This window comes from Staurois parvus, unplaced genomic scaffold (genome assembly GCF_062004578.1).
Source record: "Staurois parvus isolate SC_StPar_1 unplaced genomic scaffold, SC_StPar_1.0 ptg001517l, whole genome shotgun sequence".
NCBI lineage: Eukaryota > Metazoa > Chordata > Amphibia > Anura > Ranidae > Staurois > Staurois parvus.
This window is the reverse complement of record NW_028319313.1, coordinates 19,438-141,371: the sequence shown is the minus strand read 5'-3', so window position 1 is coordinate 141,371 and position 121,934 is coordinate 19,438. Positions and strand designations below refer to the sequence as shown.

The 121,934-nt window shown below is 46.6% G+C and overlaps 2 protein-coding genes across 2 annotated transcripts; both read right to left on the bottom strand.

Moving 5' to 3' along the window:
* Positions 1-2,118: 2,118 nt before the first annotated feature.
* On the bottom strand, positions 2,119-74,736 carry LOC149435424 (NACHT, LRR and PYD domains-containing protein 6-like). Its single transcript, XM_089662668.1, is given in 13 exon segments — positions 2,119-2,863; positions 2,866-2,885; positions 12,109-12,273; positions 21,208-21,369; positions 27,202-27,363; positions 34,873-35,034; positions 40,821-40,982; positions 43,874-44,038; positions 51,981-53,679; positions 57,960-58,025; positions 64,445-64,622; positions 70,789-70,949; positions 74,656-74,736. Coding segments are annotated over 13 exon segments (3,198 nt in total). The 5' UTR covers positions 74,690-74,736; the 3' UTR covers positions 2,119-2,801.
* A 33,565-nt stretch (positions 74,737-108,301) lies between these two features.
* On the bottom strand, positions 108,302-121,662 carry LOC149435423 (E3 ubiquitin/ISG15 ligase TRIM25-like). Its single transcript, XM_089662666.1, has 2 exons — positions 121,590-121,662; positions 108,302-111,801 (listed from the first exon to the last, which is right to left on the bottom strand). The coding sequence occupies exon 2, from the start codon at positions 111,797-111,799 to the stop codon at positions 109,628-109,630; it is 2,172 nt and encodes a 723-aa protein (XP_089518792.1). The 5' UTR covers positions 111,800-111,801; positions 121,590-121,662; the 3' UTR covers positions 108,302-109,627.
* Between the last annotated feature and the right edge of the window lie 272 nt (positions 121,663-121,934).

Here is a 121,934-nt window from a genome sequence, read left to right as displayed (position 1 = left end):
CACACACACACACATATATACAGTCATGGCCGAAATTGTTGGCACCCTTGATATTTTTCCTGAAAATCAAGTATTTCACACAAAAAAGGTATTGCATTAACACATGTTTTGCTATACACATGTTTATTCCCTTTGTATGTATTGGAACAAATATAAAACAGAGGCAGAAAAGCAAATATGACATAATGTCACACAAAACCCCAAAAATGGGCTGGACAAAAGTATTGGCACCCTTAACTTAATATTTGGTTGCACACCCTTTGGAAAACATAACTGAAATCAGTCGCTTCCTATAACCATCAATAAGCTTCTGACACCTCTCACCCGGAATTTTGGACCACTCTTCCTTTGCAAACAGCTCCAGGTCTCTCTTATTGGAAGGACACCTTTTCCCAACAGCAATTTTAAGATCTCTCCACAGGTGTTCAATGGGATTTAGATCTGGGCTCATTGCTGGCCACTTCAGAACTCTCCAGCGCTTCTTTGCCATCCATTTCTGAGTGCTTTTTGACGTATGTTTGGGGTCATTGTCCTGCTGGAAGACCCAGGATCTTGGACGCAAACCCAGCTTTCTGACACTGGGCCCTACAGTGCGACCCAAAATCCTTTGGTAATCCTCAGATTTCATGATGCCTTGCACACAGTCAAGGCACCCAGTGCCAGAGGCAGCAAAACAACCCCAAAACATCATTGAACCTCCACCATATTTTACCGTAGGTACTGTGTTTTGTTCTTTGTAGGCCTCATTCCGTTTTCGGTAAACAGTAGAATGATGTGCTTTACCGAAAAGCTCTATCTTGGTCTCATCTGTCCACAAGACGTTTTCCCAGAAGGCTTTTGGCTTACTCAAGTACATTTTGGCAAACTGTAGTCTTGCTTTTTTATGTCTCTGTGTCAGCAGTGGGGTCCTCCTGGGTCTCCTGCCATAGCGTTTCATTTCATTTAAATGTCGACGGATAGTTCGCGCTGACACTGATGCTCCCTGAGCCTGCAGGACAGCTTGAATGTCTTTGGAACATGTTTGGGGCTGCTTATCCACCATCCGGACTATTCTGCGTTGCAATCTTTCATCAATTTTCCTCATCCGTCCACGACCAGGGAGATTAGCTACAGTGCCATGGGTTGCAAACTTCTTGATAATGTTGCGCACTGTGGACAAAGGCAAATCTAGTTCTCTGGAGATGGACTTGTAACCTTGAGATTGTTGATATTTTGCCACAATTTTGGTTCTCAGGTCCTCAGACAGTTCTCGTCTCCTCTTTCTGTTGTCCATGCTTAGTGTGGCACAGACAGACACACAATGCAAAGGTTAAGTGAACGTCTCTCCTTTTTATCTGCTTTCAGGTGTGATTTCTATATTGCCCACACCTGTTACTTGCCCCAGGTGAGTTTACAGGAGCATCACATGCTTGTAACATTCTTATTTATCCGCAGTTGTGAAAGGGTGCCAATACTTTTGTCCAGGCCATTTTTGGAGGTTTGTGTGACATTATGTCGAATTTGCTTTCTTTCCTCCCTTTTTTTGTTTTGTCCCAATACACACAAAGGGAATAAACATGTGTATAGCAAAACATGTGTTAATGCAATACGTTTCGTGAGAAATACATGATTTCCTGGAGAAATATCAAGGGTGCCAACAATTTCGGCCATGACTGTATATACACACACACACACATATATATATATACACACACACACACACACACACATATATATACACACACACACACACATATATATATATACACACACACACACACACACATATATATATATATACACACACACACACACATATATATATACACACACACACACACATATATATATACACACACACACACACATATATATATACACACACACATATATATATACACACACACACACATATATATATATACACACACACACACATATATATATATACACACACACACACACACACATATATATATATACACACACACACACACACACATATATATATACACACACACACACATATATATATACACACACACACACACATATATATACACACACACACACACATATATATATATATACACACACAGTATATATAATTTATTTATTTATTTATTTTTAATTGTCGGTCTTGTTTTGTTTATAGCACAGAAAAATAAAAACCGCGATCAAATACCACCAAAAGAAAGCTCAATTTGTTGGGGAAAAAGGATGTAAATTTCATTTGAGTGCAGTGTTGCATGACCGCGCAACTGTCAGTTACAACAACGCAGTGCTGTAACACAAAAAATGGCCTGGTCAGGAGGGGGGGGGGGGGGTAAATCCTCTGGAGGGGGCGTGGTTAATATTGGCCAATGCCTTCTAACATTTTTTTTTCTATTTGTTTATATTGCCTTTTCAAGTTGGTGATGAATCTATTTCTTGGTCCTTGTAGGGCTCGGCTCACATCAAAAAATGTGCCTGGTCAGGAAGGGGGGGGGGGGGAATCCTTCCTTTGGAGGGCGAGGGGTTAAAGCAGAAATTCAGAAACATTTTTTTTTCTTCTTTCAAAAAACTTAATTTATTTAATAAAAAATTCTAGTCTTTTTTTCTTTACATAATAAATAAATACATAAATAAAACCCAGCGGTGAGTAAATATTAAAAAAAGCTCTGTTTAAATAAAAAAAATGATATAAAGTTGATTTCAGTGCAGCGTTGCTGGGCAGGGAGAAGGTTTATCATGGCGATCTTTCTTAAAGAAAAAATCAAAGAGGATTCACGGTTCGAGCCAAATATCCTCCACATACAGCGTGATGACGTCTTCTGCTGACATCATTTACAGGTGTAGATGCTGAGTCCAGGCCGGAGGATTTCTAGTTCTCTCGCGGTTTCCCCGGTATGTCTTTGGTAGTCATGCTGGAAGAGAGGAAAGAAAATGTCAGCAAAATCCTATACTAACTCTGTGCTTCCTCTAAACCAGGGGTCTCCAAACTGAGGCCTGGGGGCCAGATGTGGCCCTTCACCTACTTTTATCTGGCCTTGGGGCAGTTTTTTCTCAACTGATACCAACAATGGGGCATAATTCCCCCCCCTGCTAACGCCATTAAAGGAGCAGAATAACTCCCAATGACAGGTCACAGTTCCTCCCAAAGACACCAATGATGGGGCACTATTCCTCCCACTGACACCAATGATGGGGCACTATTCCTCCCACTGACACCAATGATGGGGCACTATTCCTCCCACTGACACCAATGATGGGGCACTATTCCTCCCACTGACACCAATGATGGGGCACTATTCCTCCCACTGACACCAATGATGGGGCACTATTCCTCCCACTAACACCAATGATGGGGCACTATTCCTCCCACTGACACCAATGATGGGGCACTATTCCTCCCACTGATACCAATGATGGGGCACTATTCCTCCACTGACACCAATGATGGGGCACTATTCCTCCCACTGACACCAATGATGGGGCACTATTCCTCACACTGACACCAATGATGGGACACTATTCCTCCCACTGACACCAATGATGGGGCACTATTCCTCCCACTGATACCAATGATGGGGCACTATTCCTCCCACTGACACCAATGATGGGGCACTATTCCTCCCACTCATACCAATGATGGGGCACTATTCCTCCCACTGACACCAATGATGGGGCACTATTCCTCCCTCTGACACCAATGATGGGGCATTATTTCTCCCACTGACACCAATGATGGGGTACAATTCCTCCCAAAGACACCAATGATGGGGCACTATTCCTCCCACTGATACCAATGATGGGGCACTATTCCTCCCACTGACACCAATGATGGGGCACTATTCCTCCCACTGACACCAATGATGGGACACAATTCCTCTCAATAATGGGGCACAATTCCTCCCAATGATGGGGCACAATTCCTCCCAATGATGGGGCACAATTCCTCCCAATGATGGGGCACAATTCCTCCCAATGATGGGGCACAATTCCTCCCCATGACACCAATGATGGGGCACAATTCCTCTCAATAATGGGGCATAATTCCTCCCAATGATGGGGCACAATTCCTCCCAATGATGGGGCACAATTCCTTTCAAAGACACCAATGATGGGGAACTATTCCTCCCACTGACAACAATGATGGGGAACAATTCCTCTCAATGACACCAATGATGGGGCCCAATGACAGTAATGATGGGGCACAATTCCTCCCAATGACACCAACAACAGGGCCCAATGACAGTAATGATGGGGTACTATTCCTCCCAATGATGGGGCACAATTCCTCCCAATGATGGGGCACAATTCCTCCCAAAGACACCAATGATGGGGCACTATTCCTCCCAAAGACACCAATGATGGGGCACTCTTCCTCCCACTGACACCAATGATGGGGCACTATTCCTCCCAATGACACCAATGATGGGGCACAATTTCTCCCAATGATGGGGCACTATTCCTCCCAAAGACACCAATGATGGGGCACAATTCCTCTCAATGACACCAATGATGGGACACTATTCCTCCCACTGACACCAATGATGGGGCACAATTCCTCCCCATGACATCAATGATGGGGCACAATTCCTCCCCATGACACCAATGATAGGGCACAATTCCTTCCAATGATGGGGCACAATTCCTCCCAATGATGGGGCACTATTCCTCCCAAAGACACCAATGATGGGGCACTATTCCTCCCAATGACACCAATGATGGGGCACAATTTCTCCCAATGACACCAATGATGGGGCACTATTCCTTCCACTGACACCAATGATGGGGCACAAATCCTCCCCATGACACCAATGATGGGGCACAATTCCTCCCAATGATGGGGCACTATTCCTCCCAAAGACACCAATGATGGGGCACTATTCCTCCCAAAGACACCAATGATGGGACACTATTCCTCCCACTGACACCAATGATGGGGCACTATTCCTCCCACTGACACCAATGATGGGACACTATTCCTCCCACTGACACCAATGATGGGACACTATGCCTCCCACTGACACCAATGATGGGGCACTATTCCTCCCACTGACACCAATGATGGGGCACAATTCCTCCCAATGATGGGGCACTATTCCTCCCACTGACACCAATGATGGGGCACAATTCCTCCCAATGATGGGACACTATTCCTCCCACTGACACCAATGATGGGGCACAATTCCTCCCAATGATGGGGCACTATTCCTCCCACTGACACCAATGATGGGGCACAATTCCTCCCCATGACACCAATGATGGGGCACAATTCCTCCCAATGATGGGGCACTATTCCTCCCTTGGCTCCCTTTCATGCCATCCATTGTATACAATTATGTTGTTATCTGTGACTGGTCAAGGCTGTCACATGATACAGACAGGGCCAATCACAGGCCATCTGTATCGTGTGATCAGCTTTGCCCAATCAAAGCTAATCACAACAAAAGACTCTGTTTCATTCAGTAACAATGATTGCAAATATCAATGAAATACATCGGTATGAACAATTATAATGTGGTAAAAAAAAAACATCCCGTTCACTGGCCCAGAGGAGGTCACTGTTACTATGGTAACATTGTATTGCTTTGGTCGCAGTGCGCTGAAAAATAAGATAGTAAAAAAAAAAAAAAAGAAATTTTAATAAAAAATGAAAAAAATAACAGAAAACATTTGGAAAAAAAAAATTTCAAATTCAATGATTATTACTATTTTCACCAAAGAACATGTAGCAAAATACATTTTGACCTAAATTTATGAAGAAAATGTTATTTATTTGCAAACTTTTATAACAGAAACAAAGAAAAGTGCGTTTTTTATCAAACATTTCAGGTGTTTTTTGTTCATTTAGAAAAAAATAAAAAACCTAATGGTGATTAAATGCCACCAAAAGAAAGCTCTATTTGTGTTAAAAAATTATACAAATTTCATATGAGTACAGTGTTGCATGACTGCGCAATTGTCATTCAAAGTGCGGCGGCGCTAAAAGCTGAATATTGGCCTGGGCAGGAAGGGGGGTAAAAGTGCCCGGTAGGCAAGGGGTTAATTGGAAAAAGTCAAAAATATTGGGGGTTTCTTTTCAAACTCGTCGGTCTTTTTTTTTTTATAGTGCGAAAAATAAAAACCGCACAGACGATCAACTACAGCTGAAAGAGAGATATATTTGTGGGAAAAAAGGACATACATTTAATTTGAGTGTGGTGGTGCATGACCGCGCAATTGTCAGTTAAAGTAACGCAGCGCTGTATCGCAAAAAAAAATGGCCTGGTCATGAAGGGGGGCAAATCCTTTGGAGGGCGAGTGGTAAAAGCAGAAAGTCAGAAGTAAAAAAAAATCTTTCAAAAAAATGTAGTTTATTAACCAATTCAATACCAGCAATTTTACCCCTTCCTGCCCAGGCCAGTTTTCAGGTTTCAGCGCTCTCACACTTTGAATGACAATTGCGCTGTCATACAACATTGTACCCAAACTAAAATTTTATCATTTTCCTCACACAACTAGAGCTTTCTTTTGGTGGTATTTAATCACCGCCGGAGTTTTTATTTTTTGCTAAATTAACAAAAAAGACCGAAAATTTGGAAAAAAAAAACACGTTTTTCTTTGTTTCTGTTATAAAAGTTTGCAAATAAATAATTGTTCTTCATAAATTTAGGCCGAGATGTATTCTGCTCCATGTCTTTGGTGAAAATAACCCAAATTAGGATGTATTATTTAGTTTGTAGGAAAGTTATAGAGTTCACAAACTATGGTAAAGATCTGAATATTGATCAATCCTGAAGTACTGACGGCCAATCTAATTTCTTGAGGTCCAAGAATGTCAGAATAGTACAGATATCCCCCAAATGTCAGGACGGTACAGATATCCCCCAAATGTCAGGACGGTACAGATATCCCCCAAATGTCAGGACAGGACAGATATCCCCCAAATGTCAGGACAGGACAGATATCCCCCAAATGTCAGGACAGGACAGATATCCCCCAAATGTCAGGACGGTACAGATATCCCCCAAATGTCAGGACGGTACAGATATCCCCCAAATGTCAGGACAGTACAGATATCCCCTAAATGTCAGAACGGTACAGATATCCCCCAAATGTCGGGACGGTACAGATATCCCCCAAATGTCGGGACGGTACAGATATCCCCCAAATGTCGGGACGGTACAGATATCCCCCAAATGTCAGGACGGTACAGATATCCCCCAAATGTCAGAACGGTACAGATATCCCCCAAATGTCGGGACGGTACAGATATCCCCCAAATGTCAGGACGGTACAGATATCCCCCAAATGTCAGGACGGTACAGATATCCCCCAAATGTCAGGACGGTACAGATATCCCCCAAATGTCAGAATAGTACAGATATCCCCCAAATGTCAGGACAGTACAGATATCCCCCAAATGTCAGGACAGAACAGATATCCCCCAAATGTCAGGACAGAACAGATATCCCCCAAATGTCAGGACGGTACAGATATCCCCCAAATGTCAGGACGGTACAGATATCCCCCAAATGTCAGGACAGTACAGATATCCCCCAAATGTCAGGACAGGACAGATATCCCCCAAATGTCAGAATAGGACCAATATCCCCCAAATGTCAGAATAGGACCGATATCCCCCAAATGTCAGGACAGTACAGATACCCCCCCAAATGTCAGGACGGGACAGATATCCCCCAAATGTCAGGACGGGACAGATATCCCCCAAATGTCAGGACAGTACAGATATCCCCCAAATGTCAGGACAGGACCGATATCCCCCAAATGTCAGAATGGGACCGATATCCCCCAAATGTCAGGACAGTACAGATACCCCCCCAAATGTCAGGACGGGACAGATATCCCCCAAATGTCAGGACGGGACAGATATCCCCCAAATGTCAGGACGGGACAGATATCCCCCCAAATGTCAGGACGGGACAGATATCCCCCCAAATGTCAGGACGGGACAGATATCCCCCCAAATGTCAGGACGGGACAGATATCCCCCCAAATGTCAGGACAGTACAGATATCCCCCAATGGCGCCATCATTGATTTTGAATATTGGCCGACCGAGTCATAAAGTTCACCCCATATAACAGGCGAAACTTCTGTTCCTTCCAAAACACGGCTCATGGCGCATAATCTTTTCGGATAAACAATCGTACGATTTGACCATCATTGAGTCGAAAATCGGTTGTTTTTCACGAATTTTCCAACATGCCCGATCACCAAAAAGGGAGGGACCACGAAAATAGGCCAGTGCCATTGACCCACTAATAGAGCGAAAATCGCCCGATTTTCGGATGATTTTCGACCCATGTATGGCCGGCCTTAGACTCTTCCCTCCCAACTCCCTCCCCCTCCTCCAGATGTCGGAGTTCTTCCATCCCAATAAAACGCAATCCATCCTACTTATCCGATCCAATCACGACCTCTTTGTTTCCCGCTCCCTCAACCTCCTAGTGATCACGGAAACCTGGATCCAGGCCACTGACTCTACCTCCCCTGCGGCACTCTCCTATGGAGGTCTCACCTGGACCCACTCACCCAGACCCAACGGTCGTAAAGGAGGTGGGGTTGGTCTGCTCCTGTCACCGCTGAGCACCTTCCAAGTCCTCCTAGACCCCCCTCCCTATCCTTCTCCTCCTTTGAGGTCCACTGCATCCGACTATATCTCTCTGAGGATTGCAGTAATCTATCGGCCTCCTGGACCAGTATCCCGCTTCCTTGATGACTTCTCCTCCTGGCTACCCACCATCATCCTTGGTGACTTCAACATCCCTGTCAACATCAATAACCCGGCCACATCTCATCTCCTCCACTTAACCTCCTCTTTTCCATCGCACAGTGCATACAATCCACCACCCACTCCGACGGGAACGCCCTGGACCTTGTCTTCTCCCGTCTCTGCACCCCCCACAACCTCACAAACACCCCCCCCCCTTCCCTCTGTCTGATCACAATCTCTCACCTTCTCTGTCTCCTCATCCTCAAACACCTATCCCTCCAAATGTCAAACCATCACCAGCCGAAACCCCTGCAACCTGAACCCTGCCTCCTTCCACTCTGCAGCTGATCAACTTTACGACAGTATCCTTCCCCTGTCCTGCCCTGACCTGGCCACTACTGTTTATAACAACTCGCTGTCAACCACTATAAACTCACTAGCGTCTTTAACCACACAAAACATCAGACCCCGACAGCTCCAGCTCTGGCAGACTGATCACACCAAAAATCTCAAACAATGCAGTAGTGCGCTGGAGCGACTTTGGCACAAAACCAGATCCCATCTAACGTACACCCGTTATAAATCCGCCTTCCACACCTACACCTCCTCCCTTCACGCTGCCAAACAAGCCTACTTTGTGACCCTCATCAATACCCTCTCCTCCAATCCTCGCCGGCTCTTCTCTACTTTCAACCCTCTCTCCGCCCCACCTCCACCCAGTACCTCACTCACCGCCCACGAGATTGCCAATCACTTCAAAAACAAGATTGACACAATTTGTAGGGACATTGCCACTGCTCAGACTTCCACCCCACCCATCCCCTCTCACACAGCAACCCCCTCAACACCCCTCTCCCTTGGCCTTCACCACTGTCCAGACCTCCACCCCACCTAACATCCCTCACACTGAAGCCCCCTCAACACTCCACTACCACTGAAGAGGTCACTAAGGTCTTCTCAGAAGCCCGCCTCACCACTTGCCCCCTCGACCCTGTCCCCTCACAACTCCTATGATCTCCCTCCTCCTCCATCCTACATTCCCTCACCCACATCTTTAATCTCTCCCTCTCTTCTGGCGCATTCCCCTCCCCTCTAAAGCACGCGCACATCACCCCCATACTTAAAAAGCCCTCCCTGGACCCCACCGACCCAAACAACCTCAGACCCATCTCCCTGCTGCCATTCACATCCAAACTCCTCGAGCGCTTAGTCTACAATTGCCTAAGCTCCTACCTCAATGACATCAACCTCCTCGATCCCCTACAGTCCGGCTTCCGTCCTGTACACTCCACCGAAACCGCCTTACTCAAACTCACCAATTACCTGTTAACAGCCAAAGCTAATGGCCACTACTCAGTCCTCCTACTCCTCGACCTCTCTGCGGCTTTCGACACAGTCCACCACCCCCTCCTCCTCAAAAAACTACACTCCCTTGGCCTCAGAGACTCCGCTCTCTCCTGGCTCTCATCCTACCTATCACAACGCTCCTTCAGCATTACCTATAACGCTACCACCTCCCCCTCACTCCCCCTCTCTGTTGGGGTCCCTCAAGGCTCCATCCTCGGGCCCCTTCTCTTCTCCATCTACACCTCCTCCCTTGGCCAACTCATACACTCTCACGGCTTCAACTACCACCTCTATGCCGACGACACGCAAATTTATCTCTCAACCCCCCACCTCACCCCCTCAGTCTCCGAATCACTAGCCTACTGAACGACATATCAGATTGGATGTCACTCCACTTCCTCAAACTGAACCTCTCCAAAACCGAGCTCCTAGTCTTCCCCCCAGCCCGGACACCCCCCCCCACCCTCTCCATCACAACCAACAATGCCACCATCAGTCCCTCCCCGCAGGCCAGAGTACTTGGTGTCATTCTAGACTCCAATCTATCCTTCCAGCCCCAAGTCCAATCACTAACAAACTCGTGCAGACTCCACCTCCGCAACATCGCCAAAATCCGCAAGTTCCGAACTCCAGAAACCACTAAACAGCTCATCCACTCCCTCATCATATCACGACTCGATTACTGCAACTCCCTCCTCACTGGCCTGCCTCGCCGCTGGCTATCCCTGCTTCAGTCCATCCTGAATACGGCTGCCAGACTCATTCACCTTTCCAACCGCTCCATCTCCACCACCCCCCTCTGCCAATCCCTCACTGGCTCCACCCCCCTCTGCCAATCCCTCCACTGGCTTCCGATTGCCCAACGGATCAAATTCAAAATCCTAACACTGACGTACAAAGCTGTCCACCATACTGCCCCGAACTACATCACTGACCTAATATCCAAGTACCACCCAACACGCACTCTCCGCTCCTCACAAGACCTCCTTCTCTCTAGTTCCCTGGTCTCCTCCTCCCATGCCCGCCTCCAGGACTTCTCCAGGGCATCACCCATCCTCTGGAACTCCCTACCCCAACCCATCAGATTATCACCTACTCTCCTCTCCTTCAGGTGCACCCTGAAAACCCACCTCTTCAGGGAAGCGTACCCCACCCCCTGCTAATTGCCGATCTCCTCCACTCTTCCTACCACTCCATCCCCCATAGCTATCTCCTCCTGTGCCACCATCCCCTCCCTCCTAGATTGTAAGCTCGAAGGAGCAGGGCCCTCGAACCCCTCGTTTATCGCATTGTATTGTTTTCGTACTGTCACATGTTCTGTCTCCCATTGTAATGTACAGCGCTGAGCTAACTATTGGCGCTATATAAATACTGTATAATAATAATCCTTTATTTTCGGTACTTCTTATTTCTGACAAAATGTAGGATTCAGTCCTTTTGCCGCATTTATAAGACGGAAGAATAAAATAAAGTAAAAAAGTAGTAGAAAAGAATAAAGTAAAACAGAACACAACAGAATAGAAGAGGAAAAAAAAGAAATAGAACAAAATAGATAAGAAAAGAATAAGATAGAATATAAAAAAAGGGAATTGAATAGAAAAGATTAAAATAGAATATAAAATAAGGGAATAGAATAGAAAAGAATAAAGTAAAACAGAACAGAACAGAATAGAAGAGGAAAAAAAGAAATAGAACAAAATATATAAGAAAAGAATAGAATAGAAAAGACTAGAATAATGTAAAACGGAACAAAATAGAGTAGAAAATAATAAGATAGAATATAAAATAAGGGAATAGAATAGAAAAGAAAAACAAATCATAGACTAGAATAAAGCTGCCTTCCGAAATTCAAATTTTAAAAAGAATAGAATAAAACAGAATAGAATAACGTAAAATGGAATAAAATAGAATAGAAAATAAAGGAACAAATAAAAGAAACTAAAGGAATAGAATTATATATCCGTACCTGTAATCTATACAAGTTTGCATGTTTTTTATTCTTAGAACATACATCCCATATACTCACCAATTTCCAACTTCAGGAATAACCGATTGTAACAGAGTTCTGTTCTTACTTACTCGATTGTCTCAATCCGCCTTGCTCTCAGAGCGGTCATCAGGTCACGGAGATGAGGACCCTCCAGATTGTTATTTGCCAGAGAAAGTTTCCTCAGAGTTTGGTTATTTGTGATTCCGGATGCCAGGTCGGTGCACGATGCGCCTGTAAGTTTATTGCAACTCAAACTGTAGAAGAGAGGAAACAAAAAAAATCATTAATAAATCCCTGGCAGGCCAGTTAAGACCCCGGACTCTTCCAGTACAAAGCCAGGCTGTTGTCCACTTTGCAACAGACCATTTTCTTGATGTAATATGGGCCTACAAAGGCAGCATCTCCTACATCCAACAAAAAACCCCATACCATCAGAGATGCCAGCATTTAAAATGAGGATAAAAAAAGCCAAAAAAGGACCTTCTCCACTTTTTTCCAGAAGATATGGCGTCCAAGGGTGCCAAAAAGTCAAAGTCAAAAGTCTGCCCACAAAACAGTTCTCCACTTTGCAACAGACCATTTTCTTGATGTAATATGGGTCCACAAGGGCAGGATCTCCTACATCTGACAAAAACCTGGTCCAAAAATGTAACAATTTTCTTTGGGGGAAGTCGTCGAGGGGTGTTCAAGTCAAACCGGGACTTTTCATTTTACAGGTATAAAAGGGATGCTAACGTGGCGAGACTACACCCAGTAGTAAGTGGCTCTAATACCTGGATATACAGTATCTTTCCGCATTGACGGGGCCTTTCCAGATATGTATTCTTCTCATTCCATAGGCACTAATGCACCCCCATACCATCAGAGGTGTCGGCTTTTAAAATGAGAGCTGATAAAAAAAAAGCCAAAAAGGTCCTTCTCCGCTTTAGTCTGGAGGAGATGGCATCCATGGGTGCCAAAAAGTCAAAATTTCAAATCGTCTGCCCACATAACAGTTTTCCACTTTGCAACAGACCAATTTCTTGATGTAATATGGGTCTACAAGGGCAGCATCTCCTACATCCAACAAAAACCTTTGAGTCCAAAAATGTAACAATTTTCTTTGGGGGAGGTCTTATACGAGGGGTGTTCAAGTCAACCCGGGACTTTTCATTATACAGGTATAAAAAGGGGTGCAGTACTACATGCCACAGTAAGTGGCAAGTGTGTCCTATTGCTGATAGGCGGGCCAGTCCAGAGACCATAAATCAAGATGGCGGACAGCAGTGTTGGCGCGTGCATGGAATAAATCCATGGCAGGCCAGTTAAGCCCCCGGACTCTTCCAGTACAAAGCCAGGCTGTTGTCCACTTTGCAACAGACCATTTTCTTGATGTAATATGGACCTACAAGGGCAGCATCTCCTACATCCAACAAAAAACCCATACCATCAGAGATGCCAGTGTTTAAAATGAGAGCTGATAAGAAAAAAAAAAAAAATTCAAATCATCTGCCCACAAAACAGTTCTCCACTTTGCAACAGACCATAAATCAAGATGGCGGACAGCTGTGTTGGTGTGTGCATGGAACAGCGTGTGGTGATGATGTTTCTTGTGAACGAAGGCATAAAACCCGCCGATATCTACAGACTTCCAGCGCAGTACGGCAACGAGATGCTCAGTCACGGTAAGACATTTCAGTGGTGGTTTCAAAGATGGCCGTCCATGCATCAGTGACGATCCTGGCTGTGAAGGTTCCCAGCTCACAGCAGTAGTCCCTGCGAACATTCAGCATGCGGAACACCCGATCCTGGATAATCGATGCATAACCCGTTGTGAAATCGCACACGACACAAATCTTTCTGTGGGAACGGTGAACGCAACGATGAGAAAGCGCAGTCGGCTTTCCAAGGAGGGTTCAGGCACGCCGACAAATCATTCCACGCCGAAGCTTTCCAGGCATTACTTAATATAAATGTAGCAGGGGAGTAGGTCGAAAAAAACAAATGCAGTTTCCACTCCTTGAAATTTGTTCTTTTATTATATAAACTCAAAAGTCCCGGTGTGATTGGAACGCCCCTCATGTGTAGTGGACTCATTTGGTTTTGAGGGCTGGTACTCTCCTGTATATACATTTTGGATTTTTGGGGTAAAAAATGCAAAAGTTCTATCTTTCATTAACCGGTTTCTCGCTGTCCTATAACAGAAATACAGCTACAGGGTGGCAGAGGTGCGCAAAATCACATATATATATATATATATATATATATATATATATATATATATATATATACACAGTGAAGGAAATGTGTATTTGCTCCCCGGCTGATGCTGAATGTTCACCCCTCACACAGAAACGATCGGTCTAACAATGGAATGTTCGCCCCTCACACAGAAATGATCGGTCTAACAATGGAATGTTCGCCCCTCACACAGAAATGATCGGTCTAACAATGGAATGTTCGCCCCTCACACAGAAATGATCGGTCTAACAATGGAATGTTCGGTGTAACACTGAGAGACAGAATACAACAACAAATTCAGCAGAAATGCATCTAACAAATGATGACTGATCTGCATGTTCATGAGGGAAAGAAGGATTTGATCCCCTTCACAAAACATGACTTAGTACTTGGTGGGCAAATCCCTTGTTGACAATCACAGAGGTCAGACGTTTCCTGGAGTTGGCCCCCAGGTTCGCACACATCTCAGGAGGGATTTTGGCCCACTCCTCTTGGCAGATCCTCTCCAAGTCATTAAGGTTTGGTGGCTGACGTTTGGCAACTCAAACTTTCAGCTCCCTCCACAGATTTTCAATCGGATGAAGGTCTGGAGACTGGCTAGGTCACTCCGGGACCTTAATGTGCTTCTTCTTGAGCCGCTCCTTTGTTGCCTTGGCCGTGTGTTTTGGGTCATTGTCATGCTGGAACACCCATCCACCACCCATTTTCAATGCCCTGGCTAAGGGAAGAAGGTTCTCACCCAAGATTTGAGGGCACATTGCCCTGTTCATCGTCCCTTTGATGCGGTGCAGTTGTCCTGTCCCCTTAGCAGAAAAACACCCCCAAAGCAGAATGTTTCCACCACCATGTTTCACAGTTGGGATGGTGTTCTTGGGGTCATAGGCAGCATTCCTCCTCCTCCAAACACGGCGAGTTGAGTTGATGCCAAAGAGCTGGATTTTGGTGTCATCTGACCACAACACTTCCCACCAGTCCTCCTCTGCATCATTCAGATGTTCAGTGGCAGACTTCAGACGGGCCTGGACATGTGCTTTCTTGAGCAGAGGGACCGTGCGGGCACTGCAGGATTTCAGTCCTTGTCGGCGTAGTGTGTTACCAATTGTTTTCTTGGTGACTGTGGTCCCAGCTGCCTGGAGATCATTGACAAGATCCTCACGTGTAGTTCTGGGATGATTCCTCACTTCTCATGATCATTGACACTCCACGAGGTGAGATCTTGCATGGTGCACCAGACCTAGGGAGACTGACACTTGTTTTGTGTTTCTTCCATTTGTGAATGATTGCACCAACTGTTGTCACCTTCTCACCAAGCTGCTTGGCCATAGTTTGGTAGCCCAGTCCAGCCTTGTGTAGGTCTACCATCTTGTCCCTGACATCCTTGGACAGTTCTTTGGTCTTTGCCATGGTGGAGAGTTTGGAATCTGATGGTTTGATTGCTCCTGTGGACAGGTGTCTTTTATACAGGTAACACAATGAGATTAGCAGCACTCCCTTTAAGAGACTGCTTCTAATCTCAGCTTGTTACCTGTATGAAAGACACCTGGGAGCCAGAAATCCTGCTGAATGATAGGGGATCAAATCCTTCTTTCCCTCCTGAACATGCAGATCAGTCATCATTTGTTAGACGCATTTCTGCTGAATTTGTTGTTGTATTCTGTCTCTCAGTGTTACAATAAACCGAACATTCGATTTTTAGACCTATCATTTCTTTGTGAGGGGGGAACATTCACCATCAGCAGGGGAGCAAATACGCATTTCCTTTACTGTGTGTAATTTTGCACTCCCGGGTAGGGGGTGCACGTGAGCCCTACCCGCACCACCATTTGTGGCCTCGGCTGGCAATCACAGGGTCCCGGCAGGTGGTTACTCGCTGGAACCCGGTGATTGCCGAGCATTTCCGAAGGGGGGAAATAACTATTTGTAAACAATACAAATCTCTCCCCTGTTAGCTCCTGCACACTGATTTGTATGGCTCTAAATAGCAGCATGCTCACAGTGAAACACACACAGCACACAGTTAGCCCTTTGATCGCCCCTCATGTTAACCCCTTCCTCCTCAGTGCCATTAGTACAGTGTCAGTGCTTTTTATTAGCCCTGATCACTGCATTGGTGTAACTGGGGATGTCAGTGGCAGTTAGTTCTCCCCAGTGACAGAATGCCCACCGCAGTCCCGCTATAAGTCGCTTATCGCCGCCATTACTAGTAGAAAAAAAAAAATCTCAGTATCCATACCGCCATTTGTAGACGCTATAACTTCCACGTAAACCAATCCATTTACATGTATTGGAATTTTCTTTTCAGCAAAGACACCGAGCAAAATACGTTTTGGCCGAAATTTATGACGAAATTTAATTTTTTTTATTTTTTTACTGGACGTGTTTAATAGCAAAAAGTCAAAAATTTTTTTTTTTTCAGAATTGTCATTTTTCTTTTTGTTTAACCATTAGCCGCCCGGCCAATGGCTGTTTGAAGGCTTGAAATGTGCTCCTGTATTCCGGGTGCACGCCATTTGGCGTGCTCCCGCACATGCGCGGTTTGCGTGGTTGCAGAGCGACGCAGCAGTGCGATCTGTCGCCGGCCGTGCACCTCGGACACGGCCGATGACAGATCCGAGTACCGGCTCCCGTTGCCGGTACCATGTGACCTGCTATGACCAATCACAGCAGGTCACATGACAGTTGTATACAATGGATGGCTTCATTCATGATGCCATCCATTGTATACTAGTGCCTAGCTGTGAATGGTCACAGCTAATCACATGCACATGTCATGTGATTAGCTGTGACCAAATCACAGCTAAGCACAAAAAAAAAAAAGAAAAAAAAAAAGCTGAATGAATCGATTTCATTCAGGTAAATGCTTGCTTATAGCAAAGTAATTCTTTGCTATAAGCAAATTGTGTAAAAAAAAAAAAAAAAAAAAATACTTTTCACTTCCCCAAAGTAGTACAATGTTACTATGGTAACATTGTACTATTTTGGTCATAGTAAAATATGAAAAAAAAATCTTAGAAAAAAAAAAAATGTAATAAAAAATTAAATATAATAAAAAAAAAAATAATAATATATATATTTTTTTTTCATACTGTCACCAGTCAGTGTCGCTGTTCACCGCCATGCCAGTTATATGACGACGCTGTACTGCACTGGTGACCGTATGTAAAAAAAAAAGTGAAAATCATTTTTTTAATTTTTTCATTTTCCGAAAAATTATGACAAAAAAATACAACTTCAAAAAACTCGCCATGCCTCTTATGAAGTACATCGGACTGTCTACTCTGCAAAAAGGGGTCATTTGGGGATATCTGTACTGTCCTGACATTTGGGGGATATCTGTACTGTCCTGACATTTGGGGGATATCTGTCCTGTCCTGACATTTGGGGGATATCTGTACTATTCTGACATTTGGGGGATATCTGTACCGTCCTGACATTTGGGGGATATCTGTACTGTCCTGACATTTGGGGGATATCTGTACCGTCCTGACATTTGGGGGGATATCTGTACTATTCTGACATTTGGGGGATATCTGTACCGTCCTGACATTTGGGGGATATCTGTACCGTTCTGACATTTGGGGGATATCTGTACTATTCTGACATTTGGGGGATATCTGTACCGTCCTGACATTTGGGGGATATCTGTACTATTCTGACATTTGGGGGATATCTGTACCGTCCTGACATTTGGGGGATATCTGTACTATTCTGACATTTGGGGGATATCTGTACCGTCCTGACATTTGGGGGATATCTGTACTATTCTGACATTTGGGGGATATCTGTACTATTCTGACATTCTTGGACCTCAAGAAATTAGATTGGCTGTCAGTACTTCAGGATTGATCAATATTCAGATCTATACCATAGTTTGTGAACTCTATAACTTTCCTACAAACTAAATAATACATCCTAATTTGGGTTATTGTCACCAAAGACATGGAGCAGAATACATCTCGGCATAAATTTATGAAGAACAATTATTTATTTGTAAACTTTTATAACAGCAACAAAGAAAAATGTGTTTTTTTTTCAAAATTTTTGGTCTTTTTTTGTTAATTTAGCAAAAAATAAAAACCCCAGCGGTGATTAAATACCACCAAAAGAAAGCTCTAGTTGTGTGAAGAAAATGATCAAATTTTAGTTTGGGTACAATGTTGTATGACCGCGCAATTGTCATTCAAATTGTGAGAGCGCTGAAACCTGAAAAATGGCCTGGGCAGGAAGGGGGAAAATTGCCCGGTATGGAAACGGTTAAATTGCAAAAAAATGCACAGGCGATCCAACACCATGGAAAGAAAGCTCCATTTGTAGAAAAAAAGGACGTCAATTTAATTTGGGTGCGGCGTTGCATGACCGCGCAATTGTCAGTTAAAGTAACGCAGCGACGTAACACAAAAAATGTCCGGGTCAGGAAGGGGGAGAGGGGGGGGGGGGGAGAATCCTCTGGAGGGGGAGGGGAGGATCCTCTGGGGCGGGGGAAATCTCTGGAGGGGGAGGAGGGTAAATCCTCTGGAGGGGGAGTGGTTAATATTGGCCAATCACTTCTAACATTTTTTTTTCTATTTGTTAGTATTGCCTTTTGAAATTGGTGATGAAAGCTATTTCTTAGTCCTTGTTAGGCTCGGCTCACATTGGGGTAAAAAAAAAAAAAGCTGCTTCCTTCACTGCAGGCCACAAAAAACAATTCCCATGCTGCCACCATTTCCACATACGCTCTCTATGAGCACCCCCAGCCGCCATTAGTACACCCCTCCTCCATTCACTGTCGTAGTCGCCAGTCTAAAGTAGGGCCATGGCCGTCCTTTCGAACAGCAATTTTAGTACGGCAACCACAATTGTCGGCAGCCATTTTCTGGTGCAAATGCTTAAAGCATTTGTTGAACCCCCTTGCCCCCCCTGAGGATTTGCCCCCCTTCCTGACCGGGCCATTTTTTGGCAAAACGGCGCTGCGTTACTTTAACTGACAATTGCACAGTCATGCAATGCTGCACCCAAATGAAATTTACATCCTTTTTTTTTTTTTTCCCCGCCAATTGAACTTTCTTTCGGTAGTACAGGATCATCTCTGCGGTTTTTAGAAATTGTTGCGCCATAAAAAAAAAAAAAAAAATTAAAATTTTGAAAATATATATATTATTGACTTTTTTTTGAAAATGAATCCATTGCAGCTTACTACTTAATCTTCCTCCTTTCATGGCATGTATACATGTTTGTGAATACGCGGGCATTTTTGGATGCGCATGCACATGTCTATGTATGTTGTCCGTGATGATTTTTTTTTTACGATTTTTAGGCTCCTGATTTTATCAGTCACAATTATTTTTACATTATATTATGTTTTATTGTAGCCCTGATGAAGGTGGGAGTTCCTTTGACCCCCCCCAAAATGCGTTGGATGTCTTTTAACCCCTTCCAGTCCGGACGCTTTCTCCCCCCTTCCAGTCCGGACGCTTTCTCCCCCCTTCCAGTCCGGACGCTTTCTCCCCCCTTCCAGTCCGGACGCTTTCCCCCCCTTCCAGTCCGGACGCTTTCCCCCCCTTCCAGTCCGGACACTTTCCCCCCCTTCCAGTCCGGAAACTTTGCCCCCTTCCAGTCCGGACACTTTCTCCCCCCTTCCAGTCCGGACACTTTCTCCCCCCTTCCAGTCCGGACACTTTCTCCCCCCTTCCAGTCCGGACACTTTCTCCCCCCTTCCAGTCTAGACACTTTCACCCCCTTCCAGTCTAGACACTTTCACCCCCTTCCAGTCAGGACACTTTCCCCCCCCTTCCAGTCAGGACACTTTCCCCCCCCTTCCAGTCAGGACACTTTCTCCCCCCTTCCAGTCAGGACACTTTCTCCCCCCTTCCAGTCCAGACACTTGCCCCCCCTTCCAGTCCAGACACTTGCCCCCCCTTCCAGTCCAGACACTTTCACCCCCTTCCTGTCCAGACACTTCCCCCCCCCCCCCCCCCCAGGCCAATTTTCAGCTTTCAGTGCTATCACACTTTAAATGACAATTGCGCAGTCATGCAACACTGTACCCATATGAATTTTTTAGCATTTTTTTGAGACAGATAAAACTTTATTTTGGTGGTATTTATTCACCGCTGGGATTTTTATTTTTTTTGCTATGTAAATGAAAATGTCCAAACATTTAAAAAAAAAAAAAGTGTTTTTCTGATACAATTTTGCAAATGAATAATATTTCATTGTAAATCTTGGCCAAAATTTATTCTGTTAATTATCATTTTTAAACTTTTTTTTTTAACTTTTTATATTATTATTTATGCTTTTTTTTTGTAAATACTGTCACCCTAGCAGTACAGTGTTACCATGGTGACACTGTACTACTTGTGGGGGTGATGAAGATTTTTTTTTTTTTTTTTTTACACTGATTGCTTTTACACCCATAAAGAATGTAAAAGCAATCATTTCTCCTTCTCTCTGCCTGCATTCTTGCAGCAATTGAGAAATACTGTGCGAGCTGTGATTGGTCACAGCTTGTCACATGGTACAAGGCTATTGTGAATAGCCCTGTACCATGTGATCTCTGTGATCATTCACAGATTTCACACATAGTAAGCAATAATGTTAGAAGTGACATCTTGCTTACTACTCTGCATGTGATCACTGATTGGCCAATCAGTGATCACATGATCGGGACCTCACATAGAGGTCCCATCCGACAATCGGTGTTCCACTGTGTCCGGAGGACACAGCAGTCACCGGATCGTGGTGCTGAGCGCTCCTGGGGAGCGCGCACAAGCAGGGTGCGGGAAGGCCATCTATAAACAGCTACCCGACCCTGCACTGCCACCGCCCGGCCGTATATGTACAACAGCTGGACAGGAAGTGGTTAACATAACACCAATAAATTGATTTGTGAAGAAGGGGGCACACCCTGAAAGCTTGTCCTGAAAATTTGGATGGTAGTACCAAGAAAAAAAAAAAAGGATCATGGCCAGTACTCCCTGTATACTCACTCTAATTCCTTAATCCGGCTTGTTGGCAGAGCCGCCATCAACTCACTGAAGTCAGGACCCTCCAATTTGTTATGAGACAGGTCAAGTTTCTTCAGAGTCTGGTTATTCCTGATTCCAGATGCCAGGTCAGTGCAGGAGCAGTGCAAGTTATTGTGTGTCAAGCTAGAAAAGAAGAATGGCAATAAAATTGTTTTTTTTTTTTTTCAAAGAAGGGAACACAACCTTCTCATCCCCACAGAAAGAAAATTCACTGCGCTCTTAGGGTGTTAAATTTCTAGTTGGAGACCACTCAAAGGGAGCTGCAGAACGATGTGGACGGGATCCTCAAGGACAAAAGACCTCCAGGAGCGGTTTTGTAGGTGACTGTTTCATTCACACCTGGAGGGGCGGTAGCTCACAAATCATGGATCCATCTCAGTTCTCTCTGTAATAAATTTCCTCATTTTTACTAATTCTCTTAGAGTGTTGAGGTTCTAGTTGGAGACCACTCGATGGGAACTGCAGAATGGCATGGACATGTTCCTTCAGTAACGGTTTTTTAGGTGACGGTTTCATTCACACCTGGAGGGGCGGTAGCTCAGAGATCATGGATCCATCTCGGTTCTCTCTGTAATAAGATTCCTCATCCTTATTAATTCTCTTAGTGTTGAAGTTCTAGTTGGAGACCACTGAAAGGGAGCTGCAGAATGAAGTGGACAGGTTCCTCAGGGACAAAGACCTCCAGGAACAGTTTTGTAGGCGACTGTTTCATTCACACTTGGAGGGGCGGTAGCTCACAGATCATGGATCCATCTCAGTTCTCTCTGTAATACATTTCCTCATTTTTATTAATTCTCTTAGAGAATTGAAGTTCTAGTTGGAGACCACTGGAAGGGAGCTGCAGAACGGCGTGGACAGGTTCCTTCAGGAACGTTTTTTAGGTGACGGTTTCATTCACACCTGGAGGGGCGGTAGCTCAGAGATCATGGATCCATCTCGGTTCTCTCTGTAATAAGATTCCTCATCCTTATTAATTCTCTTAGTGTTGAAGTTCTAGTTGGAGACCACTGAAAGGGAGCTGCAGAATGATGTGGACAGGTTCCACAGGGACAAAAACCTCCAGGAACAGTTTTGTAGGTGTTTTATTCACACCTGGAGGAGCGGTAGCTCAGAGATCATGGATCCATCTCAGTTCTCGCTGTAATAAATTTCCTCATCCTTATTAATTCTCTTAGAGTATTGAAGTTCTAGTTAGAGACCACTCGAAGGGAGCTGCAGAACGACGTGGACAGGTTCCTCAGGGGCAAAGACTTCCAGGAACTGTTTTGTAGGTGACCGTTTCATGCACACCTGGAGGGGTGGTAGCTCAGAGATCATGGATCCATCAGGTGTGCCTTGAGGTTCCTTCAGGTGTGCCTTGGCAAAAAGTCTAAAAATTGCCCAAAACTTGTCTACAGGCCAGCAGGTGGAACAAGCCGGCCTTTTAGCTACACAAAGCCACAGTTTTAATTGTGCACCATGACGACCTTCTAGCCGCCGTCGTCCTGACAACCAATGACATCATCAGTTGATAAGGAGGATGTCAGCTGCCAGCACAGCATCCTAGTTTGACCCTCCCCCGCCCCTCTCCATCAATGCTGAGGTCACATTAGCTCAGTGATGGAGAAACATTGGAATACCAGTCAGTACCAGGGTGCAAAAGTGTATTTGCTTTGGAAGAATAAATCCCCTCTAACGTTGGGGGTCCTACATGTGTGGATGTTGCTGCGTTATATAAACTACTAGAATAGCTTTTCACGTTTTAGAATGTGGCGCCTCGGGACTGTCCATAATTTTAACCTCCCTGGCGGTATGATTATGTCAGGAATTTTGTACCAAAAGCGGTACCATTATTTTGCATGGAAATTTGGTGTTATGTATTGTAGGTCTGCAATTCTTAGTAATTACTTACTTAATAAATACTCATAAAAAATAATAATATAATAATAATAAATTTAATTCAATAATATAATCAAACCAAAAACACTGAAATGTGAAATAGAGCGCCAAGTTCGCACATCGCTGAGCAAAGTCGCAGAATCGTTTTCAGTGTCTGATGACGAATTTCCCCCATGAATCATTATCACTCAATTCTGCAAGTGGTTCTGATTTACTATCGCTGTTCTCTAGCCGGTCTAAAACCGATTTTGACGTAAAGGGACGCTTTTTGGGCGCCGTAGACTTTTCTAAGTTTCCAGGCAGAAAGAACAGTCAAAATGCAGGCAGGGCGCCGGACAAAGCACTCGGGACAAAATGTATGTGATATGCTTTGATACAGTAATGTTTTGCTATGAAATAATCGTTTTAAAAAAAGTCATTTTTTTTAAATTTTCAAATTTGCCGCCGGTTCCGGCGCCCGTACGTCCCGACGTCACAGGGACCTGAACACGGAAGCCAGATGCCGGCATCAGCCGGAGGAGATGGCCGGGGACGCTGCAGGGGACACATCGCGGGAGCGAAGGACAAGGTAAGTGCTGCAGGGACTCCCTGAGCAACGCTGCATGGTAAGTCCGAGTGTAGCTCGGGGTTACCACTTTTGGTACTGAAACTTTACCCCGAGCTACACTCAGGAATACCGCCAGGGGGGTTAAAGGGTGCCTCGGGACTGTCCATCATTTTAAAGGGTGGCTTGGGACTGTTCGTAATTTTAAAGTGTGCCTTGACTGAAAAAAGGTTGAGAAACACGGTTCTAGCATATTGGTTTGAGGAATGTCCTGAAGGTGCTTGTGCGCTGTCCCCCTGGGCATTTTTGTGGGGTCGCCGGCAGTGACACCATAGGGTTGAATTACTAAAGGTAAATAGACTGTGCACTCTGCAAAACCAGTTTCTCCTGAGCTTAGTAAATGTGCAGAAGCTCTGACTGTGAGGAACGCGGGTGCCCGGCCCCCGCCCTTCTCACCAACTTGTGACAAAGGACTGGCCAATCTCACACTGCGCTGTCCCTTACATAATGATTCTACTCTGAACTGCACCTTGCACAAAGACTTTCCAGCTTGCGGGACCACAGTCTAGATGCCAGCAGCCTGAGTGGCACCGGGTTCAGTTATTTCGCAAATAACCTGTTAAGCCACCACCGCCTTTAAGATCCCATCTCACATTCCAGCACTATAACGGAATATCCACTCACAGGGACTTCCATCTCGGTGATCAAGTCCCTCTTCAAAAATACAAGTCATTTTCCAGCCCCCTAGCCCTTTGATACCTGGGAATTCCTCAATTTCCCCATAGTGCTGCTGACTCCAAGTTTCATGCCCTAAATACACAGAAGCAGCTTCCAGTATCCCAAGTTCTCCCACCAAAGTAACTACCCAAGCCGCGTATGCAGCCAAATTGGTTGTTATGCTCTGTAAGCAATTGGGTTTCCTTTTAAGAACCATTCTACCCGTCAATCAGACCCTATGCCCACTCACTCCTCTAAGAGGTCTCTGTTCACACAAAAAGCCATCGAGACATTCCCTACCTCCGTCTTACTCTATACTGACCTCAAACATGAAAGCACATGACCATTCTTTCTTACGGAAATGGGTGGGTGACCTTAAGAGGACATTTACTCAACCGTACAAAGACCAAATACTTATTTTTGCCCACAAAGTCTCCATAGCTAGCATTTACCAAGCAAATGGATGGCATAGACTCCGTGGACGTCATCCAATATGGCGGCACGGACACATGCAATGGCCAGTAGTTCCCATGGGTGTCCATGATATTGTGTGTGTGTGTGTGTGTGTGTGCACACACACACACCGGCGGACTGTGTATGGCAAGCGGACCTTGTTCAGTATTAGAGGCTGCTGTGCGGGGCTGGACGTACTTGGAGCTTTGGCCGTTCTCTGTCTGGGGATGCATTCATGACTTCTGAATCCCAACTAAGGAGCACAGAGATCAGCTGGTTACAAAATGATGACATGTTGGTTCAAAACTCCACAGCTCTTAGATAAAATTGACCCCTGTATGCCGTCTCTTTACTGCAGATGGCACCAGGCTGAGGGCACCTCAATCCACATATTCTGGGAACGTCCTTCATTACGGAATTTCTGGACGGCAGCAACCATCATGATTCATTGGGTGATGGTGGCGTCTCTTGCCTACCCCACGTTACCCTAATGTCAGGGAAGTGCTACAAAAATTCTCTTCTGAAACACCTCCTAAGGCCTGCCTACCAGCCACGTGGATGAATTATTCTCCACCTACTATTGAGCACTGATTAGACCGAGTATCTGACATACAGTTGATGGAGCAGTTAACGGCTGACCTGAGAGATCAAATGGAAAAACATTTCTTCTGGACCCACTTGGTTCATGTATAAAGATGCCGGGGCAACGTGAGCCAACAGTACAGAATGACCCCTCTGGATGATGAGGTGCTGCACCCCCCTTTTCCCTCCTTTTGTCTCAAACGTGACTTCAATTTCATCATGCTTCTTCTCAGTCCCTCGTGTATGTTTCTTTCCTCCTATCGGAAAATGAAAAACTGGAAGTAGAGAGCTGGTTGCCCTGTGCATCATCCGGTTTGTTTTTGTTACCACCCATGAATTTTTATTGGTCTCTGGGATTCACTGTAGACATTTTTTAGATGACCTCTGACTCGTACCCTACCATGTTGCCTTATTCTCAGAGCCTGGGTCAAAACCTGGGCCTTCTGCAGTGACTGGCAGTGTTCTTCTTGCTGAACCACCTGGAATGCTGGACAGCTCTCTTGACAATTATTTGGATGACCCTACCTTTACCTTGTTTTCCATGAACCTTGAACCCCTTGCTGCTCCCATGAACTTCTTGATATAAGCCATGTCTCTGCACTTCCTGTTTGCCAGATTATTGTGCTCTCCAGCCAGTATCTCGCTCATTGCCTGATCCCAACCTGCGACTGCTCATTACTGACCTTGGCTTGTTCTCGACTACGCTTCCGCCTGATCCCAACCTGCGACTGCTCATTACCAACTACACTTCTGACTGATCCAACCTGCGACTGCTCATTACTGACCTTGGCTTGTTTACTGACTACGCTTCTGTCAGATCCCAACCTGCAACTGCTCATTACTGACCTTGGCTTGTTCTCGACTACGCTTCTGCCTGATCCCAACCTGCGACTGCTCATTACCGACCTTGGCTTGTTCTCGACTATGCTTCTGCCTGATCCCAACCTGCGACTGCTCATTACCGACCTTGGCTTGTTCTCGACTACGCTTCTGCCTGATCCCAACCTGTGATTGCTCATTACTGACCTTGGCTTGTTTACTGACCACACTTCTGCCTGTTCCCAACCTGTGATTGCTCATTACTGACCTTGGCTTGTTTACTGACCACGCTTCTGCCTGATCCCAACCTGTGACTGCTCATTACCAACCTTGGCTTGTTTACTGACCACGCTTCTGCCGGATCCCAACCTGCAACTGCTCATTACTGACCTTGGCTTGTTCTCGACTACGCTTCTGCTTGATCCCAACCTACGACTGCTCATTACTGACCTTGGCTTGTTTACTGACCACGCTTCTGCCTGATTCCAACCTGTGACTGCTCATTACCAACCTTGGCTTGTTTACTGACCACGCTTCCGTTTGATCATTACCTGCTTATACGCTACTGGATCTCCGCTTGCTCACCTCCTGTTAGGGTGATCCTGAGGACCACGAACTGGTGATAACATGCAGCAAAATCCATCTCCACCATCAGGGGCTCTGGTGAACACCGGTTGGTACTTAGACTCTGCACCTCTGATGATCCCCCTCCTCCAAGGTGACCTGCCTGTATCCCTATCCTGGTGGTTTCCACTGCTATAGCAACTGGTCTTTGCCAGCCTGACCCCTGATCATGACACCTATTTTGTTACCAATTGCTCTGCTCTCATGGTGTTGAAAATAAAGAATTTACAGAAAAAAAACATTTCATGCAATATTATGTTTTTTTTTTAAATGGAGTTCTATGTTCTGGGTGTACAGAGGTCTCAGAATATTGTTTCTATCATTCCTGTTCTACTCACCGTAGTTCCTCTATCCGGCTTGTTGGCAGAGCCGCCATCAACTCACTGAAGTCAGGACCCTCCAGTTTGTTATGAGACAGGTCAAGTTTCTTCAGAGTCTGGTTATTCCTGATGCCAGATGCCAGGTCAATGCAGGAACAGTGCAAGTTATTGTGTGTCAAGCTAGAAAAGAGGAAAGAATGGCAATAAAAATTGTTTAAAAAAAAAAAAAAAAAAAAAAAGGGAACACAACCTTCCTATCCCCACAGAAAGAAAATTCACTGCGCTCTCAGAGTGTTGAAGTTCTAGTTGGAGACCACGCGAAGGGAGCTGCAGAACGATGTGGACAGGTCCCTCAGGGACAATAACCTTCAGGAACGGTTTTGTAGGTGACGGTTTCATTCACACCTGGAGGGGCGGTAGCTCACAAATCATGGATCAATCTCGGTTCTCTCTGTAATAAATTTCCTCATCCTTATTAATTCTCTTAGAATGTTGAAGTTCTAGTTGGAGATCACTCAAAGGAAGCTGCAGAATGACGTGGACAGGTTCCTCAGGGACAAAGACCTCCAGGAACGATTTTGTAGGCATTTCATTCATACCTGGAGGGGCGGAAGCTCAGAGATCATGGATCCATCTCAGTTCTCTCTGTAATAAATTTCCTCATCCTTATTATCTGAGTGTTGAAGTTATAGTTGGAGACCACTGGAAGGGAGCTGCAGAAGGACGTGGACAGGTTCCTCAGGGACAAAGACCTCCAGGAACGATTTTTTAGGCATTTCATTCATACCTGGAGGGGCGGTAGCTCAGAGATCATGGATCCATCTCAGTTCTCTCTGTAATAAATTTCCTCATCCTTATTATCTGAGTGTTGAAGTTATAGTTGGAGACCACTGGAAGGGAGCTGCAGAAGGACGTGGACAGGTTCCTCAGGTACAAAGACCTCCAGGAAGGGTTTTACAGGTGACTGTTTCGTTCACACCTGGAGGGTCTTTAAAAAATTAACACAACCTTCCCATCCCCCCACAGTAAGCCAATTTGCTTTGCTCTTAGGGTCCTTGTTTGCCCACTGTAGCACTTTGGAGACCACTCTTCACTTCGGTTTAATGAGTTTATGTACTTTGTGCTCTTTTTTTGGGATGTATACTTTTTTTTCAACCTGGATGTGTGACGCTTTTATGGTGGGTTCACTCCGAGTAGGATGTTCACTGAGCCTTCCTTGTTCAAACTAGATGAATTAACCTTTGATGCATTGTAATTTGCTAGCTGTCCACCAGATGGCATCTAGGTGCACTGTCAAGCCTCCATTGGCCAATTAATCGGTCTAATTATTGTGGTCTGCTTTAAGTGGTGGCAATTAGTTCTTTGTACTGAGTTTTTCTCTTTTTCCCTGGTTCTGGGGTGTTTGGCCAGTTTTATGGCCTTCGTTGGTTGGCAACTGTCCAGTGGAGGTCGGAAGTGTCATCCTACGCAGGCGTCGGGATGTTGGCGACGTTGTGACATCATTGTAATTTGCTAGCTGTCCACGAGATGGTGCACTGTTGAGCCTCCATTGGCCAATTAATAGGTCTAATTATTGATGGAAGTGTCGTCCTACGCAGGTGTTGGGACAATGGCAACGTAGTGAGGTCATCATGACTCTGCTGACATTGTGATGTCATTGACATCATTTTTGGTGGGAAAAACCCATTACTTAATCGAACTGACTTGGTTTGTTTGTTGTGTGATGGGAAGGTGGGGTGGTGGCGTTGGAGCTTGCTGTGCTGAGACCCGACAGACATTTGTTCAGGCGATTGGCTGGCAATCTACCATAGGTTTCCCACCTTTATTCACATCAATGTTTTTTGATCTCTTTGAAGATTGGGATTCTTTATAGCCTTGGTTAACTGCTGCCGCCTCTACTTTTTGGTTTGAGAACTACAGTTGCAAGAAAAAGTATGTGAACCCCTTGGGATTACGTGGAGTTTTGCATGAATTGGGCATAAAATGTGCTCTGAACGTCATCTAAGTCACAACAATAGAAGAACACAGTCTGCTGAACATAATACTACACAAACATTAGATGTTGTCGTGGTTTAATTGCACATAACATGTAAACATTCACAGTGCAGGGAGGAAAAAGTATGTGAGGCCCTAGCTTAATGACTTCTCCCAGAGATAATTGGAGCCAGGAGTGAGCCAACCTTGACTCCAATCAGTGTGATGATATTGGATGTGTTGCTGACAGCTGTCCTGCCCTTAAAAAACACACACCTGATTTGGGTTTACTGGTTTCAAGAAGCACTGTCTGATGTGAACCATGCCTCGCAGAAAAGAGCTCTCAGAAGACCTACGATCAAGAATTGTTGACTTGCATGAACCTGGAAAGGGTTACAAAAGTATCTCCTTGAGCCTTGATGTTCATGTGTCCACGGTAAGACAGACGGTCTACAAATGGAGAAAGTTTAGCACTGTTGCTACTCTCCCTAGGCGTGGTCGTCCTGTAAAAATGACTGCAAGAGCACAGCGCAGAATGCTGCATGAGGTAAAGAAGAATCCCAGAGTGTCAGCTAAAGACCTACAGAAATCTCTGGCACATGCTAACATTTTTGTTGACACATCTACAATAAGGAAAACATTAAACAAGAATGGAGTACATGGGAGGACACCACGGAGGAAGCCATTGCTGTCCAAAAAGAAGATTGCAGCACGTTTGAAGTTTGCAAAAGAGCACCTGGATGTTCCACAGCACTACTGGCAGAATATACTGTGGACAGATGAAACCGAGATTGAGTTGTTTGGGAAGAACACACAACACTATGTGTGGAGAAAAAAAGGCTCAGCACACCAACATCAAAACCTCATCCCCACTGTGAAACATGGCGGAGGGAGCATCATGGTTTGGGGCTGCTTTGCTGCCTCAGGGCCTGGACGGATTGTTGTCATTGATGGGAAAATGAATTCCAGAGTTTATCAAGACATTTTGCAGGAAAACGTACGACCATCTGTCCGCCAACTGAAGCTCCGCAGAGGATAGGTGATGCAACAGGACAATGACCCAAAGCATACAAGTAATTCAACAAAACAATGGCTGCAACAGCACAGAATACGCCTTCTGGAGTGGCCCAGTCAGAGTCCTGACCTCAACCCGACTGAAATGCTGTGGCATGACCTTAAGAGAGCAATTCACACCAAACATCCCAAGAATATTGCTACACTGAAACAGTTTTGTGAAGAGGAGTGGTCCAAAATGACTCCAGATCGTTGTGCAGGTCTGATCTGCAACTACAGGAAACGTTTGGTTGAGGTTATTGCTGCCAAAGGAGGGTCAACCAGTTATTAAGTCCAAAGGTTCACATACTTTTTCCTCCCTGCACTGTGAATGTTTACATGTTATGTGCAATTAAACCATGGCAACATCTAATGTTTGTGTAGTATTATGTTCAGCAGACTGTGTTCTTCTATTGTTGTGACTTAGATGACGTTCAGAGCACATTTTATGCCCAATTCATGCAAAACTCCACGTAATCCCAAGGGGTTCACATACTTTTTCTTGCAACTGTATACAATTGAGGTAAATGTAGTATTATTTCCATCATAAAGGTTTCCTTTATTTGCAGGTTGATTGGTTTCATCTGATCTCTGCTTCTAATTTATTATCATTTTTTGTTTCAGTGTTCTAATTGGACTGGTATTTCTGGCCCTTTTTTGATGTACTGCCACTGTCATGGCGGTGATTGACAGTGTCCATCGAGTAATATTTTTTGTGATACCTCCATATGAATAGGTATTAAACTAAGGTTTGTTCTGCTTTAAGCTGTTAATCTACGATATTGGGTGGCAGATGATCTCTTTTTTTCATATTTTTGCAGTTTGAACTGTCTTTAAGTCCAATCGTTCCTTGAACCACTTCCCATCCGGCCCATGTACATAAACGGCCAGACGGGAGCAGTGCAGGAGTAGGTTGCCATTCATAAACTCACTCACATTTACAGCCTGTGTGCGCTCCCTGGGAGCGTACGGCACCGCGATACAGTGCTCGCTGTGTCCTTCAGACACCAATCGCTGTACGGGACCTCTGTATGAGGTCCTGATCATGTGATCACTGATTGTCCAATCAGTGATTACATGAACAGTAGTAAGCAAGATGTCACTTCCTGACATCATTGCTTACTACGTGTGAAAACTGTGAGGTCACATGGTACAGGGCCATTCACAACAGCCTTATACCATGTGACAAGCTGTGACCAATCACAGCTCACACAGTATTTCTCAATAGCTGCAGGAATGCAGCCGGAGAGAAGGAGAAATGATTGCTTTAACAGCCTTTATGGGTGTAAAAGCAATCAGTGTAGAAAAAAAAAAAAGGAAATCTTCATCACCCCCCACAAGTAGTACAGTGTCACCATGGTAACGCTGTACTGCTAGGGTGACAGTATGTTAAAAAAAAAAAAACAAGAATATAAAAAAGTAAAATAATGTAAAAAAAAAATTGAAAAATTATAATCTTTGGTTCTAAACTAATTTGGGTTATTTTTTTTTCTACTAAAGAGATCACCAAATACATTTTCAGTAAGGAGTTTATTCTCCTCTTCTTTATCTTTTTTGTTTGCATCCCTCCTCCCTTCTCTTGCTTCATCTCATCACTTGATGTGGACAGGAGGATGAACCCACAGCAGATGTTTCATTTTAATCATTGTCAAAAGAGTGTGTTTTATGTAGAGGTGATCTGGGCAAATGTACAACCGCCTGATCACTTCTACATGTCAATAGGAGACTTCCCCTACATACACCCCCCGCCCCCTTCCCAGTTCCCCTGATGTTTTCATGAATAGGACCTGTCACTACAATCACAAGGGGTGCTAAGAAGAACAATTAGAAAAAAAATAACAACATAGAAAAAATAATTGTAAAAAACAAAATATTAACCGCTTAAGATCCACCCTGTAGCAGTTTTACTGCTACAGGGCAGCACTCCTGTGCAAAATATACATATGTGTGTGTGTGTGTATATATACGTGATTTTGCACTTTCACCATAGTGGGGTGCGTGCCACCATCTGATCTCTTCTGCTGTGAATACTCAGTATGCTGTGAGCACACCAAGTGCCGTGATGTCCACCGGCACCCGCTGATCATCAGGCAGAACACAGAACAGAGCTCTGCCTATATAAACAAGGCAGAGCTCTGTTCTGACAGGGGAGGAAGTGAAAGATCACGTGTCCCTGAAGAGCTGGGAACACGATCCTTCACTTTCCCCAGTAAAACCACCACATAGTGTTACACAAGCACATAGCTAGGCACACAGTTAACCCTTCGATCACCGTAGATGTTTAACCCCTTCCCAACCAGTGCCATTAGTACAGTGTCAGTGCATATTTTTAGCACCGATCACTGTATTAGCGTCACTGGTTCCCACAAAGTGTCAGCGTAAAAAGGTCCGCCGCAATATCACAGTCTCCTGCTATAAATTGCTGATCGCATTACTAGTATTACAAAAAAATAATTAAAAAAATGAATCCCCGTACCTTGATGGGATGTTATAGTTTTTAGAGATGCCACCTATCTTGGCTATTTCATTTGTTGCCATTTGGATCCTAGCAATATTCATGTTTTATGGTGACGCAGTCTCACCTTTTTTATTTACCTCATTCACAATGGCCTTTCTTTACAGACACATAGTCCCTGGCCAGTTGGTGAATTTGAACCATTGCAGTGGAAAAAGCCTAACATTCAGAAATCTAAATATTGTTCATCATCCTCATCCTCCTCATCACAGTGAAGTCTCATGAAACGACATCTACATATATTCGGGGTCCCGGTTCTTGGGCTACTTAGGAAATAATAGTTTAGTGAGCTTGTTCATCAATGTTTTTTAACCAGAGATTCACACAACTTTCATCCAAGATACACTTACCGGTCACTTTATTAGGTCCACCTGTTCAATTGCTCGGTAACACAAATTGCTAATCAGCCAATCACATGGCAGCAACTCAATGCATTTAGGCATCTAGACGTGGTGAAGACATCTTGCTGAAGTTCAAACCGAGCATCAGAATGGGGAAGAAAGGGGATTGAAGTGACTTTGAACGTGGCATGGTGGTTGGTGCCAGACGGGCTGGTCTGAGTATTTCAAAAACTGCTGATCTTCTGGGATTTTCACACACAACCATCTCTAGGGTTTACAGAGAGTGGTCCGAAAAAGAGAAAATATCCAGTGAGTGGCAGTTATGTGGAGGAAAATGCCTTGTAGGTGTCAGAGGTCAGAGGAGAATGGGCAGACTGGCTTGAGATGATAGGCAACAGTAACTCTAATAACCCCTCGTTACACACAAGGTATGCAGAATACCATCTCTGAATGCCCAATACGTCCAACCTTGAAGCAGACGGGCTACAGCAGCAGAAGACCACACCGGGTGCCACTCCTGTCAACTAAGAAAAGGAAAAAGAGGCTACAATTCGCACAGGCTCACCAAAATTGGACCATAGAAGATTGGAGAAACGTTGCCTGGTCTGATGAGTCTGGATTGCAGCTGCGACATTCAGATGGTAGGGTCAGAATTTGGTGTAGACAACATGAAAGCTTGGATCCATCCTGCCTTGTATCAGCGGCTCAAGCTGGTGGTGGTGTCATGGTGTGGTGGATCCATCCTGCCTTGTATCAACAGTTCAGGCTGGTGGTGGTGGTGTCATGGTGTGGTGGATCCATCCTGCCTTGTATCAGAGGCTCAGGCTGGCGGTGGTGGTGTCATGGTGTGGTGGATCCATCCTGCCTTGTATCCATGGTTCAGGCTGGTGGTGGTGGTGTCATGGTGTGGTGATCCATCCTGCCTTGTATCCATGGTTCAGGCTGGTGGTGTTGGTGTCATGGTGTGGTGGATCCATCCTGCCTTGTATCAATGGTTCAGGCTGGTGGTGGTGGTGTCATGGTGTGGGGGATCCATCCTGCCTTGTATCAGCGACTCAGGCTGGTGGTGGTGTCATGGTGTGGGGGATCCATCCTGCCTTGTTTCAACAGTTCAGGATGGTGGGGGTGTCATGGTGTGGTGGATCCATTCTACCTTGTATCAACAGTTCAGGCTGGTGGTAGTGGTGTCATGGTGTGGTGGATCCATCCTGCCTGGTATCAACGGTTCAGACTGCTGGTCGTGGTGTCATGGTGTGGTGGATCCATCCTGCCTTGTATTAACGGTTCATGGATGTGCAGCTGACAAATCTGCAGCAACTGTGTGACGTCAATATGAACCAGAGGAATGTTTCCAACACCTTGTTGAATCTATGCCACCAAGAATGCAGGCAGTTCTGAAGGCAAAAGGGGGTCCAACCCGGTACTAGCAAGGTGGTACCGAATAAAGTGTCCGGTGAGGGTATAATGGAATGTAGACTAAGACACGTTTATTGCTCAAGTCGTGTATTGTCAGCTGAAGTTGGAATCCATTGGAATGTTGGTAAGTCATGCCAAGGGTGGACTTTTTCCTCCACTATCGATTCCAATGCAAGATGTGTGATCTCCCCTCTTCTCCCACAAAGCCAAAAAAGAGCTACACCCCCGAGAAATACTCCCCCATATACCTCAACAACAGGAAGTGACCTTACCTCCGGCCCACACACCACTGTCCATAATTAAACCCACAGGCACCTGCCAGCAACAGGCTATCCTGCCAACTATGTTCTGGTTGAGGTCTCACGATATTATCATTCCTGGTCTACTCACCGTAAGTCCTCTATCCGGCTTGTTGGCAGAGCCGTCATCAACTCAGCGAAGTCAGGACCCTCCAGTTTGTTATGAGACAGGTCAAGTATTTTCAGAGTCTGGTTATTCCCAATTCCAGATGCCAGGTCAGTGCAGGAATGGTACAAGTTATTGTGTGTCAAGCTGTAAAAGAACAAGAATGTGAATTATTGTTCTGTTTTTTTTGTAAAGGATACACAACCTACTCATCCCCCACAGGGCTACTCACATATATAAGAACATAGACAGAACTGTACAAGTGAAACTCCCCAGGGGAATATGCAGATCACTTCCCGGTTTCCGTAATACGTGATGACGTCACGAGTGTTGGCTCTGTCGAAAAATGACATCTTCCGGGGCTCAGAAACCTGATTGCACACCACACAATAAATACATCTGAAAACCAGAAGCAGGAAGCACCAAGACTCTTCAGAGGCTTTAAAGACGTCATCACGTATTACGGAAACCGGGAGTGCTCTGCATATTCCCCTGCAATTGTGACAGGTGGGTCCGCTCTGTTACATTTCCCCTCCCCAGCTGGACAGAGGATTTCTTTGTGAGCCCCCTTGTATTCCAGATTTTGAGCAAGATGATTCAAGAGCAAAATATATTTCATATGTATGTATATATGTATGTGTATATATATGTGTGTGTGTGTGTGTATATACATATATGTGTGTGCGTGTGTGTATATATATATATATACATATGTGTGTGTGTGTGTGTGTGTGTGTGTGTGTGTGTGTGTGTGTGTGTGTGTGTATATATATATATATATATATATATATATATATATATATATATACATACATACATACATACACACATATACAGTCAGGTCCATAAATATTGGGACATCGACACAATTCTAACATTTTTGGCCCTATACACCACCACAATGGATTTGAAATGAAACGAACAAGATGTGCTTTAACTGCAGACTGTCAGCTTTAATTTGCGGGTATTTACAGCCAAATCAGGTGAACGGTGTAGGAATGACAACAGTTTGCATATGTGCCTCCCACTTGTTAAAAGACCAAAAGTAATGGGACAGAATAATAATCATAAATCAAACTTTCACTTTTTAATACTTGGTTGCAAATCCTTTGCAGTCAATTACAGCCTGAAGTCTGGAACGCATAGACATCACCAGACGCTGGGTGTCATCCCTGGTGATGCTCTGCCAGGCCTCTACTGCAACTGTCTTCAGTTCCTGCTTGTTCTTGGGGCATTTTCCCTTCAGTTTTGTCTTCAGCAAGTGAAATGCTGAATCGGCTTCAGGTCAGGTGATGGACTTGGCCATTGCAGAACATTCCACTTCTTTCCCTTAAACTCTTTGGTGTCTTTTGCAGTCTGCTTTGGGTCATTGTCCATCTGCACTGTGAAGCGTCCAATGAGTTGTGAAGCATTTGGCTGAATATGAGCAGATAATATTCCTGAAACACTTCACAATTCATCCGGCTGCTTCTGTCAGCAGTCACATCATCAATAAATACAAGAGAAGCAGTTCCATTGGCAGCCATACATGCCCACGCCATGACACTACCACCACCATGATCACTGATGAGGTGGTATGCTTAGGATCATGAGCAGTTCCTTCTCCATCCTCTTCTCTTCCCATCACTCTGGTACAAGTTGATGTCGGTCTCATCTGTCCATAGGATGTTGTTCCAGAACTGTGAAGGCTTTTTTACATGTCGTTTGGCAAACTCTAATCTGGCCTTCCTGTTTTTGAGGCTCACCAATGGTTTCCATCTTGTGGTGAACCCTCTGTATTCACTCTGGTGAAGTCTTCTCTTGATTGGTGACTTTGACACACATACACCTACCTCCTGGAGAGTGTTCTTGATCTGGCCAGCTGTTGTGAAGGGTGTTTTCTTCACCAGGGAAAGAATTCTTTGGTCATCCACCACAGTTGTTTTCCGTGGTCTTCCGGGTCTTTTGGTGTTGCTGAGCTCACCGGTGCGTTCCTTCTTTTTAAGAATGTTCCAAACAGTTGTTTTGGCCACGCCTAATGTTTTTGCTATCTCTCTGATGGGTTTGTTTTGTTTTTTCAGCCTAATGATGGCTTCACTGATAGTGACAGCTCTTCGGATCTCATCTTGAGAGTTTACAGCAACAGATTTCAAATGCAAATAGCACACTTGAAATGAACTCTGGACCTTTTATCTGCTCATTGTAATTGGGATAATGAGGGAATAACACACACCTGGCCATGGAACAGCTGAGAAGCCAATTGTCCCATTACTTTTGGTCCCTTAACAAGTGGGAGGCACATTTGCAAACTGTTGTAATTCCTACACTGTTCACCTGATTTGGATGTAAATACCCTCAAATTAAAGCTGACAGTCTGCAGTTAAAGCACATCTTGTTCGTTTTATTTCAAATCCATTGTGGTGGTGTATAGAGCCAAAAATGTTAGAATTGTGTCGATGTCCCAATATTTATGGACCTGACTGTATATATATATATATATATATATATATATATATATATATATATATATATATATATATATATATATATATATATATATATACATACACACACACACACTGCATGTTGAAATGTGTCTATTACAAAATATATATGAAAAATATATTTCAAATACACTGTATGGAATGCATTTACAAAATTATGTAAAAATTACTTTTTTTTATAGGTTTAAAAAAAATCTGAAGAATATATTTAAATATTATATTTAAATTATATATATATATATATATATATATATATTTATTTTTTTTTTTATTTTTTTCAGATATTTTGTAAAACACATTTCAACATGCAGGATAGATAGGTTTTCATTTTATTCATTGTGTTTTTTTTATTTTCCTCAAGGCCTATTAGATTTCGGGCCTACAGAACCAATGGCCAAACTTTAGACGAGTGTATGTACGTGTGATGGAAAATCAAATGGTATTGAGGAATGTTCTTTGCCCTCTTGCAGTTCTTTTGTAGGGAGTGTTGCTGTAGTGAGGGTTGAGGTCAGATAGGATGTATCTTTCTGTTTTGCTCCAGGGCTCTGGAAGATGGTGGCATGTCAGGAACATTGCATGGAGTGTAAATATTCTAATTATATCAAGTCAGGTTTTCTGTATACATATAGGCCTGTTATGGGCATCAAAGTAAAATTTGAACTCAGGTCATGAACATTAGGATGGTTGCTGCTAACTATTGCTGATAATGCGGTAGAGGGTCATCTTCCTGGAGATGATGCTCCAACCTAGGATACTGTATTTGACTGTTTGCTGTTTTCTTACCCCCCCCCCCCCATTTCTTTAGGTATTGTGGGATACTTTCCTCTAGGCAAAAGGAGCAATTTGGTTGTGTTATTTGGCCCGTGAGGACAGGGCCTAATTTTGGGATGGTCAATGTAGCACCCTCCAAACAAAGGACGCTAGGCAAATGCAACTTTTGACACCTTCTGTAGTAAGGGAGCAGTGATTGTTTGTTCTGGTCTGTTCACGGTTTCACAGGCTGGGGGTTTGATTGCTTCCCCCTGCCCCTGGAAGAATTTTCCAGAGCATAGGGAGGGATTCAAATGAGCAACCTGAATATTTATCATGGCCTAGCCAATTCCTTGAGATTACCTCCCAGAAGGTGGCGGGGGAGGTGATAAATAGTCTGAAGCCCTGTAGAGATTGTTCTTTGCTTGGCATGGAGGGTTCCAGAGCCTCTGGGGCTGCTGGCTCCCAAGGCAGCTTGTGGACTGTGTAGCTGTTCTCTGAGGTCTCAGCTGTGGCAGAGCTGAGGACCTGAAGTAATCTTTCTGAGGAGCAGACTGCAGGACCTAACCATAAGGGATCTGATCTGGAGTAGTTTTGTCTCCCTCACTGGGAAGTGTCTGGAGGAAGCTGGAAGGTGCTGGCTCCCAAGGCAGCTTGTGGATTGTGTAGCTGTTCTCTGAAGTCTCAGCTGTGGCAGAGCTGAGGACCTGAAGTAATCTTTCTGAGGAGCAGACTGCAGGACCTAACCATAAGGGATCTGGTCTGGAGTAGGTTTGTCTCCCTCACTGGGAAGTGTCTGGAGGAAGCTGGAAGGTGCTGGCTCCCGAGGCAGCTTGTGGACTGTGTAGCTGTTCTCTGAGGTCTCAGCTGTGGCAGAGCTGAGGACCTGAAGTAATCTTTCTGAGGAGCAAACTGCAGGACCTAACTATAAGGGATCTGATCTGGAGTAGGTTTGTCTCCCTCACTGGGAAGTGTCTGGAGGAAGCTGGAAGGTGCTGGCTCCCGAGGCAGCTTGTGGATTGTGTAGCTGTTCTCTGAGGTCTCAGCTGTGGCAGAGGTGAGGACCTGAAGTAATCTTTCTGAGGAGCAGACTGCAGGACCTAACCATAAGGGATCTGATCTGGAGTAGGTTTGTCTCCCTCACTGGGAAGTGTCTGGAGGAAGCTGGAAGGTGTTGGCTCCCGAGGCAGCTTGTGGACTGTGTAGCTGTTCTCTGAAGTCTCAGCTGTGGCAGAGTTGAGGACCTGAAGTAATCTTTCTGAGGAGCAGACTGCAGGACCTAACCATAAGGGATCTGGTCTGGAGTAGGTTTGTCTCCCTCACTAGGAAGTGTCTGGAGGAAGCTGGAAGGTGCTGGCTCCCGAGGCAGCTTGTGGATTGTGTAGCTGTTCTCTGAGGTCTCAGCTGTGGCAGAGGTGAGGGGACCTGAAGTAATCTTTCTGAGGAGCAGACTGCAGGACCTAAGCATAAGGGATCTGATCTGGAGTAGGTTTGTCTCCCTCACTGGGAAGTGTCTAGAGGAAGCTGGAAGGTGCTGGCTCCCGAGGCAGCTTGTGGACTGTGTAGCTGTTCTCTGAGGTCTCAGCTGTGGCAGAGCTGAGGACCTGAAGTAATCTTTCTGAGGAGCAAACTGCAGGACCTAACTATAAGGGATCTGATCTGGAGTAGGTTTGTCTCCCTCACTGGGAAGTGTCTGGAGGAAGCTGGAAGGTGCTGGCTCCTGAGGCAGCTTGTGGACTGTGTAGCTGTTCTCTGAGGTCTCAGCTGTGGCAGAGGTGAGGATCTGAAGTAATCTTTCTGAGGAGCAAACTGCAGGATCTAACCATAAGGGATCTGGTCTGGAGTAGGTTTGTCTCCCTCACTGGGAAGTGTCTGGAGGAAGCTGGAAGGTGCTGGCTCCCAAGGCAGCTTGTGGATTGTGTAGCTGTTCTCTGAGGTCTCAGCTGTGGCAGAGGTGAGGGGACCTGAAGTAATCTTTCTGAGGAGCAGACTGCAGGACCTAAGCATAAGGGATCTGATCTGGAGTAGGTTTGTCTCCCTCACTGGGAAGTGTCTGGAGGAAGCTGGAAGGTGCTGGCTCCTGAGGCAGCTTGTGGACTGTGTAGCTGTTCTCTGAGGTCTCAGCTGTGGCAGAGGTGAGGACCTGAAGTAATCTTTCTGAGGAGCAGACTGCAGGACCTAAGCATAAGGGATCTGATCTGGAGTAGGTTTGTCTCCCTCACTGGGAAGTGTCTGGAGGAAGCTGGAAGGTGCTGGCTCCTGAGGCAGCTTGTGGACTGTGTAGCTGTTCTCTGAGGTCTCAGCTGTGGCAGAGGTGAGGATCTGAAGTAATCTTTCTGAGGAGCAGACTGCAGGACCTAACCATAAGGGATCTGGTCTGGAGTAGGTTTGTCTCCCTCGCTGGGAAGTGTCTGGAGGAAGCTGGTAGGTGCTGGCTCCTGAGGCAGCTTGTGGACTGTGTAGCTGTTCTCTGAGCTGTGGCAGAGGTGAGGACCTGAAGTAATCTTTCTGAGGAGCAGACTGCAGGACCTAACCATAAGGGATCTGGTCTGGAGTAGATTTGTCTCCCTCACTAGGAAGTGTCTGGAGGAAGCTGGAAGGTGTGCAGCTGCCCTGGGAATTTGTGATTTGCAATGCCTGATGTGCTTTTGGGATTCTGTGTTTTGGTTGTCTCAGAATATCGTTTCTATCATCACATACCGTAAATCCTTTATCCGGCTTGTTGGCAGAGCCGCCATCAACAGGCTGAAGTCAGGACCCTCCAGTTGGTTAAAGGACAGATCAAGTCTCTTCACGGTCTGGTTATTCCGAATTCCAGATGCCAGGTCAGCGCAGGAACGGTGCAAGTTATTGTGTGTCAAGCTAGAAAAGAAGAACAAATGCAAACATGAACTACATGGAGCACAACTTCCCCATCCCCCACAGTGAATTCACATCCTTGCTGCAAGTCCACTCTGCTCTTAGGGTGCCAAAGTTCTAGTTGGAGATCACTCGAAGGGAGGCTGACGTGGACAGGAGGCTTGGAAGAGTGGTTTGTAGGCCACTACAAATGCGTGCCAATCAAATCACAGGCACAATTAACCCTTTCACTGCCGGAGCTGTGTTGCAGCAAAACACGGAAGGATGAAAACAAACCTACAGTACGTGTTCTATTTCAATCCTGCTCATACGTGTTTTATCCATGTGATCCGCGCAGATGTACAACCACCGGCATAACCAAGGTGTGGTATGAACCTTCTAGAGGATTCTGGAATAAAGAAATCACAGCAGATAGGACATCAGGCTAAAACAAGGCGTGGTTAGTGTGGGAGGTGTTATATATGCAGTCACGCTGCTGCATGATCCTGGATCATCAAAGCCTCTCTCAGCTTCTTTGGTGAGCTCCATCTTTTCCAGTGGGAGTTGCCTTTTGCTGCCGCCTTGAGGTTCCTTCACGGGTGCCTTGAGGTTTCTTCAGGGATTCCTTGAGGTTTCTTCAGGGGTGCCTTGAGGTTTCTTCAGGGGTGCCTTGAGGTTTCTTCAGGGATTCCTTGAGGTTTCTTCAGGGGTGCCTTGAGGTTTCTTCAGGGATTCCTTGAGGTTTCTTCAGGGATTCCTTGAGGTTTCTTCAGGGTGCCTTGAGGTTCCTTCAGGGGTGCCTTGAGGTTCCTTCAGGGGTGCCTTGAGGTTCCTTCAGGGGTGCCTTGGCAAAAGGTCTACAATTTGCCCAAAACTTGTCTACAGGCCAGCGGGTGGAACAAGCCGGCCTTTTAGTTACACAAAGCCCCAGGTTTTCTTTGTGCGCCATGCCGACCTTCTAGCCGCCGATGTCCTGACAACCAATGACATCATCGGTTGATAAGGAGGATGTTGGTTGCCTGCACAGCATTCTACTTTGACCTTCCCCCGCCCCTCTCCATCAGTGCTGGGGTCACATTAGCTCAGTGATTGATAAAAACTGAGGGAGAGGAGAAACATTGGCATACTAGTCAGTACCAGGGTGCAAATGTGTATTTGCTTTGGAAGAATAAATCCCCTTTAATGTTGGGGGTCCTACATGAGTGGATGTTGCGGTATTATAGAACATTTTATAATCGTTTGTTACATTTTAGAATGGGGTGCCTTGGGACTGTCCATCATTTTAAAGGGTGGCTCGGGACTGTCCATCATTTCAAAGGGTGCTTCAAGACTGTCCATCATCTTAAAGGGTGCTTCAAGACTGTCCATCATCTTAAAGGGTGCCTCAGAGCTGTCCATTTTAAAGGGTGGCTTGGGACTGTCCATCTATTTAAAGGGTGCATAGGAACTGTATTATTTCAAAGGGTGCCTCGGGACTGTCCACCATTTTAAAGGGTGCCTCGGGACTGTCCACCATTTTAAAGGGTGCCTCGGGACTGTCCATCATTTTAAAGGGTGCCTCGGGACTGTCCATCATTTTAAAGGGTGCCTCGGGACTGTCCATCATTTTAAAGGGTGCCTCGGGACTGTCCATCATTTTAAAGGGTGCCTCGGGACTGTCCATCATTTTAAAGGGTGCCTCGGGACTGTCCATCATTTTAAAGGGTGCCTCGGGACTGTCCATCATTTTAAAGGGTGCCTCGGGACTGTCCATCATTTTAAAGGGTGCCTCGGGACTGTCCATCATTTTAAAGGGTGCCTCGGGACTGTCCATCATTTTAAAGGGTGCCTCGGGACTGTCCATCATTTTAAAGGGTGCCTCGGGACTGTCCATCATTTTAAAGGGTGCCTCGGGACTGTCCATCATTTTAAAGGGTGCCTCGGGACTGTCCATCATTTTAAAGGGTGCCTCGGGACTGTCCATCATTTTAAAGGGTGCCTCGGGACTGTCCATCATTTTAAAGGGTGCCTCGGGACTGTCCATCATTTTAAAGGGTGCCTCGGGACTGTCCATCATTTTAAAGGGTGCCTCGGGAATGTCCTTCATTTTAAAGGGTGCCTCGGGACTGTCCTTCATTTAAAGGGTGCCTCGGGACTGTCCATCATTTTAAAGGGTGCCTCGGGACTGTCCATTTTAAAGGGTGCCTCGGGACTGTCCATTTTAAAGGGTGCTTCGGGACTGTCCATTTTAAAGGGTGCCTCGGGACTATCCATCATTTTAAAGGGTGCCTCGGGAATCTCCATCATTTTAAAGGGTGCCTCGGGACTGTCCTTCATTTTAAAGGGTGCCTCGGGACTATCCATCATTTTAAAGGGTGCCTCGGGACTGTCCATTTTAAAGGGTGCCTCGGGACTGTCCATTTTAAAGGGTGCCTCGGGACTGTCCATTTTAAAGGGTGCCTCGGGACTGTCCATTTTAAAGGGTGCCTCGGGACTGTCCATTTTAAAGGGTGCCTCGGGACTGTCCATTTTAAAGGGTGCCTCGGGACTGTCCATTTTAAAGGGTGCCTCGGGACTGTCCATTTTAAAGGGTGCCTCGGGACTGTCCTTCATTTTAAAGGGTGCCTCGGGACTGTCCTTCATTTTAAAGGGTGCCTCGGGACTGTCCTTCATTTTAAAGGGTGCCTCGGGACTGTCCTTCATTTTAAAGGGTGCCTCGGGACTGTCCTTCATTTTAAAGGGTGCCTCGGGACTGTCCTTCATTTTAAAGGGTGCCTCGGGACTGTCCTTCATTTTAAAGGGTGCCTCGGGACTGTCCTTCATTTTAAAGGGTGCCTCGGGACTGTCCATCATTTTAAAGGGTGCCTTGACTGAAAAAAGGTTGCAAAACACTGCTCTTGAAGACCAAACCATTTCTTGAACCCCGTCATACTCACTTTAATTCATCTATCCGGCTTGTAGGTAGAGCTGCCATCAGCTGACTGAAGTGGGGACCCTCCAGCTTGTTGTGAGACAAGATCAGCTTCTCCAGGGTCCGGTTATTCCGTATTGCCGATGCCAGGTGGGTGCCGGAACTGTCGGTCAGATCATCATTTATCAAACTAGAAGAGAAGAGAAGAGCGTCCGATAATATTTGTAAATAAGGACCATATGAGGATATATATATATATATATACGGTCGTCTATGCAGGTGGCTTCCATTGCTTCAGGGAATAGGAGCTGCCAACTCCACCACCTCCACCCATTCTCCGAGGGGAAGAGAAGCGCTGCCTGTAGACTAAAAGTAAAAGTGAAGAATAAAATGCTGCGCTACATAAAAAAAAAAAAAAAATACTCAATACCCGTGAATCAAAAAATGTGAAAAGTAAAAAATTAAATCCGAAAACCAAAAATCACCCAAAACAAAACAAAGAATAATAATATTGAATCAACCAAAAAAAAGTCATTATAAACTCAAGTCCAATCAACTATATGTATGTGGATGTATACAGTGGGGCAAAAAAGTATTTAGTCCCCACCAATGGTGCAAGTTCTCCCACTTACAAAGATGAGAGAGGCCTGTAATTGGCATCATAGGGAGACCTCAACTATGAGAGACAAAATGAGAAAACAAATCCAGACAATCTCATTGGCTGATCTGGAAAGAATTTATTTGCAAATTATGGTGGAAAATAAGTATTTGGTCACCTACAAACAAGCAAGATTTCTGGCTCTCACAGACCTGGACCTTCTTCTTTAACCACTTGCCTACCCGGCACTTATACCCCCTTCCTTACCAGGCCAATTTTCAGCTTTCAGCGCTGCCGCACTTTGATTGACAATTGCGCGGTCATGCAACATTGTACCCATATGAAATTTTGATCATTTTTTTCTCACAAATAGAGCTTTCTTTTGGTGGTATTTAATCGCCACTGGGCGCTTTACTTTTTGCGCTATAAATTAAAAAAAGTGCAAAAAATTTGAAAAAAAAAAAAAGTTTATTTGTTTCTTTTATAAAATTTTTCAAACAGGTATTTTTTCTCCTTCACTGATTTGCGTTGATGAGGCGGCACTGATGGGCACTGATAGGCGGCACTGATGGGCACTGATAGGCAGCACTAAAGGGCACTGATAGGCAGTACTAATGAGGTGGCACGGATAGGCGGCACTGATAGACAGCACTAATTAGGGGTCACGGATAGGCGGCACTGATATGCAGCACTGATAGGCGGCACTGATAGGTGACACTGATGATGCGTACTGATAGACGGCACTGACTGGCATCACTTCTGGGCACTGACTGGCGGCACTGACTGGCACAACCCCTGGGCACTGACTGGTGGCACTGACTGGCAGCACTGGTGGGTGGCACTGGTGGACAGCACTGGTGGGTGGGCACAGGTGGGTGGCACTGGTGGGCACAGGTGGGTGGCGCTGGTGGGCACAGGTGGGTGGCACTGCTGGGCACATGTAGGTGGCATTGCTGGGCACAGGTAGGTGGCACTGCAGAGTGGCACAGGTGGGGGCACTGCAGAGTGGCACAGGTGGGGGCACTGCTGGGCACAGGTGGGGGCACTGCTGGGAATGGGTGGGCGGGGCTAGTGGGCGCACAGCTGATCGGAACTTGCGGGGGTCACTGCTGGGCACCGATCATCAGGGCACTGATCATCAGTGCCCTGATGATCGGTGCCGATCCCCGCTCTGACAACTGCCGGTTCTCGGCAGTACTTTCCTCACGATCTGACAGCGTGAGGAAAGTGCAGCCGAGAACCGGCACTTGCATTTTCCTATGATCAGCGTGTCATTGGACACCGCTGATCACGTGGTAAAAGGCCGGTGGGATCGGCCTTTCACCACATCTCATGATCAGCTGTGTCCGTAGGACACAGCGATCACGGAGATCGCCGGGTGCGCGCCCCCTGGGGCGCGCAGGAGAGCGCGTTCTGGGAGGACGTCATATGACGTCCACTCAGAACTGGCCGGCCGCGGTGAAGCCGTCATTCGGCTATGCGCGGTCGGCAAGTGGTTAAGAGGCTCCTCTGTCCTGCACTCATTACCTGTATCAATGGCACCTGTTTGAACTTGTTATCAGTATAAAAGACACCTGTCCACAACCTCAAACAGTCACACTCCAAACTCCACTATGGTGAAGACCAAAGAGCTGTCGAAGGACACCAGAAACAACATTGTAGACCTGCACCAGGCTGGGAAGACTGAATCTGCAATAGGCAAGCAGCTTGGTGTGAACAAATCAACTGTGGGAGCAATAACTAGAAAATGGAAGACATACAAGACCACTGATAATCTCCCTCGATCTGGGGCTCCACGCAAGATCTCACCCCGTGGGGTCAAAATGATCACAAGAACGGTGAGCAAAAATCCCAGGACCACACGGGGGGACCTAGTGAATGACCTGCAGAGAGCTGGGACCAACGTAACAAAGGCTACCATCAGTAACACACTACGCCGCCAGGGACTCAGATCCTGCAGTGCCAGACGTGGCCCCCTGCTGAAGCCAGTACATGTCCAGGCCCGTCTGAAGTTTGCTAGAGAGCATTTGGATGATCCAGAAGAGGATTGGGAGAATGTCATATGGTCAGATGAAACCAAAATAGAACTGTTTGGTAGAAACACAACTCGTCGTGTTTGGAGGAGAGAGAATGCTGAGTTGCATCCAAAGAACACCATACCTACTGTGAAGCATGGGGGTGGCAACATCATGCTTTGGGGCTGTTTCTACGCAAGGGGACCAGGACGACTGATCCATGTACAGGACAGAATGAATGGGGCCATGTATCGTGAGATTTTGAGTGCAAACCTCCTTCCATCAGCGAGGGCATTGAAGATGAAACGTGGCTGGGTCTTCCAACATGACAATGATCCCAAACATACCGCCCGGGCAACGAAGGAGTGGCTTCGTAAGAAGCATTTCAAGGTCCTGGAGTGGCCTAGCCAGTCTCCAGATCTCAACCCCATAGAAAACCTTTGGAGGGAGTTGAAAGTCCGTGTTGCCTAGCGACAGCCCCAAAACATCACTGCTCTAGAGGAGATCTGCATGGAGGATGGGCCAACATACCAGCAACAGTGTGTGCCAACCTTGTGAAGACTTCCAGGAAACGTCTGACCTCTGTCATTGCCAACAAAGGATATATAACAAAGTATTGACATGAACTTTTCATATTCACCAAATACTTATTTTCCACCATAATTTGCAAATAAATTCTTTCCAGATCAGCCAATGTGATTGTCTGGATTTGTTTTCTCATTTTGTCTCTCATAGTTGAGGTCTCCCTATGTTGCCAATTACAGGCCTCTCTCATCTTTGTAAGTGGGAGAACTTGTACAATTGGTGGGGACTAAATACTTTTTTGCCCCACTGTATATATATATATATATGTGTGATTTAGCATGTTTGGGTAGGAGCTGTCAATCACCGGGCCCTGGTAATTACACGCCGGCACCCAGTGATTTCCACCAATCACTGATGGGAAGGAGGACTGTTTTGTTTATTTATTTAATTTTTATTTATTTATTTCAGGTACTTGTATAGCGCTGTCAATTTACGCAGAGCTTTACATATAGTACATTCATTTCAGTCCCCGCCCCCGAGGAGCGTACAATCTAAGGTCCTTAACTTACATTGATACATACACATACTAGGGACAATTTAGACAGGATCCAATTCACCTACCAGCATATCTGTGGAGTGTGGGACAGAACCGGAGTACCCACGCAGGCACAGGGAGAACATGCAAACTCCAGGCAGGTAGTGCCGTGGTTGGGATTCGAACCAACGACCCGAGTACTGCCAAGTGGAAGTGCTAACCATTTAGCCAGTGTGCTACCCAACTAACAGTCCTTCTCCCTGTCACCTCGGGCACACTGCACAGCACAGCCTTCCACAGCAGTGTGATTACAGTGAAGCACACAGACCCCGCCCCCTGGTAACACACTCCCAGCACATAGTTAACCCATTGATCGCCCCAGATGTTAACCCCTTCCTGCCCAGTGCATTAGTACAGTGTCGGTGCTTTTTTTTTTAGCATTGATCACTTTATTGGTGTCATTGGGAATGTCAGTGACACCAAGTCAGTTCCCTCCCAGTGTCAGAATGCCCGCCGCAGTCACGCTATAAGTCGCTGATCGCCACCATTACTAGTAAAAATGAAATAAATAAAATCCCAGTATATATACCGCCATTTGTAGACACTATAACTTTCACGTAAACCAATTAATTTACACGTATTGGGATTTTTTTTTAGCAAATACATTTTGGCCTAAATTTATGAAAAATTAGATTTTTAAAAAAAAAAATTTACTGGACATAATAAGAAAAAGTCAAAAATATTGTTTTTTTTTCTCAAAATTGGCAATCCTTTTTTTTTTATAGCGCAAAAAAAAAAAACGCATAGGCAATCAAATGCCACCAAAAGAAAGCTCGCTGATCGCCGCCATTACTAGTTAAAAGGAATTTAATAAATTCCCAGTATCTATACCGCCATTTGTAAACGCTGTAACTTTCACGTAAAGCAATTCATTTACATGTATTGGGATTTTTTTAGCAAACACATTTTGGCCTAAATTTATGACAATTTTTTTTTTTTTTTTTATTGGACATGTGTAACAGCAAAAATTCTAAAATATTGTTTTTTTTCTCAAAATTGTCCATCTTTTTTTTTTACAGTGCAAAAATTAAAAAAAAAAACAAAAAGCACACAGGCGATCAAATACCACCGAAAGAAAGCTTGCTGATCGCCGCCATTACTAGTAGAAATGGAAAAAAAAATCCCAGTATCTACACCGCCATTTGTAGACGCTATAACTTTCACGTAAACCAATTAATTTACATTTTTTTTTTAGCAAAGACATGGAGCAGAATACATTTTGGTCAAAATTGATGATGAAATTTGATTTTTTAAATTTTTTTATTGAACATGTTTAATAGCAAAAACTCCAAAATATTTTTTTTCCTCAAAATTGTCGGTCTTTTTTTTTTATAGCGCAAAAAATAAAAAACCGTATAGACAATCAAATACCACTGAAAGAATGCTCCATTCGTGGGGGAAAAAAAGGACGTAAATTTTATTTGCGCAACCGCGCAATTGTCAGTTAAAGTAATGCGGCTCAGTATCGCAAAAAATGACCTGGTCATGGAAGGGGGGGAATCCTCTGGAGGGCGAGGGGGTTCAATCCATTCAGCAATGACGTTGAACTCCAAACCCAGCAGACCAGGGTTCAGTGTACGCAGTAGTCGTGCCAATACATTAGGTAATGAGTGTGGTTGAGCTACGCGTTTCACTTGCTGCTTCCTTGGGAGTCATTTTGTACTCCTATCAACTTGCAGCGCACATCAATTCACAAGATCTGTGATAGTATGTCTACCAAAGAACGGGGTCCAGGGAGAGCGGATATAGTGAATGCGGGGTCCGGGGAGAGCGGATATTGTGAATGCGGGGTCCGGGGAGAGCGGATATAGTGAATGCGGGGTCCGGGGAGAGCGGATATAGTGAATGCGGGGTCCGTGGAGAGCGGATATAGTGAATGCGGGGTCCGTGGAGAGCGGATATAGTGAATGCGGGGTCCGAGGAGAGCGGATATAGTGAATGCTGGGTCCGGGGAGAGCGGATATAGTGAATGCGGGGTCCGGGGAGAGCGGATATAGTGAATGCGGGGTCCGGGGAGAGCGGATATAGTGAATGCGGGGTCCGGGGAGAGCGGATATAGTGAATGCGGGGTCCGGGGAGAGCGGATATAGTGAATGCGGGGTCCGGGGAGAGCGGATATAGTGAATGCGGGGTCCGGGGAGAGCGGATATAGTGAATGCGGGGTCCGGGGAGAGCTGATTTAGTGAATGCGGGGTCAGTGGAGAGCGGATATAGTGAATGCGGGGTCCGGGGAGAGCGGATATAGTGAATGCGGGGTCCGGGGAGAGCGGATATAGTGAATGCGGGGTCCGGGGAGAGCGGATATAGTGAATGCGGGGTCCGGGGAGAGGGGATATAGTGACTGCATGGTCCGGGGAGAGCGGATATAGTGAATGCGGGGTCCGGGGAGAGCGGATATAGTGAATGTGGGGTCTGGGGAGAGCGGATATAGTGAATGCGGGGTCCGGGGAGAGCGGATATAGTGAATGTGGGGTCCGGGGAGAGCGGATATAGTGAATGCAGGGTCCGGGGAGAGCGGATATAGTGAATGCGGGGTCCGGGGAGAGCGGATATAGTGAATGCGGGGTCCGGGGAGAGCGGATATAGTGAATGCGGGGTCCGGGGAGAGCGGATATAGGGAATGCGGGGTCCGGGAGAGTGGATATGGGGAGAGCTGATGTTGTTCCTCCCACTGCGTGACTTCAGAAGCAGGAGGAGACAAGGATCTTGTCACGTCCGGTTTGTGGTTTACAAACAGTTAGCGGCTTGTACAAAACCAATGTCAGTTTGATCACATGCTTTGGAGGGCAGAAGAGAGATCTGGGGTTTAAAAGACCCCAAATATCTCTGTAAAGAAGACTTGTCGCAGCCCATGCTATCTTGTTGTTCATCCCTTGTGATAGAAATAAAAGTGAAATAAATAATAATTAATCAGAAGAAATAAAGCGCCCTGTCCCCCCTCCCCCTATGCTTGCGCATCAGTCCTGCACACAATGTCAATGGCAATCGCATCACCCCTGTACGGTATCGCCACCAACGTCAGAACAAGAGCAATAATACTAGCACCAGACCTCCCGTGTAACTCTGAACTGGGAACTTGTCGCCTATAGCGATTTTTTGTTTTGGACCGTAGTTTGTCGCCATTCCACAAGCATACACAATTTTTAGGTATGTTAGGTATCTATTTACTCGGCGTAACATCAGCTTTTATATTTTACCAGTTAGGTATCATATTGTGTGGTTGCGCATTCAAAATTAAAATTTATATTTTTTTTTCCAAAAAAAGCTGCAAAAACACCGTGAAACATAAAAATTTGCAACACCCACCATTTTATTCTCTCTGCTAAATAAAAATATTTAATGTTTGGGGTGTTTTAAGTAAACTTTTAGCAAAAAAAAAATGCATATTTTTCCATGTATGGTAGAAATGTCAGATTTGGCCTTGCCATTTTTTTTCTTCAATAACAAACAAGTTATACTCACCTGCTCTGTGTAATGGGTCTGCACAGAGCAGCCCTGATCCTCTTCTTGGGCCCTCCACCAGAGCTCCTGGGCCTCCCCCAAAGCTGCTTGCTATGAGGGCTCCCAAGCCGCCGCTGTGTGTGTTCATTCACACACAGAACGTGGCACAGCCCTGCCCCCGCTCTCTCCTCATTGGCTTATTGACAGTAGCAGGAGTCAACGGCTCCTGCTGCTGTCTCAGCAAATGAAGAGGAAGAGGACCAGGAGAGCCACTGCTCCCATGCACTTTGCTGGATTAAAATGGGGCTCAAGTATTAAAGGCTGGCTGGTGGTCAGCCAATGAAGAGGAAAAGGCACAGGAGAACCACTGCTCTCATGCACTTTGCTGGATTGAAATGGGGCTCAAGTAAGTATTAAAGGCTGGCTGGTGGTCAGCCAATGAAGAGGAAGAGGACCAGGAGAGCCACTGCTGTCATGCACTTTGCTGGATTGAAATGGGGCTCAAGTATTAAAGGCTGGCTGGTGGTCAGCCAATGAAGAGGAAGAGGACCAGGAGAGCCACTGCTCTCGTGCACTTTTCTGGATTGAAATGGGGCTCAGGTAAGTATTAAAGGGGGCTGCGCACAGAAGGTTTTTACCTCCATGCATAGATTGAATGAAGATAAAAAAACATTCGGCCTTTACAAACACTTTAACCTCTTGGCGCCGGCCAAACGCAAATGTGCAGCCTCCCGGCGTCTGGGCCTTGACGCTGGGTGGCACACGTCTGGTACTCATGGAAAGGTCCCGCTCTCCTCTTTCGACCGGGACTTTTCCCAATCATGTGACCACCGTGACGGTGTGTCATGGCGGTCACATGACCCTAAACCCCGCCCCCTCCCGGCTTCGAAAACCCTTAAAGGGCTGGGAGGCGCCGGCGCCAAGGGGTTAGGAAGTGAAATCGCTCATGTTTTCGTACCTCAAGATCTTGGCGCTGCGTAGAGCCACTAAAAGTTTTCTTACTCCTTCAGCTGGGATTCTGCATTTTTTCAGAGACAGTTTTTCTATCTTCCCACAGGATTCGAGGATAAAAGACAACACTGAGCAGTCTATAGGACTGAGGGGAACATTGTACAACTCAAACGTTTTCCTCGACTCGAAGGATTGCAAGACCAGAGCCTTGTTCCTGCTCTCTTTCAGACAGTAGCACATATTTAGAAGGGCCCTCTTTCCTTCTTGGGGTTTAGCAATTTTCCCCCGAATCCAGTTGACAACATCTCTAGCAGCTTGAGTAGACAATTCTCCCACATGAGACTTTAACATGGATCTAGTAGAAGAGTCGGAGAGACCACAGAGGAACTGGAGAAATATTTCGGCACGGCCATCTTTAGAAGATTCGGCCTCATGAAGAGATTTCTGTAACTTCTCAGGAACATAGTCAATAAAATGAACTAACGCCGCCAAAAACTCCTGAAGAGTGAGATGTAAAAAGGTGTAGTCCACCTCGGGAGGCCGACCAGATTCCGACATGAAACACGAAGAGAGGTCATTGCCATTTCTCACACAGAAGGAGTCCAGATGACGCTCATCAAACACAATCATGTGATTCATGACTCCATGTTCTGCCATCCAACCGATGGAGGTTAGCAGTTCACGGGCGCTGCGACCGCCATCTTTATTTTGACTATGATTGGTCAGAATATTGGCGACAAAAGTCACAAAGAGTTGCGTCACTGTTTTGGGTAACGAGGCCATCAGTTGATCGGTGCTTGTTGGTTGGGCTCTGAAGCACATTGATAACACAGTACAGATGATCCAGCAGTACGATGGGATATAACAGAAAGTGTACAGTGTGTCATTCTCCTGCACGTAATGAAATGCTTTTTCGCACAATTCCTCATTTCCAAAGTAGTTTTTAAAGTAGATCAGTCTGTCTCCATGGAGAAATCCCATGATCTCTGTTATTCTCTGGAAAACACCAGTATCTATGGATGCCAGTCTGGTTGGGCGGCTGGTTATCAGTACCGAGCAACCCTTCAGTAGACTCTGCCTCACCAAACTGGCCACAATCTCGCCAAAAGATCCTTTCGCTTTAGGATTGGACAGTTTACTTGATGTGAAATCTATCTGGTGAACACTTTCATCTAAGCCATCAAATATAAAGAGAAGTCCCAGCCGGTTGTCTAAAATATTTCCAATCTCACTCTCCAGATACGGACATTGATGAAGAATCATCTCCTCCAAGCCGACCTCTCCCAGTCTATTAAGGTCCCGAAATCTGAAGAAGAAGACGAAATCAAATCTCTGGTAGTGTTTTTTGTTCACCCAGTCATAGACAAACTTCTGCATCAGCGTGGTCTTTCCTATTCCCGGCACCCCGCTCACCATTACTGCATGTGGTACACATTGGGACTGGTGGCTCCATCGGAACAGCTTGTTGGGAAAAATGTGTTCCAGTCTAGTTTTTGTCTCCCTCAAGCATTTCTCATGCTTTACTCCCGTTTGGATTAGCTCGTTCTGGGGACGCTGCCTGAATGCATCGGTGGAGACCACGATAAGACTGACGTAACGCTCATTAATGTAGAATTCTTGTGGTTCCAAGGTGGTTCTTGGGGGTCTATGTTCCACTAGAGTCTGAGTTTTCATGAGCAGGTGTTGTTTGTGCTCCCTCTGAATAGCTGGAAGACAATAGAAATTCAGGTTTTCAAATATCTTTAATAGGAATCATTAAAATAAAAAAAGACCAACCTAAACAATTGCAGATAAACGAAAAATACATTTTCAGTCCTTACTTGCAGTGTTTTTCCTCTTCTTCTATGATTTTTAATGACTCCCAATCAGGGGCAGACAACTCATGGGGCCCCCAGGCAATAGGGGCTCATGGGGCCCCGTATCCTTGCCCAAACTCAAAAAAGCCTATGAAAAAGGTACCAGGGGCATCTCATGGGGCCCCCTACTGACCCCGGGCCCTCGGACAGTGCCCGAGTTTCCAAATGGTCAATCCGCCCCTGCTCCCAATGTGCCTCTAAATCTGAAACTTTGACCCCAGAAGAGTTGATTGCCTAGACCAGACCATTTTCTCCTAGTACATGATTGTCCTCTCTTACATGTCCAAATACTGCCTATGCTGCTCCTCTCCTGCTCCCATCCATACAGAACCCTTTATGTATCTTCCACTTGAGAAGTGAAGGGAAATACTACAGAATGTCACTTGAGTGATAGTTGTGATCCTGCTGAGGCTGCTAGAAATCAAGAAAAGCTAATTTTTCACAAAAAAAAATAAAATCTCCCAAAATTGTCTCTCGGTGTAAATTCATCATTAATCATGTCCTCCAGTGATGTAGATCCACTTCAAACACAATGTCCAACAGCTGATGACCAGCCAAAAGAAAGAAAAAAAAAACCCATCAGATCCCAAAACACATCCTGCTCCTTCGACTGCCACCCACTAAATGGAAAATCCAGCAGATGACAGTGGTTATATACAAGTGGGCGGGATCTTCTAGTGATGTCCTGATATGGGCATCAATCACATCACTGGGATCCAGGGATTCCCAGCCATACAAGTCAATGGAGCTGGTGATAGCCAGGCCCAGACAGGGACAAAAAATACCTATGTGCCAGTGCTGCAAATGCTTTTGACTATTGTGGTCATAGCCTTTGTAGCACATATACCTAGACCGGTCTTGGTGTGATTTTTATGGTTTTAGGTCTGTGTGTATTGTCTCATACTGAGGTGATGGTAAACCAGGGCGATTGCCCACATGTCAATCATTAATGTGGAATAAAGCATAATTGTTTGGAAATTTTTCTGAGTATCGCATTCTGTTCATAATGTAGCCGCTTTCCTGTGAATCTCTTTTCACAAACCCCCTTTTTTTGTATACAAAAAATAGGCCTGGGCATTTTGGACTGAACAGCTCTAAGCCTGGGGACCCTTTCCTCGGTGCCTGGTGGGGGAGCGCCAGGGCCCAGTCGCAAGAGCGACCTTTATGACCCTGGTAGTTCTGCCACTAGTGTCAGAAGGTTTTTTATTTATTTTTTTTTTTTTTATAATTATATTGTAATTTTTTGTTTACAATTTTTTGTAAAGGACGGAAAGAGGGAAAGAAGGAAAAAGGGAAAGAAAAAGGAGAAAAAGGAGGGAAAGAAGGAAGGAAGGAAAGAAAAAGGAGGAAAAGGAGGGGGAAAAAATTAGGGAAAGAGAGAAGGAGAGAAGGAAAGAGGGAAGAAGAGAAAGAAAGAGGGAAAGAGAGAAAGAAATAGGGAAGGAGAGAAACAAAGAGGGAAAGAGGGAAGGCGAGAAAGAAAGAGGAAAAGGAAAGAAAGAGGAAAAGAAGGAAGGCGAGAAAGAAAGAGGAAAAGAAGGAAGGAGGGAAAGAAGGAGGAAAAGAAGGAAGGCGAGAAAGAAAGAGGAAAAGAAGGAAGGCGAGAAAGAAAGAGGGAAAAAAGGAATGGAAAGGAAAGGAAAAAAAAGGAAAAGAAAAGAAAAAGAGGGAAAGAAGGATGGAGGGAAAGAAGGATGGAGGGAAAGCAGGATGGAGGGAAAGAGAGAGGGGAAGAAGGATGGAGGGAAAGAGAGAGGGGAAGAAGGATGGAGGGAAAGAGAGAGGGAAAGAAGGGAAGGAGGGAAAGGAGGGAAGGAGGGAAAGGAGGAAAGGAGGGAAAGGAGGAAAGGAGGAAAGGAGGGAAGGAGGGAAAGGAGGGAAGGAGGGAAAGGAGGGAAGGAGGGAAAGAGGGAAAGGAGGGAAGGAGGGAAAGGAGGAAGGAGGGAAAGGAGGAAGGAGGGAAAGAAGGAAGGAGGGAAAGAAGGAAGGAGGGAAGGAAGGAAGGAGGGAAGGAGGGAAGGAGGGAAGGAAGGAGGGAAAGAAGGAAGGAGGGAAGGAAGGAGGGAAGGAGGGAAGGAGGGAAGGAAGGAGGGAAGGAGGGAAGGAGGGAAGGAAGGAAGGAGGGAAGGAAGGAAGGAAGGAAGGAAGGAAAAAAAGAAAGAAAGAGAAAAAGAAAGAAAGAGAAAAAGAAAGAAAGAAAGAGAAAGAAAGAAAAAGAAAGAAAGGGAAAGTAGGAAGGAGGGAAAGAAAGAAAGAAAAAGAAAGAAAGAAAGAAAGAAAGAAAGAAAGAAAGAAAGAAAGAAAGAAAGAAAGGAAAAGAGAAAACACAAGGCTGGCAGGGAGTGTGGTTGGGGCTAACACATTAGGAAAGGGTGGGACAAGGAGAGGCAAAATCAGCTTTTCTCTTTCCTTTCCCGTCTGTGGTGGGCGGGGAACTGCCAGCCCTGGAGACAGAATATGCTGACAGATCCCCCGCAGCAGCTGCAGGGAGGGGGGAACTCGGCGGCAGTGGTGCAGGAGATGATGGGGCAGCCGCAAGGGGAGCATGCAGGAGTCCACGGCATGCAGGAGATGGACCGGTTCCTCTAATGTGTCGCCTGGTCGCCCCTTCTATCCAGGTGGCCCCGGCCCACCGGATAAATGCCCGGTGTGCCCTATGGCCAGTCCGGGCCTTGTGACAGCAACTGCTTCCTGAGGACTAGACTGGGCCTGCATCTACCGGTGTTCTTAACGCCCATTGACAGCCTATTGTACATGACATTCAGCTCCCGCAAAACAGGTAAACATTCAGGCAATCGTGTCTAAACTTTGAGCTCATACCGAGTTGTCTTGAGATACAACTTCCGTAAAGATACAGATATTTCTTCTATGACCGTTCCCCGGGGAATCTGTGTGGTTTGCATGCTGAAGAGGGTTTATAGCATTGTGACTTGCAGTGCTGAGTTTGGATGTAGAATCAATTTTGCAGAAAGTTGTAATATTTATCCAGATCAGTAGGACAAAGATTTTTATAATGTGCAGCTTTTGAATTGTACATTTTAATTGGTCTTCATCACTTGATAGAATTAAGTGATCTATTGAAATTCTACATGTTTCTAGTAATATTTTATAGAAACCCTTTTATTGCAGTTAACCTCCCTGGCGGTCTGATGATGTCAATGTTTCTGTGCTCAAAGCGGTACATTTTTTTTGGATGGAAATATGTTGTTTTTTTATTGTAGGCCTGTAATTTTTAGGAATAACTCACTGAAATCTGTCCGGACAAGAGTCTAGTAAACATCCCGGGTAGGATAAAATTTGAAACACGAAATCATAAATTATAATTTAATAAATAATCATAAAAAATAATAATATAATAATAATAAATGTAATTCAATAATATAATCAAACCAAAAACACTGAAATGTGAAATAGAGCACCAAGTTCGCACATCGCTGAGCTCAGTCGCAGAATCGTTTTCAGTGTCTGATGAGGAATTTCCCCCACCAATCATTATCACTCAATTCTGCAAGTGGTTCTGATTTACTATCGCTGTTCTCTAGCCGGTCTAAAACCGCGTCTGACCTAAAGGGACGCTTTTTGGACGCCATGGACGTTTCTCAGTTTCCAGGCAGAAAGGGCGGTAAAAATGCAGGCAGGGCGCCGGACAAAGCACTCGGGACACAATGTATGTGAAATGGTTTGATACAGGAATGTTATACTATGTGATTTTAGTGGATTTAGTGAAAGTCACTTTTTAAAATTTTTAAATTTCCCGCCAGTTCCGTCCCCCGTACGTCCCGACGTCGCAGGGAACGGAACCAGGAAGACGGATGGCCGGGGACGCTGTAGGAGGGACATCGCGGGAGCGAAGGACAAGGTAAGCGATCGAGGGATCCCGGAGCAATGCTGCCGTGTATTCCCGAGTGTAGCTCGGGGGGGGTTACTGCTTTTGGCACTGATTATTAACCCCGAGCTACACTCGGGAATACCGCCAGGGGGGTTAAACTTCTGTGTATGGAGGTTTTCATGTGTTTCGGCTACAAATGGAATTACTTGAATCCAGAAGCCCTCCGAGAAGGGGAAGCCCAAATTAAAAGCACGCTTGACAAAATTGGTCCTATTGTCCATCAAACATTGTCTATCTTTACCGTCCAGATCAGGATCTAGTGAGTGTCCAAGTTTATCCAACAGAATCTGCTCCACCAGCTTCTCACCTTTGGAAAAAAAAAAACAGCAAAAAAATCTGAATTAAATATATATTTATATATTGGAAAAAAGACAAAAAATTTTTTTTTTCATTTTAGATAAAAGTGGGGATGAGTTGAAATCCCTATTACCGTATTTTCCGGCGTATAAGACGACCCCCTACTTTTCCTGTTAAATTATAGGGTTTGGGCTATACTCGCCGTATAAGACTAGCCCTCTTCCAACGCACACCAAATAAAAATTAAAAAACATCAGATTTGATTTCAATATGGTATGGTATTCCAATGATGGGGCACTATTCCTCCCACTGACACCAATGATGGGGCACTATTCCTCCCACTGACACCAATGATGGGGCACTATTCCTCCCACTGACACCAATGATGGGGCACTATTCCTCCCACTGACACCAATGATGGGGCACTATTCCTCCCACTGACACCAATGATGAGGCACTATTCCTCCCACTGACACCAACGATGAGGCACTATTCCTCCCATTGACACCAATGATGGTGCCCCATCATTAGTGTCAGTGGGGGGAGGAATAGTGCCCCATCATTAGTGTCAGTGGGGGGAGGAATAGTGCCCCATCGTTGGTGTCAGTGGGGGGAGGAATAGTGCCCCATCATTAGTGTCAGTGGGGGGAGGAATAGTGCCCCATCGTTGGTGTCAGTGGGGGGAGGAATAGTGCCCCATCGTTGGTGTCAGTGGGGGGAGGAATAGTGCCCCATCGTTGGTGTCAGTGGGGGGAGGAATAGTGCCCCATCGTTGGTGTCAGTGGGGGGAGGAATAGTGCCCCATCGTTGGTGTCAGTGGGGGGAGGAATAGTGCCCCATCGTTGGTGTCAGTGGGGGGAGGAATAGTGCCCCATCGTTGGTGTCAGTGGGGGGAGGAATAGTGCCCCATCGTTGGTGTCAGAGCGAGGAATCGTGCCCCATCGTTGGTGTCAGAGCGAGGAATCGTGCCCCATCGTTGGTGTCAGAGCGAGGAATCGTGCCCCATCGTTGGTGTCAGAGCGAGGAATCGTGCCCCATCGTTGGTGTCAGAGCGAGGAATCGTGCCCCATCGTTGGTGTCAGAGCGAGGAATCGTGCCCCATCGTTGGTGTCAGAGCGAGGAATCGTGCCCCATCGTTGGTGTCAGAGCGAGGAATCGTGCCCCATCGTTGGTGTCAGAGCGAGGAATCGTGCCCCATCGTTGGTGTCAGAGCGAGGAATCGTGCCCCATCGTTGGTGTCAGAGCGAGGAATCGTGCCCCATCGTTGGTGTCAGAGCGAGGAATCGTGCCCCATCGTTGGTGTCAGAGCGAGGAATCGTGCCCCATCGTTGGTGTCAGAGCGAGGAATCGTGCCCCATCGTTGGTGTCAGAGCGAGGAATCGTGCCCCATCGTTGGTGTCAGAGCGAGGAATCGTGCCCCATCGTTGGTGTCAGAGCGAGGAATCGTGCCCCATCGGTTGGTGTCGGTTGGTGTCGGTGGGAGGAATAGTGCCCCACCGTTGGTGTCGGTGGGAGGAATAGTGCCCCACCGTTGGTGTCGGTGGGAGGAATAGTGCCCCACCGTTGGTGTCGGTGGGAGGAATAGTGCCCCACCGTTGGTGTCGGTGGGAGGAATAGTGCCCCACCGTTGGTGTCGGTGGGAGGAATAGTGCCCCACCGTTGGTGTCGGTGGGAGGAATAGTGCCCCACCGTTGGTGTCGGTGGGAGGAATAGTGCCCCACCGTTGGTGTCGGTGGGAGGAATAGTGCCCCACCGTTGGTGTCGGTGGGAGGAATAGTGCCCCACCGTTGGTGTCGGTGGGAGGAATAGTGCCCCACCGTTGGTGTCGGTGGGAGGAATAGTGCCCCACCGTTGGTGTCGGTGGGAGGAATAGTGCCCCACCGTTGGTGTCGGTGGGAGGAATAGTGCCCCACCGTTGGTGTCGGTGGGAGGAATAGTGCCCCACCGTTGGTGTCGGTGGGAGGAATAGTGCCCCACCGTTGGTGTCGGTGGGAGGAATAGTGCCCCACCGTTGGTGTCGGTGGGAGGAATAGTGCCCCACCGTTGGTGTCGGTGGGAGGAATAGTGCCCCACCGTTGGTGTCGGTGGGAGGAATAGTGCCCCACCGTTGGTGTCGGTGGGAGGAATAGTGCCCCACCGTTGGTGTCGGTGGGAGGAATAGTGCCCCACCGTTGGTGTCGGTGGGAGGAATAGTGCCCCACCGTTGGTGTCGGTGGGAGGAATAGTGCCCCACCGTTGGTGTCGGTGGGAGGAATAGTGCCCCACCGTTGGTGTCGGTGGGAGGAATAGTGCCCCACCGTTGGTGTCGGTGGGAGGAATAGTGCCCCACCGTTGGTGTCGGTGGGAGGAATAGTGCCCCACCGTTGGTGTCGGTGGGGGGAATAGTGCCCCATCGTTGGTGTCGGTGGGGGGAATAGTGCCCCATCGTTGGTGTCAGTGGGGGGAATAGTGCCCCATCGTTGGTATCAGTGGGAGGAATAGTGCCCCATCATTGGTGTCAGTGGAGGAGGAATAGTGCCCCATCATTGGTGTCAGTGGAGGAGGAATAGTGCCCCATCATTGGTGTCGAGCCAAGCTGCAGGAGTGAGGGAGTGGCCGGAGTGACTGAAGGAGCAGCGCTTCCTGGATGGATCGTCGTGGGAGCAGGTAAGAGACAGCAGCCCTCTGCCCACCCCTGTACTTAGTGTCCTTTCCGTCGGAAGGGGGGGGACGGCAGCGGCACCACGCCGCCCCCTTAAAAAGTGCCGCCCTGACATATACCGGCGTATAAGACGACCCCCGACTTTTGAGAAGATTTTCAAGGGTCAAAAAGTCGTCTTATAAGCCGGAAAATACGGTATATTTTTTTTGCCACCTATGTCCTATTGTGGAGATTTTTCTTCACTTATAGACAGCAAAGGAAATCTCTCTTGGATGGTGGTTATGGGAACAAGGGATTCCCATTGATACATTTTCCTTCTGTTCCTTTCTGGGTGACAACACAACATTTGGGATTCCCATCACTTTCATTCCCAGTGACTGGCTCTATTCCAACGTTTTACCTGCAGTCAGGTGCCGGACTACAGACACATTGAGGAGACATTGCCTCCTGTCAGTAGGGAGAGAGCTATAACCAGGAAAGCTTATGGACTCCTATGCAGAATGCTGAGGATCATAGGACTTGGAGTCCAAGAAGTAAGCCATACTGTGGACCCTTTGCACTATAATTCCCAAGAGGCATTGGGGCAAGGAGGAGGATTTGGGCTGATTTTCAGAGACTGCTCAGCTAGACTCTTTGCAGCAGAGGTGTGCACCGCAGTCCTGTTGCACACAGACCATTCACAGGGTGAATGACCAGACACTGAGGCCCATGAACGGCGTTTGGTTCCAGTGTATCGGTGGGTGCAAGGCTGGAAGTGCCACTGATGAAGTGAGACCACTATTGCCGCAAGAAGAACCAGAGTTGTTCTGTATCACCTGGACTGGTGAGAGGGCTCACTACACACTATTTGCACAAGTAGAGCAGAGATTGAGTAATTGGAAACCAGATACTAAGTACTTAAAGCGGAACTTCCCCTTTTTGGGTGGAGCTCCTCCTTAAGCCTTGGTCCCCTGCTCCCCATTAAGGAGTGGCACCTTTGGAGAGCGGGTACCCGAGTTTGACAGGTACCCGCTCCCACTTCTGCTGCGGTCACCTAGGCGATTGGAAGCAGAAGGTGTCCTGCCCCCCTCCCTCCCCGTAGTCTTCTGGGACACATGACAGGTCCCAGAAGACTACGGGGCCATTCACAAAGCGCAGCACTTCTCGCACATGTGCAGTGGGCACCCGGCTGTGAAGCTGCAAGCTGTCACAGCCGGGTGCCCACAATGAAGATGTCGGCGCCGGGGAGAGAAGACGGCCGGTGAAACCAACGGTGGTGATTTTTTTTTTTAGCAAAGACGAAGCAGAATACATTTTGGCCTAAATTTATGATGACATTGTATTTTTTTTTTTTTTTTTTACTGGTCATGTTTTATAGCAAAATGTCAAACATGGTTCTTTTCTCAAAATTGTGAACCTTTTTTTGGTTATAGGGCAAAAAATAAAAAAAAGCAGAGGAGATCAAATACTACCAAAAGAAAGCTGTATTTGTGGGGGAAAAAAAAAAAAGATCTAAATTTCATTTGGGTGCAGCGTGGCATGACTGTTCAATTGTCAGTTAAAGTAACGCAGCGCCGTATCGTGAAAAATGGCCTGGTCAGGAAGGGAGGGAAATCCTCTGGAGGGCGAGGGGTTTAAAATTGATGTTTAGAAAACTGGTGACGGAGTTTTTAATTTTCTCTAGATATGAAATGGGAGGAGAACTCTATCAGATACATATATTAGCCAAATTAGATACGTTGTGAACTGCGTCCGATTTACATGACGTGTGAACCTGTATCCTTTGCAATGGAGTTGCTTCATATATGTGTGGGCCCACATATTTTCACATCAGTCCATAACCCTCAAGGGGTGTACAATCTAAGGTCCCCAACTCTAACCCTAACTTGTACATTCACATCAGTCCCCACCCCCGAGGAACGTACAATCTAAGGTCCCCAACTCACATTCATACATACACATACTAGGGACAATTTAGACAGGAGCCAATTAACCTACCAGCATGTCTTTGGAGTGTGGGAGGAAACCGGGGTACCCAGAAGAAACCCGCACAGGGAGAACATGCAAACTCCAGGCAGGTGGTGCCGTGGTTGGGATTCAAACCAACAACCCTAGTACTGCCATGAGAAATCCTAATCATTTAGCCACTATGCTGCACATTCGAGCATGGTTCAAGTGTGGTTTCCATTGCCATACACTTTGACAATTCACACCTAAATGGCACCTGAACCGCTGTATAAAGGGGGCTTGTAATGGAACCAACCCAATCTGAGATTGGGTACTTTCGTTAGAATACAGCTTCCCCGTCCAAACACCGAGCACAGACACCACAGCTGACCATACAAGACTACTTTATTTGAGCACAGATACAAGATTTTATATATATATATATATATATATATATATATTGTGGGGTTCTCGCTTCTAGTGGTAGAGCTTCTTCAAAGCACACAGCAACTTGCTTCTTCTTAAGGGCCTTTTTGCCCAATTTTATTTAAAAGAAAGTTCAAATAACACAAATGCTTCCCACGCAGGGGTATCCACCATCAAGCAATACCAACTAAGATTCTCCTGCAGATTCTTCCCAAATTACGGCCACTAGCACACAGCTAGTCTGGCTTCCACCTGACTCCAAGGCAGAGACCTCCTGTCTGCCAGGCTGGAGCCCTCCTGACTCCTCTCTGCTGGGGTGGAGCCCAAAATCATGGCCTGGCCTCCCCTAAAAGGCCTGCACACACCTGTGCAATCAGCACGCTGGCTGCTCCCAAAATATGGGCCCAGGATTGGAGATTTCTTCCCTCCCAAATCTCTAAGAAATCTCCAGGCTACAGGTCCCAAAACAGGCTTTACAAACCAAAGAGGAAACTGATAAACCAGTTTCCTCTGCATTATGAGATCTGCCTGGAGCCCCTCAACCTGTATAGTTGAGAATCCTGGGTGTCCATCATGATTTCCACCGTGGCAGGATACCGTACTGCCACAATATATACATACATACTCAGGGGACAATCCCCCCTCCCTGCATAATGACACAGGGCGGGGCAATCTACATTTAGTAACAAGAGACAGGCAGGTATTCAAACTTCACACCAGCAGACAGTCCCATCAGGAGGGAGGGCTTCTGGAGACACCCCCCACTAAGCTAATACACATAAACACCTACATCCCATAATAGTTTGCTCCCAAGCCAGACAAACAATAGAACAATAGGATGCAACCACATGACATCAAACAATCCACAACCCCCACCCCACCTATCTCCTAAACATGTCTACACAATATTAGGACAGATCACCCTGCACCCCTAACAGGCACAGGGTGACTTACACATAAGAGGGATATGGGGAGCTGAGACAGCGGTCTCCCCACCTCTCCAAAGTGAGCTGGGTTCCATGAGCCCCCCACCCAAAAGTGAATCCCATCACAGGGCTGAAATCCTGCTGTCAAAACAGAACCGCACATATGTGAACCCGGTCTAACCGAAGCTGTTATTGAAAGGGGCGCAGAAGGATGTCGCGCGAGGGCGCGGCAGTGTGAGCCGTGACATCCAGCCCGCGCAAGCTCTGGCAAGTACTCTACCATTACACCACCAGGGCGGAGGCAGGTGAGCTGGGTATTATGCGTAAAAAAATAAATGCATCCAAGAGCAAAGTAGGTATCAGTAACTGGTATCGGCGAGCACTTGCGAAAAAAAGAATCGGTACTCGTACTCAGCCATCAAAAACCTGCTATCGGAGCATCCCTAGTTCATACACGATCATTTTTTATTACTTTACCATTTTAAAATGGTCAATACAGAGTAGTATTACCAGCATGGTTGATTTCGTCCAAAACCGCCAATAGATTAGGATTCGGGTGGACTTTCTGTAAGGCGCAAAGACATTCCCAGAATCCAATCACAGCTTCTCTTCCTAATTCCAAAATATCTCGGTACAATTTGTCCAGTAAGACTTCGCCTTCACAATTGTTTGCCAATGACATGTAATTCTGAAACAGAGTGATTTTATTGTTACCACTTACAGGTATTACGACAGCATGGTAATACAAGTCTAACAATAAGTGCTGAGTCTCCCCTATAGTCCCTCATTCCATCTCGGACCCAAGTTGCCAACCAGCAAGTCCAAGGACCTTCACTCATAAAAACTTAGTTCACAAGTGTATGCTGTACTGAAGGGGATGGCAGGGGCGGACTGACCATTTGGAAACTCGGGCACTGCCCGAGGGCCTGGGGTCAGTAGGGGGCCCCATGAGATGCCCCTAGTACCTCTTTCATAGGCTTTTTTGAGTTTGGGCAAGGACACAGGGGCCCCATGATCCCCTATTGCCCGGGGGCCCCATGAGATGCCCCTGGTACCTTTTTCATAGGGTTTTTTTGAGTTTGGGCAAGGACACAAGGGCCCCATGATCCCCTATTGCCCGGGGGCCCCATGAGTTGTCAGTCTGCCCCTGGGGGATGGGAATGTATGTTAAGTCAGCCATAGACTGAGTGATTCTCTTTCCTGTAACCACCAACCGGTGTGGGGAAATCCTCCTGCAGAGCCATTGTGTTCTCCCAGGGGAAACTGTGATTACTGCTAGCAGCTGTAATAGGGGCTAGCAATGATTGCAAGTAAAATCCGATTGATGTAAAATCTGGTTGATCGGTCAACTTGGGATACATTCAGCCTGCCCATACATGGTTTGAATCTCGGCCCGTTCCTGGTGAACTAGCTGACATTCAAATAATTTATGGCCAGCTTTACGCTGGCCATGCATGAGTCATTTTTTTTAGTTCATCCAGTGGTTTCCCCCATCAACACATAGGTGGATGGTGGAATCTTTCCTGCTGTGTCTTTGTATTCTGACATCGAGGAGACTGCCCCACTGTAAGAATACACTGATCTGATCAGCACTGCAACCAATTGCCTGCAGCTCTGATCAAGCAAAAAGAATGCTCATAGGGTGGTTGAACAGAAGTAGATTGGTAGAATGAATTCTGTTCAACCACAATGGCCATACATGGATTGAATTTTGATCCATGTATGGATAGCTTTAGGTAGGGTGGGGGAAGATCACACAACACCTAATGTTTAAAGAATATACGCTATATTGCCAAAAGTATTGACCCCGCCCTCCAAATCATGTGATTCAGGTGTTCCAATCCCCTCCCGATCATGTGATTCAGGTGTTCCAATCCCCTCCCAATCATGTGATTCAGGTGTTCCAATCCCCTCCCAATCATGTGATTCAGGTGTTCCAATCCCCTCCCAATCATGTGATTCAGGTGTTCCAATCCCCTCCCAATCATGTGATTCAGGTGTTCCAATCCCCTCCCAATCATGTGATTCAGGTGTTCCAATCCCCTCCCAATCATGTGATTCAGGTGTTCCAATCCCCTCCCAATCATGTGATTCAGGTGTTCCAATCCCCTCCCAATCATGTGATTCAGGTGTTCCAATCCCCTCCCAATCATGTGATTCAGGTGTTCCAATCCCCTCTCAATCATGTGGTTCAGGTGTTCCAATCCCCTCCCAATCATGTGGTTCAGGTGTTCCAATCCCCTCCCAATCATGTGATTCAGGTGTTCCAATCCCCTCCCAATCATGTGATTCAGGTGTTCCAATCCCCTCCATATCATGTGATTCAGGTGTTCCAATCCCCTCCATGGACACAGGTGTATACAATCAAGCCCCTAGGCATGCAGACTGCTTCTACAAACATTGGTGAAAGAATGGGTTGCTCTCAGGAGCTCAGTGACTCCAAGCGTGGTCCCGTAATAGGTGGCCACCTGGGCAATAAGTCCATCCGTGACATTTCCTGGCTACTAAATATTCCACGCTCAACTGTTAGTGGGATTATAACAAAGCGGAAGCCACTGAGAACAACAGCCACCAAGTGGTAGGCCACGTCACATGACAGAGCGGGATCAGCGCATGCTGAAGCGCACAGTGCGCAGAAGTCGCCAACTGTCTGCAGAGTCAATAGCTAAAGACCTCCAAACTTGGTGTGGCCTTCAGATGAGCCCAACAACAGTGCGCAGAGAGATATATATAAAATCCTCCTGCGCTTAATGGATTACCTAAAAAATCTTGTCTAATGCAGCCAGCACTGGATCTGATACACAACAGTTGAATAATACAATATATAGAAAAGTAGTGCAGCGCTTCACGACTAACATATATAATAAATATTAAATACACTAAGATAGCCACACATAAACAGTGACCAGAAGAATAAATGATAACAGTAACTGTGCCCCCCTCACTCCCACTCTATATAATGGTGTGTGAAGTAGGTAGATAAATCACATATAGATAAAAGTTCTCAAACAGTAAGTGATGGTGCCTGCAACGCTGTAAAACTTCATGCAAGGTGCATAGATAAAACTCTGGTGATGGTGAGTGACAATCCTCCTCTGGCTGAATTGCCCCCTCACCTTAATACAACGACCCAATGGGCCTACACGCCTTCAAGATCACTTAGTGTGATCTTAGCCACACATGTTGCCAGACAAGCTCCTCCAAGACTTGCATCAGATGGGGATAATACATTGGACACCTTGGCTCCTGACCACCGCTGGGTATGCCACTCGTCAGGATGATAAAGGATAAAAAAAACTCTGATAGTGTAGTATTCTAGATAATCAGTGCTTTATTATAGGTGAAATAGCACTTACATTAGGTGAGCACTATCGTGCTTCCCTCCATGGTGACATGATGTAACGGGTAATCCTCCTCACATGCATGGGTGTACTGCATGGGTGAACTCACCATAAATTTGAGCAGTGTATATTAAAAGTGTGGAAGAAATTTTTTGAAGACCCCTTATGTGTGTGTATATATATATATATAATCCAGTGGTTGCCACTGCACATATATCAAAGAGAAAATGGGTGAGGCAGTAGTACATACAGTCCAAAGAGAAAGCAGCACTCACGGGTCTTCAGAGGTGAACGGTCAATCGAGATTCATTTTTGACGTTTCCACATACATCAGCTATAACATTCTGACCACTGACAGATAAAGTGAATCATCTTGTTACAATGGCACCTGAAAATGGGTGGGATATATTAGGCAGCAAGTGAACATGTTGTCCCTGGAGTTGATGTGTTGCAAGCAGAACAAACTGGGCAAGTGTAAGGATTGGAGGGACTTTGACAAGGTCCACATTGTAGTGGCTGGATGACTGGGTGAGAGCAATTCTAAAACTGCAGCTCTTGTGGGATGTTCTCGGTCTTCAGTGGTCAAGACCGACCAAAAGTGGGCCAATGAAAAAAAAAATTGAACATTGATGGAGGTGGGGAGGGAAGGATTATTGATGGAGGTAGGAAGGGAAGGATTATTGATGGAGGTGGGAAGGGAAGGCTCATTGATGGAGGTGGGAAGGGAAGGCTCATTGATGGAGGTGGGAAGGGAAGGCTCATTGATGGAGGTGGGAAGGGAAGGCTCATTGATGGAGGTGGGAAGGGAAGGCTCATTGATGGAGGTGGGAAGGGAAGGCTCATTGATGGAGGTGGGAAGGGAAGGCTCATTGATGGAGGTGGGGAGGGAAAGGCTCATTGATGGAGGTGGGTAGGGAAGGCTCATTGATGGAGGTGGGGAGGGAAGGCTCATTTATGCAGGTGGGGAAGGAAGGCACATTGATGGAGGTGGGAAGGGAAGGCTCTTTGATGGAGGTGGGGAGGGAAGGCTCTTTGATGGAGGTGGGGAGGGAAGGCTCATTGATGGAGGTGGGAAGGGAAGGCTCATTGATGGAGGTGGGAAGGGAAGGCTCTTTGATGGAGGTGGGGAGGGAAGGCTCATTGATGGAGGTGGGAAGGGAAGGCTCATTGATGGAGGTGGGGAGGGAAGGCTCATTGATGGAGGTGGGGAGGGAAGGCTCATTGATGGTGGTGGGGAGGGAAGGTTCATTGATGGAGGTGGGGAAGGAAGGTTCATTTATGCAGGTGGGGAAGGAAGGCACATTGATGGAGGTGGGAAGGGAAGGCTCATTGATGGAGGTGGGGAGGGAAGGCTCTTTGATGGAGGTGGGGAGGGAAGGCTCTTTGATGGAGGTGGGGAGGGAAGGCTCATTGATGGAGGTGGGAAGGGAAGGCTCATTGATGGAGGTGGGGAGGGAAGGCTCATTGATGGAGGTGGGGAGGGAAGGCTCATTGATGGAGGTGGGAAGGGAAGGCTCATTGATGGAGGTGGGGAAGGAAGGCTCATTTATGCAGGTGGGGAAGGAAGGCACATTGATGGAGGTGGGAAGGGAAGGCTCATTGATGGAGGTGGGGAGGGAAGGCTCTTTGATGGAGGTGGGGAGGGTAGGCTCAGTGATGGAGGTGGGAAGGGAGGCTCATTGATGGAGGTGGGGAGGGTAGGCTCATTGATGGAGGTGGGGAGGGAAGGCTCATTGATGGAGGTGGGGAGGGAAGGCTCATTGATGGAGGTGGGGAGGGAAGGCTCAATGATGGAGGTGGGGAGGGAAGGCTCAATGATGGAGGCGGGGAGGGGAGACTGGCCCGTGAAGTCCCATCCAAAAGAAGAGCTACTGGATCTCAAATTGCTAAAAAAGTGAATGCTGGTTCTCATAGAAATGTGTCAAAGGTGTATGGGGCTGTGTAGCTGCAGAACAGTCAGGGTGTCCATGCTGACAAAGTCCAAAGCCAAAAGTGCCTATGAAAGGGCATCAGAACTGGACCACAGGAGCAATGGAAGAAGTTGGCCTGGTCTGATGAATTGAAGATTGGTTTGAGAAATATAACAACCATTTTGAGGTGTTGACTTTGCCTTCAAATTCTCCAGACCTCAAATCCAATTGAGCATCTGTGAGATGTACTGGAAAAACAAATCCGATCCATGGAGGCTCCACCTCCCAACTTACAAGACTTAAAGGATCTGCTACTGATGGCTTGGTGCCACATACCACAGCACACCTTCAGAGGTCTAGTGGAGTCCATTGCTTGAAGCAGAACTAAACCCTCCTATACTTCTCAGCCAAGGAGGCTGCCATCTTGGCCTCCATTTGATCTGCAACTGCCATGATGCTGCACATGTGATCAGTAATGACAGACATTTGATGGTGTGACAGTTTGATTAGGAGCACAAGCAAATGTGACAGTCAGCATTCCTGGCATGCCAGGGATGGAACTGTTTTTGAATTGATGGGTTTAATTCTGCTTTAATGGGTGAGGGCTGTTTTGGTGGCAAAAGGCACAGCGAGATTCCCAAGAAATTAGAAATTAAATGTCAAGAAATCAGGCTCACTACTGCCAATAGTTAGATCTAGGACTGCCATTTGCTCCTAAAGCAGAACTAAATTGTATCTGAGCACCACAACATGGAAACACTATTTAATTCATTTTTAAAATTCAATGCAAACTCCTCCATCCATCCCTCCATGTCTCAAGCCATCCATCCATGTCTCCATCCCTTCATACTTTCCTCCATTCATGTTTCCATTCATCCCTCCCCTCCCTCCATCCATGTCTCCATCATACCTCCATCCATCTATCTCTCCATCCATGTCTCCATCCATACATCCATCCATGTCTCCATCCATCGATCCATGTCGCCATCCATACATCCATGTCTCCATCCATCCATACCTCCATCCATACATCCATCTCTCCATCCACAGATCCATCCATGTTCCTATCCATCTATCCATGTCTCCATCCATCTATCCATGTCTGCATCCATCCATGTCACCATACATGTCTCCATCCATATATCCATCCATGTCTCCATCCATCCATGCCTCTATCCATCCATGCTTCCATACATCCATGTCTCCATCCATACCTCTATCCATCCATCCATATCTCCAGCCATCAAGGTCTCCATGCTTTTTTTGAAAATTCACTTTTAAACCCCCCCCCCTAGTATTTCTAGACATAGCCATCTTGAATACAGGCAGATGATTCTTGTACTTCGTGGAATCCATCTTAGCTCAGACGCACAGGAAGGAGGGTGTGCTTAGCTGAGAAAACCCCTCCTCCCGGCCTGAAGACACTTGAAATGTGTGACATCATATTAGCCTAGGCTGGAAACCAGGAAGTAGATGAAGAAATGTAAAAATAAAGTAAAAACAAGTAAATATAATATACCCGCCTATCTATTTACTAATGCTAGCAGTATAAGGATTGCACATAGTCAATGTTGATTGAGAGAGAGACGTTTAATGATCTTACCTCTGCATTCAACACATTCTTCTCGGACAGCTGTCTCAGGACCACATGTGCGTCTATGTTTCCCAAAATGTTGATTAGGTCATCTTTATAGTACTCAAATATCATCCTCACTGAGGAATCCGGGCGTTCATGCATCTGCTGGCAGAACCTCTTAATGTCCTCTAGGAATATTGCAGAAAAGAAAGAACATTTACAGAATTGTTCATAAAACACATTTTCTAAATTATAATTAAAAAAACAAAACAAAACACTGAACACAGGAAGAACTTTGAATATCTCATGGTTTCATATCTGACACCAAACACACGTCTGTTTAGAGCAGATAGATAAAATGGTGACCTGTAGAGGAGTTACACAGCAGGGACCCAATGGGGGTTATTTACTAAAACTGTACAGCGTAAAATCTGGTGCAGCTGTGCGTAAAACCAATCAGCTTCCAGGTTTTATTGCCAAAGCTTCATTGAACAAGCTGAAGTCAGAAGCTGATTGGCTACCATGCATGGCTGCACCAGATTTTGCACTCTCCGGTTTTAGTAAATCAACCCCTATGCGTTCTTGTTACCAGCAGCCTTTGGTTCATCTGTTGCTGCCCCTTAGTATGAATACTCATGATGGCATAGAACAGCAAGGAATCAGCCATATCTGTTCATTGCTACTGTAGTAAACCCCACCCCCTGATTTAGGGGAAGGGAAACCCCAATAGCAGAGGCAGGCTTACATGACCCCAGGGTGGATCCATGGCCACAGTGGAGAAAGGCACAATGATGATGGGGACTTTAATCTTTTTCCAAGTTTTATTGATCTGGATTACAGCGAGGAAAGGTTAACGTCTTGGTCTTCTCTGGCGACAAGGGTTCCAGGCTCCACCACACTTCTCCATCCAATGATACTCTGAGGCAGACTCCAACCCCCCCCGGCAGAACTTCCTTAGTTTGACTCTCCATCCTTGAGTGCTTTACCCTCCTCAACCAGGCAGGGCAGCTTGACAATTCTGAGTGAAGCCCCAACCAGGCTCTGGTCTACTCAGCACTAACCATTACACACACCACCTCAGGTACCCGGGGAGAGAAGAGTTTGCCAAACCACTCCCCAAACATTTATATTCTGTCCCAGCATGCATCTCTGGCCATGAACTTCCTAGTGGTGGCCTAAATACTCATAAACCCAAGATTGGTACCGCTCCATTACTAGTGACTAAGTGCCAGTAGCAGCAGAGACAGAGGCAACCTTGAACTTAGAAGAGGGCCAAGTAAAAAAACTAGAAATGGGCCTGGGTGGCTACACTAGTATGTAAGAAATAACAATCTGCTAGGTGATGTAGTTCTGCATAACATTGTAGAGAATTAAGACAGATAAGATATGAAGGACTGTACTGCCATTGTAAAGCAAACTTCCAATGAATTGTATGGCAGATAAATAATAAACTACTGCAGGTGTACTGCTCCCAATCGTTTCCTGCCTCCTGCATATTCCTATTGACCAGTGATGTCGTCCACCTAGTGATGAGCAGATCAAAATGTGTGAGGATTGGGCTTAGTGGTACTAGGCAGTAATTGATATCATGCAGAGGGCTATTGGAAACATGGTTCGATGGTATCCGATAAACGTGAACACTTCAAGTCTCATGACAAACACACTAGACCAGGGGTGGGCAAACTTTTTGACTTGAGGGCCGCAGTGGGTTCATATATTGGACCCGGGGGCCGGACCAAGAGTAGATGAATGATGTGTATGTGTCATCCATAGTAAGTATAGTAATTAATCCCCCATATAGTAATTCATCCCCCATATAGTAATTCATCCCCCCTATAGTAATTCATCCCCCATATAGTAATTCATCCCCCATATAGTAATTCATCCCCCATATAGTAATTCATCCCCCATATAGTAATTCATCCCCCATATAGTAATTCATCCCCCCTATAGTAATTCATCCCCCATATAGTAATTCATCCCCCATAGTAATTCATCCCCCATATAGTAATTCATCCCCCATATAGTAATTCATCCCCCATAGTAATTCATCCCCCATATTAAGTCCCCAAGTCCCCCCTGTGTCAATTCACTTACCTTTGCTCCGCGCGTTCCTCTCGCCGTGTTCCCGCGCCGTTCCGGTGTAGCATGAAAATCTGTCTCCTATGAGGATCTGTCCCCCTCGACGTATCTGCGCATGTGCCAATTTCAGGCATTAGCAGCCGATCGGCGATCTCCGGCACATGCGCAGATACGTCGAGGGGGACAGATCCTCATAGGAGACAGATTTTCATGCTACACCGGTCTTCAGGGCGGACTGTGAGAGGAGCCTAGCTCCCCTCGCGTTCGTCACGCTGCCCCGCCTACACACATCCTGACAGCCATCCTGACAGTATCAAGCTCCGCGGGCCAGATTAAAAGGTCCGCCGGGCCGTAGTTTGCCCATTGCTGCACTAGACCTTCCTCCATGGGACACTTAAACCATCTTTGCTCTAATTTTAAAATACACAAAGATCCTCAAAGAAAGGTCTCTCCCTCCCAGACCCACATGGTTGTGTTCATTCTGCCCATAGAAGACAGCCACCACCGCAGCAATGGTGGCCTGATTGGAAAGCCTTTACAAGTTCCATAAGAAATTCCTTACATGGGGTCAATATGAACAGGAGACCATTCCTCAAGTTGCAGTGAGTTGTGGAACTTGTTGGAAATTAAGGACAGCCTTGGCTGTGTCGCCATACTAAACCCAGATCAGGTTATTTGTGATTACAAGAGAAGGGTACTGAAGGACTGAGTGAAGTCCATCAATACAGTGAAATTCTCCATTATTGTACAACAGGCTATAGAATGTGAGTAAGGAGAGGTTGGAACTTTTATTGTTTCTATATATTGTATTCTATTCTATTGTTCAGCAAACCACCTCTCCTCCAACAACTTGCACTCCACTAGGAAAAGCGTGTCAAAATCAATTCTAGTCAGGGGCGGACTGACCATTTAGGCACTCGGGCACTGCCCAAGGGCCCAGGGTCAGTAGGGAGCCCCAAGAGATGCCCCTGGTACCTTTTCCTAGGCTTTTGTGAGTGTGGGGGAGGACACAGGGGCCCCATGAGTTCCTATTGCCCGGAAGCCCCATGAGTTGTCAGTCCGCCTCTGGTTCTAGTCCTTCATCTAATAAAAAAATGAGAATTTCTACTACTACATGGGGTCAATATGAACAGGAGACCATTCCTCAATTTGCAGTGAGTTGTGGAACTTGTTGGAAATTAAGGACAGCCTTGGCTGTGCCGCCATACTAAACCCAGATCAGGTTATTTGTGATTACAAGAGAAGGGTACTGAAGGACTGAGTGAAGTCCATCAATACAGTGAAATTCTCCATTATTGTACAACAGGCTATAGAATGTGAGTAAGGAGCGGTAGGAACTTTTATTGTTTCTATATATTGTATTCTATTCTATTGTTCAGCAAACCACCTCTCCTCCAACAACTTGCACTCCACTAGGAAAAGTGTGTCAAAATCAATTCTAGTCAGGGGCGGACTGACCATTTAGGCACTCGGGCACTGCCCAAGGGCCCGGGATCAGTAGGGACCCCCAAGAGATGCCCCTGGTACCTTTTCCTAGGCTTTTTTGAGTGTGGGGGAGGACACAGGGGCCCCATAATTTCCTATTGCCTGGAGGCCCCATGAGTTGTCAGTCCGCCTCTGGTTCTAGTCCTTCATCTAATAAAAAAAAATGAGAATTTCTACTACTACATGTTATACCTCATTCATTACCATTTTTTCAGCAGTCTTTTTTTTTACTTTTTAGACAATTTAATTTTAACTTATGACATATGGAAATGAAATGTTGCACTCTGAAAGCCAAATAGAAAAGAAAAGGTGGACAAAAATGTTTACCATCGCGGATGTCTGTTTTCTGGTGCCGCTTCATCCTCCCGGTTGCGTACAGCAGATGTCAGGTCATCACAGTGCATACCTAAACACAGCGACAACATCATACTTATTATGTACTCAACTGTTTTCCCAGCATCTGTGATGTTGCTGCATTATACATTGTATATAGATGTTCTAATGATACATTGTATATAGATGTTCGAATGATACATAGTATATAGATGTTCTAATGATACATTGTATATACAGTCAGGTCCATAAATATTGGGACATCGACACAATTCTAACATTTTTGGCTCTATACACCACCACAATGGATTTGAAATGAAACAAACAAGATGTGCTTTAACTGAAGACTGTCAGCTTTAATTTGAGGGTATTTACATCCAAATCAGGTGAACGGTGTAGGAATTACAACAGTTGGCATACGTGCCTCCCACTTATTAAGGGACCAAAAGTAATGGGACAGAATAATAATCATAAATCAAACTTTCACTTTTTAATACTTGGTTGCAAATCCTTTGCAGTCAATTACAGCCTGAAGTCTGGAACGCATAGACATCACCAGACGGTGGGTTTCATCCCTGGTGATGCTCTGCCAGGCCTCTACTGCAACTGTCTTCAGTTCCTGCTTGTTCTTGGGGCATTTTCCCTTCAGTTTTGTTTTCAGCAAGTGAAATGCATGCTCAATCGGATTCAGGTCAGGTGATTGACTTGGCCATTGCATAACATTCCACTTCTTTCCCTTAAAAAACTCTTTGGTTGCTTTTGCACTATGCTTTGGGTCATTGTCCATCTGCACTGTGAAGTGGCGTCCAATGAGTTGTGAAGCATTTGGCTGAATATGAGCAGATAATATTGCCCGAAACACTTCAGAATTCATCCTGCTGCTTTTGTCAGCAGTCACATCATCAATAAATACAAGAGAACCAGTTCCATTGGCAGCCATACATGCCCACGCCATGACACTACCACCACCATGCTTCACTGATGAGGTGGTATGCTTAGGATCATGAGCAGTTCCTTCTCCATCCTCTTCTCTTCCCATCACTCTGGTACAAGTTGATCTTGGTCTCATCTGTCCATAGGATATTGTTCCAGAACTGTGAAGGCTTTTTTAGATGACGTTTGGCAAACTCTAATCTGGCCTTCCTGTTTTTGAGGCTCACCAATGGTTTACATCTTGTGGTGAACCCTCTGTATTCACTCTGGTGAAGTCTTCTCTTGATTGTTGACTTTGACACACATACACCTACCTCCTAGAGAGTGTTCTTGATCTGGCCAACTGTTGTGAAGGGTGTTTTCTTCACCAAGGAAAGAATTCTTCACTCATCCACCACAGTTATTTTCCATGGTCTTCCGGGTCTTTTGGTGTTGCTGAGCTCACCGGTGCGTTCCTTCTTCTTAAGAATGTTCCAAACAGTTGTTTTGGCCACGCCTAATGTTTTTGCTATCTCTCTGATGGGTTTGTTTTGTTTTTTCAGCCTAATGATGGCTTGCTTCACTGATAGTGGCAGCTCTTTGGATCTCATCTTGTGAGTTGACAGCAACAGATTCCAAATGCAAATAGCACACTTGAAATGAACTCTGGACCTTTTATCTGCTCATTGTAATTGGGATAATGAGGGAATAACACACACCTGGCCATGGAACAGCTGAGAAGCCAATTGTCCCATTACTTTTGGTCCCTTAACAAGTGGGAGGCACATATGCAAACTGTTGTAATTCCTACTCCGTTCACCTGATTTGGATGTAAATACCCTCAAATTAAAGCTGACAGTCTGCAGTTAAAGCACATCTTGTTCGTTTCATTTCAAATCCATTGTGGTGGTGTATAGAGCCAAAAATGTTAGAATTGTGTCCATGTCCCAATAGTTATGGACCTGACTGTAGATGTTCTAATGATACATAGTATATAGATGTTCTAATGATACATTGTATATAGATGTTCTAATGATACATAGTATATAGATGTTCTAATGATACATTGTATATAGATGTTCTAATGATACATAGTATATAGATGTTCTAATGATATATTTTATAACTGTATACATTTTCATAATTATTCAGGGATCATTCATGTTTTGATGTGACGTCGTCCAGTACACTGCAGAAAAATGAATGTCTGGATAGCATTGCGCAGCAGTCTGGTGTGAACGGAAAAAATAAATAACCCCATTGGTGATTAAAGTGTTACTAAACCCCGGACCCTGCATTCATTATATCCAGTCTCCTCTGTCCCCGCATTCACTGTTTCCACTCTCCCTGGACCCCGTATTCACTATATCCAAGGGGCCCAAAATCCAAGGAGCACCTTTGGGTTTTCAAGGAGCATAAATTACACATAAATTAGGCATCTAATTTCCTGTACAGAGAACACTGAGCCAATCACATCAGCTTCTGCACCAGAGGTGCTTAATATCCCTCCCACAGTCATACACTATTATTATTGTACATTCATGTAGCTATGACATATACCACAGCACTGTACAGAGATCACTGAGCCAGTCCCATCAGTCTCTGCACCAGAGAGGTCGCTTGTGCAGTTGATCTCCCTCTCCAGACACTACGGGGCCTGGCCTGCTTGCCTGGCCCCAGCAAGATGACTGATTTTGGGATTGGCCCAGGCCATGTTCCTCTTGACGTACCCAGCTTGCTCTCCAAAGCTTCACCTACACCTGAAGACCTTGGCTTTGTCCCTAAAAAAGGGGAATCCCTCCCTCCCTTCAGAGAACGGGTTGCTGACTATTTGCTGAGAATTGCAAAGGAGGAGGAAAAGCTGATGAACCTGAAAGCTGATTATAAGAAGAAGAAGAAAGTTTTACACGATAAAGCACGGAGCAGCAAGCGGCAGAGTCTGAAGCCGGAGCTGAAAGGTTTGGAGGACGCCATCAAGCAGCAGAGTTTGGTTACAGCATTAATGGAAAAGAGTGGAGCATTCAAGGAGAAGTTCCAGAATGAGAAAAGGTTCCAGAAAATGAAGGGAGATGTCAGTAAAGATCCAGCATCGGTGGTGGCAGTACGGGTGGAGAGTGAGGAGGGGGTCCTGAATGCTGCCCCTGGTATCCCATCCACCTCAGGATCTGCTTCACCAGAGGAAATGTCAGCCTCTGCCTCCCTCCCTCCCCAGCAAGCTGGAGGAACAGCACAGGAGATAGAGGAAAATGGTGGAGGGCTGCTAAACTTTACTACAGAGATGGAGTCTCCTCTAAGTAAAAGAACCTTCCGATTTTCCAAGGATTCTGCAGATGAGGATGACAGTGAGGACTCTGTGTCTGGTCCTGTAAAGGAAAAAAAGACTGAGAAGCCATGCTTTAATACATTTGTCGGTGTGGACTCCGGTACGGGGAGCGGTGTGGACTCCGGTACGGGGAGCGGTGTGGACTCCGGTACGGGGAGCGGTGTGGACTCCGGTACGGGGAGCGGTGTGGACTCCGGTACGGGGAGCGGTGTGGACTCCGGTACGGGGAGCGGTGTGGACTCCGGTACGGGGAGCGGTGTGGACTCCGGTACGGGGAGCGGTGTGGACTCCGGTACGGGGAGCGGTGTGGACTCCGGTACGGGGAGCGGTGTGGACTCCGGTACGGGGAGCGATGTGGACTCCGGTACGGGGAGCGGTGTGCACAGCAGAATTTTGGAGGGAAATCCTTCTGTGTCTGCACAGAGCTCTGCAGGGAAGATGGCTGCTGTGCCTGCAGGACTAAACTCTGCTGGGACTGGGAATCCAGTGACTGTGGACTCTGATACTAAGAACCCTGTGACTGTGGACTCTGCTGGGGGGAAGGTAAAGGTGGGATCTGACATTATTTCTGAACAATCCCTGCTGATGGCTGCAAATGCAGCAGAAAATGGTGGGAGGGAAAATGTCAGCTGCACTATGAAAGGTGTTGCTGAAACCCAGGGGAGAGTGACCAGGAGTGGAAGGCTTTTGCCTAAGAGGAGTATGTTGGGGGAGGGGGAGACAGGAGCATCTGGTGTGAGTTGGTCTGCCACAGGTGAAAGGAAACATGTGAATGATGAGTGCTTGCAATGCTGGAAAGGGGAATGCCTGTGTGTTGGTGGATGGAGTGACTGCTGTTGCCTCTGATGGTAGTTTGCAGAGCGGGGGTTCTGAGGTTCCTGCAACCAATGGGCAGGGTGCAGATTTAAGGTCTGATACACCTCATGCTGCAAATAAAACCTATGCTGGGGCTCTGGCTGGGAGGAGGGGGTTGTAACGGAACCGGACCCAGGCTGCACCAGGGTATTTCCGTTAGACTCCCGCTTCCCTGTCCGAACACAGATCCACGGACACCACCGCTGACCATACAAGACAAGAGAGCACCAGACTTGTAGGAAAGACAGGAAATAGACTGCTTTATTTTAACATAGATACAAGATAAATACACAGGGCGGGGAAATACACCCCCAGACAGCAGGCCGTCCCATCAGGGGGAAGGGCTGCCGGAAACATTACATCCCATCCCAAGCAAGACACACAATAGAACAATGGGATGCACCACTTGGTATTGCACAATGGACAACCCCCACACCAATACACAAACATTACATCTCATAATAGTTTGCTAGAACAATGGGATGCAGCCCCACGGCAGAGAACAATGAACAACCCCCACACCAATATTAGAACATTTCACCCTGTACCCCTAACATGCACAGGGTGACTTACACATAATGGGGATATGGGGAGCTGAGACAGGGGTCTCCCCACCTCTCCAAAGGGGGCTGTGTTCCATGGGCCCCCCACCCAAAGTGACTCCAGTCACAGGGGTTACATCAGGCTGTCTGCTCTGGGAGGAGGTCTGCTGCAGGTCTGCCATCTGCACCCCTATCCTTCAGGAGGCGGAATGTGGTGCAGCTCAGGTGGGAAGGTGGGGATGCTCCCCCTGTCAGGTGAGAAGGTGGGGTGCTCCCCCGGTCAGGAGGTTGGTTGTGGACAAGATTTTGGCAATGGGTTTTAAGGCTGATGACATCTTTGCTTTGATCAGTCCGGTGGGCTCCTATGAGTATGACCTGTCCATTGTGCGCACAAGTCTCTGGATATTTTCTGGGAGAAATATGAACATGTGTATAGGGGTCTGCCGGAGTGGAAGGAACTTGTCTCACGCCAACCTCTAGTTAAGATGGTCACCATCCTAGTAAGGATTGAAACAATTCCTTCTGCTGACTTGGCTGTCTGGCTGAGGAGATTTGGCGAGCTATTGACCCCTCTAAGAAGATTGTGGATGAGAGGGGGATATGGACTGGTGGGTGGTCGGTGTGGATGAGAGACGGATATGGACTGGTGGGTGGTCGGTGCAGATGAGGCTTTATGTGTGTGGGAATGTGGTCCAGCATCTGCCCTCCTCAGCCTTCATTGGGAAGGATAGAATTGTGGTGTTCTACCCTGGACAGCCCAAGCTCTGCAATAAGTGCGGTTCTCGGGGTCACTTCGCCTCCTCATGTCCAGAGATGAAGTGCTCTCTATGTCAGGATCTGAGGCATCTGGCTAATGATTGTAACATCATCAGGTGCAATCTGTGTGATAAGGTTGGCCATTTATACAGAAAGTGCCCTGAGGCCATGCATAACCAGTTGTCATTGGTGAAAGAGTTTATATGTCTGGACATGGAGGAGGCAGAGGAGAGGGGGGCTGTGCAAGGGGTCCCCAATGTCTCTGTCCCTGTTGTTTCAGTGTCTGATGATCCATCCAATGTGTCATCTCCTTGTGTTGTGCCCCCTGAGTCAGTGTCCTTGGATGTTGTGTCTGTTTCCCCAGAGGTATTGGGGGTTGTGGAGGGAGCTGGACCAGTGTGTATGGTTGCACCAACCCCCGCTCCCCGGCACCTGAGGATTGGAGGGTGTGAGGTGCTGGGGTATGGAGTGGATGATGGTGGGGGTACTGGGATGAAGGTTAAGGGGACCGCTGTAGTGAGTGGAGAGAGTAGGGTGGGTGATGGTGGAATGGAAGAGGAGGGGGCTTTGCAGTCCAGGTTGTCAAATGATGATATGGAGTGGTTGGAGGCAAAAAGGAAGTCTGGGAAAAAGAAGCGGAAGAAGGATGTGCCTGTACCTGAACCTGGGAGGGTGGAGGTGTCAAATGAATTTGATGTATAATCTGAGGTGGAGAATGAGGGATCTTCGGGTGATGAGTCTGTGGTTTCCATGGAGGAGGAATCACAGAGGACACTGAAGCGTGCAGGGTCTCCAAGTAGGGAGAGGGGTAAGCAGGCTAAGAAACGTGTACCTCCATCATCCTGATGGCAGTTCCTGCTCCTTTGAAGGTGGCGACCATTAATGTCACCAGCATAAAGTCAGTAAGTGCTCGTAACATGGCCTTACTTTTGCTCAGCAGGTTTGATGCTGATATTTTCTTTTTGCAAGAGACCAGGTTGTCCAGTTTGGCAGATATTCATATGGAGAAGAAGGAGTGGAGGCGCGGCCCCTCCTTCTGGTATCTTGCGGCCGAGCCTTACACTGGAGTTGCGGTACTTTTTCCGGCATGGTAACCTGTCGGCAGATTATTGAGGTAGAAATGGGGAGATGCATGGTCTTGGACATTTCCATGGGGAGGCAGGACCTGCACCTGATTAACATCTATGGGGCCCAGACAAAATGGGACAGGAAATGCCTCTTCATGAAGATCAAGACTTTTCTTTTTACAGCCCAGCAAGTTGACTAGCTAACCGAGGTATGTCCGGCCGTGACTTGGGGTAGAGGGAATGAGGGGAACTTACTTTGAGCATATAAGACTGGCTGTGACACACTTTCACAGCCCACACTGCCTCTGGCCACCACTAGAGGGAGACTCCACTCCAATCCAGCTGGCTGACCACACACAGGCAGATACAAATCTTATATACAATCTGGTGCATGCTAAGGGTTGGAGAGCATTCTAGCAATTGGCACACCTTTCTAGGATTCCTCCAGCTATCTTACAAGCTAGAACCCTGGTGTTAATCATTCTTCCACTGCCCACACCAGACGTACAACAAACGGTAGCTTGCCACCACCCAAAAGTTTGTCCACAGATTGGTCTGCTGGGCCACCACACACACACACACAGATCTCCATCTGGCAGATCTGCTACTTTACAATCTGCCAACACGCAGTGCAATTGCATACAGATTGGCAATTAATTTGACCGAGTATATAGAGACACTGCAATACAACAATCTCTCCGGAGATATGAGCCCGAGCTTAAGTACCCAGAAGTCACTTATTAATTTTATGATTCAATATCCCGAAAGTGGGCAGTGTATAAAATATGTACAAAGTATAAAGAGTTACAGAAAATACAAAAGACATACAATTGGCTATTCATTATAGAATACAAGGGAATAAAAACAGAAATAAAACTTTTAACAAGAGTTATCCTGCAACTGGAGCAAGTCAGAGAAAGTCCGTGATTCACCAGTCATATGGAACCGGCTCCGTACGAATCACACCGCCCATATCTCAGGGGCCTCAATTTATTGAAATATGGATGTAGGCTGGACATTAGCCCTTGGCCAGTCAACCCTGGGGGGTGTTCCTGTACCAGCCCACAGGATGTTCTGGGTACTGAAGTGCCCAAAGTCGATTGAACCAGGAACGGTTTGAATCACCAAGTCAGGGATAGAATTTATGACACCAGCGCATCAGTCCGATCATGACGACAGTACCAATCACTGTTCAGCTGTCGCAATCAGGCACCATATAACCGTTTTCTGCGTTTCTCTGGGATTCTACAGAGGCTACAAGTACACTTTTACATGTAGATGTAGCCTACAGTGTGTCCAATCAGAAGGAAGCATTTTCATCTCTCTGCAACTAATATTTTAGCTTTTATGAGAGATGAAATATATTCCTTTGATCTGCTGATATAAGTCATAGCTCCCAGACAGATCGGAGCCTCTCCTGGTCTCCTGCTGCTTCCCTAAGCTGAAATGGCTAGAGCCCTTCTTTTTAGATTTCTAGAAGGTGACAAACTCTGGCTACATAGGTGACAACAGTTTATTGCATCTAGGTGTCACCTCCAGCCTAGAAGCTGCTCTGTTCTTTCAGATGCTATTTGGTGAACATATGTCCCTGACGGAATACTGAACACTTGTCTTTAATAACATGGAATTAATCTAGATCTACAATGACATATTTCTACTGATCACATCTCAACTACTTGAATCTTACATTTATGTCACAGTGAGTCAGTCCTTTGAGGATTTTTTTCAGGCACAGGTATCAATCATGGACTTTTGCAGCACCAAGTCAGAGTGGTGGGAGCTTACAAAACGAAGGATCGTTGGGTTTTTCAAGGCCATAGGAAGACATAAACAGCTTGAGAAGTATGTTACCTACCAGCGTCTGCAGAGGAAGCTCGATTGGTTTGTCTCTAATAATGGAGATCCGTGGGCAATCTCTGAGGTTAAACTCTTGCTCAGGCAGTGTCAATATGACAGGCATGCCTCTTTGGTTCTGGAAAGGGATTATGGGAAATATCACTCGCCCGACCCTTACCGGAATCACAAACGAGGTAGAGCAGTTAAGTCAGTTGTAGGCCTGGTTGACAGTACGGGTTCCCTGACAAAGTCCAAGTCGGGGATCCTGGAAACCTCCAGGTCATATTATGCTGACCTCCTGGGTAGGAGGGACCTCGATCGGGCGAGCATGTTGGGTTTTCTGGACTCTACTCCAGGACTGAGAAATGGCAGTTCTCCTGTGAGTTTAACAGAAGACATCACGGCAGATGAGGTGGTGAAAGCTATTGATCAGCTTGCCATGAAGAAGTTGCCTGGGCCAGACGGATTGACAGCCGAGTTTTATAAGCACTTTAAGGTGACTCTGGCCCAATATTTTGTGGAGGTTTTTAATGGCTGTCTGAGAGAGGGTTCGCTCTCTCCCTCCATGCGACAATCTGCAGTGATTCTTCTGTCAAACGGTAAGGATTCTTCGAGAATTGAGAATTTGCGGCCCATTAGCCTTCTCATGGTTGATAGGAAGATACTGGCAAAGATCATTTTCTGGCGTTTATCGGCTGTTGCGGGCAATTTATTTTCTCACCATCAGCACTGTTCATTGCAGGGTAAAAGCACTTTTTCAGCGGTGTTAGCTGTCCAGGAGGCCCTGGAGCGGTGCAGGGCTGCAGGCTGGGGAAAGTTCCCGCTGGTATTGGAGGATCAAGCTTTTGATCGGGTCAATCATGAGTACCTATGGGAGCTTCTTGGCCAGTATGGACTGGAGGGGGGCTTTATTGATTGGCTAAAGACTTTATACAGAGGGGCTAAAAGCTTCATGCTTCTAAATGGTTGGAATGCTTCATGCTTCTAAATCCTAGGAAGGCCCTGGAGAGGAGGGTTGTTTAGCAAGCCATTGGCCTTGAGGGATTGCCCAGGCTCTGTTATGTGGGAGGGCTTTCATTTGATGAATCTGGAGAAACTCCCTTTAACGTTTCGGGATTTGGCCTGGCTCTCGTTCCATGGCAGACTCTATGTGAAGGGCAACCTGAAGCATCGCTCTGCGGAGAACCATTGTTTGTCCAAAAGTGGAGTGTGGTGGAGGAGATTATGGACCATTTCTTGCTTCAGTGGCCCCTTCAAAATAGCAGTTTACAAGCAGGTGGGTGGGGCTCTGGGTATCCATTTCCTTTCCCGCTTGTGTTACGTGGAGTGGTCTTACGGAACCTTTTAAGCTCACTGGGATTTTGATTTTGAGACACTTTTTCTAGTTAGCTCAGTAGTCCGTTACTACACGTGGAATGCACGGTGTCAGGTTTCCATTCGCAAAAAAGTCCTCCCTGTCGAGGTGGTGGTGCACAACATTCTGGGTGAGGTTGGCAAGATTCGGGGTCTTGAGAAGGCTAGGTGGCGGCCGGGAGCCTGGACAAAGGCGTGGAGGAATGTCAGGTCCCCGTAGCTGCTGTCTGTCAGTCTCTGGGGGCGTGGCTACTCTGTCCTTTCACATCCCCTAGATTTTTGTAAGATCAGATTTTTGGAAAAAGGCGGCATATATGCGATAAATGTTTAATTGTTTCTTAGCCTGAGGGTGTGTTTAGGTGGAGGCCGGGTTGAGTTTTGCATAATTTAATATGTTTTCGGATAATAACATTTTGTTTCTTTGTATATAGTTCTTTTTATGTTATTTTCAGAAAAAAGACATTTTCTTTTCTGCTATTTGCTGATGTAAGCTTGTTTGGTTTTGTTTATTTATATAGATATATATTCATTTTTATTTTTTCTATATATGTAAATATGCTTTTATTAATAAACTTTATGTTTGCTAGATTTTAATTAAACAAAAAATGTACACCCCTAAGTGAAAATGTCCAAATTGGGCCCAAAGTGTCAATATTTTGTGTGTCTGACATTATTTTCCAGCACTGCCTTAACCCTCTTGGGCATGGAGTTCACCAGAGCTTCACAGGTTACCACTGGAGTCCTCTTCCACCCCTCCATGATGACATCATGCAGCTGGTGGATGTTGGAGACCTTGCGCTCCTCCACCTATCATTTGAGCATGCCCCACAGATGCTCAATAGGGTCTAGGTCTGGAGACATACTTGGCCAGTCCATCACCTTTACCCTCAGCTTCTTTAGCAAGGCAGTTGTGGTCTTGGAGGTGTGTTTGGGGTCGTTATGTTGGAATACTGCCCTGCGGCCCAATCTCTGAAGAGAGGGGATCATGCTCTGCTTCAGTATGTCACAGTACATGTTGGAATTCATGGTTCCCTCAATGAACTCTAGGTCCCCAGTGCCGGCAGCACTCATGCAGCCCCAGACCATGACACTCCCACCACCATGGGGCCCCAGACCATGACACTCCCACCACCATGCTTGAATGTAGGCAAGACACACTTGTCTTTGTACTCCTCACCTGGTTGCCGCAACACACACTTGACACCATCTGAACCAAATCAGTTGATCTTGGTGTCATCAGACCACAGGACATGGCTCCAGTAATCCATGTCCTTAGTCTGCTTGTCTTCAGCAAACTGGGGGCTTTCTTGTGCATAATCTTTAGAAGAGGCTTCCTTCTGGGACGACAGCCATGCAGACCAATTTGATGCAGTGTGCGGCGTATGGTCTGATCACTGACAGGCTGACCCCCCACCCCTTCACCCTCTGCAGCAATGCTGGCAGCACTCATACGTCTATTTTCCAAAGACAACCTCTGGATATGACGCTGAGCACGTGCACTCAACTTCTTTGGTGGACCATGGCGAGGCCTGTTCTAAGTGGAACCTGTCCTGTTAAACCGATGTATGGTCTTGGCCACCATGCTGCAGCTCAGTTTCAGGGTCTTGGCAATCGTCTTATAGCCTAGGCCATCTTTATGTAGAACAACAATTCTTTTTTTCAGATCCTCAGAGAGTTCTTTGTCATGAGGTGCCATGTTGAACTTCCAGTGACCAGTATGAGAGAGTGAAGGCGATAACACCAAATTTAACACACCCGCTCCCCATTCACACCTGAGACCTTGTAACACTAACGAGTCACATGACACCGGGGAGGGAAAATGGCTAATTGGGCCCAATATTCACTTAGGAGTGGACTCACTTTTGTTGCCAGCGGTTTATACATTAATGGCTGTGTGTTGAGTTATTTTGAGGGGACAGAAAATTTACATGTGTGGCGGAACCGTTCCGCCTAGGCTTCCTCGTGCGGAGCAGCGTGTCTCAGCCAATGGTCCCACTTCCCAGCAAGGCTTCCAGTGCTCTGCCAAGGCAGGTATTATAGCTCAAAACACTCCCTTCCCTGCTCTCCCAAACCACGAGTCGGAACTTCATGTAGGGTGAGAATGAATGACTCTTTATTAAACACAACTCAGTATATACAACTTCACCCCCACCCACCCAAGACAGCCTGTCAACGGGTTTTCCCCACCCACAACAAAACCCTACAACCAACAATACAGTATGAACTCTATTAGAAGTGAAAGACTACAAGGTCACATTTCCCTAAACAAACAGTGTAGAATGTCTGTGAAACATGTCCAGATTTACAAAGGGGAGAAAGCTGGAACAGAAAGGGCAAAATGTTACCACGCAGGGACAGTTCCTCACAAGGCTCCCCCGTTGTGTAACACCCACCAGACCCGGGTGAGACTTTCAAATGGGTCCGCTTGGGGCTGGTCGGTTCAGAGGGTCACTTCTCCAACTCAGCTTGCTGGGACAACCCATCCGTGTTGGCGTTTTGCTTCCCTGGTTGGTACTGGATTGTAAAGTTATAGGGTTGGAGGGCCAAGCTCCACCGCAGCAGACGACCATTGTCCCCAGAGACCCGGTTTAGCCATACCAGGGGGTATGGCCGCGTTCCCCCTCCATCAAAGGTGAGCATACTGCCCGTTACTTGTGGTGTCATTTTGTGTTGCGGGACTTGCCCTCATCACTTCCGGTTTTCTCCCAGATGTGACGTAATTGCAGCACACTTCTGGTCTGGAAAATTGAGAATATTCACCAGTCCCTGAGTCTAACATCAATCCCCTGAAGGTCGACCGTTGAGCCACTGGAAATAGCGGGGTAAGTTTTTACTTCCCCTTACATTTTCAACAAGTTTGGCCAGTTTTACTCCTGGTCGTTCGCTCCACAACTATTTATTGTGAATTACAGTATATGTATATATATATATATACACTGTCTTATATATAGTTACATTGCTCCGATTGGAGTTACTAGTGAGTTGAAACATAGGGGGCTTGGTGGAAGTAGCACCTCTCCTCCCCCCACTTCTTTTTAAAATCTGCCTCTTGTGTCTTATTGGCTCCCCATTGAGGGGAGGGGTCCTGAGCGATCATGTGCTTCCTACTGCACACATATATTAGGATTTGAGTAGCTGTCGGCTTTAGCTCTGAGGAAGGGGACCCATCCCTGAAATGCATCAGCGTGCCGACATCACCAACAGTTGGGATTCCTGCTACCATATTGGATGACCATCGGTAGTTTTTGCATGCACTAATTCTTCTGTCATTTGTGAGTATGCTATTGGCTTTTTAGATTTCTCTGAATACATTTTGGGTAATGCTTTAGGTGTTTGTGCCCCTTGTATGTTCTTTTATACTTACAATTACACCCCAAAACACATTCTGCTACTCTTCCTGAGTATGGTGATACCATACGTATGAGACCTTTTCACAGCCTAGATGCATAGAGGGACCCAAAATCCAAGGAGCACCTTCAGACATTCCAGGGGCAATAAATTACAAATCTATGTTAATTTCTGACTACCTATCACATTTTTGGAGGCCCTGAAGCACTAGGACAATGGAAACACCCACAAAAATGACAACATTTTGGAAAGTAAACACTCCAAGGTATTTTCTGAAAGGCATAGCGAGTCTTTTGAAAATGTCATTTTTTGCCAAAAGTTTCTTAAAAATTTAGAAAAAAAAACATGAAACTGTATTTTGTTTACACAGAGTTGTCAATTAATAAGATATTTCTAACAAACAGCATAGATATACTTAGAAATACACCCCAAAACACATTCTGCTACTCCTGAATATGGCGATACCACATGCTTGAGACCTTTTCACAGCCTAGCCACAGAGAAGGGCCCAAAATCTAAGGAGCACATTTAGGCTTCCTAAGGGCATAAATTACACATCTAATTGCCTTACAACCTTTCACATTTTCTAGGACCCTCAAACACAAGGACAGTAGAAACACCCACAAAATGACCACAATTTGGAGAGTAAACACTCCAAGATAATTGATAATAAACATGGTACCTTTTTTAAAGATTTCATTTTTTGGCACAGGTTTTTGGCAAATTCAAAAAGGAAATGAAAATACATTTTTACACAAAGTTGTCAAATTAATAAGATAATCCTCACAAACACATACACAACATGGGCATACTTAGAATTGAACCCCAAAACACATTCTGCTACTTCTCCCAAGTATGGAGATACCACATGTGTGAGGCTTTTTTCACAGTCTAGCCACACTAACAGGCCCAAAATCCAAGAAGCGCCTTGAGGCTTTCTAGGACATAAATTATTCTTTTAATTTCCTGACTACCTATCACATTTTTGGCCTTGAAGCAAAAGGACAGTGGAAACTACGGGGGGACACTAGTATGGTGGTTATCAGGACACTAGAATGGCAGTGGTCAAGACAATAGTATGGCAATGATCAGGACGGTGGTTTGGCAGTGATCAGGACACTGATATGGCTACGATCAGGACACTGGCATGGGATAAGTCATATGATAGTGATCAAGATGCTGATATGGCATATGGGGGTTTATAGGATGCTGGTATGAGGTATGTTGGTGATTAGGACACTGCTATAAGGTATGACAGTGACCAGAATGCTGCTATGTGGTATGGCGGTGATCAGAATGCTGGTATGGCATATTGTAATGATCAAGACGCTGGTATGGGGTATGGCATTATTCTGGAAGCTAGTATGTCATGTGGCTGTAATCAGGACATAGGTATGGCTGGGATAAGAACTCTTGTTTAAGGTATGACAGTGATCAGGATGCTGGTATGGGGTAAAGCGGGGATAAGGATGCTGGTATGAGAGTGATCAGGACGCTGGTATGGGGTCCGGCGGTGATCAGAACACTGGTATTGCTGCAATTAGGACACTGGTATGGTGGTGATCAGGGTGCTGGTATGGAGTATGGTGGTGATAAGGATGCTGGTATGGGGTATGGCAGTGATCAGAATGCAAATATGGGGTATGGCGGTGATCAGGGCGCTGGCATAGTGTATGGCGGTGATCAGGATGCTGGTATGGCATATGGTGGTGATCAGGATGCTGGTATGGCGGGGTTCAAGATGCTGAATTGGCATATGATGGTGATCAGGACTCTAGTATGGCACATGATGGTGATCAGGATGATGGTATGAGGTATGGCGGTGATAAGGATGCTGTTATGAGGTATGGCGGTGATCAGGACGCTGGTATGGGGTATGGTGGTAATCAGGACACTGGTATGGGGTAGGGTGGTAATCAGGACACTGGTATGGGGTATGGTGGTAATCAGGACACTGGTATGGTGGTGATCAGGACGCTGGTACAAAGTATGGTGGTGATCATGATGCTAGTATAAGGTATGGCGGTGATTAGAATGCTGCTATGTGGTATGGCGGGGATCAGAACGCACATAAGAGGTATGGCAGTGATCAGACTGCTGGTATGAAGTATGGCAGTGATCAGACTGCTGGTATGAAGTATGGCAGTGATCAGGATGCTGGTATGGGGTATGGCGGTGATCAGACTGCTGGTATGAAGTATGGCAGTGATCAGACTGCTGGTATGAAGTATGGCGGTGATCAGGATGCTGGTATGGGGTATGGCGGTGATCAGGATGCTGGTATGGGGTATGGCGGTGATCAGGACGCTGGTATGGGGTATGGCGGTGATCAGGACGCTGGTATGGGGTATGGCGGTGATCAGGGCGCTGGTATGGGGTATGGCGGTGATCAGGACGCTGGTATGGGGTATGGCGGTGATCAGGACGCTGGTATGGGGTATGGCGGTGATCAGGACGCTGGTATGGGGTATGGCGGTGATCAGGACGCTGGTATGGGGTATGGCGGTGATCAGGACGCTGGTATGGGGTATGGCGGTGATCAGGACGCTGGTATGGGGATGGTGGTGATCAGGACGCTGGTATGGGGTATTTCCGATGATCGGGACCCTGCTATGGGGTATGGCGGTGATAAGGACAGTGGAATGGGGTATGCCAACACTTTTTTTTCTTGGGTTTGGATACACTTTAACCTGCATGAATTCGGGGTATGGTGGTAATCAGGACACTGGTATGGGGTAGGGTGGTAATCAGGACACTGGTATGGGGTATGGTGGTAATCAGGACACTGGTATGGTGGTGATCAGGACGCTGGTACAAAGTATGGTGGTGATCATGATGCTAGTATAAGGTATGGCGGTGATTAGAATGCTGCTATGTGGTATGGCGGGGATCAGAACGCACATAAGAGGTATGGCAGTGATCAGACTGCTGGTATGAAGTATGGCAGTGATCAGGATGCTGGTATGGGGTATGGCGGTGATCAGGATGCTGGTATGGGGTATGGCGGTGATCAGGATGCTGGTATGGGGTATGGCGGTGATCAGGATGCTGGTATGGGGTATGGCGGTGATCAGGACGCTGGTATGGGGTATGGCAGTGATCAGGATGCTGGTATGGGGTATGGCGGTGATCAGGACGCTGGTATGGGGTATGGCGGTGATCAGGACGCTGGTATGGGGTATGGCGGTGATCAGGACGCTGGTATGGGGTATGGCGGTGATCAGGGCGCTGGTATGGGGCATGGCGGTGATCAGGACGCTGGTATGGGGTATGGCGGTGATCAGGACGCTGGTATGGGGGATGGCGGTGATCAGGACGCTGGTATGGGGGATGGCGATGATCAGGACGCTGGTATGGGGGATGGCGGTGATCAGGACGCTGGTATGGGGGATGGCGGTGATCAGGACGCTGGTATGGGGGATGGCGGTGATCAGGACGCTGGTATGAGGTATGACAGTGATCAGGATGCTGGTATGGGGTATGGCGGTGATCAGGATGCTGGTATGGGGTATGGCGGTGATCAGGACGCTGGTATGGGGTATGACGGTGATCAGGATGCTGGTATGGGGTATGACGGTGATCAGGATGCTGGTATGGGGTATGGCGGTGATCAGGACGCTGGTATGGGGTATGACGGTGATCAGGACGCTGGTATGGGGTATGGCGGTGATCAGGATGCTGGTATGGGGTATGGCGGTGATCAGGATGCTGGTATGGGGTATGGCGGTGATCAGGACGCTGGTATGGGGTATGACGGTGATCAGGATGCTGGTATGGGGTATGACGGTGATCAGGATGCTGGTATGGGGATGGTGGTGATTAGGACGCTGCTATGGGGTATGGCGGTGATAAGGACAGTGGAATGGGGTATGCCAACACTTTTTTTTCTTGGGTTTGGATACACTTTAACCTGCATGAATTCGCTGTTACATAACCCTCTACAGCCCGTCACTGGGAGTGAAGATCAGTTTTCACAGCTGGAGTCTGAGCCCACCTCCAACCAGTCTTCTAGCCACCCCTCATCATGACGTCACCATGCCCCTCTAGAGTACTGCAGACCCTTCTTATTAAAGCTGGATGTAATTCATATGGTTAAAGCTTACTTTGCTGCCTGCTGCAAAAATATGAGTCTACAGGATCCTAATGAGTGAAATTCATCACGATCTTTAAACTCCCCCCATTTATAGAACAAGTTCCCCCTTTTAAAATTATATATATATAAAAAATATATATATATATATATATATATATATATAACAATAACAATGCTCCGCATGTAATGAACGAGTGTGGATACAACGTACCTGACTGCTCCGTCCTTGGAAACAGACTGAGAAGGAACAGGAAGTTATTGGGGAAAAAATGCAAATAGAAAAACAAGGACAGGGCAGGACTCGTGTCTTAACCATTTCATCATCGGGGCGTTCAATCCACACAACTACTGTTCAGCCTTTCACTTTCACAATTTTTTTTTTCTATTCCAAATGCGCTTTTGTGGCCTGAAGAATTCTTTCGCTGTTCTAAAAGCAAAGGACCCGGAAAATAAAATGCTGGTAGCAACAAAATGTTATGTTAGGAGTACAAATTCTTAGCTTAGTACCCAAAAAGCACCCTTATCATTTAATATCCTTTGGGGGGGGCGCATAAAAATCTGTAGAAAATGTAAAATTACAAAAAATACAAAAGAAAATGTTGCATAGAGTGCCACACGTGTATCCTTTTGTCCACCTCAATATCACTGTATGTACGCTGCTCAAAAAAATGAAATGCAGACTTTGTAATCTGAGTCGCATCAAGTCAATGACACTCCTGGGATATTGATCTGGTCAGGTAAGTCGCAGAGGAGGTTGTTCATCTGTTTCAGCTGCTTTGGTGTTCATGAAATGACCAACAGGTGCACTAGATGGGCAACAATGAGACGACCCCCAAAACAGGAATGGTTTTACAGGTGGATTCCACTGACATTTTTTCCCTCCTCATCTTTTCTGACTGTTTTTCACTAGTTTTGCATTTGGCTCGGGTCAGTGTCACTACTGGTAGCATGAGGCCATACCTGGACCCTACAGAGGTTGTACAGGCATTCCAACTCCTCCAGGATGGCACATCAATACGTGTCATTGCCAGACAGTTTTCTGTGTCTCAAGAGCATGGAAGAGATTCCAGGAGACAGGAAGTTACTCTAGGAGAGTTGGGAAGGGCCATAGAAGGTCCTTAACCCATCAGGTAGACCAGTATCAGCTCCTTTGTGCAAGGTGGAACAGGATGTGAGCACGGAGGGGATTCCGGGCGACGAGAGCACGGAGGGGAATCCGGGCGACAAGAGCACGGAGGGGATTCCGGGCGACGAGAGCACGGAGGGGATTCCGGGCGACGAGAGCACGGAGGGGATTCCGGGCGACGAGAGCACGGAGGGGATTCCGGGCGACGAGAGCACGGAGGGGATTCCGGGAGACGAGAGCACGGAGGGGATTCCGGGAGACGAGAGCACGGAGGGGATTCCGGGAGACGAGAGCACGGAGGGGATTCCGGGAGACGAGAGCACGGAGGGGATTCCGGGAGACGAGAGCACGGAGGGGATTCCGGGAGACGAGAGCACGGAGGGGATTCCGGGAGACGAGAGCACGGAGGGGATTCCGGGAGACGAGAGCACGGAGGGGATTCCGGGAGACGAGAGCACGGAGGGGATTCCGGGAGACGAGAGCACGGAGGGGATTCCGGGAGACGAGAGCACGGAGGGGATTCCGGGAGACGAGAGCACGGAGGGGATTCCGGGAGACGAGAGCACGGAGGGGATTCCGGGAGACGAGAGCACGGAGGGGATTCCGGGAGACGAGAGCACGGAGGGGATTCCGGGAGACGAGAGCACGGAGGGGATTCCGGGAGACGAGAGCACGGAGGGGATTCCGGGAGACGAGAGCACGGAGGGGATTCCGGGAGACGAGAGCACGGAGGGGATTCCGGGAGACGAGAGCACGGAGGGGATTCCGGGAGACGAGAGCACGGAGGGGATTCCGGGAGAAGAGAGCACGGAGGGGATTCCGGGAGACGAGAGCACGGAGGGGATTCCGGGAGACGAGAGCACGGAGGGGATTCCGGGAGACGAGAGCACGGAGGGGATTCCGGGAGACGAGAGCACGGAGGGGATTCCGGGAGACGAGAGCACGGAGGGGATTCCGGGAGACGAGAGCACGGAGGGGATTCCGGGAGACGAGAGCACGGAGGGGATTCCGGGAGACGAGAGCACGGAGGGGATTCCGGGAGACGAGAGCACGGAGGGGATTCCGGGCGACGAGAGCACGGAGGGGATTCCGGGAGACGAGAGCACGGAGGGGATTCCGGGCGACGAGAGCACGGAGGGGATTCCGGGAGACGAGAGCACGGAGGGGATTCCGGGAGACGAGAGCACGGAGGGGATTCCGGGAGACGAGAGCACGGAGGGGATTCCGGGAGACGAGAGCACGGAGGGGATTCCGGGAGACGAGAGCACGGAGGGGATTCCGGGAGACGAGAGCACGGAGGGGATTCCGGGAGACGAGAGCACGGAGGGGATTCCGGGAGACGAGAGCACGGAGGGGATTCCGGGAGACGAGAGCACGGAGGGGATTCCGGGAGACGAGAGCACGGAGGGGATTCCGGGAGACGAGAGCACGGAGGGGATTCCGGGAGACGAGAGCACGGAGGGGATTCCGGGAGACGAGAGCACGGAGGGGATTCCGGGAGACGAGAGCACGGAGGGGATTCCGGGAGACGAGAGCACGGAGGGGATTCCGGGAGACGAGAGCACGGAGGGGATTCCGGGAGACGAGAGCACGGAGGAGATTCTGGGAGACGAGAGCACGGAGGAGATTCCGGGAGACGAGAGCACGGAGGAGATTCCGGGAGACGAGAGCACGGAGGAGATTCCAGGAGACGAGAGCACGGAGGAGATTCCAGGAGACAAGAGCATGGAGGAGATTCCAGGAGACAGGCAGTTCCTCTAGGAGAGCTGGACAGGAAATTAGAAGGTCCTTAACCCATCAGCAGGACCAGTATCTGCTCCTTTGTGCAAGGAGGAACAGGATGAGCCCTGCCAGAACCCTACAAAATGACCTCCAGCAGGCCACTGGTGTGAATGTAATTTTTGTGCATGAAAATCCCAGTAGATCAGTAGTTTTTGAAACACTCAGACCAGCCCGTCTGGCACCAACAACCATGCCACGTTCAAAGTCACTTCAAACCCCTTTCTTCCCATTCTGATGCTTGGTTTGAACTTCAGCAAGTCGTCTTCACCACATCTAGATGACTAAATGCATTGAGTTGCTGCCGTGTGATTGGCTGATAAGCAATTTGCATTACTAAGCAATTGAACAGGTGGACCTAATAAAGTGGCCGGTGAGTGTATATGTTTTGGGGGTTCAAAGTAATGTTCTAGCAAAAAAAAATGCAGATTTTTATATGTGAGAAATCTCAGAATTCGTCCTGAGAGTAAAATGGTTGAGCGGCATTTAAGAAGTATATTAAAAGCCTCATAACCACCCTACAGTGCCTGCCATGAAAACTACAATGGGCACCACACAGTGCCGTACACACAGGAGCACCCTAACAGCACCTATAGCATTTATGTTCTGTACCATGTGATCGCTGTGATCAGTCACTGGGATGATAGTAATAAACAGTGGCCCGCACACTGGCTAACCTTTCTTCCTATTTCTTCCCTGTACCATGTGATCACTGTGATCAGTCACTGAGATGATAGTAATAAACAGTGGCTCGCACACCGGCTAACCTTTCCTCCTATTTCATCCCTGTACCATGTAATCGCTGTGACCAATCACTATGAATATAGCTAATATTTATTGATCCATCAGACACATAGAACACCAGCACATATGTGCAGGACTTGTTAACGCATTTCACACGATCACATGCCTAATCATAACAAAGAAAACATCAAGACTGCTGTCTTATATAGGCATTAATGAAAAACACCTGTCTAAATCAGAATCCTGAGGATACGCCTACAAATACAAAATGACAAGACATATAAAACCACCAAATCACAAATCAGAGCACAGGGCCGCCGTGATTGACCCTGTTCCATGTGATTGCTGTGACCAATCACAGTAAATAGTAATTTCCAATGGCTGTCATTCATTGGGCCACATTCCTATTGTCTCAGTGATTGGTCACAGCGATCACATGGTACAGGGATGCAATAGGAAGTTCCTACAGTATAGCTGTAGTTTCGCAACAGCTGGAGGGCTGCCAGTTTGACACCCCTGGTCTACACTGTCCACCACCCACATTGCCTAGAAACCTGCACCCTGAGGAGAAAAGGTCAGCCCTATCTGTCTTTGGGGGTAACCACCATGCTGCCAGGGGTTGGGGGGGCGCTACACCAAGATAAGAAGGGAGTGGTGTGAGATGTTATTAAAAACCAGCAACTAGAATAATGTCCCATTTCATGTGTCAACAGCTGTGTCTAAAAGTTGTGAGATGAAAGCCTTGAGAAGAGAGGGAGAACATTCGGTCTGTGTATGAGAAGGACATTCCAAGCATAATGGAGTCTCTCGGATGTAAAAAAACAAACACAGTGAAAGACTTTGTCCTTTGTTTATTTAGCACCATTACGTCAGCCAACTGCTTGTGGCACCGACTACATCATGTGATGGTATACAGGGAGAGTCAGATGATAAAGAAGAAGTATGAGAAACAGAAACGTTACCCCTGTAAGCACCTATTTTCTGTAACCATGCTACTATATATCATACAAGAAGTCACCAACAGACCAAGCAATGTACAGGTAGGTACATATATATTTGGACACAGGCACAGTTTTCATACTTTTGGCTCTGTATGCAACCAGAATAAATGTAAATGAAACAATCCAAATGAATGTGAAGTGCAGACTTTCAGCTTTAATTCAAGGGGCTGAACACAAGTACCAAGCACAAATTTTAGGAACTGCAACCATTTTTATACACAGTCCCTCCATTTTCAGGGACTCAAATGTGATTGGAGAAATTAATATACAGTGAAGGAAATGTGTATTTGCTCCCCTGCTGATGGTGAATGTTCGCCCCTCACACAGAAATGATCGGTCTAACAATGGAATGTTCGCCCCTCACACAGAAATGATCGGTCTAACAATGGAATGTTCGCCCCTCACACAGAAATGATCGGTCTAACAATGGAATGTTCGCCCCTCACACAGAAATGATCGGTCTAACAATGGAATGTTCGGTGTAACACTGAGAGACAGAATACAACAACAAATTCAGCAGAAATGCGTCTAACAAATGATGACTGATCTGCATGTTCATGAGGGAAAGAAGGATTTGATCCCCTATCATTCAGCAGGATTTCTGGCTACCAGGTGTCTTTCATACAGGTAACAAGCTGAGATTAGAAGCAGTCTCTTAAAGGGAGTGCTGCTAATCTCATTTTGTTACCTGTATAAATGACACCTGTCCACAGGAGCCATCAAACCATCAGATTCCAAACTCTCCACCATAGCAAAGACCAAAGAGCTATCCAAGGATGTCAGGGACAAGATGGTAGACCTACACAAGGCTGGACTGGGCTACCAAACTATGGCCAAGCAGCTTGGTGAGAAGGTGACAACAGTTGGTGCAATCATACACAAATGGAAGAAACACAAAACAAGGGTCAGTCTCCCTAGGTCTGGTGCACCATGCAAGATCTCCCCTCGTGGAGTGTCAATGATCATGAGAACAGTGAGGAATCATCCCAGAACTACACGTGAGGATCTTGTCAATGATCTCCAGGCATCTGGGACCACAGTCACCAAGAAAACAATTGGTAACACACTACGCCGACAAGGACTGAAATCCTGCAGTGCCCGCAAGGTCCCTCTGCTCAAGAAAGCACATGTCCAGACCCGTCTGAAGTCTGCCACTGAACATCTGAATGATGCCGAGGAGGACTGGTGGGAAGTGTTGTGGTCAGATGAGACCAAAATCCAGCTCTTTGGCATCAACTCAACTCGCCGTGTTTGGAGGAGGAGGAATGCTGCCTATGACCCCAAGAACACCATCCCAACTGTGAAACATGGTGGTGGAAACATTCTGCTTTGGGGGTATTTTTCTGCTAAGGGGACAGGACAACTGCACCGCATCAAAGGGATGATAGAGGGGGCAATGTACCATTAAATCTTGGGTGAGAACCTTCTTCTTCTTGCATGGACAGCTACTTTGAACGTATGATGTAGGTTCACAGCAATAGATTCCAAATGCAAATCCCGCACTTAGAATCAACTCCAGACCTTTTACCTGCTTAATTGATGAAGAAATAACGAAAGAGTAGCCCACACCTGGCCACGAAACAGCTTTAGATTCAATTGTCCAATTACTTTTGGTCCCTTGAAAAGGGGGGGGGGGGGGTGGCTACTCTTAAGAGCTGTAATTTCTAAACCCTTCCTCCAATTTGGATGTACATACCCTCAAATTAAACCTGAGAGTGCAATTAATGCTGATTCTTGTATGACCACAGTCCCCCCTTGTCCCAGTCAGTGTGTGTATCCACGGATTGGTCCTCATCCTCTGGGCGGTTTGGCCCCAACCCCACAACCTGACATGGTCTTCATCTATAGGGGAGAAGAGAGCCACCATAAGAGGTTAATTGTCCAGTGAAGTTGGCAGGAAGATGTTTAACATGCCATTGCTATGAGTAACCAGGTCTGGTGGGAATGCAATAGCAACCAGCCAGCAGTAGAGTAGTACAGAGGAAGGGTGATGGGTCCTCTGATTAGTAAGGGGGTAGATGGATCACTCCTAAACAAGGGATACCGCCTTAATGCTGATTCTTGCATGACCACAGTCCCCCCTTGTCCCTGTCAGTGTGTGTATCCACGGAGTGGTCCTCATCCTCTGGGCGGTTTGGCCCCAACCCCACAACCTGACATAGTCCTCATCTATAGGGGAGAAGAGAGCCACCATAAGAGGTTTATTGTCCAGTGGAGTTGGCAGGAAGATGTTTAACATGCCATTGCTATGAGTAACCAGGTCTGGTGGGAATGCAATAGCAACCAGCCAGCAGTAGGGTAGTACAGAGCAAGGGCGGTCTGACAACTCATGGGGCCCCCGGGCAATAGGGGATCATGGGGCCCCTGTGTCCTTGCCCAAACTCAAAATAGCCTATGAAAAAGATACCAGGGGCATCTCATGGGGCCCCCTACTGACCCCGGCCCTCGGGCAGTGCCCGAGTTTCCAAATGGTCAGTCCGCCCCTGGTACAGAGGAAGGGTGATTGGTCCTCTGGATAGTAAGGGGGTAGACAGGTCACTCCTAAACAAGGGATACCGCCTTAATGCTGATTCTTGCATGACCACAGTCCCCCCTTTTCCCAGTCAGTGTGTGTATCCACGGAGTGGTCCTCATCCTCTGGGCAGTTTGGCCCCAACCCCACAACCTGACATAGTCCTCATCTATAGGGGATAAGAGAGCCACCATAAGAGGTTTATTGTCCAGTGGAGTTGGCAGGAAGATGTTTAACATGCCATTGCTATGAGTAACCAGGTCTGGTGGGAATGCAATAGCAACCAGCCAGCAGTAGAGTAGTACAGAGGAAGGGTGATGGGTCTGCTCATATATACACACTGTATACAACAGTCAGTTTGAATAAATGTAGATATGTGGCGAGCGCTGATATAAAGAGCCGCTGACAGTGACAACAAATCCCACAAAATGTCTAAAATAAACAAAGTGCAGAGCTAAATGTTAAATAGCATCATTAGTGCAAAAAACCCCCCAAAAAAGGACAATAAAGTATATATAATAATAACAATGAAGTGATTAAGTGGTATGATACATAAATAAAAGTCCATCTAATAATGTAACAAAGTGATGGATAAAAAAATTAAAAAATTATTAAAAAGCGCCCATGGTACTACAAGACACGGCAATACCAATGTTGGATATCCAAGTAGGTGCTCAAAATCCAGTGAGAGAATCCACCACCATGGCTATGTACTCACCAGAAAGCTACTGGTATAGTAAGATAAATTCTGATCTCTCAGATGAATACTCCATCTACCCTAAAAACGGACTTCTCCAATGAATGATGGTAAACTCAGACCAGAAAAAGGAAATTCTCCTAAGAAGCTCACCACCGGAGCCCGCAAGTCCATGTACAGTGTAATATTTATTAAAAATAAGTATAAAACAATCCACGTGGAATAGTAGACAGACTTGTGTAAAAACACACATACCAAAACCTCCGCCGCTCCGAGTCGCAGATGTGGCGGAGTGACGTCAGCACGTAAGGCTCCACCCAAGGAGGGTAGGAGACGTCACGCCGCCGCGACTCGGAGCAGTGGCCATTTTGGTATGTGTTTTTACACAAGTTTGTATTCTATTCCACGTGGATTGTTTTATACAGGCGGACCTCGGTTTACGAGCGCCTCGGTTAACATAATTTTCGGTTTACGAATGAAAATCCGTTGAAAATAATGCTTCGGTTTAAGACTTTTTTTGCATTATGAACGGATTAATTGGGTTTCAATGCATTTACCTGCTATCTAGATCTTGCATGCTCCACCTCCGCAACATCTCCAAGATACGCTCCTTCCCCACCCCAGACACCACCAAACAACTCGTACACTCCCTCATCATCTCACGCCTGGACTATTGCAACTCTCTTCTCACTGGCCTACCCAAACGAACGCTATCCCCACTCCAGTCTATCCTGAACTCAGAGGCTAGACTCATCCACCTCACCAACCGCTCCACATCTGCCTCCCCCCTCTGCCAATCCCTTCATTGGCTCCCGATTGCCCAACGCATCAAATTCAAACTGCTAACACTGACCTACAGAGCCATTCACAATGCCGCCCCAAACTACCTAACCGCCCTGATACCCAAATACTACCCTACCCGTGCCCTCCGCTCCTCACAGGACCTCCTACTCTCTAGCTCCCTGGTCTCCTCTTCCCACGCCCGATTACAGGACTTCTCCAGGGACTTCCCCCATCCTCTGGGACTCCCTACCCCAATCCATCAGACTGTCACCTACCCTCCTCTTCAGGGAAGCCTACCCCAACCTCCCCTAACACCCGACCTCTAACCACTAACCTGCTCCACTCCTCCCACCACCCCATCCCCCACAGCCATCTCCTCCTGTACCACCTTCCCCTCCCTCCTAGATTGTAAGCTCGAAAGAGCAGGGCCCTCGAACCCCTCGTGTATTGTATTGTTACTGTCTTGTCTCATGTTCTGTCCCAGTTGCTACTGTACAGCGCTGAGCATACCCTTTGGCGCTATATAAATACTGTATAATAATAATAATTTACAATTTTTTTTTTTTAAATCATGTCCCTGTATAGTATTTATGCCTTTAAAGTGCACTCTATAAAGGGTTTTGAACAGATAAGAGACTTTTTTTTACCTCCGGAATGGGTTGTTTTTCAATGTATTTACACATTTTTTTTTAATCATGTCCCTGTACAGTATTTATGCCTTTTAAAGTGCACTCTATAAAGGGTTTTGAACAGATAAGAGACTTTTTTTCTACCTCCGGAATGGGTTGTTTTTCAATGTATTTACAATTTTTTTTTTAATCATGTCCCTGTACAGTATTTATGCCTTTAAAGTGCACTCTATAAAGAGTTTTGAACAGATAAAAGACTTTTTTTTACTTTTTTCTGACCTCCGGAACAGATTAATTGGTTTTCAATGCATTTCTATGGGAAACTACGTTTCGGTTCACAAATTCTTCGCAATACGAAACGTCAAGCAGAACGCATTCAATTTGTAAAGCGAGGTACCCCTGTATAAACACCTTCATGCACTTTATTCAAGGTTCTTTGCAAAATTGGAACATATTCTTACAGACTACAGTGAGATGCCTGCACCTGTTTTGAGTGGCCCTCCCAATAAAAGTAGTCAGTAGGTGCCACCATCGCGCCCATAGCAAGATGACTGATGCCATGTGCCAGTGTTAAAACTGGATACAAACTCCCGGGTAAACACCGGCTTTTGCTTCAATAGGCACTCTATACTTTTTGTATGTCTCACTATCTTCCCTGCACTACCAATGCAGTATTACATTCATAGGAGCTGCTTACACAACCCTGAGACTACCGAAGGGTTTGGTACCCAAAGGGGTACCAAGAAAAAATTATTTGTAAGACCAATGAGTGTAAGGCTAGGTTCACACCTATGCAGTTTGCGTTTGATCTATTTCTGCATTGCATTTTTGATGAGTTTTACTTTTTTCCTTGTTGCTATGCAGATTTAAAATGCAGCAAAAACACACTACGTGCTTTTCTGCATTTCCACAGAAGTCTATACAACCAAAAACGCTAATTTTTGCATTCAAAAGAGTCCCTGACCATGTCCAAAAACCGTACTGGGTGAAACCGTGGAGATGTGAACGTGTTCCATAGGAAATCTTGTTAACCTCTTGCCGACCGTGCATAGCCGAATGACGGCTTCACCGCGGCCGGCCAGTTCTGGGTGGACGTCATATGACGTCCTCCCAGAACGCGCTCTCCTGCACGCCCCAGGGGGCGCGCACCCGGCGATCTCCGTGATCGCTGTGTCCTACGGACACAGCTGATCACGTGATGTGGTAAAAGGCCAATCACAGCGGCCTTTTACCACGTGATCAGCGGTGTCCAATGACACGCTGATCACAGGGAAATGCAAGTGCCGGTTCTCGGCTGCACTTTCCTCACGCTGTCAGATCGTGAGGAAAGTACTGCCGAGAACCGGCAGTTGTCAGAGCGGGGATCGGCACCGATCATCAGGGCACTGATGATCAGTGCCCTGATGATCGGTGCCCAGCAGTGACACCCGCAAGTTCCGCCCAGCAGTGCGCCCACTAGCTCCGCCCACCCGTGTCCAGCAGTGCACCCACCTGTGCCCAGCAGTGCACCCACCTGTGCCACTCTGCAGTGCCACCTACCTGTGCCCAGATGTGCCACCTACATGTGCCCAGCAGTGCCACCCACCTGTGCCCACCAGTGCCCACCCACCTGTGCCCACCATTGCCACCCACCAGTGCTGCCCACCAGTGCAGCCCAGCAGTGCTGCCAATTAGTGCCACCAAAAAGTGCCAGTCAGTGCTGCCAGTCAGTGCCCAGGGGTTGTGCCAGTCATTGCCGCCAGTCAGTGCCCAGCAGTGATGCCAGTCAGTGCCGTTTATCAGTACCCATCATCAGTGTCACCTATCAGTGCTGCATATCAGTGCCGCCTATCCGTGACCCCTAATTAGTGCTGTCTATCAGTGCCGCCTATCCGTGCCACCTCATTAGTACTGCCTATCAGTGCCCTTTAGTGCTGCCTATCAGTGCCCATCAGTGCCGCCTATCAGTGCCCATCAGTGCTGCCTCATCAACGCACATCAGTGAAGGAGAAAAAATACCTGTTTGAAAAATTTTATAAAAGAAACAAATAAACTTTTTTTTTTTTTTTTAATTTTTTGCACTTTTTTTATTTATAGCGCAAAAAGTAAAGCGCCCAGTGGCGATTAAATACCACCAAAAGAAAGCTCTAATTGTGAGAAAAAAATGATCAAAATTTCATATGGGTACAATGTTGCATGACCGCGCAATTGTCAAAGTGCGGCAGCGCTGAAAGCTGAAAATTGGCCTGGTAAGGAAGGGGGTATAAGTGCCTGGTAGGCAAGTGGTTAAATGGACTGTAGTGCATTTCTGCTGTGGAAATCGCTTAGGTGTGAACCCGAGGTAAAGCAGGTGCTGGAGGCAGGTATTCCACTTCGTAAAGTGTGGAGGTTGGACACCATAGGGGTGTCTGCCTCAGTTACGAGGTGGTATCAGAAGGTTTCAACGCCAACAGATGGCAAGACAAGGCTGCATGCACAGTCACGGGGAGCACTGACCTTCATGAGCCAGTGTGCCAAAAGACATTGTCATGTGTACATCGGGAGCTGGTGCTATTCTGACCATGTGCATTATCTGCCACAGAGACATTTGACAAGTTTACGGCAATGTTGCAATGAGTCGTTCAAGTTGTGTCGTGTGCCATGCACGTTTCAAGAGCTGAAGAACATCACTGGAAGACGACAAGAGATCAGGAAGACCTTCAACGAACTCAACCCCTGCAAATGTTGACATTCGGCAACTCGTGCATGATGAACGTCGGAGAACAATCCACAACATTGCTGCAATTGTTGGTGTATCATATGGAACAGTCCAGGCAATCCTCACGTGTGATATGAACATGCCCCGTGTTGCTGCCAAGTTTTCAAGTTTCAAGGCTGATGTGTTAGGAGCAGAAGGAACACTGCATCGAGGTCTGCCAAGAACTCCATCAGCGTGCCTTGGATGACCCGTCCTTCATGTTGAGGATCATTACTGGTGATGAAACTTGGGTGTACGGGTTTCACATTTGCTCTTCATTCTAACTTGCTGTCCATGATGAAATAGCAGACTTGGTAACGCACATGGTCAGAATAGCACCAGTTGCATAGCTCCTGATGTACACAGGACAATGTTTTTTGGCACACTGACTTACGAAGGTCAGTGTTCCCTGTGACTCTGCTTGCAGCCTTGTGCTGCCATCTGTTGGCGTGTTACAAAACTAGTCCCAAAACATTTTGATACCACCTCGTATATTGCTAACCTTAGGTCATGCCCCATGCATGTGTCACCTGCCCACCTCTCCAGCAGGTCTACATCATATTGGCTGGAGACCCATAAATCAGTGTGAATCGCTCCCAATTCTGGTGGGAAAGGCAAAGGCAAAGTGGATTAACAATACTCCACCAGCAGAATTTAAAACTTCTCCCAACAGACTGATGACCACTTGGATTCCTGTGGGAGTGTAGCCTGTTTGCAAAAATTTGGGTCAGCTCCTAAGAGATTAGTAGGAACTGTCTGAAAATGAACACTTTAGTGAAGTTTCTGTTTGCTGTCCTAGCCTGAGTTTAGGTGGCTTAAAATCAAACCAGCAGAGGTCCAGGTTAGGCCGACACCAGAGATAACATTTTCAGATATTAATCCTGGATATAAATCTTCTGTACCGAAAATGGACCAGCTTGAACCTATAGACTGCAACAGGTTGCTTTGTGACAGCGGGGGCAGAAAGGATGGCTTCTCCCTTCCTTTTCAATTCGTCTTGTTGACACAATTTGGAAATGATGGCTTGACCTGGACGTTCAGGATCTAGACCTCTTCCTCTGACTAAAGCTTTAAGCTCAGAGCGATCTAGTTTTCCATAGGGGCCTTTCGACTTATGCCAATCATCTGTTTCTAGGATTTCAGCCTAATCCCTCTTAGTAGGTTGATATGGGGCTGTTAAACCTCTGCTCTGTACTATATTGCACAACTCATCTTTTGTGTGTTGCATGTAATCTGGTTTCTGTGCTTTTGTGGATGGACCTCATAAACCAAAACTGGCAGCCGCAGGTAGTGGGACCTTCCCTAACAGAGTCTTCTGGCCAGACGTAATAAATTTGGGCAGCACTTTTAATTAAACATCTCCATCAGTGGCTTGTGACCCAGCGGTGTGCTTGTTGCAACTTGTAGACCACCCCATTAAAAATTATAAGGCCTCTCTGACGATTCAATTGCTGAACACGGCCAAGGCTTGCATTCCCTTGTGTTGGAGGTCTGTGCACCCACCTACGAGGTCCCTATGGTTTTCTAAAGTTAATAAGCTGCGAGACATGGAGGACCTTACAGCTTGTCTGTACGACACAGGGGAAATTTTTCGAGACACTTGGAGACCATGGCAATATTTTGTCTCTACCGATTCTTATCTTCAGGCACCCTCTGAGCCGGTTTGAGGGGGCTTGAATGTCTGGTTTGCTTGCTGTTCAGGACCCCTGGATGGGAGGGATTTGTGGATGGACCTCATAATGCAAAACTGGCAGCCGCAGGTAGTGGGACCTTCCCCAACAGATTCTTCTGGCCAGACGTAATAAATTTGGGCAGCACTTTTATTAAACATCTCCGTCAGTGGCTTGTGACCCAGCAGTGTGCTTGTTGCAACTTGTAGACCACCCCCATTAAAAATTATAAGGCCTCTCTGACGATTCAATTTCTGAACACGGCCAAGGCTTGCATTCCCTTGTGTTGGAGGTCTGTGCACCCACCTACGAGGTCTCTTTGGTTTTCTAAAGTTAATAAGCTGTGAGACATGGAGGACCTTTCAGCTTGTCTGTACGACAAAGGGGAAGTTTTTCGAGACACTTGGAGACCATGGCAATATTTTGTCTATACCGATTCTTATCTTCAGGCACCCTCTGAGCCAGTTTGAGGGGGAATGTCTGGTTTGCTTGCTGTTCAGGACCCCTGGATGGGAGGGCTGATTCGCTCTACTCTGCCACCTCTTCCTGCCTTATTTCTCTTGGTCTTTTCTTGCCTGGTCTCTTGTTTCTGCTTCTCTTTCTTATCCCCTCTCTGGTTTTTTTTCCCCCAATTTCATCCGCCCCTTTTGCTCTTTTCCTCTTCCCTTTGTGCCCTGCTCTCCCTTTTTTTTTTCCTGATTCCCCTGTGTAACCACACTCTTCCTTGTTGATTTCCCAATGGAAGGGGAATTCTTTATCGAAACAGTTTTCTCAGTTGGTTGCCTGAGATCCTTGGTGGGATCTCTTTTCCCCATGTCTGAGATCTTTGGATGGTCCGGCTTTCCATGTGGTCCGTGTAGTTGGTTTCCTGTATTTGGACCATTGCCAAATCAGCTGGTCAGGACCACATAGTACCATGCACCTGATTTCATTTTGTTATTACCTATCTCGGTTACTACCATGCTGCTGTTTGTTTACCTGATTATTGGTTACGTTTCACCCATATATTGCCATTTGCTATGTAGCTTCTGTGTACTTTATATTGTACGTTTTTTTGGCTTCTCTGCAAAAAAAAAAATGATAAAGGAATTACAAAAAAAAAACATCTCCGTCAGACCAGTTTACTTTGCTAATTTAGCTTCTCTCTCTAATGTTCAAGCTATTCTTCATGTTTCTTCACTGCATAGCAGGGGGCCATCATCATGCGAAAATGTTTGCGTGTAAATCATAAGTCCTTTCAGGTTTTTATGGTTTACCTGTTCTTTTTGTCCATTCTACCCATTTATCTAGGGGCTCAGTATAGCTGGAATGGTACCTCTGGTTCGTGTACTCTCAAGCGCTCATCTTGCGCTGGGCATTTCCTGAGGGTCTCTTATCCTTCTTTCCATTACTTACTCTTTAATAGTCTTTTCTCTACTTGTGCCTATACCCCCTTGACTTGACAGTGAATCTGCAAATTTACAAGAGTAGTCTCCACTTATCTATGTGGATAGATGGTATTTATGACAATAGATAAAACACTCACTAAGAGACTCTCCTTGTCTCTTATCTGCGGGTTTTAATCTGACCCTACTAGTCAGCTGGGGGGAGATAGACTCCAATTGTTAGCAAGGAGGGCTGAGTAGCTTGGGTGTGATACTGTAGCTAGCAGGGGGCAAATTAGCAGAGATGAGAGGCTCTGCAGATCAGGACTCTGGAATTTCCCCCTGCTCTAAAACTTTGGAGAAAGGTCTACAAGCAATGGGTGTACCTGAGGAGTGGCTGATCTGTACTTTTAGAGAATCCTGGCTAATCACCAACAGGAGGCTTGCAAGGGGCCAGGAAAGCCTTTAAGAATAAGGGAGCCTGCTCAGCAGCAGGAGTCTGGGTGGGAGATGGAGTGAGGCTGAAGAGAGGAGCCTGGAGGCAGGCCCAGATGGAGAGGGGCTCGCCTACAGGCAGTGGAGCTTGGAAGGAGGAAAGCTTAGACCTTCTCCAGCCCCTAGAACGAGGGCCACCTGTGTAGCAAGGAAGGAGAGGCCCAGCTAAAAGGCCTGGTAGCAGCCACCAACCAACCAGCCACACAGAAGGACTGAGTGAGTAGACCTGTACCCTTGGGCCAGATAGGGAAAGGAGGCACTCTAGTGGGGAGCTGGATTAGCCTGCCACCCAGAACTGTTTCACTATCTATGTGGCAGACACAGGTTCCCCTGCTCAGGAATTCCTCCAGACAGCTGGGTAAAGAAGAGGATTTATCTGGGGTCCTAGATGGTACTACAGGAGAGGCTGGCTAGCTTTCCAAAGTAGACTGTTTTCTGTGACCGTTTGTATAGATTTCAGGAAGCCTCAGTTTCTCAGTTCCATTGGGCATCCCATACCCTTTACCCCATCCAAGTTGAAATCCACCTAATAAAATCCAACAAAAACAAGCTCAAAGACCGGTTACTTACTCCTGGATGCAAGTCTGTGTGGAAATGCATGTTGCCTGGCTGTGCAGGACTATAGGGGAACCTAAAACGTAAGCAACTCCTAAGGGGGTAGTGTTACACTACCACATGCCTTTGACCCAGGATTCCCACAAGAGGTCAACGTAAGGAACGTCAGAGAATTTTCCCTATCCACACTCGGTCCAGCCCATGATGGAGGACAACAAACACATTCTAACACACACGTTACCGAACCAGAAAGGTCCAAAAGTAGGTCCGGTTTCCTAGAGAACCGAAAGACAGGACACTAAGGTAAGGCAGAAAGGACAGTTTACCTAGCGGGCATTTAGATGTCCAAATCAGAGTGCTGCTCCTTCTGGAGACTCCGCTACTCCTGGTTGGCTCGCCAAGAAACCTGTTACGGATATTTCTGGTTGACACACCGAGAATAAACGTTTACTCCGCATATGCAGAAAGATTCACAGGACACACATTGTTTAAAAATATCTATTCTCATAAAATGTTTTATTACATTCTATTTTATACAAAAGATAAGAAAGGAAGTGGTGTGAGATGTTAGTAAAACCTAGCGAATAGAATAATGCAACATATCCTGTCATCAGCTACGTCTTACAGAGGCAAAACTAAAACCTCGAGAATCTGGGGGAGAAAGACAGACCTTTAGGAAAGTTTAGTGTATGTTATGTGAAGGGAACACTGCAACATTGCAAGCTAGATGGAGTCTCTTAAAAACAAAAAAAGGTCCTCCTCGTTTCAATTCCCGCCCCCTGTACATCATAGCCAATAGGAACGAGACAACTGCTGGCTGTTTCTGTCTTTCTGTCCTGGAGACATTTTACTATACAAACATGAAGGAAAATCTACAGAAAGAAAAATATAATACATCAGTGGTTTGTAGGTGAACTCGGTGTAGTTCTTCACCCTGAGGTCATCACAGAGGACAAGGGGGCGCTCTTTACGTCTGGAGGAAAAGAAATGTAATCTCCAAACATGGAAGGGTTTCTTCACAGTGAGAGCTGTGAGAATGTGGAATAGACTCCCTCCAGAGTTGGTTGTGGCCAGCTCAGTGGATTGCTGTAGGAAAGTCCTGGATTCTTTCTTGGATACACAGAATATAACTGGATATAACATTTATAGGGAAAGTTGATCCAGGGAATATCCGATTGCCTCTCGGGGGATCAGGGAGGAATTGTTTCAACAGCAGGAGCAAATTGGATCATACTTTGCAGGGTTTTTTTTTGCCTTCCTCTGGATCAACTGTGGGTGTAGGATTTTAACTTTTTTTTAAATGGTTGAACTGGAAGGACTTTTGTCTTTTTTCAGGCAGACTATGTAACTATATGACAGGGGTTCCCGCCTTCCCCTACTGAAAACTGTGTTGCGGTTGCAGAGTTCCTCTCACTTCCTGTCTGGTAAAGGATTGTCCACAGAGCAGGAACTGTGGGGAAAATCCTGGAAGGCAATTAAAACCTGAAAACAGTTTTAATCCTTCCCTACTCCAGATACGCTGTAAAGGTGCCAGCTACAGAGCTGCCATCCCAAACCTGCCTAAACTTCCTTGTGTTTCTCTGATGCAGAAGTATGCAGCTAGTGAAGCCTTAATAATCTGACCTCCTGCATGCTGGTTCCTGGTCAGTGACACACTACGGTAGTGAAGTGAGTTTCAGGATGAAGATGATGGCCCTGGAGCCTCCAGCTTTATAAATAAATCAGTTGTGCTGGTTCTTGTCCTCTAATTGGAGTATTACACCAATCAGGTTCTCCGCCCTGTGATGTCACCAGTCTTTGGGCATTTGTCTCACATTTGATCCCCCCCAGATATCTTTATAAAACCTTTCCATACACCTAACCCAGCCTGGAGAGGCTCAGTGAAGGTGGTGGTGAAGGTGTGGAGGTGTCGGATCGGGTCACACAATTCATAAAAGGAGATCCGCCCGGCCTCATAATCCAGATCTATCCTGACTCTGTTACTGGAGACACGGCCGGGTAATGGGGTCTCCTTCCTGTCATGTATTACTAAGTACTCATCACCCCACAATCTCTCCAAACCCCAGGACTTCCTATTAAATCCAATCCAAGACTGAACTCCCCTCCTGTCTATACTGGGGTAGCACATTCCGACTTTCCAGTAGATAGAACCCCCAACATCCACTTCCCAGTAATGTCTCCCCGAGGAGAAAATCTGACTGCTGACCACCTGAGGACACTGAAATCTCTCTGGTGTTTCTGGGAGATTCTGATGTGATGATGAGGATGCAGTTTTCCCGTCATCTGATATAAGTAGATAATTACCAGCTGTCCTCACATCCAGTAACATGTCTGTAACCTCCGACACCCCCAATGTTTGCTGTACAACCCCAATATTTGGTCCTATATCTTCCATGTGTGAGTGTTGTATGGTGGGGGTGAATCTGAGGCGTTTCCTGGATGGTTCAGCATTGATGATACCTTCGTCCTTTGTAGTAGAATGTGGATAGATATGTGTGCCTGTACATTCCTGTACATTGACCCCAGACATGATATCGAATAAACCCGTGTGCAATGTGTGTGAGATCCCCACCACATCTAGATCCCCTCCATCATGGAGGAGTTTCTCATCATCTCCACCCTCAGTATCACACAAGTCACCTGTGTTTGATTTCTGAGAAGACCAAAATCTCCCTGATGTTTCTAGGAGAGTCTGATGTGATGTCCCGGACACAGTTTTCCCATCATCTGATAGATGTAGCTGATTGCCAGCTGTCTTCACTTCCGGTAATATGTCTGTAACCCCCGACACCCCCCATGTTTGCTGTACAACCACAATATTGGGTCCTCCAGCCTGGTGGTCTGAGCATTGTATGCTGGGTGGACTAGATGGTTCCTCTTTGATGTGACCTTCGTACTCTGTAGTAGAATGTGGAGAGACATGTATGCCTGTACATATATGTACATTGACCCCAGACATGATATCAGATAAACCAGTGTGTATTGTGTGTGAGATCCCCGCCACATCCAAATCCCCTCTAACATGGAGGTGTTTTTCATGTCTCTCTCGGTCCTCATCATCTCCATCCTCAGTATCACACAAGTCACCTGTGTCTGATTCCTGTAGGACAGTCAGTGGATCCGTTATGTTACACAGCTCCTCAATGTCCCCCATCTTCCTGGACAGCTCCTCCTTCTTTATTTCCAGCTGTTGGATCATATCAGACATTGATAGAGAGAGTCGCTCTACCTGCCCGGAGATCTCACTCAGGACTCTCTTCTCCAGGTCTTCCAGACATCTATTGAGGTCTCTGAACAGGGCAGCGACTCTCTTTGTCTCATCATCTGCTTTCTCTTGGACTTTCCTCCCGTGTTCCTGCAGACTCTGGATTCTTTTCTCCATCTCCTCTCTCTCTGTCATCAGTTTCTGCAGAACATTCCTCAGTTTCTTCTTCTTCATCTCAGAGGCCTCCTCCAGAGTCTCCACCTGGTGTCCCCGATGTTCTCCAACCAAACTGCAGGACACACAGATACATGTGGAGTCCTCGATGCAGTAATACCTCAGTAGTTCCTTATGGACGGAACATTTTCTGCCCTCCAGGGAAGTGGTGGGATCACATAAGACGTGTTCTGGTGACTTGCTGTGGACTCTCAGGTGGTTGTCACACAGAGAAGCTTCACAATGCAGACAGGATTTCACAGCCGGTACAGGAGTGTGAATACAGTGAGTACAGAAGACACCGGACTCCTCCCGATCTGGATGGGCAGATGGGAAATTCTCCACTATATTACACAGTGTTATGTTCTTCCACATTGCAGGACGCTCCTGGAACTCTTCTCTGCATTCAGGACAGGAATAACCTCCAGACTCCTCCTGTGTATCCAACACACGGCCAATACAGTCCTGGCAGAAGTTGTGTCCACATTTCAGGGTTACAGGATCTGTATAAATGTTCAGACAGATGGCACATTCCAGCTGCTTCCTCAGATCAGAAGATGACATCGCTGAAATCAGAAAAGATAAAAGAAAATTAAATTCTCTGTCAATAAAGCTGAACTTTAGGAATTCAGCCACTCTGTAAAGTGTGCCAGATTACTAGGGCTTTACGTCCAATAAGGTACATGCCATCTTTTGCACCTGTTATTTAGAATAGTTTTATTAAGCACCAAGAGTACAGCTTTCACTACACTCCCAGTGCTCTAAAAAGGAGAGAAGCTGTCTTCTCATATACAGTAAAGGAAATGCATATTTGCTCCCCTGCTGATGGTGAATGTTCGCCCCTCACAAAGAAATGATCGGTCTAACAATGGAATGTTCGGTGTAACACTGAGAGACAGAATACAACAACAAATTCAGCAGAAATGCGTCTAACAAATGATGACTGATCTGCATGTTCATGAGGGAAAGAAGGATTTGATCCCCTTCACAAAACATGACTTAGTACTTGGTGGCAAATCCCTTGTTGGCAATCACAGAGGTCAGACGTTTCCTGGAGTTGGCCCCCAGGTTCGCACACATCTCAGGAGGGATTTTGGTCCACTCCTCTTGGCAAATCCTCTCCAAGTCATTAAGGTTTGGTGGCTGACGTTAGGCAACTCAAACTTTCAGCTCCCTCCACAGATTTTCAATCGGATGAAGGTGTGGAGACTGGCTAGGCCACTCCAGGACCTTAATGTGCTTCTTCTTGAGCCGCTCCTTTGTTGCCTTGGCCGTGTGTTTTGGGTCATTGTCATGCTGGAACACCCATCCACGACCCATTTTCAATGCCCTGGCTGAGGGAAGAAGGTTCTCACCCAAGATTTGAAGGTACATTGCCCCGTCCATCGTCCCTTTGATGCGGTGCAGTTGTCCTTTCCCCTTAGCAGAAAAACACCCCCAAAGCAGAATGTTTCCACCACCATGTTTCACAGTTGGGATGGTGTTCTTGGGGTCATAGGCAGAATTCCTCCTCCAAACACGGCGAGTTGAGTTGATGCCAAAGAGCTGGATTTTGGTCTCCTCTGACCACAACACTTCCCACCAGTCCTCCTCTGCATCATTCAGATGTTCAGTGGCAGACTTCAGACGGGCCTGGACATGAGCTTTCTTGAGCAGAGGGACCGTGCGGGCACTGCAGGATTTCAGTCCTTGTCGGCGTAGTGTGTTACCAATTGTTTTCTTGGTGACTGTGGTCCCAGCTGCCTGGAGATCATTGACAAGATCCTCACGTGTAGTTCTGGGATGATTCCTCACTGTTCTCATGATCATTGACACTCCACGAGGTGAGATCTTGCATGGTGCACCAGACCTAGGGAGACTGACACTTGTTTTGTGTTTCTTCCATTTGTGAATGATTGCACCAACTGTTGTTACCTTCTCACCAAGCTGCTTGGCCATAGTTTGGTAGCCCAGTCCAGCCTTGTGTAGGTCTACCATCTTGTCCCTGACATCCTTGGACAGTTCTTTGGTCTTTGCCATGGTGGAGAGTTTGGAATCTGATGGTTTGATGGCTCCTGTGGACAGGTGTCTTTTATACAGGTAACACAATGAGATTAGCAGCACTCCCTTTAAGAGACTGCTTCTAATCTCAGCTTGTTACCTGTATGAAAGACACCTGGGAGCCAGAAATCCTGCTGAATGATAGGGGATCCAATCCTTCTTTCCCTCAAAAACATGCAGATCAGTCATCATTTGTTAGACGCATTTCTGCTGAATTTGTTGTTGTATTCTGTCTCTCAGTGTTACAATACACCAAACATTCCATTTTTAGACCGATCATTTCTTTGTGAGGAGCAAACATTCAAAATCAGTAGGCAATCAAATACACATTTCCTTCACTGTAGCAACTGCTTTGCCCCTCCCCTCTGCTGTACATTCATAGAAGGGTTTGCATTTTGTTAATGGGGTACATAATACAAAGCACTCCGTGATTGAGCAGGAGGAGGGGAGCAGCAGCTGCATGTAATTCTGAAGAAAAGGAGAGAGGGGCGCCAAACTAAGTGCAGTATTAAAAGGTTATTTTTATTAAGCAAGGTAACTGAGGGAACTCACTAGATAGCAAGAGAAGAGGCATATATCTCAGGATAGACGTCGTCCTTCAAAGGTCCCAGAGGCTGGTGGAGAGGGCAGAATACCATCTAGGAGCAAAGGCTGCTGTGGGGACCTGGTTTCCCGATTCCATGCCGGTAACGTCCAGCAGCTGTGATGGAAACCAGGCTGGAACGCAAATGGCGGCCGTGACGTCACAACGTGAGCATAATGCCGCAAGAGGGGGCAGTAACGCGTTTCGAAGAGTCAGCTGATGCTTCAAAGCGTGTTAAAAAAAGGTCTGACAAAGCTGACACTTCAAAATGCATTGCTGCCCTCTAGCGGCATCACGCTCACATTGTGACGTCACGTCCGCCCGCCATTTGCGTTCCAGCCTGGTTTCCATCGCAGCTGCTGGACGCTACCAGTGTGGAACAGGGAGACCAGGTCCCCACAGCAACCTTGGCTCCTAGAAGGTATTCTGCCCTCTCCACAAGCCTCCGGGACCTTTGAAGGACGACGTCTATCCTGAGATATATGCCTTTTCTGTATTGCTATCTAGTGAGTTCCCTCAGTTACCTTGCTTAATAAAAATTACCTTTTAATACTGCACTTAGGGACATTAAGGACTGTCCCTCCCTTTTATATCCCTGCACATCCCCTTTTTGTTATTTAACCACTTCCATACCGGGCAATTTACCCCCTTCCTGCCCAGGCCAGTTTTCAGGTTTCAGCGCTCTCACACTTTGAATGACAATTGCGCGGTCATACAACATTGTACCCAAACTGAAATTTTATCATTTTCTTCACACAACTAGAGCTTTCTTTTGTTGGTATTTAATCACTGCTGGGGTTTTTATTTTTTGCTAAATTAACAAAAAATGACCAAAAATTTTGAAAAAAAAACACGTTTTTCTTTGTTTCCGTTATAAAAGTTTACAAATAAATAATTGTTCTTCATAAATTTAGGCCAAGATGTATTCTGCTACAGTTGTGGCCAAAATTATTCAACCCCCAATGCTGTAAAGGGGTTTAGGGACTATAGTGTACATTTGGAATTGTATTCAGAATCAAATCCTACAAGGACGTTGTAACTACCCAAATGCAACTAAAATGACATCAATTGTTTATGTAATACAGTAGTAAATGGTTCTTATGTGGTTTCTTCATTGCCACAATTATTCAACCCCTTAAAGACTACCACTCTGAAGAACAGAGGTTCATACAGGTGCTTTCCATCAGGTATTGAAAACACCTGTGGATGTCACCGAGCAGCAATCAAGCATAATAAGCACCAATTAGGCAGCTTTAAAATGACTGTGATACTCAGCTCCTTCTAGACATTTACTGGTGTGGTTACAAACATGGTGAAGGCAAGAGAATGGTCCAGGAAGACAAGAGAAGAGGTGATTTCTCTTCACAGGAAGGGCAATGGCTATAAGAAGATTGCAAAGATGTTAAACATACCAAGAGACACCTTAGGAAGCATCATTCGCAAATTCAAGGCAAAGGGCACTGTTGAAACGCTACCTGGTCGTGGCAGAAAGAAGATGCTGACTTCGACTGCTGTGCGCTACCTGAAGCGTAGAGTGGAGAGAAGTCCCCGTGTGACTGCTGAGGAACTGAGAAAAGATTTGTCAGATGTGGGTACAGAAGTTTCAGCCCAGACAATAAGACGCACACTGCGTAATGAAGGCCTCCGTGCCAGAACTCCCAGGCGTACCCCCTTGCTGTCTCCAAAGAATAAGAAGAGTCGACTGCAGTATGCCAAAAGCCATGTGGACAAACCACAAAAGTTGTGGGATAGTGTTCTGTGGACTGATGAAACAAAATTAGAACTGTTTGGGCCCATGGATCAACGCTATGTTTGGAGGAGGAAGAACAAGGCCTATGATGAAAAGAACACCTTGCCTACTGTGAAGCATGGTGGAGGGTCAATCATGCTTTGGGGCTGTTTTGCTTCTGCAGGTACAGGGAAGCTTCAGCGTGTGCAAGGTACCATGAATTCTCTTCAGTACCAGGAGATATTGGATGGAAACGTGATGCAGTCCGTCACACACCTGAGGCTTGGGAGACGTTGGACCTTTCAACAGGACAATGATCCCAAGCATACCTCCAAGTCCACTAGAGCATGGTTGCAGAGGAAAGGCTGGAACATTTTGGAGTGGCCATCGCAGTCACCAGACTTAAATCCGATTGAGAACCTCTGGTGGGACTTAAAGAAAGCAGTTGCAGTGCGCAAGCCTAAGAATGTGACTGAACTGGAGGCCTTTGCCCATGAAGAATGGGCGAAGATACCCGTAGATCGCTGCAAGACACTTGTGTCAAGCTATGCTTCACGTTTAAAAGCTGTTATAACTGTAAAAGGATGCTGTACTAAGTACTAAGATTGAATGTCACTTGGGGGTTGAATAAAACTGATAATGCTGTGAGCACAGAAAAGACATTTGTGGTTATTTCATTATAACTGTTATGTTATATTTGTCTGACCTACAAGTGCCTCTTTAATGTAAATGTAAGCAAGATGACTGAATGATCAAAAGCAATGTCAAACTGGCCAAAACACTCAATTTCAGTGGGGGTTGAATAATTTTGGCCACAACTGTACATGTCTTTGGTGAAAATAACCCAAATTAGGATGTATTATTTAGTTTGTAGGAAAGTTATAGAGTTCACAAACTATGGGATAGATCTGAATATTGATCAATCCTGAAGTACTGACAGCCAATCTAATTTCTTGAGGTCCAAGAATGTCAGAATAGTACAGATATCCCCCCAAATGTCAGGACAGTACAGATATCCCCCAAATGTCAGGACGTTACAGATATCCCCCCAAATGTCAAAACGGTACAGATATCCCCCCAAATGTCAGGACGGTACAGATAACACCCCAAATGTCAGGACGGTATAGATATCCCCCCAAATGTCAGGACGGTACAGATAACACCCCAAATGTCAGGACGGTATAGATATCCCCCCAAATGTCAGGACAGTACAGATATCCCCCAAATGTCAGGACGGTACAGATATCCCCCCAAATGTCAGGACGGTACAGATAACACCCCAAATGTCAGGACGGTACAGATATCCCCCCAAATGTCAGGACGGTACAGATAACACCCCAAATGTCAGGACGGTATAGATATCCCCCCAAATGTCAGGACAGTACAGATATCCCCCAAATGTCAGGACGGTACAGATATCCCCCAAATGTCAGGACGGTACAGATATCCCCCAAATGTCAGGACGGTACAGATATCCCCCAAATGTCAGGACGGTACAGATATCCCCCAAATGTCAGGACGGTACAGATATCCCCCAAATGTCAGGACGGTACAGATATCCCCCAAATGTCAGGATGGTACAGATATCCCCCAAATGACCCCTTTTTGTAAAGTAGACAGTCCGATGTACTTCATAAGAGGCATGGCGAGTTTTTTGAAGTTGTGTTTTTTTGTCATAATTTTTCGGAAAATGAAAAAAATTATTTTCACTATTTTTTTTTTTAACAAACTATCACCAGTGCAGTACAGCGTCATCATATAACTGGCATGGCGGTGATCAGGGACACTGACTGGTGACAATATGAAAAAAATATATATATATTTTTTATTTTTTTAAATTTTTTATTACATTTTCTTTTTTTTAAGATTTTTTTTCATATTTCACTATGACCAAAGTAGTACAAAGTTACCATAGTAACATTGTACTACTTTGGGGAAGTGATCAGTAATAAGCAAGCATTTACCTGAATGACATTGATTCATTCAGGTTTTTTATTTTTTGTGCTTAGCTGTGATTTGGCCACAGATAATCACATGACATGTGCATGTGATCATTCACAGCTGGACACTAGTATACAATGGATGGCATGAATGAAGCCATCCATTGTATACAACTGTCATGTGACCTGCTGTGATTGGTCACAGCAGGTCACATAGTACCGGCAACGGGGGCCGGTACTCAGATCTGTCATCGGCCATGTCCAAGGTACGCAGCCGGTGACAGATCGCGCCGCTGCGCGGCTCTGCAAGTGCGAAAACTGCGCATGTGCGGGAGGACGCCATATGGCGTCCACCCGGAAATCTAGTGCATTTTTGCGGCCACCAAACGGCCATTGGCCGGGCGGCAAATGGTTAAACAAGGACAGTGCCTACGCAGTCAGGTTAGGCCTAGCATAGCCCCTCCTAGTGCACCCTGGCAGTATAGTTTCTGCAGTTTGGCAGCTCATATCCTGTTACTTCAGGGTGCGTTGTTATTGATTAGAGATAAAAGTCAATCTGTGTTTACTCTACAATTTTAATCACTTTGTATACTATATTTTGTTACAGGGTGGATACAAATCAATTTCTTTTGTTAAACTAAAAAAAAAAAAAAAAAAATCTGATTTTTTTAAAATTTAAATCAGATTTTTTAAATTTTTTTATCAAATTTATATTAATAAAATGCTTTTAGAGTAAAAATCTATCTAAAGATAGATTCTATTTAAACAATTGCAAGCCGCACTATAACTGAATGACGGCTACAGCACGGTCATCCAGTCCTGGGAGGGTGTCATATGACATCCTCCCAGAACACGCCCTCCCATGTGCCCCTAAGAGCACGCACCCGGCGATCTCTGTGTTTGCTGTGTCCTACAGCTGATCACGTGGTATAGTGAAAGGCCAATCACATGATCAGCCGTGTCCAATGACATAGCAGATCATAGGTAAATGCAGTTATCGGCTGCACTTTCCTCATGCTGTCACATGGCACTGATGATCAGTGCCACCCACAAGTGCCCATCATTATTGCAAATCAGTGCCAGCTCATCAGTGCTGCCTATCAGTGCCCAGTGCTGCCTATAAGTGCCCATCAGTGCCGCCTATCAGTGCCCAGTGCTGCCTATCAGTGCAGCCTCATCAAAGCACATCAGTGAAGGAGAAAAATTACCTGTTTGCAAAATTTATAATAACAAAGAAAAATAATTTTTTTCTCAAAATTTTTGCTCCCTTTTTGTTTATAGCTCAAAAAATAAAACCCCCAGCAGCGAGTACATACCACCAAAAAAAAGCTCTGTGTGAAACGAATTATAAAAATTTCATATGGGTACAGTGTTGCATGACCGCGCAATTGTTATTCAAAATGTGACAGCACTGAAAGCTGAAAATTGGCCTGGGCAGCAAGGAGGTAGAAGTGTCTGGGGGGCAGGAAGGGGGTAGAAGTGCCCGGCAGGCAGGAAGGGGGTAGAAGTGCCCTGTAGGCAGGAAGGGGGTAGAAGTGCCCTGTAGGCAGGAAGGGGGAAGAAGTGTCCTGTAGGCAGGAAGGGGGAAGAAGTGTCCTGTAGGCAGGAAGGGGGAAGAAGTGTCCTGTAGGCAGGAAGGGGGTAGAAGTGCCCGGCAGGCAGGAAGGGGGTAGAAGTGCCCGGTAGGCAGGAAGGGGGTAGAAGTGCCCTGTAGGCAGGAAGGGGGTAGAAGTGCCCTGTAGGCAGGAAGGGGGTAGAAGTGCCCTGTAGGCAGGAAGGGGGTAGAAGTGCCCTGTAGGCAGGAAGGGGGTAGAAGTGTCCTGTAGGCAGGAAGGGGGTAGAAGTGTCCGGTAGGCAGGAAGGGGGTAGAAGTGCCCTGTGGGCAGGAAGGGGGTAGATGTGCCCTGCGGGCAGGAAGGGGGTAGATGTGCCCTGCGGGCAGGAAGGGGGTAGATGTGCCCTGCGGGCAGGAAGGGGGTAGAAGTGCCCTGCGGGCAGGAAGGGGGTAGAAGCGCCCTGCGGGCAGGAAGGGGGTAGAAGCGCCCTGCGGGCAGGAAGGGGGTAGAAGCGCCCTGCGGGCAGGAAGGGGGTAGAAGCGCCCGGTAGGCGAGCGGTTAAAGTGCTTATAAAACTCAGCTGTCAATCCATTTGGCCAGGCGACTTCTTCATGGCAAGCTGATCAATAGCTTTCACCACCTCATCTGCCGTGATGTCCTCTGTCCAACTCACAGGAGAACTGCCATTTTCCAGTCCTGGAGTAGAGTCCAGAAAACCCAACATGCTCGCCCGATCGAGGTCCCTCCTACCCAGGAGGTCAGCATAATATGACCTGGAGGTTTCCAGGATCCCCGACTTGGACTTTGTCAGGGAACCCGTACTGTCAACCAGGCCTACAACTGACTGAACTGCTCTACCTTGTTTGTGATTCTGCTAAGGGTCGGGCGAGTGATATTTCCCATAATCCCTTTCCAGAACCAAAGAGGCATGCCTGTCATATTGACACTGCCTGAGGAGTGTAACCTCAGATCTCCCCGGATCTCCATTATTGGAGACAAGCCGATAGAGCTTCCTCCGCAGACGCTGGTAGGTGACATACTTCTCAAGCTGTTTATTTCTTCCTATGGCCTTGAACCCAACGATCCTTCGTTTTGTAAGCTCCCACCACTCGGACTTACTGCTGCGTCCATGATTGATACCTGTGCCTGAAAAAAATCCTCAAAGGACTGACTCACCTTCTCATCCTCCAGGAGTGCCGAATTCAGCTTCCAGGTACCCCTCCCCTTAGGTGGTGTATCGGGGCCACTCAGAGTCACAGACAGAATACAGTGATCGGAAAACTCCACCGCCTGACACACTGGTGCCGAGAAGGCGGAGTTCCCCTTTAAAAAAACCTATTCTACTCTGACTAGCACCTCGCTGGTACAGAGACTGATGTGACTGTGGGGGAGGGGACATTAGAGTGTAAGCTCCTCTGGTACAATGACTGATGGGACTGTGGGGGAGGGGGCATTAGAGTGTAAGCTCCTCTGGTACAAAGACTGATGGGACTGTGGGGGAGGGGGCATTAGAGTGTAAGCTCCTCTGGTACAAAGACTGATGGGACTGTGGGGGAGGGGACATTAGAGTGTAAGCTCCTCTGGTACAGGGACTGTGGGGGAGGGGACACTAGAGTGTAAGCTCCTCTGGTACAGAGACTGATGTGACTGCGGGGGAGGGGGCATTAGAGCGTAAGCTCCTCTGGTACAGAGACTGATGGGACTGAGAGGGAGGGGACATTAGAGTGTTAGCTCCTCTGGTACAGAGACTGATGGGACTGCGGGGGAGGGGGCATTGGAGTGTAAGCTCCTCTGGTACACAGACTGATGTGACTGCGGGGGAGGGGAGATTAGAGCGTAAGCTCCTTTGGTACGGAGACTGATGCGACTATGGGGGAGGGGGCATTAGAGTGCTCCTCTGGTACAGAGATTGATGGGACTGTGGGGGAGGGGGCATTAGAGCGTAAGCTTCTCTGTACAGAGACTGATGGGACTGCGGGGGAGGGGGCATTAGAGCGTAAGCTCCTCTGGTACGGAGAGGGATGTGACTGCGGGGGAGGGGGCATTAGAGCGTAAGCTCCTCTGGTACAGACTGATGGGACTGTGGGGGAGGGGACATTAGAGCGTAAGCTCCTCTGGTACGGAGACGGATGTGACTGCGGGGGGGGGGGGGCATTAGAGCGTAAGCTCCTCTGGTACGGAGACGGATGTGACTGCGGGGGGGGGGCATTAGAGCGTAAGCTCCTCTGGTACGGAGACTGATGTGACTGGGGGGAGGGGACATTAGAGCGTCAGCTCCTCTGGTACAGAGACATGTGACTGGCTCAGTGTACAGCACTATGGTATATGTCGGCTCTATAGAAGGATTAGAGATGAGATCGGAGCCTGCTGGGACTTCTCTGTAATGAGATATAAATCTCTGTCCTCCCCTCCCCCACCCTGCCATGTCTCCCCTCTCACGTCATTGATTATTGATCCCCTATAATCTGTATTATTGATCATTTCCTCCACGTGTTCCCCTTCTCACCTGTCCACACAACGCCTCTTCCTGTTACACCTTCCCAAACACTAGAGGACCAAGGCAGTTTAGCTGTGGCTCCGGCTGGCGGCCATTTTGCGTAAGACCAAATCTCATCATAAGCTCCATAGAACACACAGGAATTCCTACAGCAAACACTAGAGGTGACACTGATCTGTGGGAGGACTCCGGCTGGGGGCGGCCATTTTTGTGTAGGGCAAGGTATCTGATCTCCATGTATAGTAGATCAGGAATCAGAGAATGTCATCCTCAGAGGAAGATCTGTGTGACGTCACATTCATACATGGAAGGGAAGGAATGACAGAAAACTACAAAGAATACAATATTTAATAT

What these genes read in the sequence shown, in the direction of transcription:
- LOC149435423 (XM_089662666.1), bottom strand. Translation starts at nt 111,799, where the DNA reads ATGTCATCTTCTGATCTGAGGAAGCAGCTGGAATGTGCCATCTGTCTG.